This window comes from Thalassophryne amazonica, chromosome 3 (assembly GCF_902500255.1).
Source record: "Thalassophryne amazonica chromosome 3, fThaAma1.1, whole genome shotgun sequence".
NCBI lineage: Eukaryota > Metazoa > Chordata > Actinopteri > Batrachoidiformes > Batrachoididae > Thalassophryne > Thalassophryne amazonica.
Window position 1 is genome coordinate 63,603,815 of NC_047105.1, and position 126,747 is coordinate 63,730,561.

Sequence of the window (126,747 nt, forward strand, 5' to 3'; positions counted from 1 at the left end):
ACATACATTTGCATACTTGTAATCTGATTACTTTTGGATTACATTTCAAAGTAATCCTACCCAACCCTGATAATGACAATGTCAAAAAAATGTTTGTTTTTTGCAATAAAAAAAGAAATCACATGTACATAAGTATTCACAGCCTTTGCTATGAAGCTCATAATTGAGCTCAGGCACTTCCTGTTTCCATTGATCATCCTTGAAATGTTTCTACAGCTTAACTGGGGTAAATTCAGTTGATTGGACATGATTTGGAAAGGCACACACCTCTTTACATGTAAGATCCCACAGTTGACAGTGCATGTGAGAGCACAAACCAAGCATGAAGTCAAAGAAATTGTCTGTAGACCTCTGAGACTGGATTATGTCGAAGCACAAATGTGGGGAAGGTACAGAAATGATCAGAAATTACATTTATGCTGCTTTGAAGGTCCCAATGAGCACAGTGGCCTCCATCATCCATAAATGGAAGAAGTTGGATACACCAGGACTCTTCCAGTGGTGGATGCTGGTCTTTCAAGGAAGGGAAGCTCAATTTCGGCCTACATCATAAAATGTGTCGGTTTATTTATACGTAAATTCTACCCTCCGTTCCTTTTCAAGAAAATGATCTGTGACCCTGTCGTACCAACAAGGCGTCTTTTCCAGGGACTTGACTAATGTCCTCTCAATGGCCAGCAGAGCTAGGCTGCTTAAACGGCCTTGGCCCATAGTGTTGCGGGTGTAAGACTTGAGCCGCTTTAAACAGGACAAGCTCCTCTACACCTGCAGATGTAGCTCCAATCGTTGCCACTAATGACAATAGTTTGTACACCTGAGGCATTGCACTGTCCAACTCCATGTCTTTCAGAAACAGCAAGAAATCACATAGCTTTCCCCTGTTGCCCTGCAAGTCCTGGTTTGAATATAGGACTTGAAGTTCAGACCTCAGTCTCCCTGAATCAAAGAACTGGCCAAAACTTTTCAGGACACTCTGAAATGCCTCCTCTGGAAACACTTGTCTCATCACATCAAATTTCCCTGGATTGACCAATTCCAAGAAGCGCAGATTTGCAAAATGTCAAGGTAGCTGCTCTGTGAGATTGTCTAGGATGGCCATGTACAGATTTCTGTAGCGCTCCTTGGGATCCTGTAGTTGTGACAGACGGCGTTTTCTCATGGGCTCAGTTTGTGGGTCTGATGTGAGATCTGCTGCTTTGGCATAAACAGCTTGGAAAGCCCCCTCTGACCTCTTCTCTTTGACAAAAACAAGAAGAGACTCAATTCTTTTCTTGCAGTACAGAACATCCACAGCTCTCTGCTGGACAATGTCAAACACCACATCAGTCTCAGAGAAGATTTGTTCATATGTGTACAACATGAACACAAACTCAAAATCCTCCAGTTTCATCAGAAGGCCTTTGGCACAGTCTAATTGAATTTAATTTATATAGCGCCAAATCACGACAAAGTCGTACCAAGGCGCTTCACATAATTCACAACAACACAAATTAATCTAAATTCAAAATGAAAAGCACAGTTAAAAGATAAAACACAGTAGAATAAAAAAGAAATTACAAAGCAAACACAAAGATTAAAAAATTAATGATAAGACAGTCTAAAAAAGTGGGTCTTCAGTCTTGATTTAAAAATCTCCACCGTGTCAGACTGCCGAATAACAGCAGGTAGATCATTCCAAAGAGCCGGACCACGGTAGGAAAAGGCTCTATACCCACAGACTTTTTGTTCATCCTCGGAACACACAGAAGCCCTGCGCCCTGCGAACGCAAAGGCCTCGCAGGTACGTAGGGCTTAACCAAGTCCGCCAAGTAGGAAGGCGCCAGTCCATGAACAATTTTATAAACCAACAATAAAACTTCAAAATCCAATCTGGCAGAAACCGGTAACCAATGAAGGGATGCCAGAATGGGAGTAATGTGGTCAAACCTACTTTGTGTCAAAATTCTGGCAGCAGCATTCTGCACCAACTGAAGTCCTCGAATGCTAGACTGCGGCAGACCAGAAAATAAAGCATTACAATAATCCAATCTAGAAGAGACAAATGCGTGAATCAGAGTCTCAGCATCAGCCATAGACAGGATGGGGCGAATCTTTGCTATATTTCTCAGATGAAAGAAAGCAGTCCTCGTAATGTCCCTAATGTGGAGGTCAAAGGACAACGTAGGATCAAAGATTACCCCAAGGTTCCTCACTTTGTCAGTATGATGTATAACACATGAACCTAGGCTAAGCGCCAACTGATCAAATTGGTGCCGATGTCTTGCTGGGCCAAGAACCATCATTTCAGTCTTATCAGAGTTCAAAAGTAGAAAGTTACTAGACATCCAACTTCTCACTGCTGCAAGACAGTCCTGTAAAGATTTTATGTGGACAGGATTTCCAGCAGCTATCGGCATATACAACTGAGTATCATCAGCATAACAATGAAAAGCAACCCCGAAACGCCGCAAAATGTTCCCAAGGGGTGCCATATAAAGGGAAAAAAGCAAGGGACCCAGAACGGATCCCTGCGGAACCCCGAACTTCATGCCCTTAAAATCAGAGGTAGTGTCATTGCACAAAACACAATGGGAACGACCAGACAGATAACACGTCAGCCACACAAGAGCAGTTCCAGTAATCCCGAAACTGTTTTCTAGCCTATCAAGTAGAATATGATGATCAACTGTGTCAAACGCAGCACTGCGATCCAACAACACCAATGCTGTAGTAGTATCCGAGTCCATTGCTCACAGAAGATCATTAACTACTTTAATAAGTGCTGTTTCTGCGGAGTGATGTCTTCTAAAAGCAGACTGCAGTGGCTCAAAAAGGTCATTCTCAGTAAGATAGTCCACAAGCTGCCGTGAAACCACCTTTTCCAGAATTTTAGAGCAGAATGATAGATTTGATATCGGCCTATAATTTTTCAATTCACCAGGATCAAGATTAGATTTCTTGAGTAGTGGTTTAACCACTGCAGATTTAAAACAATTTGGAACAGATCCAGAGTTTAAAGAAAGGTTAACAATTTCCAGCACAGTCGGCCCAAGAATGGGCCAAAGATCCTTAAACAATTTTGTTGGTATAGGATCAAATAAACAAGTTGTGCTTCTAGTAGACATCACGAGTTTCGTCAGCACACCTTGTGAGATACTGTTAAATTCCGTGAATCTAGGTAGCACCTCAGTAGTAGTCCCCAGCTCAGTAGCTGGATACAATGATTCAACCAAAGTATGCTGAGATGTGCTCAACCTAATATCTTCTATTTTCTTTTCGAAATAGTCCAGAAAGTCCTGTGCTGAAAAAGGAGAACGACCAACAGGTGGCTGTCCATGAATAAGAAATGCCACCGTATCAAACAAGAACTTTGAGTTATGCTTGTTAATAGAATAATACGCCTGCTTCGTAGCCAATAAAGCATGGTTATAATCTAAAATAGCTTCACGCCACGCAAGGTGAAACACCTCTAGTTTGGAACTACGCCATTTCCGTTCCAACCCTCTAGCCTTCTTCCTAAGGTCACGCAAATAACTATTGAACCAGGGTGTCTGTGCTTTGGGAAGGCATGGCTTTAATAGAGGAGGCGCAATCTTATCAAGTGTGGTTTTTTTTAGCACTAAATTCAGGCTATCTGCAAGACTGTCTACTGACTGAAATTTCATCAAGCTTGAAGTTAGGATTTCAGGTAGTCTTGCTTCGAGTTCAGTCAAAGTTGAAGGTTTAATTTGTCGCCGCAATGATAGGCAAGGTTGTTGCTCCACTAAACGCGGCAGCGTAATTGTAAACCTAATAAGCGAGTGGTCAGAGACCACTGATGCAAGAGGCAGGATGTCGATATTTGTGACAGCAAGGCCACGTGCAAGAACCAAATCCAGAGTATTACCACTGATATGCGTTGAACCATGAACGAACTGCTGAAACCCTAATGCATCCATGATTTCCATAAATGATTTACCGAGGGGATCAGAGAGCTTATTTATATGAATGTTAAAGTCACCAATAATCAAAATGTTGTCTACACTAGTTGAAAGACTAGAGATGAATGTGCCAAATTCATCTAAAAAAAATCAGAATATGGGCCAGGAGGCCTGTAGACAGTGACAACATAGCTGATTTACAGTTTTATGACCCTGACAGTACTTAGCATCATGGGCATAACGGAGAATCAGATGCTCAAATGAATTATATTTCTGACCCCCAACAGTTACTAAAGTAAACCTGGATTTATAAATAAAAGCAACACTCCCGCCTTTCTTCACATCACGTGAAACGTGACTAAAAGTGTACTCCGGTGGGCAGGCCTCATTCAGAGGAAGGACAGCTGTGGATTTAATCCAGGTTTCACATAATCCAAGCACATTCAGACGATGATCCACAATTAAGTCATTCACCAGCAATGACTTCAGAGACAATGATCTGATGTTAATGAGACCCAAACTAAGGATCTCGGTGGGATCAGCAGGTTTTAATGAAATAAATTTAATCAGGGATTTATGTCTTCTTTTAATCAACTGATTATCAACCAAATCTACAATTGCTTTTTTGTGGTTATTTGAACAAAAGGTATGTAATGTGACAGCTGATTCATGTTTAATGAAGTCAAGTAAGATTTCAAAAACAACAGGCACATTTAAAAATATATCAAAATTGATCTCCCGTTCATCCACTAGAATAATAATGTAATAACAGCACTAGGTTTTATTTGTCACAATGCTGGGGTGCCTCAAACCTTTGCACTTAGTGTATTTGAGAAAGCTGAAAATTGAACATATGCATTTTTTTCCTGAAGTATTTATGGGGACTTATTAAGACACTAAAAATAAATCAGTGCAATGTTAATGCATTGATTAGTGCTTTGTTATCCAAATGCATTAATTATAAATGATTAGTAATCATCACATTATCTAGCTTTGTAATATTACAAGTCTTATTATTGCACAAACCAACACATTTCTGCCACTTAGCTAGGACATCTTACTACTCATCACTAATTGAAGAAAATAAGAACAACCCCAGGTTTCTTTTCAGCACTGTAGCCAGGCTGACAAAGAGTCAGAGCTCTATTGAGCCGAGTATTCCTTTAACTTTAACTAGTAATGACTTCATGACTTTCTTTGCTAGTAAAATTTTAACTATTAGAGAAAAAATTACTCATAACCATCCCAAAGACGTATCGTTATCTTTGGCTGCTTTCAGTGATGCCGGCATTTGGTTAGACTCTTTCTCTCCGATTGTTCTGTCTGAGTTATTTTCATTAGTTACTTCCTCCAAACCATCAACATGTCTATTAGACCCCATTCCTACCAGGCTGCTCAAGGAAGCCCTACCATTACTTAATGCTTCGATCTTAAATATGATCAATCTATCTTTATTAGTTGGCTATGTACCACAGGCTTTTAAGGTGGCAGTAATTAAACCATTACTTAAAAAGCCATCACTTGACCCAGCTAATTATAGGCCAATCTCCAACCTTCCTTTTCTCTCAAAAATTCTTGAAAGGGTAGTTGTAAAACAGCTAACTGATCATCTGCAGAGGAATGGTCTATTTGAAGAGTTTCAGTCAGGTTTTAGAATTCATCATAGTACAGAAACAGCATTAGTGAAGGTTACAAATGAAAAGGTCTTGTCTCAGAGTGATGCTGAAAAACTAATTCATGCATTTATTTCCTCTAGACTGGACTATTGTAATTCATTATTATCAGGTTGTCCTAAAAGTTCCCTGAAAAGCCTTGTTAATTCAAAATGCTGCAGCTAGAGTAATAACAGGGACTAGAAGGAGAGAGCATATCTCACCCATATTGGCCTCTCTTCATTGGCTTCCTGTTAACTCTAGAATAGAATTTAAAATTCTTCTTCTTACTTACAAGGTTTTGAATAATCAGGTCCCATCTTATCTTAGGGACCTCATAGTACCATATCACCCCAATAGAGCACTTCGCTCTCAGACTGCAGGTGACCCTGAACCATCCCTTAGTTATGCTGCTATAGACTTAGACTGCTGGGGGGTTCCCACGATGCACTGAGTGTTTCTTTCTCCTTTTGCTCTGTATGCACCACTCTGCATTTAATCATTAGTGATTGATCTCTGCTCCCCTCCACAGCATGTCTTTTTCCTGGTTCTCTCCCTCAGCCCCAACCAGCAGAAGACTGCCCCTCCCTGAGCCTGGTTCTGCTGGAGGTTTCTTCCTGTTAAAAGGGAGTTTTTCCTTCCCACTGTCGCCAAGTGCTTGCTCACAGGGGGTCGTTTTGACCGTTGGGGTTTTTACGTAATTATTGTATGGCCTTGCCTTACAATATAAAGCGCCTTGGGGCAACTGTTTGCTGTGATTTGGCGCTATATAAATAAAATTGATTGATTGACTTATATTGCTGTCCATGTACATTTTCCATCCCTGCTGTCCCTCTTTATTCCCAATTAATTTATTGTATTTTTTTGTGCATTTTCTGTAGACAGAGCTGTATTTCTTCATGAAGCTCCAAAAGCAGAACAAATGAACAAATCATGACTAAAATGTGAGCTTTTTTTCCTGATAGACTGACTTTTTGCTTAAAGAACTGATGTTGAACAGAATGGTCTTCCGATTGAATCCCGATACAACTCCTTGTTACAGCTTTCTCAATCATCTGCTCATCTGTTTTTTAATGGTCCTTGCCTTTTTTTGACTGTTCTTCAAAGCATGTTGCCTCATCACATCCCAGAACATCATGCTGAGCACCGTATGAGGTGCCAATCGCAGAAAAACAGGGCTGATGCCTTTGTACAGGCCCAGCAGGCCTTCAGTTTGGAAAACCTTCAGCATGCAGTCTAAAAATCCATGGTACTGGCGTCCCTAAAAGGTACAAGAGGTTAAGTCTGAAAAGCTGTCATCTTGGCAGTGCATACTTTTTTTTTCGTAATGACACAAAAGAAAGTATTTCGAAAGTTCACATGTACTCACCCTACAAAACTCATCCACCGGCTGGTTGTACAGCCGTGTGCTAATGACGTCGAACGGTGTCATAGTGATCGCCACAGCAACTCCACTAATCATGGCAGCTACCAGAGCAGTGAGCCAGCTGTTTGGACTAAACCACTGCAAGAGCAGACACAATCCATGTTGAAAAGATTAATGGCAACCAATGGAAGACTTTGGGCTAGATGGTTCTGAGACAGCAACAGATTTACTTTTCCAGGCATTTGCCAGCCTACCTGAGTATGGGACACCCAGTCCTTGGCTGACGTAAAGGTTGCTAGTTGAGTAGCTGATCCCACCATGACGCGAGGCACCGCTCCATTCACACCCCGCCACAGTCCAAGTAAACCTTCTCTTCTATAGATAGTAATAAAAGCATCGCACACTCCCTAAAATAGAAGTAAAAACATTGATGAATTTGAAGTAAAGGTAGAAATATCACTGAGTAAAACATCCACCATAACACTAAAAATATGTCATTTCCCTGCACTGGTAACAGCATAGGAACTGGACAGCAAAAATTTAGATGAGCGAGTGAGTGAATTAGTCCATCTAGTTTGCTGGTCAACCCACGTAAAGCAACGGGCCTCGATGGTGTCTTTGGACAGGTGCGGAAAGACTGTGCAGACCAGCTTGCTGGGATTTTCACCAAAATCTTCAACCGGTCCCTGACACAGTCTGCTGTTCCATCATGCCTGAAGACCTCCACCATAGTCTCCCTACCCAAGAAATCCCCCATAACCAGCCTCAATGACTACCGGCCTGTTGCACTCACACCGGTGGTGATGTAGTGTTTTGAAAAACTGGTTAGAAGTCACATCATGTCATTCACAGCCCCCACTAATTTGCTTACAAGATCAACACGTCAACAGAGAATGCCGTGACCGCTGCCCTCCACACCACGCTGACCCACCTGGAGCAACAAGGTAACTACACTCACCTTCTCTTCGTGGATTATAGTTCAGCATTCAACACCATCCTCCCCCATGTCCTCGTGAGGAAACTGCTGAACCTCGGTCTACCTCATTCCACATGTCTTTGGATTAAGGACTTTCTGTCAGATTGCTCATAGAGAGTCAAGATTGGCCCCCACATATCCACAGCTCTCACACTCAGCACTGGTTCCCCACAAGGATTCGTGCTGAGCCCATTGCTCTTCATCCCCTACACCTCTGACTGCACTCCTATCTACACCTGCAACACCTTCATTAAGTATACGGATGACCCCACAGTGGTAGGCTGTATCACTGGAGGAGATGAGTCCGCCTACCAGAATGAGGTGGAACAACCGATGGTGTGGTGTAGAGAAAATAACCTGCTCTGGAACACATCCAAAACCAAGGAGCTAATCACAGACTTCAGGAGAAGCAAAACAGACATTCAGCCATTATCGTTGGGGGGACCTGTGTAGAAAGAGTCAGGGACTTCTGTTTCCTGGGAGTCCACACAGATGAGAAACTGACCTGGGACAGGAACGCCACACATTTGGTAAAGAAGGCACAGCAAAGGCTCCACTTTCTAAGAATATTCAGGAAAAATAACATAAACCAGAGATTGCTCGTGTCTGTTTACCGCTCTACCATAGAGAGCATCCTCACATATTGCCCCTGTACGTGGTTTGCCTGCTGCACAGGAGCAAATAAGAAAGAGCTCTAGAGGGTTACCAAAATTTATTTAATTTGCACTCTGGACATACCTTTTTCATTATTTTAAATTATGTTTATTTTCTTCCCCAGACCTTTAAAGTCTGTGTGTGGTTTAATCAGGTTTATACAGTAGTGTTCAGAATAATAGTAGTACTATGTGACTAAAAAGATTAATCCAGGTTTTGAGTATATTTCTTATTATTTCATGGGAAACAAGGTACCAGTAGATTCAGTAGATTCTCACAAATCCAACAAGACCAAGCATTCCTGATATACACACTCTTAAGGCTATGAAATTGGGCTATTAGTAAAAACAAAGTAGAAAAGGGGGTGTTCACAATAACAGTAGTGTGGCATACAGTCAGTGAGTTTGTCAATTTTGTGGAACAAACAGGTGTGAATCAGGTGTCCCCTATTTAAGGATGAAGCCAGCACCTGTTGAACATGCTTTTCTCTTTGAAAGCCTGAGGAAAATGGGATGTTCAAGACATTGTTCAGAAGAACAGCGTAGTTTGATTAAAAAGTTGATTGGAGAAGGGAAAACGTATACGCAGGTGCAAAAAATTATAGGCTATTCATTTACAATGATCTCCAATGCTTTAAAATGGATAAAAAAAAACAAAAAAAAACAGAGACGCGTGGAAGAAAACGGAAAACAACCATCAAAATGGATAGAAGAATAACCAGAATGGCAAAGGCTCACCCACTGATCAGCTCCAGGATGAGCAAAGACAGTCTGGAGTTACCTGTAAGTGCTGTGACAGTTAGAAGATGCCTGTGTGAAGCTAATTTATTTGCAAGAATCCCCCGCAAAGTCCCTCTGTTAAATAAAAGACATGTGCAGAAGAGGTTACAATTTGCCAAAGAACACATCAACTGGCCTAAAGAGAAATGGAGGAATATTTGTGGACTGATGAGAGTAAAATTGTTCTTTTTGGGTCCAAGGGCCGCACACAGTTTGTAAGACAACCCCCAAACTCTGAATTCAAGCCACAGTTCACAGTGAAGACAGTGAAGCATGGTGGTGCAAGCATCATGATATGGGCATGTTTCTCCTACTATGGTTTTGGGCCTATATATCGCATACCAGGTATCATGGATCAGTTTGGATATGTCAAAATACTTGAAGAGGTCATGTTGCCTTATGCTGAAGAGGACATGCCCTTGAAATGGGTGTTTCAACAAGACAATGACCCCAAGCACACTAGTAAACAAGCAAAATCTTAGTTCCAAACCAACAAAATTAATTCCTCGCAGATGTGAAGAAATCATGAAAAACTGTGGTTATACAACTAAATACTAGTTTAGTGATTCACAGGATTGCTAAAAAAGCAGTTTGAACATAATAGTTTTGAGTTTGTAGTGTCAAAAGCAGATGCTACTATTACTGTGAACACCCCCTTTTCTACTTTTTTTTTTTTTTACAAATAGCCCAATTTCATAGCCTTAAGAGTGTGCATATCATGAATGCTTGGTCTTGTTGGATTTGTGAGAATCTACTGAATCTACTGGTACCTTGTTTCCCATGTAACAATAAGAAATATACTCAAAACCTGGATTAATCTTTTTAGTCACATAGCACTACTATTATTCTGAACACTACTGTATTTGCACTGAAAGGCTCTGTATCTGTATCTTTTCACAAGCTAGCAACCACTGGCAGAAACATGATGCCCACAACATGGGTAAATTTGTGGCAAAATATAAAACAGAAAGGAAAAGTAAAATTGGAATTAAATAGTAGACAGAACATGTGGCAATACTTTTTGTCAGTACTGCAAATTAGTGATGAGTCATTCAAAAGACTGCTCTATCTACCTATCTAGATAGATAGATGTATGTATGTTTTATATATATATATATATATATATATATATATGGTGAGTGCGATTTTTTTTTACCACATATTTATGTCCAAATACTTATGGAATGAACTGCATATATATCTTTAATATACCAAACCCAATAAACAGGTCAGTTTTTTCTATAATGTGATTTCAGCACATATCGAAAATGATTGTGTTGTTGAATCTTGATGCATATTTTACCAGATGGTTATGCTGATGGCCAACTGCTATTGCTTCCACAGTCTGGGCCTGCAGATGAGTCTTCACCTACAAAAGTAATGCAGGACACATGTTGTTCACGTATTTTGCTCCACATGCCATGCACTAATACATTCGGTGTGAAAACTGAGCCCATTTATGGGAAGGAGCAGGGGCGTCAGAAGGGGGGTACCCAGGGCCCAGAGCATGGGGGGGGGCGCACAAAAAAGGCATTAAATACATTTTTGTGTTGCATGTTATTAATGTCCATACATTTCATGTTGTATAAGAATATAATAAGAATGCATGTATAAATGTTGTGAAACATAATTCTGCTGTAATAGTATAACTTGGATTTCAAAAAAGAAGAGAAAAAAGGACAGAGAAAGAAAACTAAATGAGGGAAAACAGCTGCTAACCAAATTCTTTGAGAATAGAGGTGAGCTTGAGAACTATCTTAATGCGCACGCAGGAAACTTGCTAATATCAGCACTGAGGACATATAAACTTCACAGTTTAAAAGGAAAAGACATGTAATCCCATACTGGTTTTGGTGGCAAAATAACTAAAACATAATCTGAATGAATGTCAACAAGCAGCCACCGCTCTGCTTATCTCTCCTCTCTCCCCACAGGACACACGGTCCACGCGGGAGGGAGAAAGGGAGGGAGGGGGACACAGAGCAGTGCATGGCTGCTGCTGTGACGACACAGGACAGGAGCAGGGCAGCTTGTTTCTGCTGCAAGAAAATTTGTGTATTTGTTTTTTGTTGAGCTGATATTAGGATTACCTAATAAATGGTGTGTCTCTGTAGTCACAGGAACACAGGAGGTAGAAGATGACTATACAAACTATACAATATTACAGAAAATTACAACGTATACAGAATAAGAATAGGGCTATTATGGTATATATGTAGAGAGTATATAACATGAATTAACCTTTTTCCATTTTTTTAACAAACAAAAATATATTGCAATGATTTATTCAGTCTAATATTGTTAAGAAATAACAGGAATTACCTTCTTTTTTCCAAATACAGGGTTATAAAATGTCATTTTTATTATGACATTTTATATTACCTCGTAAGACAGTACAGTAATTCCTTATTAATATGGACTAAGTTTACTGAATGACATTGACTATAAGATGGGTAATCTGTTCTTTAATGTTTTGATTGTAGAATATTGTATGATGTATTTTTTTTCCTTCACAAAGGGAATTACACAGTTAAGCCATGAATTACACTTTAATTTAATTACTTATTTTGGAAAATTGTGTTAAATTAGAATTTTGCTGTGACTGTAGATCTTATATCCCTAACCCTAATTTGTAGTCAAGTTAACATTGGGGTATAAGTCTTTTAAAATGTTGACCTGTTGGCCTTGCACCATTTTCTAGAAAAATGGTTGCAATTTGGTCGCCCAGACCCCCCAACTCAATATTGCTCCCCCAACTTTAAAAAGGGTTCTGACTCCCAGGTGTGATCTAAGGTTTACATGATTTAGACCTGGTTTGAGTACGCATTAGAAATTTGGTGTTTCCGTTAATAAAAAAAGAACATAACAGTTGGGAGGGTTCCAATATGGCTAGTACCTAGGGCCCAGAATTTGGTGCTACGCTCCTGGGAAGGAGCAAGGAGGAGGAACAGACATCACTAATATCTGATTCACATAATTACAGGCAATTCTGCTCATGTGCAAAAGGAATGAGTTATGTAACATGTCTTTTTTTAAAAACAATTGATCCAGAAATCCATTTGCACCAGAACATGACTGTCACATTGTAATTATTTGCTGCTCCTTCTCACACAGGATATAAATAAATTAACCTTTGTGTCTCCCACGTTCATTCACTGCCAAAGCACACACAGCTCAGCCCAAGATAGGGCAAATGTCTGGCAGCGTTGCACTCCTTAAAGATAGGTGCAGATTACATTTAGGAACACTGATAGGTATGAATGTAACCACATATACTGTGACTGCAGGAAGGGGCGCATGTGAGGTTGTTTAAATACACTGACAGTTGAGGCACAAAAACAACATGTAGCGTGCATGATGGGCATGCAGGCAGCATTCATAAAATGTGAACAGCATTTAAAACAACATTAAAGGAAGGTTTGCTGTGAAGGTCGAAACACGTCACAAATAAACAGCCACCGCTTTGTGTTTGCACTGCCTTTAGGGATACATATCTATTTCGACAAACCTCATAGGACACAGAAGTGAAAAACAGGAACAGTAAAAGAAAGTACACAGCGCTCAGTTTAAGACTGCACAGTAGATTCTGGAAAGGTGTTTGCTAGTTATAAATACTGTGGACTCACAACGTTTGGAAGACCTTTGAAACTGAGCAAGATGGAGTCTTTTTATGCCGCACTACAGGCCAAGTGTTTACAGTACTGTGGGCTTTTTTAGTAAAAGTGTCTTCTATTATTTTCCCACACATCAATAATTTCTTTAAATAATGTCACCAATATAATACCAGCAACAGCTCCAGCAGGGGACCCCAGACTTCTGTTTCCTGGGCAACATTAACCACCTGACTGGGGGATCCTGAGGCATTCCCAGGGTGTGTCTGTTAAAGCTCAAACCTTCAGAATTTGCGCATTACTTTTAAAGAGATGTGCGATATTTTCACTTTGTAAAAATGACAGAGTTGCCGTCAATGTCGATAAATTTTCCGGAATTAGTTTTGTTTATAAATGAAACCATGAGTAAAAACTGCCTTGCTTTTTTTGTCTCCTGCCACGTGTCTCTGTCCTTGCATGTGGAAAGTAAATGATTATATGATTTTAGGGTCTACAAATGTTTTTGACCATTAAGCTTTACTCACTATGCCAGCAAAAAAATATTAGCGGACTCAAAGTTAGCAAAACTAAATTTAGAGGAAGCTAATTGGTCTGCTGATGGTTTTCAAAGTTAGCTGAAAAGCTAATCCGCTAATGAAAAAGTTAGCTTCGCTAATTAGCGGATAAGCAGAACTGTGCCCACCACTGCATATACCCAATAATAGTTAGGTACGTAATATCAACATTAGCTAAGTTAGGCAATGTTGATATTACATATACCGAATAATAGTTAGCTAATGTTGATAATATATACCTAACATTAGTTAGCCAAAGTAGTACATAGATCCAAAGGTAGTTAGCTAATGTTCATATTACATACGTACATTAGTTAGCTACTGGGTAAGACAAACATGACGTTTAGCTACCGAATGCTACTTAGTGAAACTGTAAATGAAGGCAAAGGTTAGAAATTTTCCAATGTTATGCAACTAATGTTAATTAAAGTGAGCCATTGTCATGACTGGAGTGAGCAGACAAGCCGCTTGGCAACAGGTAAGACATTCAACTACTTGGGGCCTCAGGCCAGTAGGATGTCCCCGAGGGCTGACAAACTTTAAACTTCAGTCACAGCCGCAAGTTGCTTAAGTGATTTAGACCATAAGATTAGACAAATGCAAGAGCGACAAAGACTCATAAGAAAACTTTTTTGTTAAACACACTTTTTTAAACTATTACTATTTTGATACTCTTATTGGAGCATTTATTGGTAAATGTACCCCCCCCCGCAAAAAAGTTCAGAGACTTTGAATGCAAACAGATGAATTTTCATTCTGGATCAGTAAAGTGTTCATAAGAACGATTTTCGATTACATGTGGGCATCACATCTTGTACCTACACTAGTTCCAATATTGTAATTACCTACAGATGTATCAGTAAGGGACAAATGTTAAGTTGGCTTACTTACCAAGTAGGCAGGTGAGGCGATGAAAGCACCCAGCGCCCCCGCAGCTGCACCTGAGAGCAGACTACCTCCATGGACTGCAGTCACACCTAAAGCTTCACAGTAGGAGTAGGAGCCTAGCCTCACTCCATTCATTACACCCTGGTAGAGAAGTCCGACTGAGAGCCCCTTTTGCAGTCCCCGGATTCCGTCTGTACGGCCCACCACCCACAGAGCCTGGAGGACTCCACAGTAGTGTCTCTGGTAGGAACCCCGAGCTTGCAGCTCTCCCTGAAGCTGCAAACGTGTCTTCACCACCTCCAAAGGATTGGTGAACACACAGGCGGCACAACAGGCAAGGGCTCCCAGGGCAAAATCTAGAGGAGGCCAAACAGCTGGAGGGGGAGGTGACGGGCCGACCAAACCGTGAAATACAGCAGAAATGTTGGAGGACATCCTATCAGCAGGTTGGGGACTAAACACGGGCTGTTGAGGTGAAGATTTGAGGAGCAGGGCACAGGTCATCCCTGAGAAACTGTCTTCACAGTATGACAGTCTCTTTGTTCGCAAGGGAACAAGTTGGTCTTACCTAGTGCAAAATAACAACTTGTGCTCACTCATTTCATGGGCGTTTTATTTTTGATGGACACGAAGTGAGTATGTCGCTGCCACTTTTACTTCCTGAACTTTGCTGCCAGCCAGAAAACAGGCGTCACCTGTAAAGGATATCAGTTGTAAACAATTGTGATTTTCAAGCCTTAAACATGTTGGCACAGGATCCACCTTGCAGGAGTATTTTAATTAAGAGCAAGTGAAATCTTGTTCAGGCCCCAGAAAATAGGATTTTCGCTTGGTTATGCAGCTCTAAGCAATGCTAAACCAAACTTTTAAGTCCTGTCTGAAAGAGAATTTCTGACTGGGATGTCCCAGATTCCCACAGGCCTGTCTGTAACTTCACAAACAAACATAATGCAGTGTCACAGATGCAAACAAATACATTCTGCTATTAGATATTAGTTAATAGTTTGTGAACTTGAGTACATGCTTTTTATTCAGACACTCACTGTGATTTGTGATCCTGCTCAGCTTCGTTCTGCTTCTTCTGTCCCCATCACAGCGTCCTTAACGCATTCATTGTCTCCTCCTTCCGCACAACGCCGGGGCCAATGTACATCCAGCTCAGCCTGCCACCTCACCACGTCCTTCAGTCTGAGCCAATCAGACGCCCCCACAGTGAACAGCCTCTGTTCTGAGCCTATAGCAGCTCTATGGGTCAAAGGTTATGAATGGTCAGAGACATTGTGGAGTGTGTCACTCAGAAAGGATCCAAACTCTGACTGGTAGGTTTTGGAATATCTATCTATCTAGATAGATAGATAGATAGATAGATAGATATAATCCATACCCTAAAATAGATATAAGCAGGGTCACAGCCACATAAACAATGTTGACTCAAATAAGTCAGCAACCTTCTCCAGTATGCAGTAAATTCAGGATCTGGGTGATTCTTAGACTACGGGCACTTATTATGTCCTTTGATCATATTGTATGAAAAACAGAAAAAAGGGGAAATTTCACACTTTTATAGTTATCTTTACAATGAAAGTGTGTTAAGAAATTTGTTCTAGTAGTCTATGATGACTTTTTCACCTTTTTTCAGAATCATTATATGCAAATATTGCCGTTTTGTGCTTATCCCACACCCAGACTTTTGATCTTCAATGATAAAAAATGAATGGTAAAGAAATGTTTGTTTCTAATGTTTTAAAATATCTCTGAATAAAATATCAGTAAAATAATCAAAACATAATTGGGGTATTCAGTGTCATACAACTGTTGTGATTTTTTTAAACAAAATGTAGTTGTCCCACACTATTGCTGTGATTTCCACCACAACACTGTAATGTCCCTTTAAACAGTTTGTATGAAAGATTGTTTGGGTAGTTTCTATGGAGATAAACAGTGACATCAGAGCACATGTATATAGCGCCAAATCACAACAAACAGTTGCCCCAAGGCGCTTTATATTGTAAGGCAATGGTGTGGTGGAAATTACATTTACAAGGCCAATAGTGCCCGTAGTTAAAGAATCACCCATCTAAAGAAAACATAATGTTGGACTGTCAAAAATGTATAAATTCCAAAAAGATTTTATTAAAAAAAAAAAATTTATGGATGAAGACAGGGAAGTGTGGGATTGAGCTTCTTGGTCTGCTTTGACCTGGACCAGGCTAAGCGGTAGAAAATGAAAATATCTGAGGTAGGAATACAGCCAGATTAATGCACAGGCCCACCTTGACTGAACTTTGATATCAATATGCTCAATCATTTGGTAGAGCATATTGATAACTGCTACACTCTACTGAAAAATATCATTTAAAATTACTTCTGATATTTTTCAACCTAGGCTCTATTTTTAGATGTTTTGGGGATCAGCTTTTTCTCTCTGGACAAGAATAAATATAATCAGCACATCATTGATTTAAAATGCAAACACTGCCACAGGCTAACTGCCTAATTGGTGAAGAACATCAACCTGACCAAGACTGAGGTCCTTCAGCGTACTGGCAAGGGTCATCTGACCGACATCTTCAACAGTAATGTCCAGCTGACGAACACCTATCACTTCGATCACCTCGGGAGCATTATCATAGACTCTAGCATTATTGATGATATCACCCACCACTTAAATGCCACTTCTGCTGCTTTTGGGCGGCTGTGACTGAGTGTTCCAAAACCACGACCTGTGTTTGAAGACCAAGGCCAAAGTGTACCGTGCAGTGTGTCTCTCTACGCTCCTGTACAGTGCCAGTCATGGACCCTCTACTGATGCCATGTCAAACAGAGAAGGTTGTCCTCACATCTCCAATGCATCATGTGATTGACCTGGTATCACAGAGTGCTGCACATGAAGATCCTGCCACATGCCAGCGGCAAGGCCAGCATTGAGGTGTACAGTAGTGTTCAGAATAATAGTAGTGCTATGTGACTAAAACGATTCATCCAGGTTTTGAGTATATTTCTTATTGTTACATGGGAAACAAGGTACCAATAGATTCAGTAGGTTCTCACAAATCCAACAAGACCAAGCATTCATGATATGCACACTCTTAAGGCTACGAAATTGGGCTATTATTAAAAAAAAGTAGAAAAGTGGGTGTTCACAATAATAGTAGCATCTGCTGTTGACGCTACAAACTCAAAACTATTATGTTCAAACTGCTTTTTTAGCAATCCTGTGAATCAAACTAAACTAGTATTTAGTTGTATAACCACAGTTTTTCATGATTTCTTCACATCTGCAAGGCATTAATTTTGTTGGTTTGGAATTAAGATTTTGCTGGTTTACTAGTGTACTTGGGGTCATTGTCTTGTTGAAACACCCATTTCAAGAGCATGTCCTCTTCAGCATAAGGCAACATGACCTCTTCAAGTATTTTGACATATCCAAACTGCTCCATGATACCTGGTATGCGATATATAGGCCGAACACCATAGTAGGAGAAACATGCCCATATCATGATGCTTGGACCACCATGCTTCACTGTCTTCACTGTGAACTGTGGCTTCAATTCAGAATTTGGGGGTCGTCTCACAAACTGTCTGCGGCCCTTGGACCCAAAAAAGAACAATTTTACTCTCATCAGTCCACAAAATATTCCTCCATTTCTCTTTAGGCCAGTTGATGTGTTCTTTGGCAAATTGTAACCTCTTCTGCACATCTTTTATTTAACAGAGGGACTTTGCGGGGGATTCTTGCAAATAAATTAGCTTCACACAGGCGTCTTCTAACTGTCACAGCACTTACAGGTAACTCCAGACTGTCTTTGATCATCCTGGAGCTGATTAGTGGGTGAGCCTTTGCTATTCTGGTTATTCTTCTATCCATTTTGATGGTTGTTTTCCGTTTTCTTCCATGCGTCTCTGTTTTTTTTGTCCATTTTAAAGCATTGGAGATCATTGTAGATGAACAGCCTTTAATTTTTTGCACCTGTGTATAAGTTTTCCCCCGTCCAATCAACTTTTTAATCAAACTACGCTGTTCTTCTGAACAATGTCTTGAACGTCCCATTTTCCTCAGGCTTTCAAAGAGAAAAGCATGTTCAATAGGTGCTGGCTTCATCCTTAAATAGGGGACACCTGATTCACACCTGTTTGTTCCACAAAATTGACAAACTCACTGACTGTATGTCACAGTACTATTTTTGTGAACACCCCCTTTTCTACTTCTTTTTACTAATAGCCCAATTTCATAGCCTTAAGAGTGTGCATATCATGAATGCTTGGTCTTGTTGGATTCGTGAGAATCTACTGAATCTACTGGTACCTTGTTTCCCATGTAACAATAAGAAATATACTCAAAACCTGGATTAATCTTTTTAGTCACATAGCACTACTATTATTCTGAACACTACTGTACATCACCCAACAATTGAAGTGGCCACGACACATCATCTGAATGACAGGAAACCCCCAGGATTCAAATGCCAGGAAACCGTTGTTCAGTGAAGCAGGTCCAGCAACCATGTAGTGGGCCAAAAAAGCACCATGTTGGCCACAACAAAGAAGTTTTGCTTGTCTGCACCATAGACCTCATCACCCCAAGCACCTCGAGGAGCTGGCCTTGGACTGACCAATCTATGCCAAGCCCTTTACTCAAGATGTCAGGCATTTTGAATCTGACGTAGAGATGATACCAACGCAAACGGCGACAGACCCAGCATCATGGTCTGCCGGCATGTGCCAGGATCTTCATGTGCAGCACTCAGGTGATACCAGCTGCAGATCTGCGGTCGGCTTTTCCAGCCACGAAAACACACAAACAATGAGAGGACTTTATCATTGATGTCAACAGACCATCACAAAACAAACAATAAAGATTCAGCGTGAACTGCTTCTTGTCACAACTGAACAGTTGAAAACCTCATTAGAAGTATCCAGTAGTACGGACAGCAGCCGGGGTAAATGTGCATTTATCCCATTAAAGGGAAATATACTTTTTCTGACAAAACGATTATACTTTTACCTGCTAACTTGAGCCTCACTGCCCACTGAGTGATTACACGTCAGCAACAGAGCAGCCCATTCAGTTGACATATTATGTGTCCTTTAAATTAGTTTTTGTCCCAAATGAACGCATGCCCCCCAAAACATCTAACAATAAAGCCAAGGTTGAAAAACATCAGAGTTCACCTTTAAATTCAGAGACCCCACGTCACATGATGTGCACAGGAATAAAAACAAAAATTATCCCCCCCCCGAAACACACACACACACACACACACTGTTATGTGTCACACTACACACATACACAAATAGACTCTCTTATATACCATTCACACAACACAATTTTCAATTTAATTTAATTTATATAGCGCCAAATCACAACAGAGTTGCCTCAAGGTGCTTCACACAAGTAAGGTCTAACCTTACCAATCCCCAGAGCAACAGTGGTAAGGAAAAACTCCCTCTGAGGAAGAAACCTCAAGCAGACCAGACTCAAAGTGGTGACCCTTTGCTTGGGCCATGCTACAGACATAAATTACAGAACAATTCACAAAACAAATATACAGGAAATGCTGTTGGTGCACAGGACAGGAGGGTCGCCAGCACGAAAACAACTCCCATCTCTGGATGGAGCTGCACCTTAAACAGAGAGAAAAAATAGAATCAGGCATCAGAAAGACAAGAAATACTGTATAATTTGCCAGCATTAAACAAGAAAACAGAAGAAATACTAAGGTGATCGCCGGCCACTAGCCCTAAGCTTCACTAAAAGACCCAGAATTTCAGTAAAGTTGAGGCTGTGGCCCGCTCCGCTCCGTTTCCTACTAAAATTAATTAAAAAAGTAAAAAGCGTAAAACAAAACTATACTAGTATGCTAGCCATACGAAAGGGAAAATCAGTGCGTCTTAAGTCTGGACTTGAAAGTCTCTACAGAATCTGACTGTTTAATTGGCGCACGGAGATCATTCCACAGAACAGGGGCACGATAAGAGAAAGCTCTGTGACCCGCAGTCTTCTTATTCACCCTCGGGACACAAAGTAGTCCTGCACCCTGAGAACGCAAAGCGTGGGCCGGTACGTAAGGTTTAATTAGGTAGGTAGGGAGGTGCCAATCCGTGAACAGTTTTATAGACTAGTAGCAGAACCTTAAAATCTGATCTCACTGGGACAGGAAGCCAGTGAAGAGATGCCAAAATGGGTGTAATCTTGTCGAACTTTCTGCTTCGTGTCAAAAGTCTGGCTGCAGCATTTTGAACCAGTTGGAGACCCCTAATGCTAGACCGCGGTAAACCAGAAAATAGAACATTGCAGTAGTCCAATCTAGAAGAGATAAATGCATGGATCAGGGTCTCAGCATCAGCCATAGACAGGATGGGATGAATCTTCGCTATATTTCGCAGGTGGAAGAAAGCAGTCCTCGTAATATTTCTAATGTGGAGGTCAAAGGACAATGTAGGATCAAAAATTACCCCAAGGTTCCTCACTTTGTCAGTGTGATGTATGACACATGAGCCTAGGCTAAGCGTTAACTGGTCAAATTGATACTAATGTCTTACTGGACCAAGAACCATCATTTCAGTCTTATCAGAGTTTAAAATTAGGAAGTTTCAAGACATCCAACTTCTCACTGATGCAAGCTGCCATGACACCACTTTTTAAGTAATGGTTTAATCACTGCAGATTTGAAACATTTAGGAACAGATCCAGAAGTTAAAGAAAGATGAATAATTTCCAGCACAGTCGGCCCAAGAGTGGGCAACAGGTCCTTAAACAGTTTTGATGGTATCGGATCAAATAAACAGGTTGTGCTTTTTGTTGACGTTACGAGTTTCGTCAGGATGCCTAGTGAGATACTATCAAATTCTGTAAATCTAGGTAATACCTCAGTAATGGTGCCCACCTCAGTAGCAGGGTGTAGTGGCTGGGTTAAGGCATGCTGGGATATGTTTAACCTAATGTCTTCTATTTTCTACTCAAAGTAATCCAGGAAATCTTGTGCTGTAAAAGGAGAGCGAACTACAGGTGGTTGTCCATGAATAAGTGTTGCCACCATGTCGAACAAGAACTTTGAGTTATGCTTGTTTTTGTTGATCAAATCAGAGTAATAGGTCCGCTTTGTAGCCAGTAATGCATGCTTATAGTCTAAGATAGCATCATGCCACGCAAGGTGGAATACTTCTAATTCTGAACGACGCCATTTCTGTTCTAGACCTCTTGCCTTATGCTTGAGGTCACGCAGGTAATCATTGAACCAAGGTGACTGTGATTTGAGGGAGTGCGGTTTTAACACAGGTGGCGCAATCATGTCGAGTGTAGCTTTGAGCACTGAGTTTAAACTATCCACAAGACTGTCTACTAATGGGGTATTTGCCAAATGTGAAGCTAAGACATCAGGCAGTCTAGCTTCGAGTTCAGTCTTATTTGAGGAGTTGATGCATCGCCGTAGTGATATATAAGGTTGTTGTTCCACTAAACATGGCAGTGAAACTGTAAACTGAGTGATCAGAGACCACTGATGTAAGAGGCATGATGTCAATATTCGTGACAGTAATACCATGTGCGAGAACCAGATCCAGGGTATTTCCACTAATGTGCGTCGAGTCCTGAATGCATTGCCGAAATCCTAATGCATCCACAATTTCCATAAATGATTTGCAGAGGGGATCAGAAGGCTTATTTACAGTGAGGAAAGTAAGTATTTGAACACTCTGTGATTTTGCAAGTTCTCCCACTTAAAAATCATGGAGGGGTCTGAAATTTTCATGTTAGGTGCATGTCCACTGTGAGAGACATAATCTAAAAAAAAAAAATTCCGGAAATCACAATGTATGATTTTTTAATAATTTATTTTTATGGTACTGCTGCAAATAAGTATTTGAACACCTGTGAAAATCAATGTTATTATTTGGTACAGTAGCCTTTGCTTGCAATTACAGAGGTCAGACGTTTCCTGTAGTTCTTGACCAAGTTTTCACACACTGCAGCAGGGATTTTGGTCCACTCCTCCATACAGATCTTCTCCAAATCTTTCAGGTTTGGAGTTTCAGCTCCGTCCAAAGATTTTCTATTGAGTTCAGGTCTGGAGACTGGTCAGGCCACTCCAGGACCTTGAAATGCGTCTTACAGAGCCCCTCCTTAGTTGCCCTGGCTGTGTGTTTGGGGTCATTGTCATGCTGGAAGACCCAGCCATGACCCATCTTCAGTGCTCTTACTGAGGGAAGCAGGTTGTTTGCCAGAATCTTGAAATACATGACTCCATCTATCCTCCCTTCAATACGGTGCAGTCGTCCTGTCCCTTTTGCAGAAGAGCACCCCCAGAGTATGATGTTTCCACTCCCATGCTTCACGGTTGGGATGATTTTCTTGGGGTTGTTCTCATCCTCTAAACATGGTAAGTGGAGTTTATTCCAAAAAGCTCTATTTTGGTCTCATCTGACCACATGACCTTCTCCCATGCTTCCTCTGGATCATCCAGATGGTCACTGGTGAACTTCAAACGGGCCTGGACATGTGCTGGCTTGAGCAGGGGGACCTTGCTGCCCTGCAGGATTTTAAACCATGACAGCATCATGTGTTACCAATGTAATCTTTGTGACTATGGCCCCAGCTCTCTTCAGGTCATTGACCAGGTCCTCCTGTGTAGTTCTGAGCTTTCTCAGAATCATCCTTACCCCACAAAGTGAGATCTTGCATGGAATCGCAGACTGAGGGAGATTGACGGTCATCTTGTGTTTCTGCCGCTTTCTAATAAATAATCATAAGTTATCTTCTACCAAGCTGCTTGCCTGTTGTCCTGTAGTCCATCCCAGCCTTGTGCAGGTCTACAGTTTTGTCCCTGGTGTCCTTAGACAGCTCTTTGGTCTTGGCTATGGTGGACAGGTTGGAGTGTGATTGATTGAGTGTGTGAACAAGTGTCTTTTATACAGGTAACAAGTTCAAACAGGTGCAATTAATACAGGTAAAGAGTGCAGAATAAGAGGGCTTCTTAAAGAAAAATTAACACGTCTGTGTGAGACAGAATTCTTGCTGGTTGGGAGGTGTTGAAATACTTATTTGCAGCAGTAACATACAAATAAATTAAAAAATAATCATACATTGTGATTTCCGATTTGTTTTTTTGTTTTTTTAGATTAAGTCTCTCACAGTGGACATGCACCTAAGATGAATATTTCAGACCCCTCCATGATTTCTAAGTGGGACAACTTGCAAAACCGCAGGGTGTTCAAATACTTATTTTCCTCATTGTATATGAATGTTAAAGTCACCAATGATCAGAATGTTATCTGCACTAGTTGACAAGTTAGAGATGAACGCACCAAATTCATCTAAGAATTCAGAATATTCGCCAGCTGGAGGCCTATATAGAGTGACAAAGTAATACGGCTGATTTTTATACTTCTGACCTTGGCATTGCTTATACTGAGCATAGCGGAGAATCAGATGCTCAAATGAGTTATATTTGTGACCCCCAACAGCTAATAAGCTAATCCTAGATTTATAAATAAGAGCAACACTCCCGCCTTGCTTCGCATCACGAGGGACGTGACTAAATGTATATGCTGGTGGGCAGGCCTTATTTAAGGGGAGGACAGCTGTAGATTTAAGACAGGTTTCACATAACCCAATCATATCTAAGTGATGATCAATAATTAGATCATTAATCAACAATGATTTTGAGGACAGTGATCTTATGTTTATGAAACCCAGACTGAGGACCTCAGTGGGGTTGACAGTTGAACTGTTTGGGTTTAGGGGTGGTTCCAGAGTAGCATATATAAGATGCTTAGAAGTAGGTTTAGGTTTGAGACATTCCACACGTGTTGTAGGTAGCAGACACAAAATCTTTGCTATTGCTGGAACAACCACTGGGCCATCCTCAATTTCAACATCATCCAATGTAGTATTTGGTATTAAGTTTACAAAGCATATCCCTCTAGACCAACATCACACAAAATACAACCCCTGGCAAAAATTATGGAATCACCGGCCTCGGAGGATGTTGATTCAGTTGTTTAATTTTGTAGAAAAAAAGCAGATCACAGACATGACACAAAACTAAAGTCATTTCAAATGGCAACTTTCTGGCTTTAAGAAACACTATAAGAAATCAGGAAAAAAAATTGTGGCAGTCAGTAATGGTTACTTTTTTAGACCAAGCAGAGGGAAAAAAATATGGAATCACTCAGTTCTGAGGAAAAAAATTATGGAATCATGAAAAACACAAGAACACTCCAACACATCACTAGTATTTTGTTGCACCACCTCTGGCTTTTATAACAGCTTGCAGTCTCTGAGGCATGGGCTTAATGAGTGACAAACAGTACTCTTCATCAATCTGGCTCCAACTTTCTCTGATTGCTGTTGCCAGATCAGCTTTGCAGGTTGGAGCCTTGTCATGGACCATCTTCTTCAACTTCCACCAAAGATTTTCAATTGGATTAAGATCTGGACTATTTGCAGGCCATGACATTGACCCTATGTGTCTTTTTGCAAGGAATGTTTTCACAGTTTTTGCTCTATGGCAAGATGCATTATCATCTTGAAAAATGATTTCATCATTCCCAAACATTCTTTCAATTGATGGGATAAGAAAAGTGTCCAAAATATCAACGTAAACTGCATTTATTGATGATGTAATGACAGCCATGTCCCCAGTGCCTTTACCTGACATGCAGCCCCATATCATCAATGACTGTGGAAATTTACATGTTCTCTTCAGGCAGTCATCTTTATAAATCTCATTGGAATGGCACCAAACAAAAGTTCCAGCATCATTGCCTTGCCCAATGCAGATTCGAGATTCATCACTGAATATGACTTTCATCCAGTCATCCACAGTCCACGATTGCTTTTCCTTAGCCCATTGTAACCTTGTTTTTTTCTGTTTAGGTGTTAATGGTGGCTTTCGTTTAGCTTTTCTGTATGTAAATCCCATTTCTTTTAGGCGGTTTCTTACAGTTCGGTCACAGACATTGACTCCAGTTTCCTCCCATTCGTTCCTCATTTGTTTTGTTGTGCATATTCGATTTTTGAGACATATTGCTTTAAGTTTTTTGTCTTGACGCTTTGATGTCTTCATTGGTCTACCAGTATGTTTGCCTTTAACAACCTTCCCATGTTGTTTGTATTTGGTCCAGAGTTTAGACACAGCTGACTGTGAACAACCAACATGTTTTGTTAAGAGTTTGATAATCCTCTCCTTTGTTTCAATTGACATCTCTCATGTTGGAGCCATGATTCATGTCAGTCCACTTGGTGCAACAGCTCTCCAAGGTGTGATTACTCCTTTTTAGATGCAGACTAATGAGCAGATCTGATTTGATGCAGGTGTTAGTTTTGGGGATGAAAATTTACAGGGTGATTCCATAATTTATTCCTCAGAATTGAGTGATTCCACTAACACAACTTGGGATCACTAACAGAGAGCCCATGATGACACACGCCACTGAGCTGCACACAATTTTCCAAAGCAGGAAATTAATGACTGGTGGAGCTGCTCTCCCTTGAGTGTTAAAGTTAAAAGGGTAAGTTAATATTAATATAGGGATTATTTTACGATGCAATTGAACAAACTGACCAACAAAACAGTATTGATATAAATGTATCTTAAAATATAGACATGCACATCTGAGCGTATTACCACAGAGCTTTTGTTCCACTAACATACAGTCACCTGTATTTTTTTATTATTTTTAAAGATATGATGGATTTCTCACTCCCAATACAGCTGTCCTATTAGGATCCCTAAACTAATTAGTCATAAAAGTGTTTCTTGCAATTAGGGAATAACCCTGTTGTGTCTGATGATTTGAGGATGTTCATGCTGGTTATACAGTTGGTTGTAAATTGAGCTTTACTGGCTCTGCTAACGTGTTGCCGTGAAATGGCTATTTGTGACCGTATTACAGCATGAACGCCCGCAAATCATTAGACGCAAGGGGGTTAATCCCATTCTAATTCAATTACACCGTTTGCACGGTTTATTTTTCTGAAGGTAATTCGGTTGGCGAGGTTTATTGTTGAGCCAAGGCAGCATCTCTCCAACATAGGTCAGGGCATGGAGTAATCCATCAAACATGAAAATCCATCAAATGTGAAACGGTGTGTCAGAATCCACATCAGTACTTTTGTATGGTATCTTACATTCACTCATTTCGGCGACGGCAATGGGCGACTTTCTTTCGCTCTCAGCGCTAATGGCTAGCAGCGTGAATAGCTGGGGTTCTGCCGAATTGCGCGTCTCGTCACATAAATTGTCACTTCCACATCCCGACAATATTGCACATGCGTGCACATGGGCAGTTCAGTGGACAACAGTAAAGGGTTAGTAAGGCTAGACCTTACTTGTGAAGCAGCAGGACCTTCGCGGCCGGGACGACGGTGGGGATTGAACCCATGCGGCTCGCACAAAAGACCGTTCCTCTACCAGGTCAGCCAAAGGGGAACTCCCCGTTAGCCAAGCTAGCGGGAACGTCTTTTCAATTGGGACCCAGGACTTTCATCCCGCTACACTTCTATGAAGCGCCTTGAGGCAGCTCTGTTGTGGTTTGGTGCTATATAAACGAAAATAAATTGAAAAAAAATTTATATTTGACAGGAATGGCCTTCAACAGGAATGACATTTCGTCAGAACACCGGTCAGGGTGTGGAGCAATGAATCCAAATGTGAAATGGGCAAATATTTTTTACACCATTACCCCGATATTATACGGTCTGAAGTCGCACACGATTAACCAATCAGATTCGCGGAAAAAAATGTAATCAGATTAGAATGTTTTAATATGGAAAGTATAACAGTGAACTTGCCTTTGAAAATGTCTTCATGTGGTACATGCAAATCCATCACTAGAAGCCACTCTTCCATAGCCAAAATAAAATAAATAATAGTGGCAGCACGGTGGATTAGTGGTTTGCATTGTTGCCTCACAGCAAGGTCATGTGATTGATTCCCACCTGTGGAGTTTGCATGTTCTCCCCGTGTTCGCGTGGGTTTCCTCCCACATCTAAAAGACATGCAGTTTAGGTGAATTGGAAATTGTATAGTTGTTCAAATGTCCTTTGCAAAAGTGAGCTCGATCTCAATGGGAGTAACCTGGTTACATACAAGCTAAATTAAATTAAAAAGCACAAACATCAAAGCTAAATGATGACTCGGACACCATTTAGTAATCATAATACTGTGACAGCAGACAAGGAGGCCTTTATTGTTCAACTATGTTCAGTACAATGCCACGTCTCTCACAAACCATGGCCCGCAGCACACATTAGTCAACAACATCCACCGTGCACACACAAACTCTTGTCAATGTAAACATGGCAGGCTTAAAGAGCGATACAAAAAGCAAGGTAGTCTCATCCTGTTTATTTCCAGCTTCAGTTCTTCATTTATTTTTCTTTATTTCAGCTTCAGCATTCTTCTTTGAAGAGTTCAAAGGAGGGAGAGACAGAATTTTTTTTTTTTGCAGTGGATCATTTGAAAAAAATAAAATAATCCTGTAATCTTGCAACACATGCACACACTCAGGTCACGTCTCACTCAACCAATTTTTAGCAAAGTGTACTTAAAGAGTTTTACTGTGAATGCATGTTGTAGGCAGAAGGAGAGAAAGTGAATTTCTAATGTGGAACATCTAATAATGATTATGTTTTCCCGCCAACAATCCTTTTTTATAGGAAAAAGGCCTTATGTGGCATTTGCCTTGTGTGGCCACTAGGTGGAGCCTCCCTTATACCGATCAGACCTGGCGCGCATTACCTCTTAGCACGAACAAAGTACAAGGCATTAGTTTTAGGGTAGTACTTCACGTTCTGTTTTTTGTCCATTAGGCCTCCAAAGATGATGAGCTCCCCCCTTCCCTGCACCACTGTGTGAAGGCTGGTCTCAGGGGGTCCCGTAACTGCAGCAGGAGTCCCGTTCCCGTAAACTCTCCAGGACACTGACGCAGCAGATTTGGCCCGGGAGACATCCAACACGTACATCTGCATTGGCTTACAGTTGAGAGATTGGTACAGCGGTTTTCCTACGTTCAGGCTCTGAGGTGGGTGATGGCCGAGACGGCGAGCGATAGGCGGGATAGCATGTCCATCAGCTCCAGTGGCCTGTGGTGGGCTGGATGATGACGATGATGGAGGTGTTCCAGGAGGAGCCACTCCTCCGCTGCTACTTCCCAGCCCAGGAGGAGCTCCCTGTGTCTGAAGGGAAGAGGAAGACAATGAAGATGGAAAAGAGGAGCATTTGTTTTTAACTGCCTCCAGACCCCGTCGTAAGGCAGCAGGGGACACTGCTCCCGGGGGAGTGCGTGGGGACCCAGAAGGAGGTGTGTGCAGGCCATTAGTGCTGGGCACCTCGGGATGGTGAGTTGTCGATGGGGGAGACTCCCAACCATAGTCTGTGGAGGAAGGTGGGTGAAGGCGCAAAGGTGGAGATGCAGCCTGGGCTGGGCTGGTTCGGGGCGAGGGGGAGGATCCGTTTAATAAAGGAGGAAGAGGAGGGAGGGGAGGGCTGTCTGGGCCTTGTGAAGGAGAAGGTTGTTGGGATGAGGAAGGGCTCCCATCCCTGGCAGTTCCTCTGGCTGAAGGCCGGGGCCTCAATGTGCCCCACCGACCGTTAACACACGGAGCCTCTTCAACAGCTCCCAGCACAACACCAGCTGCTCCGCTCCGAACAGGAGACTGAGAGCGCAGAGAAGGCGGTTCGGGGCCCAGAGGGGCGGGTGTGGCACTTATGGGGGAGGGCCGAGAGTTAAGACTAGGGCTGAGCGGTGCACGGCCAGATGGAGCTTGTGAGAAAACCACCACACACTGACCCACCTTGAGGTAAAATTGCACACACAAAAAATAATAATGATAAAATACAAATCAACCACAGATTCAAATATTTTTATTTCATTTTATTTATTTATGAATGTATATAATCAAACTGGCCTCTGAGACACATGCTTACCCGACACGCTGGGTGACACCAAAGTTCTGGGGCCCCATGGTCCTCATTTTCCACATGTAACTGTTGCCACCTCCAAGGAAGTGCATCCATATGGAGGAGCCAGGCATCCTTTAAAAGCTTGAACACACATCATCAATTTAAAATTGCTGTCGCATTCCAGAAGCTACTGTGACATTGTGAATGAAGGTACATAAGAAGCTTACTGCATTTGGGCCACCACACCCTCCCAAGATTAGCAACGTGTGATCGTCAATCACAATCTAAGAGAAATATCAGCAAAATGTTTGAACAACAGCAGTCAGAGTGCAACATCCACACATCTTAGAACTCTGAAGGAGGTGTCACCTTTCACTGTGCCAACCCAACATGAAGCTGTGGCCGCTGATGCAACAGACAAAAGTTTGACTGTGCCGTTTCTCCAATCAGAGCCACAGAAGCCGAGAACTACTCCAGAGTTGTCATGGGTATCTTGTTGGCTTGGCTGCATTTTATATAGCATTTTTATGTTCAAAGTGCTTTACAGTGATGCCTCACACACACACACACACACACACACACACACACACACACACACACACACACACACACACACACACACACACACACACACACACACACACACACACACACACACAGATGTCAGGGTGTAAGGCGCTCACTACACACTGGAAGCAACTTTGGGATTAAGGACCTTGCTCAAGAGGTCAGAGTGATTTTCTGCTCTGACAGAGCTTTCAACTGAGGATCTTCTAGTCACAACACCACTGCTTTAACTGCTTGACCTTCAGCTTCCCTTACTGGTCAACATGTCAAACTAGTTGTAGACATGACTGAATTTGATTTTGTATTATCATTTCACATTAACCATGGGTGCATTTTTAATGCTACAGTAATTAGAATTTAGTGTTATCTAGTGGTGAGCAATACCAGGAGTCTTAAGCCGGGTTCACACGGCAGGATAATTGGGTTGATATCGGACCCGATCTTCCCCTTCCGACAATCTTAAGGACGCCCCGACAATCGTGATGACGCTAAAGATAATCTTATCAGATATTTTTGCCGTGTGTGGTGTTCAGAGCGCTCTGATCTGCTCAGATGGGCATCAGGAGCGCTCCGATCGCAAATCTGGGATATTCAACATGTTGGATTTTTTTGGCCTGATATCGCAGCGTGTGTTGTGTCCTCCGACCACAAACGAGCACACAAACGAGCACACAGCCTGCTGAACGTGACGTGCAGCCAATCACAAAGCGAGGTGACGGGCGTAAGGAGGGAAAATAAAATCAAAATAGCTGTTCTGACTTACCAGAAAGTCCAGTGGTCGAGCTGTCTCCACTCCTTTAAAGAATGGTTTTTCTTTTTGTATCGTTTTCCCCCCTCTGTTTTAAATAGTCCACAAAGTACCTCCGTTTGTTTACTCTGAAGTCACGTTTAATCTCGAGAGATTTTGCGAGATTTCCTGTCTGAGCTGTAAATGTTCGTGTGTGGTGTTGTTGTCCTTACCGTGTGGCTGAACACCACACACTGTACGACCAAACCTGTTAGATCCATGATTTTTTTTTTTTTTTTATCTTCACGTGTGTGGTCTCAGGTTTTGGAAAGCTAAAGATAATTTTAAAATCCTGTCATGTGAACCAGGCTTTACTTAAAATACAGATTTATTGGGACGGGTGGTTCCTATGCACCAAGCCAGCTCTGCATAATATGTTGCAACCAGCTCTCTAATCAGGCATTGAAGCCTTCAAAACTGCTTTGTCACTTGGATACCAAGCACCCTGCATGAAAAGACAAGTCTTTGGAGTATTTTGAGAAAAAAAAAAAGCATGAACAAGAAAGCAGAATACCCTGAGACAGCCACAACAGCACTGAAAACCCTGTTGCCATTTCCGACATCCTATCTGTGTGAAGCGGGGTTTTCTGCAGTGACAGTAACCAAAACAGACTGGACATAAACAACACACTTCAGGTGACAGTGTCTCCTATTACCCCTAGATGGGACCATCTCCTTGCAGAGAAACAAGTTCAGGGCTCCCACTGATTCAGCATTATGGTGAGGTGTATTTTTCCACAAACTTTATATTTGTCTGTGGTGTATCTTATTTTGAAGGCATGTTTAAATGTTACCTTAAGGGGCATAGAGGATGTTACTCATGTTGTTGGCCCAATGTTACAAGGACGCTGCTAATAAAGTTGCATACAAATATACGGTGGCTTCACATTTATTATTATATTTAGAAAATACCACAGTTTTTAGGCCAGTCGTATCATTTTATTCTGTTGTGTTTATCGGCCACACCTTGAAGGCCGGTCTGCGAAAGTATTGCCTAACTGGTCCAAAAAAGGTTGGGGACCAGTGCTTTAAAGGACACACGGGACAACTCACTCTCCTTTCCTTACATTTATTTCAGTCCACATCCACTTAAGTCTTCTTTACTTTGCAATATTCCAGGTTTTCTGTCAGTAATGGCTATGAGAGAAGTTGGTAGTTTTTCTTCCTTACCACAGAAAGTAAACAAAAGAAAATGTACACAAAATGTTACTTTTGAAGTAGATTATCTACTGTTTAAGCTGGATATTTGTAATGATCATGTTATGTATGTACAATTAATTCTAACAACCATAACACCAAACTTTGTGATTGATACGTGTCCTTCATTTCCACCAGTAGTGTCTTCTGGTTAGGTCTTTGGTGATGTCTTTGGATTTATTTATTTTTTTGGTAGATTTTTCTTTTTCTGAGACTCCGCAGTAACGATGGGTGTATCTTTAACCAATTCCTACAAAGAGTCATTCTAAACATCCCTTATATATAAGCACTGTGCCAAAATGTTGACCATTTCTTCCCCAAATCAATTCACTGTCCATGGCTGACTCTAAATTGTTCCACCAGGACTGATCTAAGCTGGATCAAAATGCTCAGCTATTTTATTCACACACACAACAGAAAACAATACCTCCATTTTTCAAAAATTAAATTAACAGCATAAGAACTGCCACACTTTAACTCAATTTTAAAGGCTACATACCTGTGACTGGCCTCCTCGTGGATGGGGAGACGGGCCAGATATTGGTGGTTTAGACCAGGACCATTGTTCCAGATCCAGAACCCAGACTTCGTTACTCCTGATTGTAACCATCAGAGGACACGGCAACATGGTAAGAAGACATAGTGTACAACTCTCATGAATTTCATGACTTAAACCCAAGGTAATTTTGTTTTTTGTTTTTTAAAAAACACTGGATGTTAAATAATTACATCCTTATCTGTGAAATGTGCATAAACACTGATGTCTTACTGAGAAATGCTGATTCATCAGGTCACACAGTTGTTAACTTCACAAATAAATTACCGATCATCATAATACATTAAACAATAAAGGACATCAAATATACCATTCTTTAGATTTATGCTTTTTACTTTGATGCTCATTTTAAAAATACACAAACTAATTTAAATGAAACATGCATACATTTGGCGCGCTCCTAATGATCCTCCAAATACGACCATAGTGTTTCCAATAACAGAGGAAGAGTGGCCAGCCATTGGTGGAGGGCCATGTGTCGTTACTATACAGTTCCACCTGGAATAAGATGAACACATGAATGACAATTAGATGACAGAAGCTTATTAAGTTTCAGCTCATCTATCATCAGCCTCAAACATCTAAAAATCTTCCAAACTGCAGGAGTGAATCCTCCGTCACCAGTTCTTTGAAGGAGAGTAGGTGTGGATTTCATCAAAGAATCGCTCTGGTTGGTGGAGTGGGTACGGGCTGGGACGCGTCCATCCGCCAAACAACACTAAGAGATCTTTGTGCATCACTAGGGTTGCTCCAGCTTTAGGAGATGGATAAGAGCCTGTACAGAAAAACAAGAATAATGTGTTTCCACCCCACTCATTTTAAAATATAAACAGATCAGCATGAATACAACATTATTGCATGCACTCATCAGAATTCTTTTTAAAACCTCTAATTCGAATGTATTTAATATTGAGCATCTGCTGATAGGTACAATTAGAAGAAAAGAAAGAAAGAAGTCTTGTCCAGGCTCTGAGGCCAACTGGTGCTAGTGCTTATTCCCGGGTTCAAACAATTACAAAGCACTGAAATTACTAAAGGTTTTTAAATGTATCTGACTGCCAACTATCATGGCTTTCCAACAACACAGCATATATCAGAGCTTTCATTATTGATTTTCTATAATACAGTACAGTGTTTGTCAATCAAGGTACGTATGGTATTGTGGAGCTGCTGGCTGGTCCATCGGTTTGCGCATTCTGCAAAGTACTAGTATTTAAAAAGAAAGCAGACATTGTACCAAAAAACACAAACAAATTGGACATGTGGCCTGTACTATGAAGCGGGGTTACTGGCTTATTAGGGTAACTTCGGGAGTAAGTTGATGACGTGGAGTAACTTCCCGGTTAACCCGTACTACGAAAGGTGGATAGGTTTTGATCGAGGTATGCTGCCACTCCCTTTATAAGAGCACCAGACACTGTGAAATTTACAGATAGAATAATAGAGTTATTCCATCAAATTAAAAACAAAATGCTTTTTATATGTGGAGACTTTAACATTAACACAGAAAGCTCCAATGTGGAAAAAGATGAAATAAGAAATATTGTAAAAAACTGTGTAAGCAAAAGATCAACTGACCATGAAGATTTAGACATGATGACTGTAAAAAGTATAATAGAAACTGTTATTGAACCATTCACTTATATTTGCAATCTGTCTCTGTCAACAGGGATTTTTCCAGATGAAATGAAAATTCCCAAGGTAGTCCCATTATATAAAAATGGAGACAAACATAATTTCTCTAATTACAGGCCAGTATCATTGCTTCCACAGTTTTCTAAAATTATGGAAAAGGTTTTTGTGACAAGGTTGGATAAATTCATTGAGAAACATTATATTTTAAATAATGCTCAGTATGGATTCAGAACAAAACATTCGACAGCTACGGCAATTATGGAATTAATATCAATCAATCAATCAATTTTATTTATATAGCGCCAAATCACAACAAACAGTTGCCCCAAGGCGCTTTATATTGTAAGGCAAGGCCATACAATAATTACGTAAAAACCCCAACGGTCAAAACGACCCCGTGAGCAAGCACTTGGCGACAGTGGGAAGGAAAAACTCCCTTTTAACAGGAAGAAACCTCCAGCAGAACCAGGCTCACGGAGGGGCAGTCTTCTGCTGGGACTGGTTGGGGCTGAGGGAGAAAACCACGAAAAAGACATGCTGTGGAGGGGAGCAGAGATCAATCACTAATGATTAAATGCAGAGTGGTGCATACAGAGCAAAAAGAGAAAGAAACACTCAGTGCATCATGGGAACCCCCCAGCAGTCTAAGTCTATAGCAGCATAACTAAGGGATGGTTCAGGGTCACCTGATCCAGCCCTAACTATAAGCTTTAGCAAAAAGGAAAGTTTTAAGCCTAATCTTAAAAGTAGAGAGGGTGTCTGTCTCCCTGATCTGAATTGGGAGCTGGTTCCACAGGAGAGGAGCCTGAAAGCTGAAGGCTCTGCCTCCTATTCTACTCTTACAAACCCTAGGAACTACAAGTAAGCCTGCAGTCTGAGAGCGAAGCGCTCTATTGGGGTGATATGGTACTATGAGGTCCCTAAGATAAGATGGGACCTGATTATTCAAAACCTTATAAGTAAGAAGAAGAATTTTAAATTCTATTCTAGAATTAACAGGAAGCCAATGAAGAGAGGCCAATATGGGTGAGATATGCTCTCTCCTTCTAGGCCCCGTTAGTACTCTAGCTGCAGCATTTTGAATTAACTGAAGGCTTTTCAGGGAACTTTTAGGACAACCTGATAATGAATTACAATAGTCCAGCCTAGAGGAAATAAATGCATGAATTAGTTTTTCAGCATCACTCTGAGACAAGACCTTTCTAATTTTAGAGCTATTGCGCAAATGCAAAAAAGCAGTCCTACATATTTGTTTAATATCAAAAATGACTCCAAGATTTCTCACAGTATTACTAGAGGTCAGGGTAATGCCATCCAGAGTAAGGATCTGGTTAGACACCATGTTTCTAAGATTTGTGGGGCCAAGTACAATAACTTCAGTTTTATCTGAGTTTAAAAGCAGGAAATTAGAGGTCATCCATGTCTTTATGTCTGTAAGACAATCCTGCAGTTTAGCTAATTGGTGTGTGTCCTCTGGCTTCATGGATAGATAAAGCTGGGTATCATCTGCGTAACAATGAAAATTTAAGCAATGCCGTCTAATAATACTGCCTAAGGGAAGCATGTATAAAGTGAATAAAATTGGTCCTAGCACAGAACCTTGTGGAACTCCATAATTAACCTTAGTCTGTGAAGAAGATTCCCCATTTACATGAACAAATTGTAATCTATTAGATAAATATGATTCAAACCACCGCAGCGCAGTGCCTTTAATACCTATGGCATGCGCTAATCTCTGTAATAAAATTTTATGGTCAACAGTATCAAAAGCAGCACTGAGGTCTAACAGAACAAGCACAGAGATGAGTCCACTGTCTGAGGTCATAAGAAGATCATTTGTAACCTTCACTAATGCTGTTTCTGTACTATGATGAATTCTAAAACCTGACTGAAACTCTTCAAATAGACCATTCCTCTGCAGATGATCAGTTAGCTGTTTTACAACTACCCTTTCAAGAATTTTTGAGAGAAAAGGAAGGTTGGAGATTGGCCTATAATTAGCTAAGATAGCTGGGTCAAGTGATGGCTTTTTAAGTAATGGTTTAATTACTGCCACCTTAAAAGCCTGTGGTACATAGCCAACTAATAAAGATAGATTGATCATATTTAAGATCGAAGCATTAAATAATGGTAGGGCTTCCTTGAGCAGCCTGGTAGGAATGGGGTCTAATAGACATGTTGATGGTTTGGATGGAATAACTAATGAAAATAACTCAGACAGAACAATCGGAGAGAAAGAGTCTAACCAAATACCGGCATCACTGAAAGCAGCCAAAGATAACGATACGTCTTTGGGATGGTTATGAGTAATTTGTTCTCTAATAGTTAAAATTTTATTAGCAAAGAAAGTCATGAAGTCATTACTAGTTAAAGTTAAAGGAATACTCGGCTCAATAGAGCTCTGACTCTTTGTCAGCCTGGCTACAGTGCTGAAAAGAAACCTGGGGTTGTTCTTTTTTTCTTCAATTAGTGATGAGTAGTAAGATGTCCTAGCTTTACGGAGGGCTTTTTTATAGAGCAACAGACTTTTTCCAGGCTAAGTGAAGATCTTCTAAATTAGTGAGACGCCATTTCCTCTCCAACTTACGGGTTATCTGCTTTAAGCTGCGAGTTTGAGAGTTATACCACGGAGTCAGGCACTTCTGATTTAAAGCTCTCTTTTTCAGAGGAGCTACAGCATCCAAAGTTGTCTTCAATGAGGATGTAAAACTACTGACGAGATACTCTATCTCACTTACAGAGTTCAGGTAGCTACTCTGCACTGTGTTGGTATATAGCATTAGAGAACATAAAGAAGGAATCATATCCTTAAACCTAGTTACAGCGCTTTCTGAAAGACTTCTAGTGTAATGAAACTTATTCCCCACTGCTGGGTAGTCCATCAGAGTAAATGTAAATGTTATTAAGAAATGATCAGACAGAAGGAACTTTTCAGGGAATACTGTTAAGTCTTCAATTTCCATACCATAAGTCAGAACAAGATCTAAGATAAGATTAAAGTGGTGGGTGGACTCATTTACATTTTGAGCAAAGCCAATTGAGTCTAATAATAGATTAAATGCAGTGTTGAGGCTGTCATTCTCAGCATCTGTGTGGATGTTAAAATCGCCCACTATAATTATCTTATCTGAGCTAAGCACTAAGTCAGACAAAAGGTCTGAAAATTCACAGAGAAACTCACAGTAACGACCAGGTGGACGATAGATAATAACAAATAAAACTGGTTTTTGGGACTTCCAATTTGGATGGACAAGACTAAGAGACAAGCTTTCAAATGAATTAAAGCTCTGTCTGGGTTTTTGATTAATTAATAAGCTGGAATGGAAGATTGCTGCTAATCCTCCGCCTCGACCCGTGCTACGAGCATTCTGGCAGTTAGTGTGACTTGGGGGTGTTGACTCATTTAAACTAACATATTCATCCTGCTGTAACCAGGTTTCTGTAAGGCAGAATAAATCAATATGTTGATCAATTATTATATGATTTACTAACAGGGACTTAGAAGAGAGAGACCTAATGTTTAATAGACCACATTTAACTGTTTTAGTCTGTGGTGCAGTTGAAGGTGCTATATTATTTTTTCTTTTTGAATTTTTATGCTTAAATAGATTTTTGCTGGTTATTGGTGGTCTGGGAGCAGGCACCGTCTCTACGGGGATGGGGTAATGAGGGGATGGCAGGGGGAGAGAAGCTGCAGAGAGGTGTGTAAGACAACAACTCTTCTTCCTGGTCCCAACCCTGGATAGTCACGGTTTGGAGGATTTAAGAAAATTGGCCAGATTTCTAGAAATGAGAGCTGCTCCATCCAAAGTGGGATGGATGCCGTCTCTCCTAACAAGACCAGGTTTTCCCCAGAAGCTTTGCCAATTATCTATGAAGCCCACCTCATTTTTTGGACACCATTCAGACAGCCAGCAATTCAAGGAGAACATGCGGCTAAACATGTCACTCCCAGTCCGATTGGGGAGGGGCCCAGAGAAAACTACAGAGTCCGACATTGTTTTTGCAAAGTTACACACCGATTCAATGTTAATTTTAGTGACCTCCGATTGGCGTAACCGGGTGTCATTACTGCCGACGTGAATTACAATCTTACCAAATTTACGCTTAGCCTTAGCCAGCAGTTTCAAATTTCCTTCAATGTCGCCTGCTCTGACCCCCGGAAGACAAATGACTATGGTTGCTGGAGTCGCTAACTTCACATTTCTCAAAACAGAGTCGCCAATAACCAGAGTTTGATCCTCGGCGGGTGTGTCGTCGAGTGGGGAAAAACGGTTAGAAATGTGAACGGGTTGGCGGTGTACACGGGGCTTCTGTTTAGAACTACGCTTCCTCCTCACAGTCACCCAGTCGGCCTGCTTTCCCGGCTGCTCGGGATCTGCCAGAGGGAAACTAACGGCGGCTAAGCTACCTTGGTCCGCACCGACTACAGGGGCCTGGCTAGCTGTAGAATTTTCCATGGTGCGGAGCCGAGTCTCCAATTCGCCCAGCCTGGCCTCCAAAGCTACGAATAAGCTACACTTATTACAAGTACCGTTACTGCTAAAGGAGGCCGAGGAATAACATTTCACACCCAGAGCAGAAAAGTGCGGGAGAGACAGGAGAAGCCGCCATGCTAAACCGGCTAAGAGCTAGTAGCTGCGCTAAGCTAGCGGATTCCTAAAAACACACAAAGTGAATAATGTGTAAATAATTTAGAGGTGATTCAGCAGAGGGAGTGCTTTAGTTAAGGCACGTGAAGATTACACTGTGAATAAAATCGTTATCTAGTTAACTAGATCAATCTAACTGCGCAGATTAAACAGCTAACAGATACAGCAAAACACCGCTGTGCTCCGGAACAGGAAGTGATACAATACCGCAGTGAGAGCCAACCACCAGTCAATAATAATAATAATAATACAGAAAATATCAACAACAATAGAAAATAAGGATTATTTTGTAAGTATTTTTATTGACTTGAAAAAGGCTTTTGATGTTATTGACCACTCAAGATTGCATCACAAGTTACAACAATATGGAATAAGAGGTATTGCACATCAGTGGGTAAAAAGCTACTTAGAAAACAGAAAACAGTTTGTTCAGATAAATAATATCAAATCATAATTGTGTAGTATTACTTATGGAGTACCACAAGGATCGGTACTTGGACCCAAACTGTTTATTTTGTATATCAATGATTTTGTGAATGTATCTAATGTGCTTGGTAGCATTTTATTTGCTGATGATACAACGTTGTTTTACTCCGGATCAGATAAACAGGAAGTAGCACAAGTGAGAAATACAGAACTGGAAAAGGTTAAACATTGGTTTGATATAAACAGACTGTCACTAAAAATATTAATAAGACAAATTTCATATTGTTTAATGACAGAGCAAAAAAAAAATGTGTCATTACAAATAGATGGAATGGATATACAAAGAGTAAAAGAAATGAAATTTTTAGGAGTCATGATTGATGAAGATCTTATATGGAAGTCACACATAAATTACATAAAAGGAAAAATAGCGAAAGCCATTGCTGTTTTGCATAAAGTAAAATATTCATTAAATAGTTATGGTTTATTAACATTGTACAATTCATTGATTTTCCCATATTTAACTTATTGTGTAGAAATCTGGGGATCAACATATACAACTTAAATACAACCTTTGTTTATTCTGCAGAAAAGGGCTTTAAGGGTGATTAGCAACAGTGGTTTTAGTGATCCATCTAATCCATTGTTCAATCAGTACAGGGTACTTAAATTTCGTGATTTGGTCAATTTGAAAATATTACAAACAATGTACCAAGCTAATAAAAATGCTTTACCAACAAACATTCAAAATATGTTTGAGAAAAGAGTAAGTAGTTATAAATTGAAAGGAATAGAAGTCTTTAGAAAACCAAGATACAGAACCAAAGTAAAGGAACGGAGTATTGCAGTAAATGGTGTAAAATTATGGAACAATATCAACAAAGAAATTAAAGAATTAAGGTCGCTTAAATTATTTAAAAAAATGTATTAAACTAGATGTATTAAGTAAGTATGAAACAAGTCAGAGGGCTGTAAGGAAGTAAAAAAGGTCATTTGTTAATGTTTAAAATGTTTTAAGTTTAAAAACATGTCAGATATGTAATCTATTAAATAATGGTCATAATTATGAAATAAGTCAGTGGTACGTGACAAGTTAAAGAAATGCAATCTGTTAAATGTCGAATAATGACGCTGGATATTGAAAGATTGTATTGTAAAAAGGGGCAGAAAATATAAGACTTGTTCTTCTCTCTGCTCCTTTTCATTCTGGTAATTGAGATGCTTTATTTCTGCTTTTCTGTTTTTTTTTTCTTTTAAATGAATGAAATAAATAAATGAATGAATAAGTACCATCCATCCACCTTCAATCACTCCGAAGACAATGCCGGCCTACCTGGATGATCCGTTTGATATTGGGGCACAAATTGTGAGGGCTCTCTTCGCAGGGCGAGGGTTTTTAAAGGCCGCCAGAATCCGCTGACATACCCGGACGATATTCTCTATGAAAGATATAGATTCTCATCTGAGGGAATTCGTTATCTTTGTCAGCTGATCGGGCCAGAAGTATGTAACATCACCCATCGTACACTGTAAAAAAGACTGTGTTTTTACAGGAAAACACTGGCAGCTGTGGTTACCAGGGAATTCCTGTAAAAAATACAGCAGTTAAATGTGCAAAAAAGAGAGCTCTTGTTTGTAGATTTAACAGTTCCTTTAATGTGAGTCAGCCGTGGTTCATTCACTGTAAATCCATATACATATTATGTCTGTAATGTTATCTAATGTGCTGCTGTATGTTTTACAGGAATTCCCCGGTAACCACAGCTGCCAGCATTTTCCTGTAAAAACAACTCAATTTTTACAGTGTAGCAATGCCCCAACGATCAAGCAGATAATGTGCCTTGTGCCTATTTTGCCAGTGGACAATTTATGTATTCCATCGGTGATGCTGAACATCTGAGCAAGAATACTGTATGTCGTATGATTTGCAAGGTAGTACTTGCTCTATCTAAACTGTTGGATGCATCTGTCGTTTTCCCTGGCCATTTATCTGCAATGCAAATCAAAGAAGGGTTTTATGCAATCGCGGGTAATTACTAATATCAAATAGGTCTAATGCATGTCCATTAATTAGGCGAAGTGGGGCTTATCAAACTATGAATATAAACCTACCGTTCTGAAGGATGTTTTTATATTTCATCTTCACCTGCTACCAGGTGCGTTTGGCACTGCTATTGCATCTGACATATTGACAGGATTAGGAATAGCAATCATACAGTCAAGGTAGCCTATTTAGGAAACATTAAATTAACCTAACATTTATTAGTAGACCTATGCCCACTTCTGAATCGTGTTGCATCTGGGCGTAATTAATGACAGAAGGTCATTTTTTTTTACACATATCAGAGATTCCACAGGCTAATCATCTGTAACAGATTTGGAGAACAATTGAATTGTACTTACGCATTTACCCGATCAGCAATATGTTGCCAACAAGCCTGTCTTGCTTTATTGGCAGACGATGTGTTCGATTTCCCCCTTAACATTAATTTAATTTCCTCGTAGCTCCGTATAATAATCGTGCATTCATCTTCGGTAAAGTAAGGTGGCCGCGCCATCATTGAAAAATGGTGACGTGTGCTGCAACCTGCCCCTTTTATGTGAATGCGCACAAACTCCAATTAGGTTAACACAGGTTCAACAAATCAACATCTTATTCAGCGTCGTAGTACCGATTAACACCACTTGAGAAAACCAGGTTTTGTCGACCCCGGTTTAAGAGGTTGACCCTGGGTTACATCTGAGTAAGTTAACCACGCTTCGTAGTACAGGCCCCTGGAGTATTCCAGGCAGCACTGATCCATCATTGAAATCTCACTAATAGAACCACAAACAAAATGTGTGGATCAACTGAGGAATTCCTAATTGCATGTACAGTCAGGTACACAATTATTTGGAGATCTGTATTTTTGCCTCGGTACTCAATCAAGATGTGTTTGCAGCATAGACTTTAAAGCTTTAATTCAAGCAGTCAAAAATAAATAAATAAAATAAATTCGCCACAATTTTTTAGGAATTGGGCACCGCAGTCTCCTCACCGGTACATGAGAGGGGCTTTTAATGGAAATGCATTGCAATGGGACGGGACGTTTTGTCCGATGTAAGCGAAAATCCATTCTACAAAATTTGCTATATACGGTGTTTATTACATGGAAAATCCTACAAAAACATTGGGACTTTTGCTTCTGTCCAGTGAGCGAAGTATCCAGTTTATATGATGCCGTCATAATATTTATTATTTCATTTATTTATATAGTGCCATATCACAACAAGTTGCCTCAAGGCGCTTCACACAGGTACACATATGGCCCTGTCTCTGTGGAATGATATTTTCTAAAAGCAGACTGCAGTGGCTCAAAAAAATTATTCTCAATAAAGTGGTTTTCGTGAGCTGCCGTGAAACAACCTTTTTCAGAACTTCACAGCAAACTAATTGATACTTCGATATCGGCCTATATTTTCAATACACTAGGGTCACACATGGCCCACTTTCATCACTACAGTGAAAAAAAAGTAAAGAAAAAAAAAAACAAACTGAACATTTCTGGCAAGGACTGAAGTCCCTAGCAGGAGGTCTGGGGTTCTCCCCCAGAAAAATTTGAAATTTCAGATGCATTCTGGTGCATTTTCAGGTTTATTTACCAACCAACTTTTTTCCAAAATAAATAAATAATAAATATAAAATCTTGGGTCAGGTCAATTTTCCCACCCCAGTCTTTTCACACAACTTTATATTTTGCCCCAGAACGTACACAATAAAGCAAATGACAATTCAAAGAACTCAAAAATAATAATTCTCAGCATCAATTCAAACGGAACAATAGAAGTATTTATGGAGCATGAATGCATTAATTTATGCACACAGATGCATCTCTGAGTACATCATAGACACAAGTTTGTTTTGGATCGTAACAGCTCACATTCAAGTGTCTGGGTGAAAATGTACCACAATGTCATCTCTGTATACAAACTCAGCACAGACATTATACAACCCCTGGCAAAAATTATGGAATCACCGGCCTCAGAGGATGTTCATTCAGTTGTTTAATTTTGTAGAAAAAAAGCAGATCACAGACATGACACAAAACTAAAGTAATTTCAAATGGCAACTTTCTGGCTTTAAGAAACACTATAAGAAATCAAGAAAAAAAAGATTGTGGCAGTCAGTAACGGTTACTTTTTTAGACCAAGCAGAGGAAAAAAAATATGGAATCACTCAATTCTGAGGAATAAATTATGGAATCACCCTGTAAATTTTCATCCCCAAAACTAACACCTGCATCAAATCACATCTGCATCTAAAAAGGAGTGATCACACCTTGGAGAGCTGTTGCACCAAGTGGACTGACATGAATCATGGCTCCAACACGAGAGATGTCAATTGAAACAAAGGAGAGGATTATCAAATTCTTAAAAGAGGGTAAATCATCACGCAATGTTGCAAAAGATGTTGGTTGTTCACAGTCAGCTGTGTCTAAACTCTGGACCAAATACAAACAACATGGGAAGGTTGTTAAAGGCAAACATACTGGTAGACCAAGGAAGACATCAAAGCGTCAAGACAGAAAACTTAAAGCAATATGTCTCAAAAATCGAAAATGCACAACAAAACAAATGAGGAACGAATGGGAGGAAACTGGAGTCAACGTCTGTGACCGAACTGTAAGAAACCGCCTAAAGGAAATGGGATTTACATACAGAAAAGCTAAACGAAAGCCATCAACACCTAAACAGAAAAAAAGGTTACAATGGAAAAAAGGAAACGCAATCGTGGACTGTGGATGACTGGATGAAAGTCATATTCAGTGATGAATCTCGAATCTGCATTGGGCAAGGTGATGATGCTGGAACTTTTGTTTGGTGCCATTCCAATGAGATTTATAAAGATGACTGCCTGAAGAGAACATGTAAATTTCCACAGTCATTGATGATATGGGGCTGCATGTCAGGTAAAGGCACTGGGGAGATGGCTGTCATTACATCATCAATAAATGCACAAGTTTACGTTGATATTTTGGACACTTTTCTGATGTTTGAGGATGATGAAATCATTTTTTAAGAAGATAATGCATCTTGCCATAGAGCAAAAACTGTGAAAACATTCCTTGCAAAAAGACACATAAGGATTAGGATTAGGGTTAGGGTTAGGATTAGTGAAAACATTCCTTGCAAAAGACACATAGGGTCAATTTCATGACATAGGGTCAATGTCAACGAGCAGATGTGATTTGATGCAGGTGTTAGTTTTGGGGATGGAAATTTACAGGGTGATTCCATAATTTATTCCTCAGAATTGAGTGCGTCCATATTTTTTTCCTCTGCTTGGTCTAAAAAAGTAACCGTTACTGACTGCCACAATCTTTTTTTCTTGATTTCTTATAGTGTTTCTTAAAGCCAGAAAGTTGCCAATTGAAATGACTTTAGTTTTGTGTCATGTCTGTGATCTCCTTTTTTTCTACAAAATTAAACAACAGAATGAACATCCTCCGAGGCCGGTGATTCCATAATTTTTGCGAGGGGTTGTACTACACATCAAAGTGTCCCGTGTTGCTGACCAAATGGTCCCCCCTAAAAATCTGTCTGCTTTTTGCATTTGCGCATGTCATTAGCCGTGGTTCACAGATTAAAACTTTGTTTCTGCTTAACACTGCCCTTTAGTCATCATCTATCTCAGCAACAGATATCTGAAGCTTTTTTTTTTTTTTTTTTTTTAATAAAATCGAGAAGAAGCAAATGCATGAATCAGGGTCTCAGCATCAGCCATAGACAGGATGGGACGAATCTTCGCTATATTTTGCAGGTGGAAGAAAGCAGTCCTTGCAATATCTCTAATGTGGAGGTCAAAGGACAACCTAGGACCAAAAATTACACCAAGGTTCCTCACTTGTCAGTGTGATGTATGACACACGAGCCTAGGCTAAGCGTTAAACTGGTTCAAAATGATGCCGATGTCTTACTGGACATGAACCATCATTTCAGTCTTATCAGAGTTAAGTAGGAAATGGCTAGACATCCAGCTTTCACTGATGCAAGGCAATCTTCTAAGGATTTTATGGTGGATGAGATTACCAGCAGTTATCAGCATGTATAACTGAGTATCATCAGCATAGCAATGAAAGGTAATCACAAACGCTGCAATATGTGTCCAAGGGTGCTATATAAAGGGAGAGAAAAGCAGGGGGCAGAAGACGGACCCCTGTGGAACCCCAAATTCATATCACTAAGGTTAGAGGTAGTGCTATTGTACAAAACATAGTGAGAACAACTGGTCAAGTATGATGTCAACTAAAAAGGTCATTCCCAGTAGTCCCAAAATGATTCTCCAGCCTATTGAGTAGAATATGGTGATCCATGGTATCAAACGCCAGCACTAAAATCTAACAGCACCAAAACGGTAGTGGTGTTTGAATCCATTGCAAGCAGAAGCTCATTCACCACTTTAGTGAGCGCTGTCTCTGTGGAATGATATTTTCTTAAAGCAGACTGCAGTGGCTCAAAAAGATTATTCTCAATAAGGTGGTTTTCATGAGCTGCCGTGAAAACCACCTTTTTCAGAACTTTACAGCAAACTAATTGATACTTTGATATCAAACCTATAGTTTTTCAATACACTAGGATCAAGATTAGATTTCTTAAATAATGGTTTAATCACTGCAAATCTGAAACATTTAGGAACAGATCCAGAGGTTAATGAGAGATTAATAATTTCCAGCACAATCAGCCCATGAATGGGCCACAGGTCCTTAAAGTTTTGTTATGGGATCAAATAAGCAGGTTGTGCTTTTTGTAGACGTTACGAGCGATTGTCCTCATTACGTATTCTTCGAATTTAGAGATGTTTTGGCTGCAGTGGACTAACTCACTCACTCTACATTCCTGTTGTCCAAGCTCTATTTTGTTACCAGCACAGAAAAAAAGAAGTAACATCATCCCCTTAGGTTTGAAGCAATAAAGGTTCCTGTAAATTAACTACACTTCAGACTCTGTGCAGCCTGTTTTATTGCTATTTTAGTTGTACTTAAGAATGGCTTGATTATTGACTCATATGCACTCTCTCAGAATTATGTTTAGACAAGCACCATGCTCAGAGACATCTTTACCAAAGAGCAACATATCATAAAATGAGCTCAGCCTTCCCTCTTGTTGCACTTAATATTTGTCAAGCAAAGATACCTGAGGCTAAAGGGCGGATCCACTCCTTACTGTTGAGGTCACGTCGCCATAGATCATTGAAGGCAGCATTGCAACTACTCTGAGTGCAACCCCCAAACACGTACATGGACTGGTTTGAATCATAATAGCATGCACCTGCAAACACAAAAAGTAACAACTCAGTCAATATGGACAACAAGCACTTCTCTGATTACACACCAGTAAAAGGTAGGAACAACAGAGTGGACAGTTTTTTTCAGATGTGGAATCAAAGGTCTTATGAAGCCTTAAAGTAGAACTCTGACATTTTTTAGCCTAGGGCCTATATTTACATTGTTTGGGCAAAAGATTTCAATTAGAATTATAAAGATTTTAATCAGTGCAGCATTTAGTTTGACTTGTTAAAACAGAATATGTGCTCACTGAATTTGGGGTGTGCCGTATAAGTCCATCCATAACAATACCCATATAAATTTTTTAATTATTATTTTTTTAAATATTGCAATAGGGCTTCTATTACAGATTAGGGGAGTCACAAGATGCTGCAGGTGTTTGGTAAACAATCTTTTCCTCACTTGTTTTCATGCATTTTTGTTTGGTTAGCAATGGTTCTTTTCTCCTGATATATAACTTCCAAATGTAATTGCTCCTGAAAACCATTTGATGGGAGATTTTTCTTTGGCATCGTTCTTTTGAAATGAATGCGGCTCCCTCAAGTTTATGTTAGCCATGTTACTGCGGAGTGAGAAAGGAAAGTGGGCGAGGCTTTAAAATCCACTCGCTCTCCAGAATGACTGGTTTACAAGTGGTGATTCTCCGCACCCATCCACAGGCAGGCTGTGCTTTTGTGAACACAAGTACAACCCCTGGCAAAATAAGGAATCACGGGCCTCTGAGAATGTTCATTCAGTTGGTTTAATTTTGTAGAAAAAAAGCAGATCACAGACATGACACAAAACTAAAAGTCATTTCAAATGGCAACTTTCAGGCTTTAAGAAACACTATAAGAAATCAAGAAAAAAAGATTGTGGCAGTCAGTAACGGTTACTTTTTTAGACCAAGCAGAGGAAAAAAATATGGAATCACCCTGTAAATTTCCATCCCCAAAACTAACACCTGCATCAAAAAATGTACAACAAAACAAAGAGGAACGAATGGGAGGAAACTGGAGGTCAACGTCTGTGACCGAACTGTAAGAAACTGCCTAAAGGACATGGGATTTACATACAAAAAGCTAAACGAAAGGCATCATTACCACCTAAACAGAAAAAAAAAAACACAATGTTACAATGGGCTAAGGAAAATGCAATTGTGGACTGTGGATGACTGGATGAAATGTCCTATATCAGTGATGAATCTCGAATCTTGCATTGGGCAAGGTGGATGCTGCTGGAACTACTTTTGTTTGGTGCCTTTCCAATGAGATTTATAAAGATGACTGCCTGAAGAGACCATGTAAATTTCCACAGTCATTGATGATATGGGGGGCTGCATGTCAGGTAAAGGCACTCGGGGAGATGGCTGTCATTACCTCATCAATAAATGCACAAGTTTATGTTGATATTTTGGACAATTGAAAGGATGTTTTGGGATGATGAAATCATTTGTCAAGATAATGCATCTTGCCATAGAGCAAAAACTGCAAAAAACATTCCTGTGCAAAATGACACCGGGTCAATGTTCATGGCATAGGGTCAATGTCAATGAGCAGATCTGATTGATGCAGGTGTTAATTTGGGGGATTGAAATTTATAGGGTGATTTCCATAATTTTTCCTCAGAATTGAGTGATTCCATATTTTTTTTCCTCTGCTTGGTCTAAAAAAGTAACCGTTACTGACTGCCACAATCTTTTTTTTTTTCTTGATTTCTTACAGTGTTTTCTTAAAGCCAGAAAGTTGCCATTTGAAATGACTTTAGTTTTGTGTCATGTCTGTGATCTGCTTTTTTTCTACAAAATTAAACAACCTGAATGAACATCCGATGAGGCCGGTGATTCCAGAATTTTTGCCAGGGGTTGTAGTTCAGCTCCACCTTCAGTCCAAACTTACTGGTTTCAGCCCAGTAGGAAGAGTGGACACTCACCCAAGCTGCATTTGAAACCAGCACAAACACAGTGGCAGCCTGCGCTGTTTTTGTGTGGGGGCACAGACCACCCTCCACCCATCCCACCCAGATTTAAAGCATCCGACAGAAGAATCTGACAGTAGTAAAACTGATGTCCCTTACCTCACAGTAGTGTTCTGCATTGCACAATCAGCAGTGGTATTACTTTTGAATTTATTAACATGACATCACTGTCCACCAAATTACTTGTAACTGCACTGAACTGGAATTACAACAGCCATCAGTGCGATGATGGGAAAGTCCTGCTCAACAGTCCCAAATGTGTTTTTTTTTTTTCTTTTCTTTTTAAGAATTACACATTTCCATTCAGCTCATTTTCAATTTGCTACTTCAAATTGTGCAATTTTACAATTACATCTGAGTGCACACAACAGCACAATCCCAATCATGTCTGAAAACGACAGTCGTGTGTCAACCTCCAATATTTTTTTTTAATATTAGCTGAATATTAACTCATTTTGAAAGTACACATGAGCTGATGGCGACCCAAATGTACTTGAACCAAACCACTTCTGCTTCAAAACACCCATTCCCTTAGGCTTGAGGCACCCATCTGCATGCAAACAGGGGAGCCCTAGCATCATTCCACAGAAGTCACACTAGCTGGGTTTCCATTACAGATTTGTGCAAAAGTTAAGCAATATTTTCAGAATGTTGTGTAACTGCTGGGTTTTGTCTTCTCTCGATAACTGTCATTCCAGATAGGCTCTTGCAAGAACTGTAATTTCAAGTCATTGTGACAGAAGGGTATGTCCTGCTAAATATTACCTTTTTCTTTATTCACTATTGCCGTAACATCATCTCTTACAATGTTTAACAAGCTCTCTCTATCTCTTCCTCTGTCCACATGTACCATGCCATGTGTTTCAGAATATCAAGTGACTCTTACTGTACATCAAGTGACCTATAATAGCAGAAAAAGCATTTCTGATGCAGTCTTGCCAAGTAAGGCTTCTTCAAATTCCCTGAAAAACCACATCCTGCCATACTTGAGAGTTTCTGAAATACATGCATTTCCATTAAGCATATTTCCATTCACTACTTCAAATTATACAATTTGGAGAGCAATGGAAACCCACCTACAGCTGTTGTTTTTTTACCCTTTTCTTTGTAAATTGGCCTCATGACAATTCATCAGTCACCAGACGAATCAGTCCACTATTTTTCACACCCAGCTAATGACTTAAAAAAAAATTGACAGACTGTTGTTTACTGCTTATTACATGCAGTGGTGGCCACAGTTCTACCAATCCGCTAACCGCTAATTAGTGTAGCTAACTTTTTGTTAGCAGATTAGCTTTTCAGCTAATTTTGAAAACCACCAATGGACCAATTAGCTTCTGCTAAATTTAGGTCCGCTGACATTTTATTGCTGATATATTGAGTAAAGCTTAATGGTAAAAAAAACATTTGTAAACCCTAAAATCATACACGTTAGTTCCTGTCTGTTGCATGTTTTGCAACAGTCAGACCGCTGTGAGCTCAGCCCTCCCCCAGCAGAAGGGGGCGGGCCAGTGGCCAGCTGCTGGCTGCTAAAAAAAAAACAAAAAAAAAAAAACAAGAAAGTCATTTACTTTCTATATCTAATGACACAGACTGTGGGCAGGAGACATGAAGCAAAGCACTTTTCAATCATGGTTTCACTTATAAACAACTAATTTTGGACAGATTATCAACATTAATGGTAATGCTGTCATTTTTACAAAGTGAAAATATCATGTCTCCTGCCCACTGTCTGTTTTGTAGTATGTGGTAAGTAAAGAATGGTTTTTGGGGGGTGGGGGCAGCAGCAGGCAGTGCGCATAAAGACATAAGCTCTGGCTCGTTGTTCGTTTGGGATTTGTGATCACCTCTGATTTTCCTCGGGAGCCTCGGTGGTGCTTAAACTTGAAACAGGCTTATCATTAGCCAACAGTGTCCTGAGTCAGTACTACAAGTTAGCGGTTGGCTGTAACTTCCGATAAATTTTTTTAGTGGATTATCGGTTTAGCGTTACAAAACTCAACTTTTCAGTTAGCAGATTAGCAGTTATTGAAGCTAACCTTTTGGTTAGCTGTGCCCACCACAGACTACATAACACAAATCTAAGTTTCTGGGCAGACGTGAACTACAAATGCGCACCATTAATCTGTTATAGATTCCTGAGTCTGCAGGCTAACCAGCTACAGGCAGATCAAATGATTTATTTGTTGGGCTAGTGTTCATTTGTAAAAATCAGACAAACATGACCAACTATCTAGTGTCCAATATGATACTGATTATATATTGCCCCCACAAAAAAAAAATGCAATGTGAGGCTTACTAACTATATAATGCAGGTCAGTAATATTTTGTTTCAGTTAAGTCAGCGACTGACAGCTACCTTTTTGCAGACATACTATGGAAATCTTTCAAGATTCATAGGGGCTGATGAAAGATCTATGTTACCTTGAAAATACTGGTATTCTCCAGATAAACAATGAATCTATTTTAAGGCGTTTAAAGTGTAGGTGACACGTAATGCCATGTTTTCATGAATATTTAAGACTAAAATTAAAGTGTAGGTGACACCAAAAATGTACACAAAATCACTATAAATGATGAAATGTTAATATTTTAAAAATTCCTGAACAATAAAAGTTGATGATGTTTAATTTTCATCTTAAATGTTCATGAAAACATGGCATTACGTATCACCTACACTTTAAACAACAGTTTGAAATGTATCCTTTAGCAGGGGTGATGGCCAAGTGGTTAGTGCGCTGGGTTACTTTTTTGAAATTGATCCTTTCCTGGTGCGCAGTTCTTGAAGAGATAAATATTCGGATTTTAAAATGCATGCCACTACAAAACTTCCCAGCGTGCCGACAATGGACAAAAAGGAGGAGGAAGTGGCGTCAGCTCCGGAACCATTATCTTAATTGTCCCATTAATTTATGGATTTTTACAGGCTACTGACATACCTGTTTCCATCAAGTGGATTGGGTCGGAGCTGTACCGTGTTTTCTGTGTCAGAACGTTTATCTCGCTGGCAGAATCTTTTTCAATTGGCAGGTGGAAACACTTATATTGACGAGCACGCAGACTGTACTGCAGGCAGGCACTTTATTTTATTTGGGTTCATTGTTTTTGGACCATGGGAATTTCGTCACGTGCAGACTGAAATGTTACAAGCAGATGAGGGTCTACAAGTCTTTTAACTTGAAGTGCAAAGTGGCCCACTGTGGAACAAGAGGGTCCATTCACAGCAGAGACTCGAACCATTAGGTGCAGACGCAATGAACAGATTAAACCTGCAGAGGACCATGTCAGTCACAGATCAGTACTGCAGAGACTCTAAACATCATGGCCTTTTCTTCTGCCAGGACAACAAATTAAATTATTTTCACACGTTTTCATCAAAATGAAGATAATCTCACTGAAATGGACAGGTAAGACTTATTTTCTCCTTATGTGAATGGTTTTAATATTTAATAATAACTGTTACAATATTCAAGAAGGAAACAATATTTATTAAAAAAATAGCTATTTTCAGTCCCTCATAACATTTTTCAGATTTGAATGTACTTTTTTTCTCAAAAAAGGAAAAAAAAAAAAAAAAAAAAAAATCATAAATAAAAAAAAAAATCCACAATCACCAAAACTATTTTTTTTAATCAATTGATTAGACCATTCTGTCTTCTGAACTCTGCCAGTATCGTCACTGTTGTCAGACTGAAGGTTTTCCTCCAAGTTTCATCTCCTTCATTGTCAGGAGACTGAGAGCGCAGAGAAGGCGGTTCGGGGCCCAGAGGGGCGGGTGTGGCACTTATGGGGGAGGGCCGAGAGTTAAGACTAGGGCTGAGCGGTGCACGGCCAGATGGAGCTTGTGAGAAAACCACCACACACTGACCCACCTTGAGGTAAAATTGCACACACAAAAAATAATAATGATAAAATACAAATCAACCACAGATTCAATATTTTTATTCATTTTATTTATTTATGAATGTATATAATCAAACTGGCCTCTGAGACACATGCTTACCCGACACGCTGGGTGACACCAAAGTCTGGGGCCCCATGGTCCTCATTTTCCACATGTAACTGTTGCCACCTCCAAGGAAGTGCATCCATATGGAGGAGCCAGGCATCCTTAAAAGCTTGAACACACATCATCAATTTAAAATTGCTGTCGCATTCCAGAAGCTACTGTGACATTGTGAATGAAGGTACATAAGAAGCTTACTGCATTTGGGCCACCACACCCTCCCAAGATTAGCAACGTGTGATCGTCAATCACAATCTAAGAGAAATATCAGCAAATGTTTGAACAACAGCAGTCAGAGTGCAACATCCACCCATCTTAGAACTCTGAAGGAGGGTGTCACCTTTCACTGTGCCAACCCAACATGAAGCTGTGGCCGCTGATGCAACAGGACAAAAGTTTGACTGTGCCGTTCTCCAATCAGAGCCACAGAAGCGAGAACTACTCCAGAGTTGTCATGGGTATCTTGTTGGCTGGCTGCATTTATATAGCATTTTTATGTTCAAAGTGCTTTACAGTGATGCCTCACACACACACACACACACACACACACACACACACACACAACACACACACACACACACACACACACCCACACACACACACACACCACACACACACACACCCACCAGATGTCAGGGTGGTAAGGCGCTCACTACACCACTGGAGCACTTTGGGATTAAGGACCTTGCTCAAGAGGTCAGAGTGATTTTCTGCTCTGACAGAGCTTTCAACTGAGGATCTTCTAGTCACAACACCACTGCTTTAACTGCTTGACCTTCAGCTTCCCTTACTGGTCAACATGTCAAACTAGTTGTAGACATGACTGAATTTGATTTTGTATTATCATTTCACATTAACCATGGGTGCATTTTTAATGCTACAGTAATTAGAATTTAGTGTATCTAGTGGTGAGCAATACCAGGAGTCTTAAGCCGGGTTCAAACGGCAGGATAATGGGGTTGATATCGGACCGATCTTCCCCTTCGACAATCTTAAGGACGCCCCGACAATCGTGCTGACGCTAAAGATAATCTTATCAGATATTTTTGCCGGTGTGTGGTGTTCAGAGCGCTTCTGATCTGCTCAGATGGGCATCAGGAGCGCTCCGATCGCAAATCTGGGATAATTAACATGTTGGATTTTTTTGGCCTGATATCGCAGCGTGTGTTGTGTCCCTCCGACCACAAACGAGCACACAGCCTGCTGAACGTGACGTGCAGCCAATCCACAAAGCGAGGTGACGGGCGTAAGGAGGGAAATAAAATCAAAATAGCTGTTCTGACTTACCAGAAAGTCCAGTGGCGAGCTGTCTCCACTCCTTTAAAGAATGGTTTTTCTTTTTGTATCGTTTTCCCCCCTCTGTTTTAACTAGTCCACAAAGTACCCTCCGTTTGTTTTACTCTGAAGTCACGTTAATCTCGAGAGATTTTGCGAGATTTCCTGTCTGAGCTGTAAATGTTCGTGTGTGGTGTTGTTGTCCTTACCGTGTGGCTGAACACCACCACACTGTACGACCAAACCTGTTAGATCCATGATTTTTTTTTTTTTTTTTATCTTCACGTGTGTGTCTCAGGTTTTGGAAAGCTAACGATAATTTTAAAATCCTGTCATGTGAACCAGGCTTTACTAAAATACAGATTTATTGGGACGGGTGGTTCCTATGCACCAAGCCAGCTCTGCTATAATATGTTGCAACCAGCTCTCTAATCAGGCATTGCAGCCTTCAAAACTGCTTTGTCACTTGGATACCAAGCACCCTGCATGAAAAGGACAAGTCTTGGAGTATTTTGAGAAAAAAAAAAAAGCTATGAACAAGAAAGCAGAATACCCTGAGACCGCCACAACAGCACTGAAAACCTGTTGCCATTTTCCGACATCCTATCCTGGTGAAGCGGGGTTTTCTGCAGTGACAGTAACCAAAACAAGACTGGACATAAACAACACACTTCAGGTGACCAGTGTCTCCTATTTACCCCTAGATGGGACCATCTCCTTGCAGAGAAACAAGTCAGGGCTCCACTGATTCAGCATTATGGTGAGGTGTATTTTTCCACAAACTTTATATTTGTCTGTGGTGTATCTATTTTGAAGGGCATGTTTAAATGTACCTTAAGGGGCTAGAGGATGTTATCATGTGTTGGCCCAATGTTACAAGGACGCTGCTAATAAAGTTGCATACAAATACGGTGGCTCACACTTTATTATATATTTAGAAAATACCACAGTTTTTTAGGGCCAGTCGTATCATTTTATTCTGTTGTGTTTATCGGCCACACCTTGAAGGCCGGTCTGCGAAAGATTGCTTAAACAATGTAAACTGGTCCAAAAAAGGTTGGGGACCAGTGCTTTAAAGGACACACGGGAACAACTCACTCTCCTTTCCTTACATTTATTTCAGTCCAACATCCACTTAAGTCTTCTTTACTTTGCAATATTCCAGGTTTCTGTCAGTAATGGCTATGAGAGAAGTTGGTAGTTTTTTCTTTCCTTACCACAGAAAGTAAACAAAAGAAAATGTACCACAAAATGTTACTTTTGAAGTAGATTATCTACTGTTAAGCTGGATATTTGTAATGATCATGTATGTATGTACAATAATTCTACAACCCTAACACCAAACTTTGTGATTGATACGTGTCCTTCATTTCCACCAGTAGGTCTTCTGGTTAGGTCTTTGTGATGGCTTTGGATGTATTTATTTTTTTGGTAGATTTTTCTTTTCTGAGACTCCGCAGTAACGATGGGTGTATCTTTAACCAATTCCTACAAAAGCGTCATTCTAAACATCCCTTATATATAAGCACTGTGCCAAAATGTTGACCATTTCTTCCCCCAAATCAATTCATGTCCATGGCTGACTCTAAATTGTTCCACCAGGACTGATCTAAGCGGATCAAAATTGCTCAGCTATTTTTATTCACAAACACAACAGAAAACAATACCTCCATTTTTCAAAAATTAAACTTAACAGCATAAGAACTGCCACACTTTAACTCAATTTTAAAGGCTAACATACCTGTGACTGGCCTCCTCGTGGATGGGGAGACGGGCCAGATATTGGTGGTTTAGACCAGGACCATTGTTCCAGATCCAAGACCCAGACTTCGTTAATCCTGATTGTAACCATCAGAGGACACGGCAACATGTGTAAGAAGACATATAGTGTACAACTCTCATGAATTTTCATGACTTAAACCCAAGGTAATTTTGTTTTTGTTTTTTAAAAAACACTGGATGTTACTAATTACATCCTTATCTGTGAAATGTGCATAAACATCTGATGTCTTACTGAGAAATGCTGATTCATCAGGTCACACATGTTGTAACTTCACAATAAATTACCGATCATCCTAATACATTAAAACAATAAAGGACATCAAATATACCATTCTTTAGATTTATGCTTTTTACTTTTGATGCTCATTTTAAAATACACAAACTAATTTAAATGAAACATGCTACATTTGGCGCGCTCCTAATGATCCTCCAAATAACGACCATAGTGTTTCCAATAACAGGGAAAGAGTGGCCAGCCATTGGTGGAGGGCCATGTGTCGTTACTATACAGTTCCACCTGGAATAAGATGAACACATGAATGACAATTAGATGACAGAAGCTTATTAAGTTTCAAGCTCATCTATCATTCAGCCTCAAACATCTAAAAATCTTCCAAACTGCAGGAGTGAATCCTCCGTCACCAGTTCTTTGAAGGAGAGTAGGTGTGGTTTCATCAAAGAATCGCTCTGGTGGTGGAGTGGGTACGGGCTGGGACGCGTCCATCCGCCAAAACAACACTAAGAGATTCTTTGTGCATCACTAGGGTTTGCTCCAGCTTTAGGAGATGGATAAGAGCCTGTACAGAAAACAAGGAATAATGTGTTTTCCACCCCACTCATTTTAAAATCTAAAACAGATCAGCATGAATACAACATTATCTGCATGCAACTCATCAGAATTCTTTTAAAACCTCTAATTCGACTGTATTTAACTATGAGCATCTGCGGATCGGTACAATTAGAAGAAAAGAAAGAAAGCAGTCTTGTCCAGGCTCTGAGGCCAACTGGTGCTAGTGCTTATTCCCGGGTTCAAACAATTACAAAGCACCGAAATACTAAAGGTTTTTTAAATGTATCTGACTGCCAACTATCATGGCTTTCCAACAACACAGCATATATCAGAGCTTTCATTATGATTTTCTATAATACAGTACAGGTTTGTCAATCAAGGTACGTATTGGTATTGTGGAGCTGCTGGCTGGCCATCGGTTTGCGCATTTCTGCAAAGTACTAGTATTTTAAAAAGACAGCAGACATTGTACCAAAAACACAAACAAATTGGACATGTGGCCTGTACTATGAAGCGGGGTGTTACTGGCTTATTAGGGTAACTTAGGGAGTAAGTTGATGACGTGGAGTAACTTCCCGGTTACCCGTTACTACGAAAGGTGGATAGGTTTTGATCGGAGGTATGCTTGCCACTCCCCTTTATAAGAGCACCAGACACTGTGAAATTTACAGATAGAATAATAGTTATTCCATCAAATTAAATAAACAAAATGCCTTTTATATGTGGTAGACTTTAACATTACACAGAACGCTCCAATGTGGAAAAAGATGAAATAAGAAATATTGTAAAAAACTGTGTAAGCAAAAGATCAATGACCATGAAGATTTAGACATGATGACTGTAAAAAGTATAATAGAAACGTTATTGACCATTCACTTATATTTGCAATCTGTCTCTCGTCAACAGGGATTTTCCAGATGAAATGAAACTTCCCAAGGTAGTCCCAATTATATAAAATGGAGGACAAACATAATTCTCTAATTACAGGCCAGTATCATTGCTTCCACAGTTTCTAAAAATTATGGAAAAGGTTTTTTCGTGACAAGGTGGATAAATCATTGAGAAACATCTATTTTAAATAATGCTCAGTATGGATTCAGAACAAAACATTCGACAGCTACGGCCAATTATGGAATTAATATCAATCAATCAATCAATTTTATTTATATAGCGCCCAAATCACAACAAACAGTTGCCCCAAGGCGCTTTATATTGTAAGGCAAGGCCATTACAATAATTACGGTAAAAACTCCCAACGGTCAAAACGGACCCGTGAGCAAGCACTTGGCGACAGTGGGAAGGAAAAACTCCCCTTTTAACAGGAAGAAGAAACCTCCAGCAGAACCAGGCTCACGGAGGGGCAGTCTTCTGCTGGGACTGGTTGGGGCTCGAGGGAGATAAACACGAAAAAGACATGCTGTGGAGGGGAGCAGAGATCAATCACTAATGATTAAATGCAGAGTGGTGCATACAGAGCAAAAAGAGGAAAGAAACACTCAGTGCATCATGGAACCCCCCAGCAGTCTAAGTCTATAGCAGCATAACTAAGGGATGGTTCAGGGGTCACCTGATCCAGCCCTAACTATAAGCTTTAGCAAAAGGAAAGTTTTAAGCCTAATCTTAAAAGTAGATGAGGGTGTCTGTCCCCCTGATCTGAATTGGGAGCTGGTTCCCACAGGAGAGGAGCTGAAAGCTGAGGCTCTGCCTTCCTATTCTACTCTTACAAAACCCTAGGAACTACAAGTAAGCCTGCAGTCTGAGAGCGAAGCGCTATATTGGGGTGATATGGTACTATGGGTCCCTAAGATAAGAGGGACTGATTATTCAAAAACCTATAAGTAAGAAGAAGAATTTTAAATTCTATTCTAGAATTAACAGGAAGCCAATGAAGAGAGGCCAATATGGGTGAGATATGCTCTCTCCTTCTAGGCCCCGTTAGTACTCTAGCTGCAGCATTTTTGAATTAACTGAAGGCTTTTCAGGGAACTTTTAGGACAACCTGATAATGAATTACAATAGTCCAGCCTAGAGGAAATAAATGCATGAATTAGTTTTCGCCTCACTCTGAGACAAGACCTTTCTAATTTTAGAGCTATTGCGCAAATGCAAAAAGCAGTCCTACATATTTTGTTTAATATCAAAAATGACCCCAAGATTTCTCACAGTATTACTAGAGGTCAGGGTAAGGCCATCCAGAGTAAGGATCTGGTTAGACACCATGTTTCTAAGATTTGTGGGGCCAGTACAATAACTTCAGTTTTATCGAGTTTAAAAGCAGGAAATTAGAGGTAATCCATGTCTTTATGTCTGTAAGACAATCCTGCCAGTTTAGCTAATTGGTGTGTGTCCTCTGGCTTCATGGATAGATAAAGCTGGGTATCATCTGCGTAACAATGAAAATTTAAGCAATGCCGTTCTAATATACTGCCTAAGGGAAGCATGTATAAAGTGAATAAAATTGGTCCTAGCACAGAACCTTGTGGAACTCCATAATTAACCTTAGTCTGTGAAGAAGATTCCCCATTTACATGAACAAATTGTAATCTATTAGATAAATATGATTCAAACCACCGCAGCGCAAGTGCCTTTAATACCTATGGCATGCGCTAATCTCTGTAATAAAATTTTATGGTCAACAGTATCAAAAGCAGCACTGAGGTCTAACAGAACAGCACAGAGATGAGTCCACTGTCTGAGGTCATAAGAAGATCATTGTAACCTTCACTAATGCTGTTTTTCTGTACTATGATGAATTCTAAACCTGACTGAAACTCTTCAAATAGACCATTCCTCTGCAGATGATCAGTTAGCTGTTTTACAACTACCCTTTCAAGAATTTTTGAGAGAAAAGGAAGGTTGGAGATTGGCCTATAATTAGCTAAGATAGCTGGGTCAAGTGATGGCTTTTAAGTAATGGTTTAATTATCTGCCACCTTAAAGCCTGTGGTACATAGCCAACTAATAAAGATAGATTGATCATATTTAAGATCGAAGCATTAAATAATGGTAGGGCTTCCTTGAGCAGCCTGGTAGGAATGGGGTCTAATAAGACATGTTGAGGTTTGGATGGATAACTAATGAAAATAACTCAGACAGAACAATCGGAGAGAAAGAGTCTAACCAAAATACCGGCATCACTGAAAGCAGCCAAAGATAACGATACGTCTTTGGGATGGTTATGAGTAATTTGTTCTCTAATAGTTAAAATTTTATTAGCAAAGAAAGTCATGAAGTCATTACTAGTTAAAGTTAAAGGAATACTCGGCTCAATAGAGCTCTGACTCTTTGTCAGCCTGGCTACAGTGCTGAAAGAAACCTGGGGTTGTCTTTTTTTCTTCAATTAGTGATGAGTAGTAAGATGTCCTAGCTTTACGGAGGGCTTTTTTATAGAGCAACAGACTTTTTCCAGGCTAAGTGAAGATCTTCTAAATTAGTGAGACGCCATTTCCTCTCCAACTTACGGGTTATCTGCTTTAAGCTGCGAGTTTGAGAGTTATACCACGGAGTCAGGCACTTCTGATTTAAAGCTCTCTTTTTCAGAGGAGCTACAGCATCCAAAGTTGTCTTCAATGAGGATGTAAAACTACTGACGAGATACTCTATCTCACTTACAGAGTTCAGGTAGCTACTCTGCACTGTGTTGGTATATAGCATTAGAGAACATAAAGAAGGAATCATATCCTAAACCTAGTTACAGCGCTTTCTGAAAGACTTCTAGTGTAATTGAAACTTATTCCCCACTGCTGGGTAGTCCATCAGAGTAAATTAAATGTTATTAAGAAATGATCAGACAGAAGGAACTTTCAGGGAATACTGTTAAGTCTTCAATTTCCATACCATAAGTCAGAACAAGATCTAAGATAAGATTAAAGTGGTGGGTGGACTCATTTACATTTTGAGCAAAGCCAATTGAGTCTAATAATAGATTAAATGCAGTGTTGAGGCTGTCATTCTCAGCATCTGTGTGGATGTTAAAATCGCCCACTATAATTATCTTATCTGAGCTAAGCACTAAGTCAGACAAAAGGTCTGAAAATTCACAGAGAAACTCACAGTACGACCAGGTGGACGATAGATAATAACAAATAAACTGGTTTTTGGGACTTCCAATTTGGATGGACAAGACTAAGAGACAAGCTTTCAAATGAATTAAAGCTCTGTCTGGGTTTTTGATTAATTAATAAGCTGGAATGGAAGATTGCTGCTAATCCTCCGCCTCGACCCGTGCTACGAGCATTCTGGCAGTTAGTGTGACTTGGGGGTGTTGACTCATTTAAACTAACATATTCATCCTGCTGTAACCAGGTTTCTGTAAGGCAGAATAAATCAATATGTTGATCAATTATTATATGATTTACTAACAGGGACTTAGAAGAGAGAGACCTAATGTTTAATAGACCACATTTAACTGTTTTAGTCTGTGGTGCAGTTGAAGGTGCTATATTATTTTTTCTTTTTGAATTTTTATGCTTAAATAGATTTTTGCTGGTTATTGGTGGTCTGGGAGCAGGCACCGTCTCTACGGGGATGGGGTAATGAGGGGATGGCAGGGGGAGAGAAGCTGCAGAGAGGTGTGTAAGACAACAACTCTTCTTCCTGGTCCCAACCCTGGATAGTCACGGTTTGGAGGATTTAAGAAAATTGGCCAGATTTCTAGAAATGAGAGCTGCTCCATCCAAAGTGGGATGGATGCCGTCTCTCCTAACAAGACCAGGTTTTCCCCAGAAGCTTTGCCAATTATCTATGAAGCCCACCTCATTTTTGGACACCATTCAGACAGCCAGCAATTCAAGGAGAACATGCGGCTAAACATGTCACTCCCAGTCCGATTGGGGAGGGGCCCAGAGAAAACTACAGAGTCCGACATTGTTTTTGCAAAGTTACACACCGATTCAATGTTAATTTTAGTGACCTCCGATTGGCGTAACCGGGTGTCATTACTGCCGACGTGAATTACAATCTTACCAAATTTACGCTTAGCCTTAGCCAGCAGTTTCAAATTTCCTTCAATGTTCGCCTGCTTCTGACCCCCGGAAGACAAATGACTATGGTTGCTGGAGTCGCTAACTTCACATTTCTCAAAACAGAGTCGCCAATAACCAGAGTTTGATCCTCGGCGGGTGTGTCGTCGAGTGGGGAAAAACGGTTAGAAATGTGAACGGGTTGGCGGTGTACACGGGGCTTCTGTTTAGAACTACGCTTCCTCCTCACAGTCACCCAGTCGGCCTGCTTTCCCGGCTGCTCGGGATCTGCCAGAGGGAAACTAACGGCGGCTAAGCTACCTTGGTCCGCACCGACTACAGGGGCCTGGCTAGCTGTAGAATTTTCCACGGTGCGGAGCCGAGTCTCCAATTCGCCCAGCCTGGCCTCCAAAGCTACGAATAAGCTACACTTATTACAAGTACCGTTACTGCTAAAGGAGGCCGAGGAATAACATTTCACACCCAGAGCAGAAAAGTGCGGGAGAGACAGGAGAAGCCGCCATGCTAAACCGGCTAAGAGCTAGTAGCTGCGCTAAGCTAGCGGATTCCTAAAAACACACAAAGTGAATAATGTGTAAATAATTTAGAGGTGATTCAGCAGAGGGAGTGCTTTAGTTAAGGCACGTGAAGATTACACTGTGATAAAATCGTTATCTAGTTAACTAGATCAATCTAACTGCGCAGATTAACAGCTAACAGATACAGCAAAACACCGCTGTGCTCCGGAACAGGAAGTGATACAATACCGCAGTGAGAGCCAACCACCAGTCAATAATAATAATAATAATAATACAGAAAATATCAACAACAATAGAAAATAAGGATTATTTTGTAAGTATTTTTATTGACTTGAAAAAGGCTTTTGATGTTATTGACCACTCAAGATTGCATCACAAGTTACAACAATATGGAATAAGAGGTATTGCACATCAGTGGGTAAAAAGCTACTTAGAAAACAGAAAACAGTTTGTTCAGATAAATAATATCAAATCATAATTGTGTAGTATTACTTATGGAGTACCACAAGGATCGGTACTTGGACCCAAACTGTTTATTTTGTATATCAATGATTTTGTGAATGTATCTAATGTGCTTGGTAGCATTTTATTTGCTGATGATACAACGTTGTTTTACTCCGGATCAGATAAACAGGAAGTAGCACAAGTGAGAAATACAGAACTGGAAAAGGTTAAACATTGGTTTGATATAAACAGACTGTCACTAAAAATATTAATAAGACAAATTTCATATTGTTTAATGACAGAGCAAAAAAAAAAATGTGTCATTACAAATAGATGGAATGGATATACAAAGAGTAAAAGAAATGAAATTTTTAGGAGTCATGATTGATGAAGATCTTATATGGAAGTCACACATAAATTACATAAAAGGAAAAATAGCGAAAGCCATTGCTGTTTTGCATAAAGTAAAATATTCATTAAATAGTTATGGTTTATTAACATTGTACAATTCATTGATTTTCCCATATTTAACTTATTGTGTAGAAATCTGGGGATCAACATATACAACTTAAATACAACCTTTGTTTATTCTGCAGAAAGGGCTTTAAGGGTGATTAGCAACAGTGGTTTTAGTGATCCATCTAATCCATTGTTCAATCAGTACAGGGTACTTAAATTTCGTGATTTGGTCAATTTGAAAATATTACAAACAATGTACCAAGCTAATAAAAATGCTTTACCAACAAACATTCAAAATATGTTTGAGAAAAGAGTAAGTAGTTATAAATTGAAAGGAATAGAAGTCTTTAGAAAACCAAGATACAGAACCAAAGTAAAGGAATGGAGTATTGCAGTAAATGGTGTAAAATTATGGAACAATATCAACAAAGAAATTAAAGAATTAAGGTCGCTTAAATTATTTAAAAAAATGTATTAAACTAGATGTATTAGTAAGTATGAAACTATGAAATAAGTCAGAGGGCTGTAAGGAAGTAAAAAAGGTCATTTGTTAATGTTTAAAATGTTTTAAGTTTAAAAACATGTCAGATATGTAATCTATTAAATAATGGTCATAATTATGAAATAAGTCAGTGGTACGTGACAAGTTAAAGAAATGCAATCTGTTAAATGTCGAATAATGACGCTGGATATTGAAAGATTGTATTGTAAAAAGGGGCAGAAAATATAAGACTTGTTCTTCTCTCTGCTCCTTTTCATTCTGGTAATTGAGATGCTTTATTTCTGCTTTTCTGTTTTTTTTTTCTTTTAAATGAATGAAATAAATAAATGAATGAATAAGTACCATCCATCCACCTTCAATCACTCCGAAGACAATGCCGGCCTACCTGGATGATCCGTTTGATATTGGGGCACAAATTGTGAGGGCTCTCTTCGCAGGGCGAGGGTTTTTAAAGGCCGCCAGAATCCGCTGACATACCCGGACGATATTCTCTATGAAAGATATAGATTCTCATCTGAGGGAATTCGTTATCTTTGTCAGCTGATCGGGCCAGAAGTATGTAACATCACCCATCGTACACTGTAAAAAAAGACTGTTGTTTTTACAGGAAAACACTGGCAGCTGTGGTTACCAGGGAATTCCTGTAAAAAATACAGCAGTTAAATGTGCAAAAAAGAGAGCTCTTGTTTGTAGATTTAACAGTTCCTTTAATGTGAGTCAGCCGTGGTTCATTCACTGTAAATCCATATACATATTATGTCTGTAATGTTATCTAATGTGCTGCTGTATGTTTTACAGGAATTCCCCGGTAACCACAGCTGCCAGCATTTTCCTGTAAAAACAACTCAATTTTTACAGTGTAGCAATGCCCCAACGATCAAGCAGATAATGTGCCTTGTGCCTATTTTGCCAGTGGACAATTTATGTATTCCATCGGTGATGCTGAACATCTGAGCAAGAATACTGTATGTCGTATGATTTGCAAGGTAGTACTTGCTCTATCTAAACTGTTGGATGCATCTGTCGTTTTCCCTGGCCATTTATCTGCAATGCAAATCAAAGAAGGGTTTTATGCAATCGCGGGTAATTACTAATATCAAATAGGTCTAATGCATGCCCATTAATTAGGCGAAGTGGGGCTTATCAAACTATGAATATAAACCTACCGTTCTGAAGGATGTTTTTATATTTCATCTTCACCTGCTACCAGGTGCGTTTGGCACTGCTATTGCATCTGACATATTGACAGGATTAGGAATAGCAATCATACAGTCAAGGTAGCCTATTTAGGAAACATTAAATTAACCTAACATTTATTAGTAGACCTATGCCCACTTCTGAATCGTGTTGCATCTGGGCGTAATTAATGACAGAAGGTCATTTTTTTTACACATATCAGAGATTCCACAGGCTAATCATCTGTAACAGATTTGGAGAACAATTGAATTGTACTTACGCATTTACCCGATCAGCAATATGTTGCCAACAAGCCTGTCTTGCTTTATTGGCAGACGATGTGTTCGATTTCCCCCTTAACATTAATTTAATTTCCTCGTAGCTCCGTATAATAATCGTGCATTCATCTTCGGTAAAGTAAGGTGGCCGCGCCATCATTGAAAAATGGTGACGTGTGCTGCAACCTGCCCCTTTTATGTGAATGCGCACAAACTCCAATTAGGTTAACACAGGTTCAACAAATCAACATCTTATTCAGCGTCGTAGTACCGATTAACACCACTTGAGAAAACCAGGTTGTCGACCCCGGTTTAAGAGGTTGACCCTGGGTTACATCTGAGTAAGTTAACCACGCTTCGTAGTACAGGCCCCTGGAGTATTCCAGGCAGCACTGATCCATCATTGAAATCTCACTAATAGAACCACAAACAAAATGTGTGGATCAACTGAGGAATTCCTAATTGCATGTACAGTCAGGTACACAATTATTTGGAGATCTGTATTTTTGCCTCGGTACTCAATCAAGATGTGTTTGCAGCATAGACTTTAAAGCTTTAATTCAAGCAGTCAAAAATAAATAAATAAAAATAAATTCGCCACAATTTTTTAGGAATTGGGCACCGCAGTCTCCTCACCGGTACATGAGAGGGGCTTTTAATGGAAATGCATTGCAATGGGACGGGACGTTTTGTCCGATGTAAGCGAAAATCCATTCTACAAAATTTGCTATATACGGTGTTTATTACATGGAAAATCCTACAAAAACATTGGGACTTTTGCTTCTGTCCAGTGAGCGAAGTATCCAGTTTATATGATGCCGTCATAATATTTATTTATTTCATTTATTTATATAGTGCCATATCACAACAAGTTGCCTCAAGGCGCTTCACACAGGTACACATATGGCCCTGTCTCTGTGGAATGATATTTTCTAAAAGCAGACTGCAGTGGCTCAAAAAAATTATTCTCAATAAAGTGGTTTTCGTGAGCTGCCGTGAAACAACCTTTTTCAGAACTTCACAGCAAACTAATTGATACTTCGATATCGGCCTATATTTTCAATACACTAGGGTCACACATGGCCCACTTTCATCACTACAGTGAAAAAAAAGTAAAGAAAAAAAAAAACAAACTGAACATTTCTGGCAAGGACTGAAGTCCCTAGCAGGAGGTCTGGGGTTCTCCCCCAGAAAAATTTGAAATTTCAGATGCATTCTGGTGCATTTTCAGGTTTATTTACCAACCAACTTTTTTCCAAAATAAATAAATAAATAAATATAAAATCTTGGGTCAGGTCAATTTTCCCACCCCAGTCTTTTCACACAACTTTATATTTTGCCCCAGAACGTACACAATAAAGCAAATGACAATTCAAAGAACTCAAAAATAATAATTCTCAGCATCAATTCAAACGGAACAATAGAAGTATTTATGGAGCATGAATGCATTAATTTATGCACACAGATGCATCTCTGAGTACATCATAGACACAAGTTTGTTTTGGATCGTAACAGCTCACATTCAAGTGTCTGGGTGAAAATGTACCACAATGTCATCTCTGTATACAAACTCGGCACAGACATTATACAACCCCTGGCAAAAATTATGGAATCACCGGCCTCAGAGGATGTTCATTCAGTTGTTTAATTTTGTAGAAAAAAAGCAGATCACAGACATGACACAAAACTAAAGTAATTTCAAATGGCAACTTTCTGGCTTTAAGAAACACTATAAGAAATCAAGAAAAAAAAGATTGTGGCAGTCAGTAACGGTTACTTTTTTAGACCAAGCAGAGGAAAAAAAATATGGAATCACTCAATTCTGAGGAATAAATTATGGAATCACCCTGTAAATTTTCATCCCCAAAACTAACACCTGCATCAAATCACATCTGCATCTAAAAAGGAGTGATCACACCTTGGAGAGCTGTTGCACCAAGTGGACTGACATGAATCATGGCTCCAACACGAGAGATGTCAATTGAAACAAAGGAGAGGATTATCAAATTCTTAAAAGAGGGTAAATCATCACGCAATGTTGCAAAAGATGTTGGTTGTTCACAGTCAGCTGTGTCTAAACTCTGGACCAAATACAAACAACATGGGAAGGTTGTTAAAGGCAAACATACTGGTAGACCAAGGAAGACATCAAAGCGTCAAGACAGAAAACTTAAAGCAATATGTCTCAAAAATCGAAAATGCACAACAAAACAAATGAGGAACGAATGGGAGGAAACTGGAGTCAACGTCTGTGACCGAACTGTAAGAAACCGCCTAAAGGAAATGGGATTTACATACAGAAAAGCTAAACGAAAGCCATCAACACCTAAACAGAAAAAAAGGTTACAATGGAAAAAAGGAAACGCAATCGTGGACTGTGGATGACTGGATGAAAGTCATATTCAGTGATGAATCTCGAATCTGCATTGGGCAAGGTGATGATGCTGGAACTTTTGTTTGGTGCCATTCCAATGAGATTTATAAAGATGACTGCCTGAAGAGAACATGTAAATTTCCACAGTCATTGATGATATGGGGCTGCATGTCAGGTAAAGGCACTGGGGAGATGGCTGTCATTACATCATCAATAAATGCACAAGTTTACGTTGATATTTTGGACACTTTTCTGATGTTTGAGGATGATGAAATCATTTTTTAAGAAGATAATGCATCTTGCCATAGAGCAAAAACTGTGAAAACATTCCTTGCAAAAAGACACATAAGGATTAGGATTAGGGTTAGGGTTAGGATTAGTGAAAACATTCCTTGCAAAAAGACACATAGGGTCAATTTCATGACATAGGGTCAATGTCAACGAGCAGATGTGATTTGATGCAGGTGTTAGTTTTGGGGATGGAAATTTACAGGGTGATTCCATAATTTATTCCTCAGAATTGAGTGCGTCCATATTTTTTTCCTCTGCTTGGTCTAAAAAAGTAACCGTTACTGACTGCCACAATCTTTTTTTCTTGATTTCTTATAGTGTTTCTTAAAGCCAGAAAGTTGCCAATTGAAATGACTTTAGTTTTGTGTCATGTCTGTGATCTCCTTTTTTTCTACAAAATTAAACAACAGAATGAACATCCTCCGAGGCCGGTGATTCCATAATTTTTGCGAGGGGTTGTACTACACATCAAAGTGTCCCGTGTTGCTGACCAAATGGTCCCCCCTAAAAATCTGTCTGCTTTTTGCATTTGCGCATGTCATTAGCCGTGGTTCACAGATTAAAACTTTGTTTCTGCTTAACACTGCCCTTTAGTCATCATCTATCTCAGCAACAGATATCTGAAGCTTTTTTTTTTTTTTTTTTTTAATAAAATCGAGAAGAAGCAAATGCATGAATCAGGGTCTCAGCATCAGCCATAGACAGGATGGGACGAATCTTCGCTATATTTTGCAGGTGGAAGAAAGCAGTCCTTGCAATATCTCTAATGTGGAGGTCAAAGGACAACATAGGACCAAAAATTACACCAAGGTTCCTCACTTTGTCAGTGTGATGTATGACACACGAGCCTAGGCTAAGCGTTAACTGGTCAAAATGATGCCGATGTCTTACTGGACCATGAACCATCATTTCAGTCTTATCAGAGTTAAGTAGGAAATGGCTAGACATCCAGCTTTTCACTGATGCAAGGCAATCTTCTAAGGATTTTATGTGGATGAGATTACCAGCAGTTATCAGCATGTATAACTGAGTATCATCAGCATAGCAATGAAAGGTAATCACAAAACGCTGCAATATGTGTCCAAGGGGTGCTATATAAAGGGAGAAAAGCAGGGGGCAGAAGACGGACCCCTGTGGAACCCCAAATTTCATATCACTAAGGTTAGAGGTAGTGCTATTGTACAAAACATAGTGAGAACAACTGGTCAAGTATGATGTCAACTAAAAAGGTCATTCCCAGTAGTCCCAAAATGATTCTCCAGCCTATTGAGTAGAATATGGTGATCCATGGTATCAAACGCAGCACTAAAATCTAACAGCACCAAAACGGTAGTGGTGTTTGAATCCATTGCAAGCAGAAGCTCATTCACCACTTTAGTGAGCGCTGTCTCTGTGGAATGATATTTTCTTAAAGCAGACTGCAGTGGCTCAAAAAGATTATTCTCAATAAGGTGGTTTTCATGAGCTGCCGTGAAACCACCTTTTTCAGAACTTTACAGCAAACTAATTGATACTTTGATATCAACCTATAGTTTTTCAATACACTAGGATCAAGATTAGATTTCTTAAATAATGGTTTAATCACTGCAAATCTGAAACATTTAGGAACAGATCCAGAGGTTAATGAGAGATTAATAATTTCCAGCACAATCAGCCCATGAATGGGCCACAGGTCCTTAAAGTTTTGTTATGGGATCAAATAAGCAGGTTGTGCTTTTTGTAGACGTTACGAGCGATTGTCCTCATTACGTATTCTTCGAATTTAGAGATGTTTTGGCTGCAGTGGACTAACTCACTCACTCTACATTCCTGTTGTCCAAGCTCTATTTTGTTACCAGCACAGAAAAAAAGAAGTAACATTCATCCCCTTAAGGTTTGAAGCAATAAAGGTTCCTGTAAATTAACTACACTTCAGACTCTGTGCAGCCTGTTTTATTGCTATTTTAGTTGTACTTAAGAATGGCTTGATTATTGACTCATATGCACTCTCTCAGAATTATGTTTAGACAAGCACCATGCTCAGAGACATCTTTACCAAAGAGCAACATATCATAAAATGAGCTCAGCCTTCCCTCTTGTTGCACTTTAATATTTGTCAAGCAAAGATACCTGAGGCTAAAGGGCGGATCCACTCCTTACTGTTGAGGTCAAGTCGCCATAGATCATTGAAGGCAGCATTGCAACTACTCTGAGTGCAACCCCCAAACACGTACATGGACTGGTTTGAATCATAATAGCATGCACCTGCAACACAAAAAAGTAACAACTCAGTCATATATGGACAACAAGCACTTTCTCTTATTACACACCAGTAAAATGTAGGAACAACAGAGTGGACAGTTTTTTCAGATGTGGAATTCAAAGGTCTTATGAAGCCTTAAAGTAGAACTCTGACATTTTTTAGCCTAGGGCCTATATTTACATTGTTTTGGGCAAAAGATTTCAATTAGAATTATAAAGATTTTAATCAGTGCAGCATTTAGTTTGACTTGTTAAAACAGAATATGTGCTCACTGAATTTGGGGTGTGCCGTATAAGTCCATCCATAACAATACCCATATAAATTTTTTAATTATTATTTTTTTAAATATTGCAATAGGGCTTCTATTACAGATTAGGGGAGTCACAAGATGCTGCAGGTGTTTGGTAAACAATCCTTTTCCTCACTTGTTTTAATGCATTTTTGTTTGGTTAGCAATGGTTCTTTTCTCCTGATATATAACTTCCAAATGTAATTGCTCCTGAAACCATTTGATGGGAGATTTTTCTTTGCATCGTTCTTTTGAAATGAATGCGGCTCCCTCAAGTTTATGTTAGCCATGTTACTGCGGAGTGAGAAAGGAAAGTGGGCGAGGCTTTAAAATCCACTCGCTCTCCAGAATGACTGGTTTAAAAGTGTGATTCTCCGCACCCATCCACAGGCAGGCTGTGCTTTGTGAAACACAAGTACAACCCCTGGCAAAAATAATGGAATCACGGGCCTCTGAGAATGTTCATTCAGTTGTTTAATTTTGTAGAAAAAAAGCAGATCACAGACATGACACAAAACTAAAGTCATTTCAAATGGCAACTTTCAGGCTTTAAGAAACACTATAAGAAATCAAGAAAAAAAGATTGTGGCAGTCAGTAACGGTTACTTTTTTAGACCAAGCAGAGGAAAAAAATATGGAATCACCCTGTAAATTTCCATCCCCAAAACTAACACCTGCATCAAAAAATGTACAACAAAACAAATGAGGAACGAATGGGAGGAAACTGGAGTCAACGTCTGTGACCGAACTGTAAGAAACTGCCTAAAGGACATGGGATTTACATACAAAAAAGCTAAACGAAAGGCATCATTAACACCTAAACAGAAAAAAAACAAGGTTACAATGGGCTAAGGAAAAGCAATTGTGGACTGTGGATGACTGGATGAAAGTCATATTCAGTGATGAATCTCGAATCTGCATTGGGCAAGGTGATGCTGCTGGAACTTTTGTTTGGTGCCTTTCCAATGAGATTTATAAAGATGACTGCCTGAAGAGAACATGTAAATTTCCACAGTCATTGATGATATGGGGCTGCATGTCAGGTAAAGGCACTGGGGAGATGGCTGTCATTACATCATCAATAAATGCACAAGTTTATGTTGATATTTTGGACAATTGAAAGGATGTTTGGGGATGATGAAATCATTTTTCAAGATAATGCATCTTGCCATAGAGCAAAAACTGCAAAAACATTCCTTGCAAAATGACACAGGGTCAATGTCATGGCATAGGGTCAATGTCAATGAGCAGATCTGATTTGATGCAGGTGTTAATTTGGGGGATGAAAATTTATAGGGTGATTCCATAATTTTTTCCTCAGAATTGAGTGATTCCATATTTTTTTCCTCTGCTTGGTCTAAAAAAGTAACCGTTACTGACTGCCACAATCTTTTTTTTCTTGATTTCTTACAGTGTTTCTTAAAGCCAGAAAGTTGCCATTTGAAATGACTTTAGTTTTGTGTCATGTCTGTGATCTGCTTTTTTTCTACAAAATTAAACAACTGAATGAACATCCGATGAGGCCGGTGATTCCAGAATTTTTGCCAGGGGTTGTAGTTCAGCTCCACCTTCAGTCAAACTTACTGGTTTCAGCCCAGTAGGAAGAGTGACACTCACCCAAGCTGCATTTGAAACCAGCACAAACACAGTGGCAGCCTGCGCTGTTTTTTGTGTGGGGGCACAGACCACCCTCCACCCCATCCCACCCAGATTTAAAGCATCAGACAGAAGAATCTGACAGTAGTAAAACTGATGTCCTTACCTCACAGTAGTGTTCTGCATTGCACAATCAGCAGTGGTATTACTTTTGAATTTATTAACATGACATCACTGTCCACCAAATTACTTGTAACTGCACTGAACTGGAATTACAACAGCCATCAGTGCGATGATGGGAAAGTCCTGCTCAACAGTCCCAAATGTGTTTTTTTTTCTTTTTCTTTTTAAGAATTACACATTTCCATTCAGCTCATTTTCAATTTGCTACTTCAAATTGTGCAATTTTACAATTACATCTGAGTGCACACAACAGCACAATCCCAATCATGTCTGAAAACGACAGTCGTGTGTCAACCTCCAATATTTTTTTTTTAATATTAGCTGAATATTAACTCATTTTGAAAGTACACATGAGCTGATGGCGACCCAAATGTACTTGAACCAAACCACTTCTGCTTCAAAACACCCATTCCCTTAGGCTTGAGGCACCCATCTGCATGCAAACAGGGGGAGCCCTAGCATCATTCCACAGAAGTCACACTAGCTGGGTTTCCATTACAGATTTGTGCAAAAGTTAAGCAATATTTTCAGAATGTTGTGTAACTGCTGGGTTTTGTCTTCTCTCGATAACTGTCATTCCAGATAGGCTCTTGCAAGAACTGTAATTTCAAGTCATTGTGACAGAAGGGTATGTCCTGCTAAATATTACCTTTTTCTTTATTCACTATTGCCGTAACATCATCTCTTACAATGTTTAACAAGCTCTCTCTATCTCTTCCTCTGTCCACATGTACCATGCCATGTGTTTCAGAATATCAAGTGACTCTTACTGTACATCAAGTGACCTATAATAGCAGAAAAAGCATTTCTGATGCAGTCTTGCCAAGTAAGGCTTCTTCAAATTCCCTGAAAAACCACATCCTGCCATACTTGAGAGTTTCTGAAATACATGCATTTCCATTAAGCATATTTTCCATTCACTACTTCAAATTATACAATTTGGAGAGCAATGGAAACCCACCTACAGCTGTTGTTTTTTTTACCCTTTTCTTTGTAAATTGGCCTCATGACAATTCATCAGTCACCAGACGAATCAGTCCACTATTTTTCACACCCAGCTAATGACTTAAAAAAAATTGACAGACTGTTGTTTACTGCTTATTACATGCAGTGGTGGCCACAGTTCTACCAATCCGCTAACCGCTAATTAGTGTAGCTAACTTTTTGTTAGCAGATTAGCTTTTCAGCTAATTTTGAAAACCACCAATGGACCAATTAGCTTCTGCTAAATTTAGGTCCGCTGACATTTTATTGCTGATATATTGAGTAAAGCTTAATGGTAAAAAAAACATTTGTAAACCCTAAAATCATACACGTTAGTTCCTGTCTGTTGCATGTTTTGCAACAGTCAGACCGCTGTGAGCTCAGCCCTCCCCCAGCAGAAGGGGGCGGGCCAGTGGCCAGCTGCTGGCTGCTAAAAAAAAAAACAAAAAAAAAAAACAAGAAAGTCATTTACTTTCTATATCTAATGACACAGACTGTGGGCAGGAGACATGAAGCAAAGCACTTTTCAATCATGGTTTCACTTATAAACAACTAATTTTGGACAGATTATCAACATTAATGGTAATGCTGTCATTTTTACAAAGTGAAAATATCATGTCTCCTGCCCACTGTCTGTTTTGTAGTATGTGGTAAGTAAAGAATGGTTTTTGGGGGGTGGGGGCAGCAGCAGGCAGTGCGCATAAAGACATAAGCTCTGGCTCGTTGTTCGTTTGGGATTTGTGATCACCTCTGATTTTCCTCGGGAGCCTCGGTGGTGCTTAAACTTGAAACAGGCTTATCATTAGCCAACAGTGTCCTGAGTCAGTACTACAAGTTAGCGGTTGGCTGTAACTTCCGATAAATTTTTTTAGTGGATTATCGGTTTAGCGTTACAAAACTCAACTTTTCAGTTAGCAGATTAGCAGTTATTGAAGCTAACCTTTTGGTTAGCTGTGCCCACCACAGACTACATAACACAAATCTAAGTTTCTGGGCAGACGTGAACTACAAATGCGCACCATTAATCTGTTATAGATTCCTGAGTCTGCAGGCTAACCAGCTACAGGCAGATCAAATGATTTATTTGTTGGGCTAGTGTTCATTTGTAAAAATCAGACAAACATGACCAACTATCTAGTGTCCAATATGATACTGATTATATATTGCCCCCACAAAAAAAAAATGCAATGTGAGGCTTACTAACTATATAATGCAGGTCAGTAATATTTTGTTTCAGTTAAGTCAGCGACTGACAGCTACCTTTTTGCAGACATACTATGGAAATCTTTCAAGATTCATAGGGGCTGATGAAAGATCTATGTTACCTTGAAAATACTGGTATTCTCCAGATAAACAATGAATCTATTTTAAGGCGTTTAAAGTGTAGGTGACACGTAATGCCATGTTTTCATGAATATTTAAGACTAAAATTAAAGTGTAGGTGACACCAAAAATGTACACAAATAATCACTATAAATGATGAAATGTTAATATTTTAAAAATTCCTGAACAATAAAAGTTGATGATGTTTAATTTTCATCTTAAATGTTCATGAAAACATGGCATTACGTATCACCTACACTTTAAACAACAGTTTGAAATGTATCCTTTAGCAGGGGTGATGGCCAAGTGGTTAGTGCGCTGGGTTACTTTTTTGAAATTGATCCTTTCCTGGTGCGCAGTTCTTGAAGAGATAAATATTCGGATTTTAAAATGCATGCCACTACAAAACTTCCCAGCGTGCCGACAATGGACAAAAAGGAGGAGGAAGTGGCGTCAGCTCCGGAACCATTATCTTAATTGTCCCATTAATTTATGGATTTTTACAGGCTACTGACATACCTGTTTCCATCAAGTGGATTGGGTCGGAGCTGTACCGTGTTTTCTGTGTCAGAACGTTTATTCTCGCTGGCAGAATCTTTTTCAATTGGCAGGTGGAAACACTTATATTGACGAGCACGCAGACTGTACTGCAGGCAGGCACTTTATTTTATTTGGGTTCATTGTTTTTGGACCATGGGAATTTCGTCACGTGCAGACTGAAATGTTACAAGCAGATGAGGGTCTACAAGTCTTTTAACTTGAAGTGCAAAGTGGCCCACTGTGGAACAAGAGGGTCCATTCACAGCAGAGACTCGAACCATTAGGTGCAGACGCAATGAACAGATTAAACCTGCAGAGGACCATGTCAGTCACAGATCAGTACTGCAGAGACTCTAAACATCATGGCCTTTTCTTCTGCCAGGACAACAAATTAAATTATTTTCACACGTTTTCATCAAAATGAAGATAATCTCACTGAAATGGACAGGTAAGACTTATTTTCTCCTTATGTGAATGGTTTTAATATTTAATAATAACATGTTACAATATTCAAGAAGGAAACAATATTTATTAAAAAAAATAGCTATTTTCAGTCCCTCATAACATTTTTCAGATTTGAATGTACTTTTTTTCTCAAAAAAGGAAAAAAAAAAAAAAAAAAAAAAAAAATCATAAATAAAAAAAAAAAATCCACAATCACCAAAACTATTTTTTTTAATCAATTGATTAGACCATTCTGTCTTCTGAACTCTGCCAGTATCGTCACTGTTGTCAGACTGAAGGTTTTCCTCCAAGTTTCATCTCCTTCATTGTCATCTAAATAAGGCTCAAACCCATAAAGCTGTGTCCCCTAGGGATGTGAATCGTACAACAACTCACGATTCAATTCAATTCTGATTCTTGGGGTGACGATTCGATTCAGAATCGATTTTCGATTCAAAGAGCTCCGAGAAATAGTTATATTACTTAAAAACGTTTATGTTTAAGAAAATGCAGCTTTACAAGGTTAATCAAGTGATTCTAGATGTAAATTTACTTATCTGCTTTGCTCGTTCAGAGTTGGCTGGCAGTTTAGCGAAGCGCTGGTCAGTAGTCGGCAGAGACCGCTGCTCCCCTCTTTTAGCTCTGGGTGATGCTGTATCATGTGGGCTTGCAGATTTGAAGTGTTTCCAAAGTACCTGACTTTCATTTTGCAGATTTTGCACACTGCATAAGTCATGTCAAGCTCCTTCTTATGCAGCAAATAATAAAATCCAAAATGCGCCCAAACATTTACCTTTAGCAAAGACGGTGCTGGCTGAATTAGCTCTTCGTCCACCATGCTAAGCTGCAGCTCACGAATGTTTGAAGCACGCCGGACCCTCCCCTCGCAGGGACACTGCAGTACAGAAGCCGTTGCCTGACAAACAGTACACGCAGCAAGTAGGCAAGAAAATGTTTAAAAAAAAAATGCTTTTATAAAAAAATCGATTCTTGGACATTTTGGATCGATTCAGAATCGTAATAAATAAGAATCACGATTTGGACGTGAATCGATTTTTTCCGACACCCCTAGTGTCCCCCACAGCTTATTCACACACGCTCAGACTAGCCTTAACAAAAAAGCTCCACACTAGAAAAAAAAATCGTCCGAAAACAGCTCAACCTTTACATTTGATTTGGGCTTGAATCAGCAGGTGCTGTTCCGGTGATGACGTAGCAACAATATGGGCGCGGCTGAGGGCTGAAATAGAGTGCAGGCTTAAGACAGCTGTACTTTATCCTTCATCTGCGCACTTATCAACTTTTGTTGCTCAGGATTTTTTAAAATATCAACATTTCATCATTTTTAGTGATTATTTGTGCACATTTTTTGGTGTCACCTACACTTTAAGACGGCTCATTAGTTACTTTAACTGAATACATTCCCAAACTGATAATTCTGCTGCACAATTTATCTAATCCACAAACAAACTTGCAAGCAAAACATTTTCAGCTAGAAGAAGCTGCTATACTCGTATATTTGATTGATAGGTTATGTATCCTCCAGTAGGGGTGGTGGCCAAGCAGTTACGTGCGCTTGTTTCCAGTACAGAATGTTCCCTGCCCATTCTCCATGTAGTATGGAGTTGTGTCAGGAAGGGCATCCGGCGTAAAACTTGTGCAAAATCAACATACCTAGCCACCTTGTTTTTCCCTGAGCAGAAAAACAAGGAAGCAGCCAATGAAACATACATGTTATGTATCCTCTAATGAATAACACTGTCACTCACAAAACAAGGGTACGAGTGTAAAGCAGTGTGTACTGACTGTGTGAAAAGCGCTGAGTGATAGGTGTTCCTGGATATGGGTATGTGCGACTTTCCCACTGGATATTTCCTTCTTGGACAGCTCTTAGGAAACCGTGGTAGCACTGATAGGCAACACCTAGGTCAAACAGAATATTAGTAAGCAAAAATAATACAGAAAAATATATTTGTAGTTGTTTAAAGAATGCGCAATTTGGTGTAAAGGTGTAACCGAATCATTCCTTTGGGAACGTGTTGCCTCATGTGTTTCGCTGCTCTTCTCATTACACAGCTAAAAATACAGACTTAACTGTTTGTTTATTTCAATTTTTACAGAATATCATGCAGATATACAAGACATACCTTTTATGAGGCGATACCACTGCTTACATACAAGTGCAGCAGTTTTATGCTCTTGATAAGGTGAAAGGAAGGACAGAATATATTCGAGGACTTCCTCTGGCAGTTCCTCCATTGCTCTACCCCCTCCTTTGGCACAACTCTCCATTTGCCCTTCTTGTCGGCAGGACCCCACTTTTGCCTCAAATTCTTCTGTTATCTCAGCAGGCTCTGTCCCGCTGTCCTCTGTATCCATGGCAACACAGCATTCATCCTCATCAGGGGAACGGGACATTATTATCTGTTGAGATATAAGAAGAGAAGCTAATGTGTTCACTGACATGCCTAAAGATGGTGCACCATTAGGTTTGTCTACAGAAAACCAATGCTGTATTGCCATTTCTCTTGTTTGTTTTTTTCTTTTTTTGTGGCTTATTAGCCTCACCACATTGAGGAAAGAGGCTATTTTAATGACTATGTCTGTCGGTGGTCATATCTTCAAAATGCAAAAATAAATGTCAAGCAAGCTTTATGGATAAATTCAGTGAACTGTCTTCTCCCAACACAAGTCGTGTGAAGGTTGCAGGACTAAGGTCACATCAGATATTATCTTCTAAATCACATTAATAACCATATCATAGGAACAAGATGAGACACTGAACCAAGGTTTTCAGCAGACTTCTACTTCTCTTGAGGCTGTATCTCAGGAACTAGAATGTCACTGGAACAATATCTGTAGAGACTTCTGTTTTCCTGGAGCCAGTAATATATCAGACTTCTGATGTCATGTGATGTTCAAAATTTACCTTGTGAGACACTGCAACAGTCTGTAGTCCCCGTTTCAACTTGAGAAGGGCCTGAGGGCCCTATACTTGAAACTCAACGTAATTACAAATTTGTAAGCAGCCTAACCTCTGCACAGCTTCCATTATGCAGCAGTCATGTCACACTGATTGCGTGAAATGGGTAATGTCTTCTCTTTGAGCTGACCAGCTGATTTTCACACACAGCTTTAGCCACATCCAACTAGCTGCCGCTCACCCTCACCCTGAAATGCTAACAGCGCGTGTGCTATGTACCACACAAAATGAACAATATATATACACACACACACACACACACACACACGAGGACACACATATACTACATATATACGGCTAAGCGAGGGCTATTTCCTCTTACATCATGTCTCATTGATGAGCTGGTGTTGACATTTTGTACAATTTAATGCTTAGCCGAGAGAACATGCTACATTAGCACTAGTTAACTTACCGTGAGCATCACAGCCCACAGCAATCAGCTGATTCTAACTTTTATTTACATATACAGTTTACACGCTCTTTTCAGCGACTTAAAGACAGATACCTTTTTTAATGTGTTTGTGCCACGACATTTTTCTGCTTAGAATACAGTCAGGTATCTTTTCTTTCAGCTTCTGCTAATCTACGCTATCGTTAGCTAGAGGTGAAAGGTTATTTAGAGCCTGTAAATGTGAGATACTTCATTCTTATTTGACCACGTTCATCCCTGACTGTAGCATTAATCACCGTTGGTTTGGTCGCGTTCTTTATCTCCGTGCTGAGAGTGTGCCTTTCTCCGTCTTCTCCCCTGCATCAGCTCCGCTGGTTAGTCCGCAGACTCCAAACAATCGCCATCTTCGGCTCTATGATCAGCGGCGCAGCAGCGAAGCAGCAGCCGCTCGCTGTGCAACCAAGGGCGGGTCCACTGTCCACAACACCGCGCCCCCAGCTGCAGCGATGCTACGCGTCCGAAGTCAATTTCGACGCGTGTACAGATACCACGGGTACCGACGACAATTTGGGACAAAGCACCAGCTCGTTTTAACATTTAAGAACAGCTACAGATGATTTGACGCTTGAAACTTCATCTGAGAAGCCCCGCCCACTCTGTCCAGGATCCGGGTCGTCCCTAGCAACCTGATCTAAAATGAAAAGGAGTCATCACATTATGATTTTATGCACCTTTTACATTTCTGTTTTATATGACTGTGGATTCATGCTGAAACATTCGCAGCTCTCTGTTTGTGGATGGAGAAAATAGTGAAGATTTGAGGCAACAAGCGACACAGTGTCGAAGCAGGACTTCAAGCTTCATTTGCAACACTGTGCTTTAAAAAAGTGGTGAGCTCATGGTAAAGTTAGCTTTAAAAATGTTTCATGTTGGAAATATGCGCTGTCTGATTTGTATGATAGAAATAGTGCTTCAAATGGATGCAGAACTATTCTTAATTAAAATAAAGATCAACTTTATTTATCCTGAAGGAAATTATTTTGCCAGAGTACAGAAACAGTAAACAACCGTTAGTTAAATACACAATTACAGAAAGTGTTAGTATTCAATAGAAATCAATCAATCAAATTAAGTACAACACATTTATGCAAAATGACTGGAAGATATATTGCACAAGATGTTTGACATTTTGCACATAACTCTGAATAAATCTGTTCATTATGTATTCATCCTGCAGAAAGGGGAGGAAATATGCAGTTTGATTTCCACAGGTAGGAAAGACCTCCTGTGGTGTTCTGTGGTGCACCTCAGTGGTCTCAGTGTATGGCTGAAGGTGCTCTGGCAGGATGTCAGTGTGGCATGCAGGGGGTGGGAGGTGTTGTCCAGGATGCTGAGCAGCTTCCTCAGCATCCTCTTCTCTAACACCTCCATAACAGACTCCAACTCAACCCTCAGGACAGAGCCAGCTCTCCTGATGAACTTGTTGACTAAATTGATGACTAAATTTGACATTCATAAATTCAAATTTCCTGGGAAAATGCCACATTTTAATACAAAGAAAATTAAATAATTAAGTTATTCCATTTAACTTTTCATTAAACCCCAAAGTAGTGAAAGTGTTGTAACTGTTATTTATTTAAAAGCTATATTTTTAAATATGTTTTATATTTGTTATATATTTTTATGTTATTGATTCATTATGGGGGGGTATTTTTTTTCGTAATTGCTGGATATCCATAACATTAGTTTAAGTTTGTGGTGCTTATTGTGCTGTGTGTGTGTGTGTATATATATAGAGAGAGAGAGAGAGAGAGAGAGAGAGAGAGAGAGAGAGAGAGAGAGAGAGAGAGAGAGAGAGAGAGAGAGAGAGAGAGAGAGAGAGAGAGAGAGAGAGAGAGAGAGAGAGAGAGAGAGAGAGAGAGAGAGAGAGAGATTCACAGATAGACACATAGATATAGATATATCCTGTCTACCACAGTCACTCAGCCATATTTTTGTTACACTCCTTCAATTAAAGCACCTCTTGATTGTTTAAGACAAACTTCATGGTAATGAACGGCTTCTTGACAGAGTAGAATAGAGAATGACTTTCTTTGCAATCACACACAGATACACACACACATGCACCAGTGAAAGCATTACTCTGTTTTGCTGCTTCATCAAAGAAAAGAGAAATTTTAGTTTGATAGAAGACACAAGGGAGACACAAGCCTAGATTTGATCATTTCTACAGGGAGGCTCAGCTGGTTGGAGAAGAAAAGTTTATTACATAGGTAGATACAGAGTACTGAAATTTATTTGGCTTCAGTCCCCGTCATGGTAATGGGATGAGTAGAGACCATCTCAGATCCCACCGATGGAGAAGGTAGGGGCGAAGCCCAGCACTCCGACAGACAGGGACCAACTGATGGTAGTGGGGCGGTGGAGGGAACATCAAGTGGTGTACTGCAAAACACGAAAGGTGAGTGAGTCAATGAGCTTTTAAAGGATACATCTTCTTGTGGTGATGATAATTGGTGATATTTATTTAGGATTAAGGTGTGTAGCTGAATCCAATTTGCTGAATCTGAAAGACACAACTGTGAGTCTCCTGAGAGAATTTGCACTAACACTGTATTTCTTCTATATACACCTGTCTTTCCTCTGTTCTACCTTGAAGCTGTGTAAAAGCAGATGCTACAGGTAAAACTTGACAAAAACGGGACAAAAAGTTAGCTGACAGCTCTGGTAAATGTAAGTAAAAGTGAATAAACTGCTGTACACGTCAGTCCTTGTGTGATTTACTACACGTTCATCAATCAGCAAACATAACCAAAATGCTGTTTACCACACTGGGTAATGCAATGCTAAATAAGCGTTAGCCTGCTCTTAACTAACTTTAAAATAAGTTACCAAGACAAATAAAAAAACAAAAAACAAAACAAACAAACAAATAAAACCTAGTGACTGTAATACACTGAGTCCACTTGCCGATTTGAAAAGTGCTACAACTTGACCAAGGTGCAATGCGTTGACCAAGCATGTGCTACAAGTTGGTGTGCTACCAGTTGGTAGGTGATACGAGTCACCCTGATAACCCTGTAGGCATTTCCCAGGAGAGAGTTCATTCGGTTCTGATGGAAGAACTAGGAACGATGAAACTTTCAGCATGATGGGTTCCAAGGCTTCTCATGGCCAATCAGAAATGCATGAGGTTCCAGATGTCCAGGGAAAACCTTCAACTTTTTCAGGAAGATCCGGATAAACATGAAAAGGCATCTTGCTGGAACTCATTAAAATACTGATAATGATGTCATATCTGCAATGGATGACGTCCTTTATCTCCAGGATAAGACCTTCTATGATAACGGTATTAAGCACTGCAGCGACGCTGGAAAATGTGTGTGCTCTTACATCGGGATTATCTTGAAAAATAAAGCATTACATCTGGCTCAGAACCTTTCAATCACCCCTCCTTGTTTCATATCAACACTCCAGGCCAGTAGGGGGAGCCGTAAGAAACGTTTGGTTCATCCGTTCTGTGTTCGTCACTTCCTGTGCTCTCGGCGCTCTGTACTAGAGTGGTTAGCTTTGGCTCGTCTTAGCGATAATATACAACTATATTTTATAGTCACTGTTTCTTATCTTGTGCGGCGTGTCGGCGATACCGATGCTCGTAGTTTTATTGGGTTGGACGTGAATGTGTATTTTTAAGCGGCAGTAACTAGTGAGGATTTAGCGTTAGCAGGCTAATGTTTGTTTATTTAGCATTCGGCTGTTCACTAAATTTCTACAAACAAAACTGTTCGCGGGCCTCATAAAGTTCTGCCCACAGTCACGTGTCTTCTTGGCGGACAGGAGAAAAGTAGCCGGAGAATCTACAGAGTTAACCATCTATCAGCAGCAGTGTTAAACATGGAGGATGACGAGGTTGCAGAGAGTTGGGAAGAAGCGGCAGACAGCGGGGTGAGAGTTAACCATTGTAGATCTGAACCTGCTTCAGCCTGTGTGAGAAGGTGACTGTGTGTCTGGTGCCGTCACAGAAATGAAAGCTGTCATCTACAGGTCTGTCCTAATAACTTCACGACGTCCAAGAAATTATTTTTGCTAAATGAGACGGTTGACATAAGACCGTTTTATACAACTGATAATACAAGGACACAGTTTTAAATTAATTAATTTTTAATTCTGAAGAATATTCAGACATTCGAATTGCAATCTCATGATGTCACGAATCCAGAAGTTAGCCATCTCGGCGATATTCCGTTATCCTAGAAGCATGGTGACTTAATGGTTAGCACTGTTGCCTCGCAGCAAGAAGGTCATGGGATCGATTCTCATCTGTGGCTTTCCTGTGTGGAGTTTGCATGTTCTCCCCGTGTTTGCGTGGGTTTCCTCTGGGTGCTCCAGTTTCCGCCCACATTTAAAGATATGCAGGTTAGGTGAATTGGAAACTTTATAATTGCCCAGGTCTCCCTTGCAAAAGAGAGCTCGATCTCAGTGGGACTGACCTGGTTAAATAAAGGTTAAATTAAGTTAAAATCCTGTCTGTTTATACTTTCTTAGCCTTCAAATCCTGTCATGGTGAATTATTGTCACGTTGTGGGCTGCCACAGTCAGTCAGAGAGATGACCTCGATCATTATAGATTGCCGAAGGTGATAAGGAATCAAGGCGAAGCTTGTGAAAAGAAACAACGAGAATGTAAAAGATGATTTTACACAATATGACCACTTTAATAATTATTTTATTTGATCCAAGACCATTTCATTGTTAAATCTGTCCTCTGAACATTAAAATCTAGATGAAACACATCATGAATCAAACATTTTTAAACTGTTTTTAGTGCAGCAGATAAGAACATATTTACAGAGGAATCCTTCAAATAGACATTACTCTTTTGACAAAGAAGAGAGCCCACTTGCATTTTCAATAGGTGGCCATGTAGTGGTCAGTTGTAGAATTACACATGCTAAAAATGCGCCAATCATTTTAAATTGCATATTATTTGTCTGACCATAAAGATTTCAAAAAGGTATAGTTTGCACCATCTATGACTGAATTCTATGGCGTTATGGGGTAAAAAAAAATAGCAAAAATGGTGAGAAAGGTCAATTTCAGTTTGTACAGGGGTCAAAGTTAAAGTTGCTCCAACAATGGTAAAAAGTGGTGCAAATTATTGGTTGGGCTAATAGGATTAATAAATGTAATAGTTTTGACTGTGTTGAATGTTTGGTCTACAAAGTAAAAGTTAAACAGTGTGGACGTCCATTGGATGCTATGACATGACATATGTTGCCCTGTAACATACAGTGGGGTAAAAAAGTATTTAGTCCGTCCCTGATTATGCAAGTTCTCCTACTTAAAAAGATGAAAGAGGGCTGTAATTTTCATCATAGGTACACTTCAATTATGAGAGAGAAAATGAGAAAACAAAAAATGGAGAAAATCACATTGTAGGATTTTTAAACAATTTATTTGTAAATTATGGTGGAAAATAAGTATTTGGTCAGTAACAAAAGTTGAATGAATGAATTTATTTGGCACACAAACTCAACAGTAACATAATACTGATACACAATACAATTCCACAGTGATGTGTGACCAAAAGGGGGTGAGCAGAAGCAAAGATCATAAACGCCCATCCCTTATATACATACAAACATACATATGTACTCATTACCAACCCCCAGAGCAAGCACACAGGCAAAAGTGGTAAGGGAAAACTCCCACCGGCGTTTTGAGGAAGAAATCTCAAGCAGACCAGACTCTAAGGGGTGACCCTCTGCTTGGGCCATGCAACAAACACATTTAACACAACACAAACTCAAGTCCTGTCATCATAAACATCTCTAGTGTAGATACCTACATACACACATACCTACATACATATGCACAGGGTTGGGTAGGATTACTCTGAAATGTAATCCAAAAGTAATCAGATTACAAGTAATCCAATTGTATGTACATTCAACTCAATGCTTTGTAACATAATCTTTGTTGGCAATGACAGAGGTCAAACATTTCCTGTAAGTCTTCACCAGGTTTGCACACACTGTAGCTGGTATTTTGGCCCATTCCTCCATGCAGATCTCCTCTAGAGCTGTGATGTTTTGGGACTTTCAACTCCCTCAACAAATTTTCTATGGGGTTGAGATCTGGAGACTGGCTTGGCCACTCCAGGACTTTGAAATGCTTTTTACAGAGCCACTCCTTCGTTGCCTGGGTGGTGTGTTTGGAATCATTCTCACGCTGGAAGACCTAGCCATGTTGCATCTTCAATGCTCTCACTGATGGAAGGAGGTTTTGGCTTAAAATCTCACGATACATGGCCACGTTCATTCTTCCCTTAACACAGATCAGTCGTCCTGTCCCCTTAATTGAAAAACAGCCCCAAAGCATGATGTTTCCACCCCCATGCTTCACAGTAGATATGGTGTTCTTGGGATGCAACTCAGCGTTTGTCTTCCTCCAAACACAACGAGTTGAGTTTTTACCAAAAAGTTCTATTTTAGTTTCATCTGACCACATGATATTCTCCCAGTCCTCTTCTGGATGCTATCTGGCAAACTTCAGACGTGCCTGACCATGTACTGACTTAAGCAGAGGGACACACCTGGCACTGCAGGATTTGAGACCCTCTGTGCGTAGTGTGTAGCCTTTGTTACTTTGGTCCCAGGACTCTGCAGGTCATTCATCAGGTCCCTCCGTGTAGTTCTGGGATTTTTGTTCACTGTTCTCATCATTTTGACCCCACGGGATGAGATCTTATGTGGAGCCCCAGATCAAGGGAGATTATTATTATTATTTTCTTACAATTGCTCCCACAGTTGATTTATTTACACCAACCTGCTTGACTATTGTAGATTCACTCTTCCCAGCCTGGTGCAGGTCCACAATTTTCTTCCTGGCGTCCTTCGACAGCTCTTTGGTCTTGGCCATGGTTGAATTTGGCGTCTGACTGTTTGAGGCTGTGGATAGGTGTCTTTTATACAGATAACGAGTTCAAACAGATGCCATTAATACAGGTAAAAGGTGGACAGAAGAGCTTCTTAAAGAAGTTACAGGTCTGTGAGAGCCAGAAATCTTGTTTGTTTGTGGGTGACCAAATACTTATTTTCCACCATAATTTACAAGTAAATTCTTTAAAAATCCTACAATGTGATTTTCTGGATTTGTATGTAGCATTCACTCTTCGATCAGGAGGTGATGGCATTTCATACAGAGCTTCACCACCAATCAATTTCATCTTCATTTTGTAGCGTGACTGTGCTTCACTGCTGAGTCCATCTCTATATCTCACAGCTGTCTTACAAAGTTTTGCAATGTTTTCAGGAACTTTCATCATTGAAGAGCGTAGAACCTGTGCTTCCACTATCTATTGTTTACTCGCCAATGCCCCCAAGATGGCCAAAATGGCTGGCATGCCCATAATTCTGACATCAGTGAAAACACTCTATTTGGAACAAATAAAATATAAACAACTTCAATGGGCTTTTGGGCTTTGCTAACAGGCTCTTCTGTTAACAAAGAAGCCCGAACCTTCTCAGTGCAGCAGAGTTTTGGAGTGCAGCTTTGAAATTAGTGCCATTTGGACTTATTCTTATTAACATTTTTTTGACCAGATATGCAGTCTTCAAGAAAAATGCCTTTTGCTGTGTGCGATTGAGCTTTCTGGTGCTGCATAAGATGAAACTCCAACACAGAGACGTCAGCAGCAAGGCAGCCAAAGATGACAGCAAACAGTATTTTCAAAACCTTTTTTCCCATACATTTGGCTTAGATCCTGTTAAAAAAAATGCTAGGTGCTGCACCATTCGGTACTTCAACCATAATGGCTCTAGTGGCCCCCTGCGCTTCCCAGAGTGCACTGTGGTGCTTCCCAGAGTGCACTGCAGTGCCAGCAGAGTTCCGGCATTTCACAGCGCATGTAAACAATGACTAGCATGGATGTGGATTTATGATGATGACACGTTTGCCCAAGTTGAGAGGGTTATGTAGAGGAGGTGTAGCACCTGTGATGAACTTCTGCCATGCCCCAATGTTGTCTTGTTGTCCATACTTCACAGCGGTTGTTTACATTGTTCCCTGAACCGGAACTCTGCTGAAACTGATCTCTTGCGTGAGTCACGGAACGCGAGACGGTGCGAGATTCACAACTGTGAAACACCGAATTGTTGTAAAAACCATTCTGCATTCTGTGGCTTTACGTTGGGGACAATCTTATGTAAATAAATGTGTGTAAATACAACTGTGACATAGAGTTCAGAAACGAGACACGTGGTCCCTATGCTACCGGGTAGGCAGAGCCAAAATAGACTGTTTTATGCAAATGTTTAGTGTCGTAAAACGATGACTCCCAAGTGAAGGAAGTGTGACGAACATTAGTTTGTTTTTGATTATATTTAGTTATCATAAAGTTCATGTTTAAGCTGTAAAACATCAAGTCTCAATTGTATTTCTTTGCCATCAGGTTTTGATAAAATGTTTGGAATCATTGGCAGTTTTTTAAAATGTATATGCCAACTGATATATTGGTATTGTAAAAAAAAATTCTAATATCAGTATCAACCCCTTAACTCAAAGATTTTGTGGCCATGTAATAAAATGTCACGTTTTATTGGCACCATATTTTGATAATATTTGTGAATATTTCTCCTTAGGAAATAGAGAGAAGACTTGAAGCAAAACTGAAAATAAATCAAGAGTCAAAGTAAGCACACAAGCATTTTTTTTTTTTTTAAGTGTGACACACTAGTAAAGTACAAACCCAAAGGTTTTAATAAAAATGAATGTTTTCCTCTCCTACCTTCCACTCTACAGGAAGTCCAGTTTGAGTTCATCTAACTCACCTGTGAGAACTGCTGTTGTAATCCAGGATGACTCTCTGCCTGCAGCACCCCCACAGCAAATTCGGATTTTAAAGCGTCCTTCAAATAACGGTAGCACAGGAAATCTTGCATCTTCCTCACGCCCTTCTCACCAAATGAAATCTTTGGCCCAGCGGGAGGCAGAGTATGCAGAAGCCAGAAGAAGGATTTTGGGTAGTGCTGCTGCAGGTGATCCATCTCAGGACAGTCTAAGCCATGACAGGTTCGAAGCTGTAATAAGAGTGAAGCATTTAAAAGTGAGATAAGAAAACCCACAAATTAAAACAGTTAAGTTTTTCTTCATTTTCAGGCATGTGAGTGCTCAGCAACCGCCAGAACCAGTTCGTCCAAACAATCATGTGATTCGCCAACCTACTGGCCCAGATGGAACCTCCGGTTTCCGACTCTGCAGATAAAATTTGTGCTCCTTGCTGGATCTGCAAGGAGCCCGCCCTCTCTACCTGAGAGGGCAGTCAGGGTGGTGTGGGTGGAATTGCACATGAAGAACAGAGTGGGATGACTGACTTCACTGATATTAGAAATTTGAAAACGTAACACAGAAAGATATGAACTGCTCCACACTCTCTACTCTGCTTCCTGGTATGTTCTTTGCCTTTGGCCTTTTGTCTTTTTTCCCATCACAGGGGGCAAGTAGAGATCAGCCATGGATAAGAAACCCTTTCTGTCGTGCAGTGCCCAATGACACCCTGATGTACGATAAGGTGCCCCATGATTCTTAATCTCATTGGCTTTTTTGAGCACCGGGGCATCAGGTGGCCACCCCTTCATGGAGAACAAAGAGCTTGCGTAAGAAGTTCCTGGAGACAGGCAAACAAATGAGTGAGCCTTTCAGTGATCGAAAGTAGATTGTGGCTGTGTTCACTGGGAGGGTGGCATCATTTTCTTCTGGTCAGTGAAAATAAAATGCTTGTCTTGGCTAGGACTTCACTGTTCAGCTATTATTAGCGTACACGATGCTTGAAAGTAAACATTTTGCATTGATTTCACTGAAATGTGCTGATGTCTTTGAAATGCTGTAGTCCCGTGACAGTGGCAGTGGCCCAGGCTAGCACTTTCTATAAAGAACAGGCTGCTGGTTGGTGGTGCTAGCTAAAGAAGTGAGATGCATTGCTCAGTAAATACTCAGTGTGTGGCCAAAGATTGTAGATCAGAGTGAGAATGTCAAAATAAAACCTTTTCAAGCAATAATAAATAAATTACACCAGGGATTATTTTTTTAGATATCATATAATTACTTTTGCTATGAATTGTTTGAACTTTAACTGATTTACATTGTTTGTTTGGTTTGTTTGTTTGTGTTTTTTTGTTTATTTGTTTGTTTTTTCTCCTTTCACGTGCTTTTAAAAGTGACTGTTCCCGGATCAAGACCACCCGTGCAAATTCTTCATATAATGTGGAGTTGTGTCAGGAAGGGCATCCAGCATAAAACTTGTGCCAAATCAACATGCAGATCCATATTGGATCTGCAGTGGGAATCCTTTGCAAAAAGGGACAAGTTAAAAAAAAAAAAACCTGCAGGTTTTGTGAGAAGGATAACTGTATTGATAGCACTGCATAAAACTTTATTAAAAATTTGACAGTTTATCTGTTACATTGAAATTCTCATGAGGTTGCACGTACTGTAAATGCCACTGTTTGTGCTGCCTTCTTTCTAATGGTAATCCATTTGAATTGCGTTACTATTACTGCTACTTGCAACACATCAAAATGAGATTTTGATTTGTTTTTACACCATGAACAGCATCAACTGAAGTGTGTGGTGAAGATTAAATTCAGTGAAATTTTACTGCCTATGAGTGCCAGTCCTTGTCTCTGGTGTCTTCTACACGTTAGTGTTTTGACAGCTGAATTTTGTGTAGACAAGAGACAACCAATTACATACATTTAGATACTATATAAAGCCTGTTTCTTTTTTTCTTTCCATTTTTTAACAAAAGCTAATTTGGAAAAGTTATCAGTATATTTGACAGTATTAAACTTGGTACTTGAATGCCTTAAGTAGTCTGTGGTTTTTCATGCTACAGGCACAAGAATAATTCTGCTTTGTTCCCCTGGATCTAGTATTTTTCCTATAGCTCCTCTTCTTTTTTTTTTAAATTACAATCCAAAAAATTTTTTAATTTGCTTTTATTTGTGCATTTATGTTTCACTATGGACCCTGAATGAGTCACAATTTATTGCTGGCACTAAGATTTGTGGAAAATAAACCCAACTTAATCACAAAGTGGGCACACAATAAATGCTTTTCCCAGAGAAGTTTTCCATCACTTTTAACTGAGGCATCCTGCATTTCCAAAATTAATTATTAGTAGTTTGTTGCAAAGCTTCACAAGAAACACTTTATTGGATGCAATAAAGTCAAACTATAGTAGCCATTAAATGTATAAAAAAATGTTTGAACAACTGCGTGGTGTACTGAGTTTCCCAGGAATTATTGAAACTGCAGCATTGCGACGTTTTAAACCACTCCTTCAACCTTCACTAGCTGCTAAATAACATCCTGTATCAAATATTGGGCATGGTTTTTGAGAAGTATTCAAGATGGGCTTTTTAATTGCTATTGTGTGTTAGGTTCTCTGATGCGAAACTTTTATGAGCCTGCATCAGGATAGTGTGACACTTCTAAAATAGATTTGGACTTTTACTACAGATGCCCTTTTTCAACCAATGACATTTAACTAGTGAGATGAAATGCATTTATGTGGATTATCTCAGTCAACAAACGTAGGACAGGGGGAAGTTATGTGGTTGCCTTTGCACAAGCCATCACTCAAAAAAGTGGACAGATTACAATGAAATTTTGTGGAGTCTTCCTGTCGTCAAGGTGATCAACATTTGCTGGTAATCTGAACTACAATGTTTTCCTTTTATGCCTTCAATTTCTTTAACATTGCAGACTAGTTTTTTTTTTTCTTTTCTTCCTTTTAATGTACTTGCTTTTCAAAAGTCAGACTGTCAGCTGGTGGAGGTAATAATGGTTGAGTACTAATAATGTTTGGGTATTATTACTGGAGTTGTGACCTTTCAAGTTTACAATGTAGTTTTACATTTAAAACTGAAAGGAAATCATAATTCAATACCTGCAACTCATGATGCTGTTTAGTCATCCAACAGCTGCTTGTCTAGTGTGAGGCTGAGTTGATGTCATTGTTACAAGACTTGGGAAAAACATGAAGTTTTGACACCCTTTAATAAAGATGCTTAAAATACTGTTGACGTGTCTGGTATTTTTATTCATTTATATCATGGGCAGGATGGTGGCTTAGTGTTGAGCACTGTTGCCTCACAGCAAGAAGGTCATGGCATCAATTTCCACCTGTGGCCTTTCTGTGTGGAGTTTGCATGTTCTCCCCATGTTTGCATGGGTTTCCCCTCACATTTTAAAGACATGCATGTTAGGTGAATTGGAAACTTTATAATTGCCCAGGTCTCCTTTGTAAAAGATCTTGATCTCAATGGGATAACTAAATTATGGTTAAATTATTTTTCTTCCTGCTGCTGTCAGACTCTACAACCATCATTTGCTCAGATCACTAATATCATTATAGTAACAATTTCTCTGTCTCTCGTGCAATGATACTACACAATCTTGTGCAATAATAACTTGTACACTCATGCAAAATAAGGAAGCACTCTTTTTTCCTCCCTTTTTTGTAAATAGTATGTTCTACGGTATGTTATTCTGCACAGAACGTGGCTTTTGTGCGTGTGTTTTTGGTATTTGTTTTCTTTTTCCTTATTTTTGTATGCTTTGCACAGTTCTGTGACTATCCCTTGCTGCTCTAGCATTGTAAATTTCCCCATCGTGGGACGGAGACTACTTTGAAGGGGATTAGGATTTCACCCTCAGGTGAGTATACAGTATAATTCGCCGAAACCATCATTGAATAAACCGGATATTTGCACTCACTGGACAAAAGCAAAAGTCCCAGTGCTTTTGTATGGTTTTCTATGTAATAAACAGCATAGATTAACGGATTTTGTATAACAGATTTTCACTCACATTGGACAAAATGTCCCATCGCAATGCATTTCCATTAAAAACTCATATACCGACAGAGCTGGACATGCCCAGTAACAGAGTTGCCCAGTAATAAAATTCAGCACTGACACTTGCCAATTCAAGGAAAGTGGGTACCATATGCCGTGATTAAAAGCCTGGATGTTTTTTTTTGTTTTGTTTGTTTTGAAAACGTGCTCATAAACAGGACCTAAATGAGGCAGGGTGCAATTCAAGGCCGATTGATTATTTACAAAATGCTGCTTGTTGCCTGCACTGTACTATGGTGTTAAGTTTCACACATATCCCTGGGTGTAACGAAACAAAACCGCTTTCGATCAGAGCCCTCTGCCTGGCTCTCCAGAGTCTGATGCGCACCTGCTAAACGACAGACACCACAAAAGGCTGTCACTTTTACGTCTTCACTCCTTCCTCTCCCATCATATTTGAATAGTTTTGCAGTGTGCACATTGATTACATTTCGATCATAGATCAAATACATTCATCAGAAAAGTCTGCAGTGATCACCAACTTCACAACACTGAGTCAGAGAAAGACACTCAAATGACCTGTAATTCATGAAGGGCAATTACAACCCCAATTCCAATGAAGTTGGGATGTTGTGTAAAATGTAAATAAAAACAGAATACAATGATTTGCAAATCCTCTTCAACCTATATTCAATTGAATACACCACAAAGACAAGATATTTAATGTTCTAACTGATAAACTTTATTGTTTTTGTGCAAATATTTGCTCATTTTGAAATGGATGCCTGCAACACGTTTCAAAAAAGCTTGGACAGTGGTATGTTTACCACTGTGTTACATCACATTTCCTTCAAACAACACTCAAAAAGAGTTTGGGAACTGAGGACACTAACTGTTGAAGCTTTGTAGGTGGAATTCCTTCCCATTCTTGGTGATTTTACAACTTCCGTTGTTCAACAGTCCGGGGTCTCCATTGTCATATTTTGTGCTTCATAGTGTGCCACATTTTCAATGGGCGACAGGTCTGGACTTGCAGGCAGGACAGTCTAGTACTCGCACTCTTTTACTACGAAGCCATGCTGTTGTAACACGTGCAGAATGTGACTTGGCATTGTCTTGCTGAAATAAGCAGGGACGTCCCTGAAAAGGACGTTGCTTGGATGGCAGCATGTGTTGCTCCAAAACCTGGATGTATGTTTCAGCACTGATGGTGCCATCAAAGATGTGTAAGTTGCTCATGCCATGGGCACTAACACCCGCATACCATCACAGATGCTGGCTTTTGAACTTTGCGCTGGTAACAATCTGGATGGTCTTTTTCCTCTTTTGTCTGGAGGGCACGACGTTCATGATTTCCAAAAACAGTGTTGTGTGTTGGGGGGTTTGGCTGGATGTTTTTGTGTTGTTTTCTTTTCTTTGCTCTCCAGGTGGTATGCAAACTGGTTTTTGTCTGTGGAGACGGTACTGGCAGAAGAATCCTTCACCCTCATCAACATTATTGGCTGCACTTGTGGAGGATGTTCATGTGCAGGCCTAATGACTCGCAGCACCTGTGGATGATGCTCACGTGCAGACTTAAAGACTTTCAGCTGAAGCAAATAATGAGATGGCGTTCTGCATTTAAGCCATGAGTGATTCAAGCAGAATTGCCAGGAACTCGACCTTGTGACGTTCGTTTGTGAGACACTGAGGACCGCGCCTGGGTTTGACACATCGTGCCTGTGAAGGAGGACGGGTGAGGGACACATGCTGTCAGCACACATCAGAGGTGATTGATTGTCTGAATAAGTGTTAATAGTAATTTGGTATTTTGTTACGCAGTATATTTGAACATTGATGAGAATTGTGCAGCTCACTTCTCACAGCCATGGCGTGCGGACTGATGATCCTCCACCTGTTGTGAGAAGCTGCTCATTTACATAAAGCTTAAATTCAGACCTGAATGTGTTGCTGATAGTGTGTGCCTTTGAAGGATATTAGTTGTAGCTGTTGACTTACCTCACCTCTTCTATCCTCCAGTCAGTTTGTCGTGTCCACCTGGGGGGTGTTTGGCGGTGAATTTGAGTCCAGAAGCGCCGGGCTTCGATCCCTTTGGGCGCTGGAGAGCGCGCCGTCCTTCACTCCGCCAGACAAACCATATATTATGTTGTACACAATTATTGCACAGAAAGGGAAATAAATGTTTTGTTTTTGGAACCGCTTTCTGGTTATTTAGCGCTGGGTTCAGTCAGACGCAGGTCCGCTCCTCAACCCGCGTCGGCACATAACAAACAATTTGAAATGTGGACTCATCAGACCACAGCACACTTTTCCACTTTGTGTCTGTCCATTTCAAATGAGCTCGGGCCCAACAAAGGCGGCGGTGTTTCTGGATGTTGCTGATGTATGACTTTTGCTTTGCATGGTAGAGTTTTAACTTGCATTTGTAGATGTAGCGACGAACTGTGTTAACTGACAACGGTTTTCTGAAGTGTTCCTGAGCCCACGCGGTAAGATCCTTTACACAATGATGTCGGTTTTTAATGCAGTGCCGCCTGAGGGAACAAAGGTCACGGGCATTCAGTGCTGGTTGTCGACCTTGCCGCTTACATGTAGAAAGTTCTCCAGATTCTCTGAATTTTCTGATTGTATTATGGACTGTAGATGATGAAATCCCTAAATTCCTTGCAATTGAACGTTGAGAAACATTATTCTTAAACTGTTGGACTATTTTTTCATACAGTTGTTCACAAAGTGGTAATCCTTGCTGCATCTTTGCTTGTGAACGGCTGAGACTTTTGAAGATGCTCCTTTTATGCCCAGTCATGGGTGTCCTCAGTTCCCAAACACTTATTGAGTGTTGTTAGAAGGAAAGGTGATGTAACACAGTGGTAAACATAACAGGTCCCAGCTTTTTTGAAACGTGTTGTAGGCATCCATTTCAAAATGAGCAAATATTTGCACAAAAACATTGAAGTTTATCAGTTCGAACATTAAATATATTGACTTTGTGGTGTACTCAATTGAAAATAGGTTGAAGATGATTTGCAAATCATTGTATTCTGTTTTTATTTACATTTTACACAACGTCCCAACTTCATTGGAATTGGGGTTGTATGTACCACATCGTTGGTTTGGAGGTTGATGATTGCATAAAGAAGTAGAGCTCGTTGAGAGACAAATTTATCCAGAAAAAGCCAGTGTCCCTGTGGCAAATTGCATAAAGACGCGACAGAGAACTTTAAAAGGGTCATGCACATGTCAGCGTCATTGCATGGCCACAGAGTTACAAGGTACCACTCCACAGTGGACTTAGAAAAAAATGGATTTTGTCCGTTTTATACAGATAACAGAGTTTGTCAATTTCATACATATAGCGAATTGTGTCTGTTTTATACATATAACAGATTTAAATTATAAAATTCACTGAACCACCTGAATCCATTATATGTGACTTTTACTGTAACTGTAGTTTTTGCAGCCAAAGGTAGAATACTTTTTGAATGGATCTTGTAAGTCCAAAATATTTACAAAACAATCTGATTATTTGTAGTTACTAGATTATAAACAATATTACCTATATGTGTTCCAATAACATAAAGCTAATTTATACCCCAGTCTTTGAACCTTTTCCATTTTTGGGGTTTAGCAATAGGTGCATTGGAGATGCTGTCACAGGCTTTTTTTTTTTCATTTGCACCATTTCATCATTTTCTGAACCCTGATTTGGCATACTTTTAGAGTTCTTAATGGCTGATGTAATTAAACTTAATGGTTATGTTTAATAGTCGTTTTGAATTTTTGTCTAAGTTGATTAATGCTTGTTCTATGTGATTTTTTTAAACAAGTTCTTGATTATACTACAAAGCACTTTGAATTATCTGACCTAAGAGTGTTTTATACAATATTATTATTATTTAAAATGTATTTTTTAAATATTCATCATGTTACATCAGTAATTGTGTCCGTTGTTGGAATAGGCTCCCTTATTGAGATTTGAGGGAGGCGAAAATCTTTTTTTCCTTCTTCTTTTTGAAACCTTGTGAACACTTTGCTTGTAGACTTTTAAGTGCACAGCTCATCCTCACCACGGGGGGCGCTGTTTTCATTGAGCTGCGCAGACTCGTGTGGAATGTTGTCTTTCTGTTGTGCAGAAGTGTCCATTGAATGTCGGAAGTTGGTTTTTACTCAGTCAAAGTTAACAAAATGGCAGAAGACAACAGTTACGAGTCGACTTTGTGTGTGAAGCCAGAGGTACATGTGTACCAGATTCCGCCGCGGGCCTCTAATCGTGGATATCGGTAAGAAAACCTCTGTATAACCGCTGAGTGTGATAAGATGAGTGTCAAACAAGCGACGTGTCCATTATCGGACAACCACCTGTTGGTTTGGACAGTGAGTTTCTTTTCGATATTTCTAAGCATAAATCCAGCGGCTAAACCGACTAAACAGTTTACACGTTTTATAGAGTTGCAATGACGAGTGAAAGGTATTTAGAAGCGCAACTCGAGTCACGTTCGCTGTTGGATATTTATTTACGGAAATGGAGCAACCTTTTGTTCCGGTGTGGTGGACGATTCCGTGACCCGTCAGTTTCTGGAACCTAGTGGATCTAACGTCAGCTACAAATAACTGCAGTTATTTTGGAAATCTCAAACAACTAATCGATTTCGAGGTCCAGCAATTTACTCTACCGTTTAGAAGAAATAGATGAAATACTATTTTCCCTCTACAATTTATGTGATAAATTAAAATACATCTTAAAACCGCCTCACTTCTGCAAGGCTTGAGGACCAAATATATAAAATACTGTGGCACATTTATCTGATATGGGCTGTTAATAGTGTGACTGGTGATTAATTTCCTCATCAGTTTGTTGGATATTATTGTTTTTAATTGATTATTTAGCCTGTTAATATAGAATTGCGGGGGGGGGGCTTGGACAAGTCAGTCACCAGACCTGTGCCAGACGCTATGGCGGAAAATCTATATCACGCCATACATTTGAACCACATAACATAATGGACTGAGTGTGTGTGTGTGTGTGTGTATATATATATATATATATATATATATATATATATATATATATATATATATGTGTATGTATATATATGTGTATGTATATATATATATATGTGTATGTATATACAACCCCAATGACCTGTAATTCATGGAGGACAATTACAACCCCAATTCCAATGAAGTTGGGACATTGTGTAAAAAGTAAATAAAAACAGAATACAATGATTTGCAAATCCTATTCAATTGAATACACCACAAAGACAAGATATTTAATGTTCAAACTGATAAACTTCATTGTTTTTGTGCAAATATTTGCTCATTTTGAAATGGATGCCTCCAACACGTTTCAGAAAAGCTGGGACAGTGGTATGTTTACCACTGTGTTACATCACCTTTCCTTCTAACAACACTCAATAAGCATTTCGGAACTGAGGACACTAATTGTTGAACCTTGTAGCTGGAATTCTTTCCCATTCTTGCTTGATGTACGACTTCAGTTGTTCAACAGTGCGGGGTCTCCATTGTCGTATTTTGCGCTTCATAACGCGCCACACATTTTCAATGGGTGACAGGTCTGGACTGCAGGCAGGCCAGTCTAGTACCTGCACTCTTTTACTACGAAGCCACGCTGTTGTAACACGTGCAGAATGTGGCTTGGCATTGTATTGCTGAAATAAGCAGGGACATCCCTGAAAAAGATGGCAGCATGTGTTGCTCCAAAACCTGGATGGACCTTTCAGCATTGATGGTGCCACCACAGATGTGTTTGTCCGGAGGACACAACGTCCATGATTTCCAAAAACAATTTGAAATGTGGACTCATCAGACCACAGCACACCTTTCCACTTTGCGTCTGTCCACTGCTCAGACTACATGTGGCCAGGCATTGACATTAAGCTTTTTAGTGTACGAGGTCTGTTAGAAAAGTATTCGACCTTTTTATTTTTTTCAAAAACCTGATGGATTTGAATCACGTGTGCTTGCAAGAGCCAACCTTGAACCTTCGTGCGCATGCATGATTTTTTTCACGCCTGTCGGTTGCGTCATTTGCTTGTAAACAGCTTTTGTGTGAGGATGGGTGGAGTCTCTCGTCGTTTTTTTCTTTGCAAGCAAATGGCGGAACGACAAGCAGCGCGACTGCATCAAATTTTGCCAGAAACTGGGCGACAGCCAGGTGGAAACCATTGGGATTATTCAGACGGCTTTCGGTGACGATCCTCTGGGCATCACACAGATTAAGGATTGGTACAACCGGTTTAAAGATGGCCGCACAACAGTGGAGAGCGAGCCACGCTCCGATCGGCATCAACATGCTGAAATGACCGGATCATTTCCAAAGTGAACGCTGTTGTGATGTGGGACTGTCCGAGAAATTGCAGAAGAGGTGGACATCAGCACTTTTTCGGCACATTCCACTGTGACAGAAGATTTTGCCATGAAAAGAGTGGCGGCGAAATTCATCGGCACAAAGCTGATGGTGCAGCAAAAGCGCCACCGTGTTGAAGCCTCACAGGACATGTTGTGGCATGTCCAGCTCGTCCACCATTCGGAAGATTCAGACGGCTTTCGGTGGCTTTTCAGTCGTGTGACTATCCGAGAAATTGTGGACGAGCTCTCCACCGTTGTGCGGACGCCTTTAAACCGGTTGTACCGCTCCTTAATCTGTGTGATGCCCAGAGGATCGTCACTGAAAGCCGTCTGAATAATCCGAAATGCTTCCACCTGGTTGTCGCCCAGTTTGTGGCAAAATTTGATGCAGTCACGCTGTTCCAGTCGATCCGCCATTTCCTTGCAAAGAAAAAATGAAGAGAGACTCCACCCATCCTCACACAAAAGCTGCTTACAAGCAAATGACGCAACCGACAGGCGTGAAAAAAATCACGCATGCACACGAAGTTTCAAGGTTGGCTCATGCAAGCATACATGATTCAAATCCATCAGGTTTTTGAAAAAATAAAAAGGTCAGATACTTTTCTAACAGACCTCGTACTTGTCCATAGCACAAGTAACCCTGGCAGTTTACTTGTCCTATAGGAAAAGCTGGTTGTCTGGACAAGCGAGTGGCGCAGGCGCAAGCCGCGTGAAGCATGCCAAAGGCATGCAATACATGCGCCAATGGCGCGTGTCACCTAGGGGTGTCCGGGGGCATGCTACTGTGGAGGTACTGAAATTACACTTTTTCATAAATTGCTTCTCTCCTGTGTGGGTGGTAAAATTCAAATTTCAGTGGTTTTAGATACATTGAAAGCAAGAATAATAGACAAAAAAAAATTACACTTATGTTGTAATATCAAATTTCTTTTTTGTGTTTTTCTGTCTATGTTAAGAAAATGAATAACATTGAAAAGTTTAAAAACACATTAATATTTGATGGACATAGCATTTGCTCTCTTCTTTAAAAATGAGACAGCGTATCTTTAATCCAGTCAGAGTCCAGGCAGAGTTTTTCTGTCATGTTGACAGTTTACCTTTTTTTCTCAACATGTTTGAGTGGAATTGCATACTTATTTAAAAAAAAAAACCCAATATAACCCCTAATTGTCTTGTTTGAACAAGAGCTAAAAAACACACAAAAAAAAACCGCTGTAAGACATTTATTAAAAAAAGAAAACACTGTAAGACGTTTATATAAAGTGTGACTTGCGTTACCGTGACTCATGTTACATTTTTCCAGTGTAATGTGAATACTCACTACACTGATTATTTTATTTATACAGTGCCTTACCTTTTTTCTCTTTCGGTTTCGGTGCTGGAACACCGCCGTTGGCGCTCGTCTGCCCGCCTTTGAGGCCCGACAGCCTCGCGGCTGCTGCTGCTGGAACACCGCCGTTGGCGCTCGTCTGTCCGCCTTCGAGGCCAGACAACCCGCGGTTGCTGCTGGAACACCGCCGTCGGCGCTGGTCTGCCTGCCTGCGAGGCCCGACAGCCTCGTGGCTGCTGCTGCTGGAACACCGCTGTCGGCGCTCGTCTGCCCGCCTCCGAGGCCTGACAGCCCCGCGGTTGCCGCTGCTGGAACACCGCTGTCGGTGCTCGTTTTGCCCGCCTTCGAGGCCCGACAGCCCCGCGGCTGGACGCTCACCTACCTAAAGCTGCTATTTTCCCATGATGGCTCCACTCATTTCACCTCAGGAGGACTGTAACAACTGTCACAAATTGTCCCAGACAGTTGCGGATTTGGAGCGACGTATCTCTGTCCTATATTCTATTAGGAATGAGGAACTTTTTCTGGACTCTATGATTGTCCTGGGTCAAGCTCTTGTTGCTGGTGTTGCCGATCTTGAATCTACCATCCCTGTGCAGTGCACCATGGCTACAGCAGATCCAACGGGCTCTGTGTCAGTCGTGGAGTCCAATACGGTGCCCCACTGCGTTGCTGTACAGGCTACATCCATGTTGGCACCCCCCATCCCGGTCCCTCAACCGTCTACATCAGGTGATCCTTGGTTACTGTTGGGGGCTAAGCCAAAAGCAACGTCGAGGAAGGCCGCGGCTGATCCTAGTCTTACACCAAGCCTGCGGTGCATTGCAAACAGCTCGACTCCTAACCCAAATGTGTGGTCCATAGTGCACGGGAAGCGCAAAAAAGCCAGTCCACATTTTTCCTCATCTTATGGCCTTCAGCTGTCAAATAGATTTGACATCCTGAGTAATGATGATTTCCCACCGTTGTCAGAATTTCAGCCTCCGCCTCTTCATATGGCCTGTAATGTTAAAAGTGACCGGGGCGCTGGAAAGGTCAACAGCATTAAAAGTGTACCACCTCTGTTACCGTTGTCCAGGTCGGCAACTTCTCATGCCCGATGTAAAATCGTTAAAGAAGCTGCTTTTAGAGCAAAACCTCCTATGGTCCTGAATACGCTGACCCAATTGATGCGTCCGTGCCCCCGAGTGACCCTGTGGCTTCACCTGTATCTCATCAGACACGTTGGTCCCCGCCTCTCTGTTCGCCCCGACAGCTGCTATTGTTGGTAATTCAATTATGAGGAATGTCCACTTTTTTAATGCATCCACACACCATTTTCCCGGTGCCACTGTCAGTACAACTAACAAACTTCCGGATTTATTCCAATCATTTGCAACCTCCATTGAGCGTATTGTGCTACATATAGGGACTAACGACGTGGCCAAAGGCCAATCTGAATTGCTTAAGAAGGACTTTTTGAAATTGTTCGATTTTCTAAAAGGCTGTGGGAAAACAGTCTTTTTCAGTGGCCCTCTTCCCACTCTCCGCTGTGGTGATGAACGGTTCAGTCGACTGCTTCACCTTCATACTTGGCTTCAGAAAGCATGTCGTTCCCATGGTTTTTATTTTATAGAAAACTTTAATTTATTCTGGTGCCGTCTCTCCTTCTATCTTCCCGATGGAATACATCCCAGTAGGCTGGGTACCCGCATGCTTGTTGCCAACATACAATATGTTGTTCACACATGTGACTGACTGTTTATAAACAAACAACCATTGCCCCCCCTGCCCAATTCATATCCACACTTCACGTTCCTCAGCAAGACTCCACCCCTTTGCCCCATCCCTATTCATTCATATCCCACAAACAGTTTAATATCAGTTCATATAAGTTCTAGAGATTGTAATCCTATTCATAGTAATAAACTACAGACAATTACAAACATTCAAGTCCCTAGAAATCACAGAAGGACTACTATAACAAGTCGTATTAGATCAAATTTATTATGCATTCCCTGCCAACTATTATATATGCCAATACATGAACAAAAAATAGATTTTACCTCATTAAATTTTGGTCTCTTAAACGTTCGGTCATTGGCAGGTAAATCATTTTTAGTTAACGATTTTATTGTTACACATAAACGTGATTTTATGTTTCTAAATTAAACTTGGTTAGGACAAGACAATAGTGCAACAGTTCTTATTGAGTCGTCTCCTCCAAATTTTAGTTTTATCAATGAGACAAGGGTTCATAAGAAAGGAGGGGGAGTTGCTATTTTATTTAATAATAATATTCTATCTAAGGAAATAAGCTATGGAAAGTATGAATCTTTTGAATATGTTGCCCTTCAGACTAAATTATTTTTTCCATCAAGCAACATTTGTAACTGTTTATAGACCACCCAAATATAATGCAAAGTTTTTTGATGAGTTTACTAAGCTATTGTCAATTATATGCATTGATTTTGATTATGTTGTCTTAGTGGGGGATTTCAATATTCACATTGACAGCTTGAATAATGGAAATGCTAAGTCATTCTTAAACATTTTGGACAGTTTTGGTCTCTCTCAGCATGTGACTGAGTCAACACATTCCAAGGGACATATTTTGGATCTCGTTATTTCAAAGGGCCTTAATATTTCCAATGTTATGCTGATTGATACTACCCTTTCTGATCACTATTGTGTTTTATTTAAAACATCTACAATTGTAAACTTCAAAAAAAGTGAAGCTAAAATAATCAGAAAACGTTATATTAATGATAATACCAGTGAACTTTTTTCCCAAGTCTTTATACCTGTGCCAGATCTGCCCTCATCCTCTGTTGATGATCTTGTAAATAATTTTAATTCTAGTGTTGAGACAGTAATGGATTCTATTGCTCCAATTAGGACAAAAATATTGTCAGGACACAAAAAAAAACTCCCTGGCAAAATGCTCCATCAGTTAAAGCTCAAAAAACAAAATGCAGACAAGCAGAGCGCAGATAGTGCAAAACTAATCTCCAAGTTCATTATAACTTGTATAAAGACAGCTTCTAATTTTTAATCAAGAACTAAAAAAAGTTAGACAATTATTTTTCTCTGATATTATCAATAGTAACTGTAATAACACTCGCAAATTATTTTCTGTTGTTGAGAGACTAACAAACCCTATTGCATCAATCCCACCAGAATTTCTATCTAAAAAATCATGCAATGAATTTGCAGCTTTTTTCACAAATAAAATCTTCCATTCTTAGGAAAAATTATTGAAAAAGCAGTTTTCCAGCAAATTCATTACTTTATGACACAGAATAATATATTTAATGTATTTTAATCTGGATTTCGACCTAACCATAATACAGAGACGGTACTTATCAAAGTTCTCAACGACATTCACCTAAATAATGATGCGTCCAAAATCACTGTTTTGGTTTTGTTAGACCTCAGAGCAGCCTTTGATACTGTAGATCATAGTATATTGCTTGACAGATTAGAAAAGTGGGTAGGACTCACTGGTACTGTTTTAAATTGGTTCAGATCCTACCTTCAAGACAGGGAGTATTATGTCTCAATTGGTGATTATAAATCAGATAAAACAAGGATAACGTGTGGGGTTCCTCAAGGGTCCATTCTTGGGCCACTTTTGTTTAATGTCTATATGTTGCCCATAGATAAAATTATGGAACATTACAATATTTTGTATCATACATATGCAGATGATACTCAACTTTATATTTCAGTATCATCCCAAGACCTAAGTCCCCTACAATCATTAAATGAATGCATAAGTCATATCAATGAGTGGATGTGACAGAATTTTCTTCAGCTTAATTCAAATAAGACTGAAGTGATAGTCTTTGGCCCCAAAAATGAAAGGTCAAAGGTTATGACTTACCTTGACTCTATCTCACTAACTGCCACAAACCAAGCCAGAAATCTTGGTGTCATTATTGATTCTGACGTAACATTTGACAGTCACTTAAAAGCTATCACTAAGTCTGCTTATTACCATCTAAAAAATATAGCACGAATTAAACATCTACTGTCTCAACAAGATATCAGAAAAATTATTCATGCTTTCATTTTTAGCAGGCTTGATTATTGTAATGGTGTTTTCACAGGCCTCAGTAAAAAATCATTGGGACAGCTTCAGCAAATTCAAAACGCTGCAGCAAGAGTTCTTACAAATACCAGAAAATTCGATCACATTTCACCAGTCCTCAAAAATTTGCACTGGCTTCCTGTGAGTCATAGGAAAGATTTTAAAATATTATTGTTGGTATATAAAGCGTTACATGGTCTTGCACCAAAGTATATACTAGATATGTTGATTCCTTGTGCGACGCCCAGAGTCCTCTGGTCATCTGGGACAGGTTTACTGTGTGTCCCTAGAATTCGAACTATACACAGTGAGGCAGCCTTTAGTTTTTATGGTCCTCATTTATGGAAGAAACTACCTGAACATCTGAGGTCTGCCCAAACAGTTAGTCTATTTAAATCTGGGCTTAAGACATTGTTATTCAATGCTGCCTTTTTTATAACTTTGTTAAATATTGTATTATTTTATATATATATATATATATATATATATATATATATCCTTTATTGTAATTCAAATGTCTTGTTTTTAATGTTCTTAATCCTGTAATGTAAAGGTGTTTTTGTTTTTAATCTTGTGAAGCACTTTGAGTTGCTTTATGCATGAAAGGTGCTATATAAATAAATTTGCCTTGCCTTGCCTAAAACTGGACTGATTTGATTGTCAAATCAGAATCAAATTTATTGCCAAGGAAGTTCTCACAAGTAATTTGATCGGGTGTCATTAGTGCATAAACAACAATAATAAAAAGAAAATGAAAAAAAAAAAAATTCTGGAAGAAGTAAAGGAGTAAATTTGCTCTTTTAATGATGAAATTGTGGATGAAAAACTTTCTGAATCAGTTTTTCACACTTTACTGTTTCACTGAGGCTGTGTGGTGAAGATGAAAGTTTATTAAAATTGCTTTGCTGCTTTTTTTACAGCATGTGTCATCTGTTCACACCTTTTCCTCCTCTCTCTCTCTCTCTCTCTCTCTCTCTCTGTGTGTGTGAGGGAATGAGAGACTCTTTACTCTCACACCGTATTTGAGTAAACTTTGGAAACATGAAGGCGTTCAACTGTAAAATAAAGCCTATAAATGAATTTCTGGAGCTCTACAAGCAGAAGGAGCTCTTTTTATCTGAAGACTTTGACTGAGTTTTTTTCCACTGTGCTCTCTGAGCTGCAGCCGAGGGTCGAGCGAGCAGTTCAGCACAAACAGCCTGGCTGGATTTTAGAAAACTACCTGAGAGCAGGGCAGAGTGTGACGGCGCTGACATAACACTGATGGTGTGGCGCCGTTGTTCCATTGTCTGGGGAGAACCCTGTGATATCATGTTTTCCGATTGTCCGCTGCGTGGAGAGTGGCAGGAAAAACCGAAGACACTTTCTTGCGAGGTGCGAGACAAGACGTGATGTAAATAAGAAAACAAAAAGGAGGTGGTCAGGTATTTTGGTTCCGAGCGATTAAAATAAAGAATTTGAATGTTTTAAACCAAAAAAAAAAATGCCACTTGTCCAGTCGGACAACGATTTAGAGCTATTGCTTGTCCGATCACATTTTACACTTGTGCCGGACAATCGGACAAGCGTTCATGTCGATGGTAGCATGTGGCCACAGCCAAATCCAGCTGACTGCGCCCCAGACTACCTCTGTAGATTGGGCCAGACTTGTTCCAGTGGACCAGCCACGGCCTGGAGCACTGACACTAGATAAACAGACTGGACTTTGGGGTGTAATGTGCTCGGGCGCAGTTCAAAGTGCATAGTGTGAGTACCCCCCCCCCCCCCCCAAAAAAAAAAAAACCAAACAAAAATTTAAATTGTAAATTTTAATGTTGTAGTGTGTTCAAATTGTAGTGTGTTCAAAGTTCTAGAGATTTTGGTTCATAGTGTAGGAGATGATTGGGTATTGCAAGATGTTTTTTATTTGTTTAAAGTCAGAATTCTAGTATTTTCCATATTATCTGTTATTCAACTACATAATGCATATGAACGTTTTTATATCATATAGTCTTTCATGCTTTAATGAGACACCCCTACAATATTATTATTATTATTATTATTTGTAGTATTATTATTTAGTTGTATTGGGCTTATTTCTGTTTGGAAAGTTCTGTCTTTTTCATTTGGGTATTTGTACTACTTATTTTTTATAGTATCTGGTTTTCAAACTTTACTACGGAAGGTTTGCACAAGCCTCATATTTTGTCCAGTTTCAGTGCAAGTTTCACTTCCTCTTGCTCTAAAATAAAATTCATCCATCTTGAAGGACCACACCAGTCATTTTGTTGTTTGAGCGCATTGTACGCTGTAGAGTTGCTGTGCATGTTATGTTGCTGGCAGATATATATATATTATAAGACCTGTTCAAAATGTCTAATATTCAATCAGTATTATCAGACATGTTCTGCATGACCATGTGGCTGAAGCATGTAATTTTTTTCCCCCAATGCACACGGTAGAAAGCATAGTCTTTCCTTTTTGATGTTTTACCCTTTATCTTTTACACCACATGATCAATGTAACATCTTCATCTGAAGTTTCCTAAGAAACAAATCATCTGTCTCCAGTTTTCCAGAAAATCAATGAGCAAATTCAAGTCTCCTTGCCATTCGCTGGGGAGTTAGTTCGCTCTGAGACTGAATTTTGTATGGAAAAAATGCAAATCAGCCCCTAGAATACGTTGCACAGAACTCAATGATTTTTGTTCTCTGAATTATACATCTTCATGATGAACTGGTACAGATGAGGGTTTTATTAAAAAGACCTGAAACTTCAGCTCCAGTTTGCCAGAAGGTACATCTGAGATGCAAGCCTGGTAAAAGAAAATCCTCCTCTGTACCACTTCATCATGAAGCTGTATAACTGGGGATACAAAATACAAAACATGCACTATGCACAATTTCTCAAATCACAGCCACATAAGCCTATAACTTCTTCCGGGTTGTCTGGGTGTCTTTCCTCACTCTTCTCCTTCTTGAACAGCCACTCAGTTTTTGAGTACTGTCTACTCCACACAGATTTACTATAGAGTGCCATACTGTTTTTATTTATTCATAAATGATGTAAATAAAGTTCAAGACATATTCAGTGACTTGGAAATGTTCATGTATCCATCCCCTGACTTGTCTGAAGAAAGCATTTCTCCATGTTATGTGGAGTTGCGTCAGGAAGGGCATCCGGCGTAAAACCTGTGCCAATTCAACATGCAAATCCACCTTGGATTTGCTGTGGCGACCCCGAGTACAAACAAGGGAGCAGCCGAAGGGACTTACTTACTTTACAAGTATCATACCAAAGGGGCCCATTACTTATGCAACCCATCACCTTGGCTTTTATATTTTTAATTAATTTATATCAAGTTGTAGAGATTTACTTCCAGTTTGAGTCTAAGGAGGATATTTTTTGAAATTTTTATATTGAGAAGCTTGATTTACTTTTTGTATTTGAAATTCCATAAACAAATTAAAATACCAAGGGGCTGAATACTTTTGCAAGCCTGTGTGTGTGTGTTTATAGGTTTGTGTTTTTATATATATATATATATATACACACACACACACACACACACACACACAGTGTCTTGCAAAATACGAACCTTCTGTGGCTGTTACTGGAGAAATTGTGTGTGCATAGTGCATGTTTTACATTTTGTTTCACTAGTTATACAACTTCATGATGAAGTGGTATAGAGGAGGATGTTCTTTCACCAAAACATCAAAATCTAGGCTTGCATCTCATATGTACCAAATTGTAGCTAAACTTTCATGTCTTCTTTTTAAGAAAATCTTCCTCTATACTGCTTCATCATGGCAATGTTCATGTATCCATTCCCTGACTTGTCTGAAGAAAACTGGCAATAAAATGGATTATTTACAGGTATTATACCACAGGCTGATTACTTTTGCAACCCATCATCTTGGCTTTTATAGTTTTAGTTAATTTATATCAAATTTTAGATATTTGCTTTGAGTTTGAGTTTAAGGATGATAATTTTAGAATTTTTTATATTGAGAAGCCTGATTTAATTTTTGTATTTGAAATGGCATAAACAAAGTAAAATATGTGAAATACCAAGGGGCCAAATACTTTTGCAAGCCACTTTGTGTTTGTATGTATATGTGTACATTTTCTGTTTTTTTCCTGTGTCCTATTGGATTCTCTTCCTTCTGATACAGTATGAAAATGAAGTTGCTGGTACTTGAGTGCATTTTTTGGAAAGTTTTTTTTTTATTATTGTTTTGTTGTTTTTGCAGGGCACATAATTCAACTGGTAGATTTTTTTTTTTAATCAGTTATTTTAAATGTTGTGTGCAGTTAAAAAGTATGCAAATTGTGAGGCCGTGTTTCAGCATTAGTGTTTTCATGTTTAAACTGAAACTGTTCTTTTCTGCAGCACCTGAATAAATCAGTCTGGAAGCATATCTCACATTTTTTATAATGCTGAAAAGTAATTTCACATCCAAAATGATTTCATTTTATTAGGGGAAAAGGTTTCGTTTGCAACTTTGGAATTGCATCAGAAGCTGAATTATTATGTATACAGTGCTGGTCCATTTCTTCTAGAATAAATGTCCTGATACACGAACAGCATTCTTTACATTCACATTTTCTCTTTTTCTAGTGCTGCTGACTGGAAGCTGGATGAACCGGCATGGAGTGGGAGGATGAAAATTACTGCTAAAGGGAAAATCGCTTTCATCAAATTAGAGGACAAAAACACAGGTAAACAAAAGAACACCTCTTTGCAAATGTTATGGACCAAATTAACCATCATGTGAATTATGTGTACAGCACAAGCGTTGAGTTTACATCAAGTCTTTAAGTCAGACATAAGGAAGCAACACCCGAGTCACCTTAACTTTAGAGTTTACACAGACGTCTAAGAAATGGATCCACTACATGTAAATCTCTGCGTGATACCAGATATGTTCTTTCACATTCTGAGCAGAAAAAGGTGATTTGGTATCTTCCGAAATATATTGAGAGATGGCAAGCACACAGAAAAAACTTTGGTATGTAAACAAAAAGTTGTAATTGGTGAAATGACACTTTCATGAACCCTCTTTGTTTCTGCTTCAGGTTTCTTGACCTTCGATTTGTGGTGATATGTTTGCTTAGGGGTAGAGAGCTGTATAGGTGATATTTGTTGCATACAGGGGGACTCCCCCCCCCCCCCCAAAAAAACAAAAAAAACAAAAAAAAAACAGAACCCATAAAAATGGTAATAAATCCTACAAATGTCCAGCAGATTTCAGGAAATTTGTAAATTTGTTGGACCTAACTGGACCTAGACTATTGTTCCAATCATCTTCCCCAACATGTCTTGGTCAACCAAGGAAAATACATTTTGCCTGGAGGCCTATTTCACCAACAAATCATACCATTTGGAGCATAATTTTGAAAGAACATGACTTTTATGCAAAGCAACCAATATAACTGAAACTTTGGAGAATGATCATACACAGTCTAAAGTTTAGGATTTGTAGGGCGTCTTTGTAGGATTTATTACAGTTTTTATGGGTTCTGTATTTGGGGGGTGGGGGGGTCACCCTGTGTGATGAATTTTCAGATAATGTTTGTTTGTTCGCAATATTGCTTATATACATTATGACGCTTATGAATTTGGTTTAAACATAGGTTGTATAAAAGATTACAAACCTTTTAAATTTAATGTTGATCGAGTTTATTACAGTCTAGTACACATAATTTTACAGAAAATGAGAGGATTCGTGTAGAAATAGAATAACACAACACAGAAAATAATTACTCAGGGCGCCGCTGGTTGTTAATGTGTTCTTTTCAGGTGAGCTGTTTGCACAAGCATGTGTAGAACAGTATCCGGGATGTGTTGTTGAAGCAGTCACAGACTCCAGCAGATATTTTGTGATTCGGATAGAAGATGGCAACGGTAAGACACTTTCTTCAGAACTGTGTGAAATTCATAATTTTCATACTGTAGTAAAACACAGCTCTCTGTCACTACTGCTGTCCACCCACTGTTCTACTTTCTATTGGAATTTTGCTGTTGGAATTTATAGTCAATATGTAACTGCTTTGGCTCATTGATGACAGCAGCTCATTTTGGTGCATTGGTGTACATAGAATTTGTATCTATGCTTATTATGAGTCTGCATGAACTATTTTAAGATTTTTTCTTTATTTTTCTTTATTTTCTTTAAAGGGCGTCATGCTTTTATTGGTGTGGGTTTTGCTGACCGTGGAGACTCGTTTGACTTCAATGTAGCATTACAAGACCATTTTAAGTGAGTTATCCTCTGTTATGTAGCCTTTAAATTTAGGATTGCAGCTGGATCTTTACAAGTACACTTACATATGATTACAGTCTGTTAGTGGAAGTGGAGGTGTGACTTTGTATATTCAAATTTGACGTTTTAATGACTAAATGTGTTGTGGTCAAATGACATTCACATTTCCCAGTCATGTATAGGTTTTTTATTTATTTATTTATTTTTAAAGGGTCATTAAAAATAAATAAGTTTGGGCAGAATTTGAACCCATGTCAAATAATCTTCAGATTTTAGGTCTATTAACAGGGTTCTTGCTAGCGCAGTTGAGCATAGGGGGCCCTATGCTATGATTTGGATCTCCTATACTGTGATTTGGGCCCCTATGCTGTGATTTAACCAGCATAGGAGGCTTTTTCTGTTTTTTTTTTTCTTTCTTTTCTTTCTTTTTTAAAGAACATATCACATGTTATTTAACATCACAGTTAGCAACAGAAGGTGGCCCTCACAATGCAGGAAATAGTGTTTCAAAGGATTAAGAATGAAAAAATTTTCAGGGAGGGGGGCTGCTCCTGGACCCTCATACAATACTCGCGCCTGCAATGCTCATTGCAATTAATAATTTTCTTTGCATAAATAACGTACGGTGCATCCAGAAAGTATTCACAGCGCTGCACTTTTCCACATTTTTTTTATTTAAGGCTTATTCCAAAATGGATGAAATTTATTTTTTTCCTCAAAATTCCACACACTATACTCCATAATGACAATGTGAAAAGTTTTTTTTTTCTTTTTAGATGTTTGCAAATTTATTAATAATAATAATAATAATAATAATAATAAAAACTAAGAAATCAGATGTACACAAGTATTCACAGTCTTTGCCATGAACCTCAAAATTGAGCTCAGGTGCATCCTGTTTCCACTGATCATCCTTGTGATGTTTCTGTATTGTAATTTGAGTCCGCCTGGGCTAAATTGAGTTAATTGGACATGATTTGGAAAGGCACACACCTCTTTACATGTAAGGTCCCACAGTTGACGGTGCATGTCAGAGCACAAACCAAGCATGAAGTCAAAAAAATTGCCTGTAGACCTCCGAGACAGGATTGCCTTGAAGCACAAATCTGGGGGAGGGTACAGAAACATTTCTGCTACTTTGAAAGTCCCAATGAGCACAGTGGTCTCCATCATCTGTAAATGGTAGTAGTTCAGATCCACCAGGACTCTTCCTAGAGCTGGCCACCCGTCTAAACTGAGCAATCGGGGGACAAGGGCCTTTGTCAGGGAGGTGACCAACAACCTGATGGTAAATGTGTCAGAGCTCCAGCGTTCCTCTGTGGCGAGAGGAGAACCTTCCAGAAGGACAACCATCTCCGCAGCAATCAAACAATCAGACCTGTATGGTAGCATGGCCAGATGGAAGCCACTCTTTAGTAAAAGGCACATGGCAGCCCACCTGGAGTTTGCCAAAAGGCACCTAAGGACTAGAAACAAAATTCTATGGTCTGATGTGACAGAGATTCAACTCTTTGGCATGAATACCAGGTGTCATGTTTGGAGGAAACCAGGCACCATCACTACAGTGAAGCTTGGTGGTGGCAGCCTCATGCTGTGGGGATGTTTTTCAGTGGCAGGAACTGGGAGACTAGTCAGGATTGAGGGAAAGATGAATGCAGCAATGTACAGAGACATACTGGATGAAAACCTGTTCCAGAGCGCTCTTGACCTCAGACTGGGGTGACGGTTCATCTTTCAGCAGGACAGTGACTCTAAGCACACAGCCAAGATATCAAAGGTGTGGCTTCAGGACAACTCTGTGAATGTCCTTGAGTGGCCCAGCCAGAGCCCAAACATGAATCCGACTGAACATCTCTGGAGAGATCTGAAAATGACGCTTCCCATCCAACCTGGTTAGCTTGAGAGGTATTGCAAAGAGGCACGGGCAAAACTGCCCTAAGATAGGTGCACCAAGCTTGTGGCATCACAGTCAAGAAGACTTGAGGCTATAATTGCTGCCAAAGGTGCATCAACAAAGTATTGAGCAAAGGGTGTGAATACTTAAATACATGTGATCTCTTAGTTTTTACCCAAGGCCATCAAAATATGGCCCTTGGGTATTGCGAAAGCTTTGCATCCATCAGTCTGTCTATATGGCTGTGCTCGGCACAAGTCCAATCCTATTACTACCAGGGTCTTAAAATTCACAGGGAACGTTCTTGGTTCTTGGGACATAGACCTTGGACAAGTTCATTGATGGCTAACCTTCACCTATTTTAAGAGACCAAATGGTCACATTCTGTTTTCTATTTTTATGCTGTGAATTATGCAAGTCTACTTTTTGGGGGAGTGGGGGTGACAGTCAGTCAGAGTAGACAGGCACCGTGACTCACTGACTGGTCTCTCTCTGGCTGCTGAAACCACTGTGTTTCTGTGTAAATATAACATGTTTCTCATATATTATGTAAAAGCTAGCAAGAAATAGACACTTGTAAAACTGAAAATGGCATTTTTGTAACCTGATTATACCTCTGGGGGGGATTATTTACAAGACATATCGTGGATGTCAACGTGCATGCACATCACACGCGGCCAAAGGTAACTTCGGTCTTTTCAAACGCTCATGTGTGTGCACAGGCACGCCCTCCTGCAGACGCCGTTAAAAGTACATGCTCATACAGCCGAGGATATTTTAGAATTGCGTTTTATAGTAAGTCCCTTCGGCTGCTCCCTTGTTTTGCACTCGGGGTCGCCACAGCAAATCTGAGGTGGATCTGCATGCTGAATTGGCACAGTTTTTATGCCGGTTGCCCTTCCTGACGCAACTCTGCATTACATGGAGAAATGTGGCAGGGGTTGAGTTTGAACGGGAACTGTCCGGGGGTGGGGGGGACTTTTTTTCATGTTTTCATTATGGGGTGTTGTGAGTAGAAATTGTAGAGAACACATGAATTTACTCCATTTTGGAATAAGGCTATAACATAACAAAATGAAGCAATGTTAATACTTTCTGGATGAACTGTATTTGCTGAGAAATGTGGCCACTTTATAAAAAAATAAACATTTATAAATCTGTGATGTAGTTGTTCTGCACCTCTGGCCAATGCTCAGTTTTTCATTTTCTTATTAATATTCTTATTGATTTACATAGTTTCCCTCTTCAGTCAACATTAAAGTTTAATCCAGTCAAAATCGTTAAACATGACAGTTTATGCTTTAATCTTATTTGAAGGTGGGTGAAGCAAGAAGGTGAGCTAGCTAAATTGGAAGCTTCTCAGAGCTCAGCACCTCCACTGGACCTCAGCTTCAAAGAGGGACAGACCATCAAGATCAATATTGGGGTGAGCTTTCAGACCTATATTACAAATATGTGCTTAAATCCTCTTTAGGCCTTGAAGCTCTTTGGGTCTGGTGTTTATCAGCAGTGACAGTAGTGTGATGTGGATGAGTGTGCACGACTCCTCCTGGATAGGATGCTAGTCTGATGCATGTTACTTCCCCCCAGCATAGTCTGATGCATGTTACTTCCCCCCAGCAAAGTGACTACTCATTGACAGATAAGCAGAGTGCAGATCAAGTGTCTTATCCAAGGTACACAAATGGGTGGCAGCAGTCAAACCAAAGTCTGCATGTTGAGAGCCCAACTCCTTATGCCAGTGAGCTAACTCTCTACAAACATAAATGATTTAAATCTCCTATAAATGAGTTGCTGTAATGAGATGTCACATCAGCATCTCAGGACCAACACACCACTTATCTTTTTCCACCACCACCATATTGAGGAGCAGAAATGTCAGTTGGAGCCTATTTGCAGCTCATAGGGTTCTCCTTCTAACAAAACTGAGACCTTTGTTCATTCTTGTCTGACCACAGTCTTAGCCTGAGGTCTTTTTAGCCAGTGAGTGTCATTTTGGGGGGCGGTTAGAGGAACTGCTGGAGTGTCACCACTGGTGTTCACTATCTGTTTATTTAACACAGTGAGGGGAAACGGTTTCACAGGATGGGACTCGCATGCACCTAAAGCCCCAGTCACACAGCGCTAACGAAGGACACTGAAGCCAGAATGAAATAAGAAGTCCGGACTTATGTTGACTTTCGGAGGCATCGTTTAACCGTCGTCCAGCTTCCTCTCTGCAGCTGGTGCTTCATCAGAATTTTCAAACTGTTGAAAAATGTGAACGAATTCCAACAACAACCTTAGTTCGTCCGTATTTTGTTTTGCTTTCTGTCTTGACGGTTCCTCGTGGTTTGGGTAGTTCCCGTACCGTCAGGGTTCAGTTTGACTGTCATCCAACTTCGTCCAACCTCCCAAGTCCGACATCTTGCACAAACATTGACGGTATCTGAACTGATCAAAAACTAAAGCTCCGAGCTGAACGTAACATCCTTGTATTGCTGATGGCTCCTCCGTGTGTAGGACGAAAAGCAACGTCATCATACAGAAACAGTAGCAGCAAGAACGTTTGATCAACTACTTTAAATGTTTACGCATGTTCCAGCCACTTGTAGCTGACTTGCATGTGCACACTAGAGATTGACATTTTTTTCGGGAATCCCACAAGTCACGGGATTCCCGTGGGATTCCCACGGGATGGGAGTCAACTTTGCTATTTATCACGTGATTGGGACGGTACGGGACTTCTGTGCTAGTCACAGTTTGTCCATCACGAACACCATGTTCGAGCACAAGGGTGTCCATAAGTGCACGTGGCACCAGGACACCCTGAGCCGGAGGTCGATGATCAACTTTGTAGTCGTATTATCTGACCTTCAGCCACGTGTCTCAGACACTCGAGTGAAGAGAGGGGCAGAGCTGTCGACTGATCACCACCTGGTGGTGAGTTGGATCTGCTGGGAGGGTAGGAAGCAGACCCAAACGTATCGTGAGGGTCTGCTGGGAACGACTGGCGGAACCCTCTGTCAGCGAGGTCTTCAACTCCCACCTCCGGGAGAGCTTCTCCCAGATCCCGGGGGAGGTTGGAGACATGGAGTCTGAGTGGACCATGTTCTCCACCTCCATTGTCGATGCGGCTGCTCGTAGCTGTGGTCGCAAGGTCTCTGCTGCCTGTCGTGGCAGCAATCCCCGAACCCGGTGGTGGACACCGGACGTAAGGGATGCCGTCAAGCTGAAGAAGGAGTCCTACTTATCTTTGTTGGTAGGTGGGACCCCAGAGGCAGCTGACAGGTACCGGCAGGCCAAGCGTGCCGCAGCCCGTGCGGTCGCAGAGGCAAAAACTCGGGTCTGGGAGGAGTTCAGGGAGGCTATGGAGGAGGACTATCGGTCGGCCTCGAAGAGATTCTGGCAAACCGTCCGACGCCTCAGGAGGTGGAAGCAGCTCTCCACCAGCACTGTTTACGGTGCGGGTGGGGAGCTGTTGACCCTGAATGGGGATGTTGTCGGGTGGTGGAAGGAGTACTTCGAGGATCTCCTCAATCCCATCGTCACGACTTCCGAAGAGGAAGCAGAGACTGGGGACTCAGAGGCGGACTCATCCATCACCCAGGCCGAAGTCACCGAGGTGGTTAGAAAGCTCCTCGGTGGCAAGGCTCCTGGGGTGGATGAAATCCGTCCTGAGTACCTTAAGTCTCTGGATGTTGTGGGGCTGTCTTGGCTGACACGCCTCTGCAACATCGCGTGGCGATCGGGGACAGTGCCTCTGGATTGGCAGACCGGGGTGGTGGTCCCTTTGTTTAAGAAGGGGGACCGGAGGGTGTGTTCCAACTATAGGAGAATCACACTCCTCAGCCTCCCCAGTAAGGTCTATTCCAGAGTACTGGAGAGGAGAATTCAACCGATGGTCGAACCTCGGATTCAGGAGGAGCAGTGTGGTTTTCGTCCTGGTCGCGGCACACTGGACCAGCTCTACACGCTCCATCGGGTGCTCGAGGGTTCATGGGAGTTCGCCCTACCAGTCCACATGTGTTTTGTGGATCTGGAGAAGGCGTTCGACCGTGTCCCTCGGGGTACCCTGTGGGGAATGTTCCGGGAGTACGGGGTCCGGGGTCCTTTGCTAACGGCTATCCGGTCCCTGTACGACCGCAGCAGGAGCTTGGTTCACATTGCCGGTAGTAAGTCAAACCTGTTTCCAGTGCACGTTGGCCTCCACCAGGGCTGCCCTTTGTCACTGGTTCTGTTCATTATTTTATGGACAGAATTTCTAGGCGCAGCCAGGGTGTAGAGGGGGTCTGGTTTGGGAACCACAGAATCTCATCTCTGCTGTTTGCGGACCATGTGGTTCTGTTGGCTTCGTCAAATCAGGACCTTCAGCGTGCACTGGGGCGGTTTGCAGCCGCGTGTGAAGCATCCGGGATGAAAATCAGCACCTCCAAATCCGAGGCCATGGTTCTCGACTGGAAAAAGGTGCTTTGCCCTCTTCAGTTTGGTGGAGTGTCCTTGCCTCAAGTGGAGGAGTTTAAGTATCTCGGGGTCTTGTTCACGAGTGAGGGATGGATGGAGCGTGAGATCGATAGACGGATCGGTGCAGCATCTGCAGTGATGCGGTCGCTGTGTCGGACCGTCGTGGTGAAGAGAGAGCTGAGTAGGGGAGCAAAGCTCTCGATTTACTGATCGATCTACGTTCCGATCCTCACCTATGGTCATGAGATTTGGCTCATGATCGAAAGAACGAGATCGCGAGTACAAGCGGCCGAAATTAGTTTCCTCCGCAGGGTGGCTGGGCGCTCCCTTAGAGATAGGGTGAGGAGCTCGGTCACTCGGGAGGAGCTCGGAGTCGAGCCGCTGCTCCTCCACGTCGAAAGGAGTCAGTTGAGGTGGCTCGGGCATCTTTTCCGGATGCCCCCTGGACGCCTCGCTGGAGAGGTGTTCCGGGCACGTCCCACTGGGAGGAGGCCCCGGGGAAGACCCAGGACATGCTGGAGGGACTACATCTCTCGGCTGGCTTGGGAATGCCTTGGGGTTCCCCCGGAGGAGCTGGGGGAGGTGTGTGTGGATCGGGAGGTCTGGGCGGCTTTGCTTGAGCTGCTGCCCCCGCGACCCGACTCCGGATAAAGCGGAAGAAAATGGATGGATGGATGGGACGGTACGGGATTAAAAGTTCACGGGAGGGGGAACCAAAGTTTTAGGAAGCGAGCCGTCCTGCTGTCAATTGGGTGGTTAATTTTCAATTTAAAGTTGTCTAAAATTAGGACCGGGTTTGATCGTTGCAGCCGTCTGTGTGTGTGAGTCGGCTGGCTGCACGGAGCGAGAAGGGAGGGGTATGAGCCACGTCAGTCATTACCTGGTGAGAGCGCATGCTGAGCGCAGAGTGAAGCAACACAAACACAACTGTGGTGCTGCCGCCTTTATTTCTCGCTGGACTGTTCTGACTGTACGTCCTGTTCATACCGTGTACGCGTCAGTGAGAGTTAAACTGAATTTATTAGATGAAATAAATGATCAAAATTCCTTAAAAAAATGAGAATATATGAATGAACAGAATAAAAATCACACACACGTATGATTAAAAAAAACTGATGTGGAGAAACTCTGCAGTGATGTTCGGAAGCAGAAATCACATAAAGCAGCTGAGAACTCTGAACTTTAACAGGCTGTTATTTTCCAGAGATATTTATTTTAGATGACTTAATGTAGTTGTTTTATGTTCAAGCACAAAACATGATGGAGGAGGAGAAAAAAAGATTAAATGAACTCTAGTCAGAATACAAATACAAGCTGCTGATTTTTGTTATTTTTCAGAGTTATTAGGCTGCAGCTCTGCATTTCATTTATTTCAAAGTAAGTTACCTCTTATTATTTTCAAAAATCACGAGAGTCAAATCATTCTGCATTATTCAGTTTTTCCTGCATGTTTGTGTATTTTTTTCTTCTTTATAAGAGTTTGGTGTTTGTGTTTGTTCTACAAAGTTTGAAAAAAAACAATAACATGTTAACATTTTGCTTTATAGCAGTTCTTTAATTTCAGAAATGGAACAGAAACAACTACAAATAAGATAAAAAAGTAGGGACTGTATATAAAGTGAAGATTAAAAATAAACATTTTGTTATATTCCCAGTTTCCCACTCACATCCTCAGAAGCAAAAAGTTCTTCCAGAGTTATGTCTTGGTGGCTTCCCTCACTTGTCTTCTTCCAGCATGGACATTTAGTTTTTGAGAACTGCCTACCTGACACAGATTTACCATAAAGTACCACACTGTTTGTATTTTTGAATGAATGATTGATATAAATGAAGTCTAAGAAATATTCAGTGACTTGGAAATGTTCATGTATTCATCCTCTGACATTTATCAAGAAAACTGGCTGTAAAAATTAATTAATTTTACATTAATTTTTACATTTAGAATAAACTGGCCTCTCCCAAACTTTTTTTCTTGGAAAATGCTGCAGGCCTTAAATGTGGTAATGGATATATATTAACAAAAAATAAATAAAAATAAAGCTGACCTCACAAAACATGAAATATGTTGGTTTCATACAGTCTGCAGTTACAGAAATAGAAGACAAAGTAAATGTCAGGATCATTATGTGTCCACCACCACCACATTTTGTAAAAGTGTAAGACCACAGGCCATGTATTATTTATGTTTTGTGCCTTTTTAGTGAAGGTTTTTTTTTTTTTTTTTTTTTTTGGATTAAGGCAATAAATGCCTCCCTGTATTACCACAGATGAACTTTTCCTGTTGCCACATCTTCTGAAATAAAACTGCAGAACACTAAAAACTAAAAGAAGGAAAAAAATGGGAGCGATACAAGAGCGGGAGTCATTCTGAACGGGGGTGGGAGTCATTTTACCATTAGTGGGACGGGGCAGGAATTTTTTTTTTTTTTTTTTTTTGCTCTGGCCCGGGATTGGGATGGGACAGGAATTTTTCTGTGGGAGTGGGATGGGACAGGAGTGAAAATCTACTCCCGTGTCACCCTCTAGTGCACACACGGTGTTGTTGTGAAGACAAACATCATCTCTCACCTGTTGTCAACACAACCAGATCCCACACCTGCAGGTGCTTCAGACATGAGGACAAGGCTGGCTGCGCTCGGTCTCTTACCCGCTGTCAGTCACGTCATCATGGATGTTTTGTTTAAAGTGTTGAGGTCAACGTTTTTCTTTGGTTAGTTTTGGTTGTGTTTCGTTCCTTTTTGCGCTCTTAATTCGCAGGATTTTCGTTGATGGGAAAAGTGCAGGATCATTCGTCCACCTTTTCTCGACAATTTGTGACTTTGTGACTTTTTTCCTTCGTTCAGCTATCACTGTATGCCGTGTGTCCGGGCCTTAACATGCATGCATGGCTGGTCTGTCTATGAACACAAGGAACAGAAAAGCTGGGATTGCAATGTAGGCATAGGGAATGTTTGTTACTTCTCTGTGCAGGACACCATTATGTCACTGTCTTTACACCGAAAATGGTTGTTGGCTATTGTATTAATGTTTAAAATTTCATTTATAGCACCTTTTATATATGGTAAGCACCACATAGCCACCTGCTAGGAGTTGGATTAGCAACTCCCTGTGCTAATCATGTTCAGTCTGCCTGTATGTGTCCCTGGACTAGACAGTTAGTCTGCAAGGTCCCAGTCCACCCATCAGTACATGGATACCAGCTTTGTGTTGGGGAGTAACCTGTGATGGACTTGCGTCCGGCTTCATGCTGCAGTATCTGAGGATATGAACCGGCCTGATGGGCCTCATTGCCTGTACAGGACTTAACACTTCTGCCTTTAAATAAGAAGCTGGTAAACTGAATACAAAAGAGTAATCCTGTTCAGAACTGGAAGATTAAATACTGTGATGCACTGTATCCTAGAATGTCAAGAAGAAGGAGGCAGGTTGTGCCAAGTCACGGCCTGTGAGTGGAGGTTTTCTTCCACCGCCACCTGGAACGAAGGTTGGTGGTATCATCCCTCCCCCCATGGGCCAACAGACTGTAAAAACAAACACTGGTAATATATTTTTACACAAACCTTTCTGTAAACGGCATGTGATGTAGACAACTCTCACATCTTATACCCCCCCACATCCAATCTCAGCCCCTCTTTTAGACTTCGGAACTTCCGTCCCTGCAGCCCAACCCAGTTCTGATGTGTGGGGAGATTTCACATCTGCAGGTTCCAAGTAAGTTGTGGGGAGATCTCATTGTGCACTGTTCTGTCTCCTGCTGTCAGTGCTCATGTCTTCTTCTGCTCTGCTCTGCTCCGCTCCACAGCTCCAGTAATGATGCTGCCAAATCAGGATGGGTGCAGTTTAGCTGAGCTGTGGGAAAACATGCACACACTCAGGTTCCACACATTCCATGGACATTGTGTCAAAAGAAGCTAGAAATGGGGAAATAGAAAAATTTGACTGTTTCGTTGGTTGCCCTGCTTCTGAAAAGAGTTTGCTCAGACAGTGTAGCTTCTTGACCAACACATTCATGGAGAACAAAAGTAGAATGTACATATTTTTACAGCCTCATTCTTCTCACAGCCTATGCAGTAGAAGCTTTAGATAGGAATCAGGTAACCAGAAAACCTGTCAGTGTTGGATTTTGTGCTCGCTTTGAGACAAGCGTGTTGATTGTTGAAGGAAAGGTTTTCTTCTCACACTAACCAGAAAAGAGTGTCTACGTGTTTTCTTCTCAAGAACTTTCACTGACACTGTCCAAAATCAGATGTGATTGTGTCCTTTTGTGTATTTAAAACGTGCTGATTTTCTGTTTCTGGTGTCACACCAGCACCTGCTTTTGTCATTTGGGAAAGTAAAATATTTTCCCTAATGAAGTATCCATGTTTTGTTTCTGTGTTTAACAGGATATGTTTTGTGTAATTGCTAGTGCCTTTTCAATCAAGAAATCTTGTAAAATGGAGGGACCTGTATTGGGTGAGAAGTTTTACATAACGCTTCTTAAATGCTCAGAATTTATTTTTTAAAACATGCTGAAGAAATGACATCACTTTTTCACTGTTTACTGTAAATGTTTGTTTGCAGACCCCTTCATTTGTCTGGCCTCATGTTTCTCTTAAACATGTACCTTTTATTAAACTGAAACTTCCTTGATTTTGTTTATAACTCGCAATGAGTATTTGATTAAGTGCCTTTATGAAAGAAAAATGTATAAAATATAAGACTGTGCCGCCTTGGAAATAAACGGTATATTGGTAAATAATCCCTTTATGTTCTTTATATACTGTAAATGTGTCATTTGTCTCCACAGTTGACTTTTTCACACCCACAAAGCTATTGGCAGTCCAAAGTTTAATCACTAGTTGCTCAGTCACTCAAGAAATACAATGTGAAGTTCTTTTTTTTTTTTTTCTCATCCCTGACTGGCCGAAGGCCCAAAGGGGGATTATGTTATGACGGTTTCCATCTGTTCGTCCATCTATCCATCCCAAAAAGGGTATAAAAGTTCCGAAGTCAACTCCTCTCACATTTTTAGGAGGAATTTTGTGAAACTTGGTACAAGTCCAATTTGGGCCTATTTTGCCAGAGTTACGGCCCTTGATTAACAAATCTAGACTCCTTAAGTTTCATGAGTGGGTGCCTGCATTCTGAAATCAACTTTCACATTTTTAGGAGGAATTTTGTGAAACTTGGTACAAGTCCTTGTTATAAGTTGATAATACGCATATTGTCATATCATTTGAGCTGGGCCCATTTTCCCAGAGTTATGGCTCTTGATTTACAAATCTAGACTCCTTAAGTTTCATGAGTGGGTGCCTGCGTTCTGAAATCAACTCCTGTCACACTTTTAGGAGGAATTTTGTGACACTTGGTTATACGCATATTATCATATTGTACAAGATTGACACATTTTGGCAGAGTTATGGCCCTTGATTAACAAACCAAGTTGCTGTGAGTTTCATGAGTTGGTGTCTGCATTCTGAAATTAACTATCACATTCTTTGAAATGTTATCAGAATGTACCAAGCACTTGTACCAAAGCAGCATTTGTCAGCGGGGGGTGTTATACTTTCAGAGCACTTGTGTGTGTGTGTTTTTTTTTTTTTTTTTTGTAGAGTTGTAATGTTCATGTTTTCACATTATGAAACATCAGATATTTCTCTATACGTCATTTCAGACATTTAAGGCATTTTAAACAACAAAAAATATTCACAGACTTTGGCCGAAATAGGGCCAACAGAACCGCATGTGTAATGTGTTTGAATGTATCGTACCAAATTTTTCTTTATCCCTGGTGTTTTCCAAAACAGACATGTGCCCTCTAAAATGCAGCAGTGGACAGAAGCGTAGATTTTTGGTTTAACACTAACTTAAAAAAAATTATAACATATATACTTTTTAACTTACCAAATTAAGAGTATATAACTATGGTTTAATATTAAACCATATGGATCAAACAAAGCAATTAAAAGAGTATATAACTATTAAACCATATGGATCAAACAAAGCAAGTGTGTTTTGCCTATGTAATATCCTATAGATGTGACTGTCACCTCCTGGATGGTTTTTGGATGCTGAATTGAGGGATTAGACACAGCTGTTTGTACTTAATCAGAAAAAAATATGCACTACTAAATGATTCTCATAGCAGTAATGTTCTGCATCTCAAATATTGGGCAAATCTGGGTCAAAATATTCAATAAAGTGGGAAAGTAAGGTCAAATTAAAGAATAGATAGAAAGTGTGGCTTGAAATTGTGCCAGATCTTTTCATATGTCCTGCAAATTAGTGATGGCAAAGTTGAAACACTGGTCCAGACGGTTTTGAAAACTTTCAAATATTGTTGAAATAGTTGCTTGCATCAAAAGGACATCACTAGCTGTCTCATCAACTAGCTTGAAACAAAAACTTTGCAGTTGATTTGCACCCTCTCGTGTTGAAACATCCATCTTCTATACCCACTTTTTCCAGTTAAGGGTCATGGGGGGCTGCAGTTTATGCCAGCAATCGTTGGGCGTGAGGCAGGGAACACCCTGGACAGGATGCCAGTCTGTTGCAGGGCCACATATAGACAAACAAATTCATGCACACTTACCAATTCACCTAACATGCTCGTCTTTTGATGTGGGGGAAGCTGGGGCACCCGGAGGGAACCCGGGCAGACGCACTATTTCCACACAGAAATGCCACTAAGCCAACGTGCTGCCTGTGTTGAAACATAAAACATGCAAATGAACTTGTAGTTTAATAATTTCATATTTAAAGACTATAGTCAGCCTAGGGTCTGTACTTGGAGTAGTACATGCTGGTTGTACTCTGCACCTTTTTAAAATGGCATAAACATCATCAATCTAAAGTATAGTTTAACAGCAGCAAAAAGTAATTGTCAGAAAATTCTGAAATAGTTCCTCTTTGCTCATTTAACTGTAATTTCATGAGAGAAAAACGATTACGAAGGAATTGTCCATTTATATTTTGTAAAAATTAATCATAAGGTTGTAGATAGAAATGTGGATACATTCAGTCTGGGACGTCCACACTCTTGACTACATAAATGTGTGCATATAAACCACTATTGTCTTTACTGGAAGGGGATAATAAATGATTTTATCTATAGATAGATAGAGTGGAACAAAACCCTCCAGTTTGCTATAATGACAGTTTTCAAGATCACGGTACTTTACTGTTTCCTCATACAGGTATAGAACAAAAATCTACAGCTGAGGAGAAGCTTCCACCAGAGGGCGCTTATTTACAATGTGGTCCTCCAAGACGCTCATCAGAACCATGTACATAAAGTATATGGGGGAAAAAAAAAAACCCTTAATTAATAATACCATAATACAGTCGATTTTAGACCAAATACATATGGAATAATATAAATAAAAAAAATTATACATGAATACATTCATAAGAAAAAAAATAAAATAACAGCAAAAAAAAAAAAAAAGCTGTTCAGAGACATAAACGCAGCACTTATCGACTACACGTTCAAAAACAGTATGGATTTTTTTTTTTTTACATTGAATTTTGCATAATCACATTACAAACATCTGAACATAATCGATGTTGCAGACCTCACGATTTTTATTTTATTTATTTTTGTAACTGCTTTTCTGTTTTGTTTTTAGTTTTTTATTGTATTTATTTTACACTTTTATTGTTTATTTTTAATCTATCTAGATTTTATTAATCTTTGCTGTATCTTTTGTAGTTTTATGTAAGGACCACAATGGAAACAAGTCTTATGACTTTTTGTGTTATCCTTGAAATTCCGTATTAGTCATATGTTTTAACACATGCTATTTTGTTGTATGTTTTATATAGAATTTCTAAATAAATCAGTCAATACCATAGACTTATATGTTTATTGTTACACTCCTAATACAACCCTAAAAAAGAAAGAAAGAAAAGACGGTCTGATGACGTGGACGGACGCGCGCGCCGTTCGTCTGTGAACTGGAAGTCCCTCCCCGGATAAAGCAGCATGGTGGAGATTTCGGAACCAGGCTGCTCGCAAACTGCTGCTGATACGTCCGTTGCTATGTTATCTGTGGCTTGAGTTCCGCGCTCGTAAACATGGACGGAAGGAAGACCGACGCGAAGCAGGCCGACTGCTCGAGGTGAGACCGACAAACCGGGTCTGATCCGTGCGCGGATCTCTGCGTGTGCTGCTGCAAAAGTTTGGAGCTGGATTCTTCTGGATGCTGCGTCCAGATGCTATCCGCAGACTTTTGAAAACTTGGGCGTGTCCGCTGAATTTCTGAAAAGTCTGGCTTTTTGTGGGGCGGTGTGTAAAATCACATTTAAAAACAAAAGGAATTAGAAGCCAAAACGGTTAACACGGCAAAGAAACTGAGTTAGCGATTAAAACAGCAGATTATCCTGGCTGCACTGCCTCCTTATTTTAGTTATTTTGATATATTTTGGTTTGCAAATTCACTAAAGCACAAGAGTGCTTATCAGCAGTCTCTAGGTAGCGTTCACATCTTAACCTTGAAGTGACACTAATCCTTTTTTCTTTGTTTTTTTTTATTCATGTTACATTTATTCACTTGGGTGGTTTCTTCATTTGCTTTTTTTTTTTTTTTTTAATTTTTTTTGTAAATGGCCTGTATTTTGAGTGTACAGATGTTGTAGCCAACAATGTGGATTGTTGCGGGCTGTTTGCCACATGAGCCAAATAATGTGACGCACCACAGCGTGCACGCACAGATTAACAGGAAATGGAAAGTAGTATTCGGTCAACTGTCAGTCTGGCTACAGATGTGTTGTCCCATTTCACTTTGACTCGCCAGTAGGGCAGTGCAGTCTCGTGTGAACCCCCTGCGCAATAATGCGGGATTTGACCACTTCTGGGGCAACACAAACAGCATCACTTCACATGGAAAAATGGTGCACTGTTTTGTTTTCAGTTGGAATCACCAAAGCGGTTGCGAAAAGTGCAGTTTTTTTTTTTGTTTGTTTTTTTTTTTCTGTTCCCAGTGGAGAAGGGAAGACAAAGCAATTGGGAGAGGTCATGTCGTTAAGTGTTAGCCGACACACCTTGACAGAGGAGCTCCGTTCTCTTGCCTACACAACCGTTTGAGCTCTGGGTCATAAAGTGCAACACGTCCACTTTCCACCGCATCGTCACTTTTTCTTTGCAGTTCACTTTGCCATGTAATTTGCCCAAGAACTCAGAGAAAGTACCATGTTTCTAATGGGGACATACGAGGGCTGTCCCCGGATGTAGGATTATTGCGTCATATGCGTCATAGTTCAAGCCTTTAGTGCTCGCCCTGAAATGAGACTGCCCAATGTGGTGTATTTGCTGGGACATAACTCTGCTCTTCACCATTCAGATATCTTACAAGCTGTCGGTTGTTACAACCACTGGACTCTACCTGTTTATGGTTACTTAGCTGCAACATTTCTGTCTTTGCATGTGTGACAATTCTTTGTTGTTGTCATGATCTGGCCCTTTTGGGCCATTTATTATGGTTCTGGACTTTTTTCCACTTCGGTGCTCTGAGCCTTTCGTGTTTTTATTCATGTCATGTAATCATGGTCATGCTTCGGTTATGTTTGGTCTTGTTTCATTTAGTTTTGGTGTATCATTTGCCTGCCATGTACAGTAGTGTTCAGAATAATACTAGTGCTATGTGACTAACAAGATTAATCCAGGTTTTGAGTATTTTTCTTATTATTACATGGGAAACAAGGTACCAGTAGATTCTCACAAATCCAACAAGACCAAGCATTCATGATATGCACACTCTTAAGGCTATGAAATTGGGCTATTAGTAAAAAAAAAATAGAAAAGGGGGTGTTCACAATAATAGTAGTGTGGCATTCAGTCAGTGAATTCGTCAATTTTGTGGAATGACCAGGTGTGAATCAGGTGTCCCCTATTTAAGGATGAAGCCAGCACCTGTTGAACATGCTTTTCTCTTTGAAAGCCTGAGGAAAATGGAAGGTTCAAGATATTGTTCAGAACAGCGTAGTTTGATTAAAAGGTTGATTGGAGAGGGGAAAACTTATACGCAGGTGCAAAAAATTATAGGCTGTTCATCTACAATGATCTCCAATGCTTTAAAATGGACAAAAAACCAGAGAAGCGTGGAAGAAAACAGAAAACAACCATCAAAATGGATAGAAGAATAACCAGAATGGCAAAGGCTCACCCATTGATCAGCTCCAGGATGATCAAAGACAGTCTGGAGTTACCTGTAAGTGCTGTGACAGTTAGAAGGCGCCTGTGTGAAGCTAATTAATTTGCAAGAATCCCCTGCAAAGTCCCTCTGTTAAATAAAAGACATGTGCAGAAGAGGTTACAATTTGCCAAAGAACACATCAACTGGCCTAAAGAGAAATGGAGGAATATTTTGTGGACTGATGAGAGTAAAATTGTTCCTTTTCGGTCCAAGGGCCACAGACAGTTTGTGAGACAACCCCCAAACTCTGAATTGAAGCCACAGTTCACAGTGAAGACAGTGAAGCATAGTGGTGCAAGCATCATGATATTGGCATGTTTCTCCTACTGTGGTGTTGGGCCTATATATCGCATACCAGGTATCATGGATCAGTTTGGATATGTCAAAATACTTGAAGAGGTCATGTTGCCTTATGCTGAAGAGGACATGCCCTTGAAATGGGTGTTTCAACAAAACAATGACTCCAAGCACACTAGTAAACCAGCAAAATCTTGGTTCCAAACCAACAAAATTAATGCCTCACAGATGTGAAGAAATCATGAAAAACTGTGGTTATACAACTAAATACTAGTTTAGTGATTCACAGGATTGCTAAAAAAGCAGTTTGAACATAATAGTTTTGAGTTTGTAGCGTCAACAGCAGATGCTACTATGTTGAACACTCGCTTTTTTACTTTTTTTACTAATAGCCCAATTTCATAGCCTTAAGAGTATGCATACCATGAATGCTTGGTCTTGTTGGATTTGTGAGAATCTACTGAATCTACTGGTACCTTGTTTCCCATGTAACAATAAGAAATATACTCAAAACCTGGATTAATCTTTTTAGTCACATAGCACTACTATTATTCTGAACACTACTGTATATAGTTTTGCTTTATTGTTTATTGTTTGCTTTCACTCTTGGTTTCTTAGTTGCTGTAGTCTTAGTTTAGTTCTGTTTATCACATTTTTTGTATTATGTTTTAGTCACAGGTTTTGGTTATTATTTACCTTCAAGTGTTTCCTCTCTGGTTATGTTGCTTTAGTTATTTATTGCATTCTCTGTTTACCATTTATTTTGTGTTGTATTATTATCAGGGGTCGAAATACATTTTTAACCTACTTGCACTG

General features: G+C 40.1%; 4 protein-coding genes and 2 long non-coding RNA genes across 7 annotated transcripts; 3 read left to right on the top strand and 3 right to left on the bottom strand.

The window, feature by feature from the left end:
* Positions 1 to 4,601: 4,601 nt before the first annotated feature.
* slc25a34 (solute carrier family 25 member 34) lies at positions 4,602 to 15,649 on the bottom strand. Its single transcript, XM_034166538.1, has 7 exons — positions 15,423 to 15,649; positions 14,383 to 15,074; positions 10,630 to 10,695; positions 7,172 to 7,324; positions 6,921 to 7,055; positions 6,344 to 6,812; positions 4,602 to 4,941 (listed from the first exon to the last, which is right to left on the bottom strand). Exons 2-6 carry the CDS (start codon positions 14,881 to 14,883, stop codon positions 6,603 to 6,605), a joined length of 1,065 nt encoding a protein of 354 aa, XP_034022429.1. The 5' UTR covers positions 14,884 to 15,074; positions 15,423 to 15,649; the 3' UTR covers positions 4,602 to 4,941; positions 6,344 to 6,602.
* An 11,883-nt stretch (positions 15,650 to 27,532) lies between these two features.
* On the bottom strand, positions 27,533 to 78,894 carry fbxo42 (F-box protein 42). Of its 2 annotated transcripts, XM_034166541.1 has the most exons (10): positions 78,535 to 78,894; positions 77,012 to 77,288; positions 76,671 to 76,787; positions 69,373 to 69,507; positions 33,014 to 33,167; positions 32,780 to 32,890; positions 32,336 to 32,432; positions 29,513 to 29,569; positions 29,310 to 29,426; positions 27,533 to 29,176 (listed from the first exon to the last, which is right to left on the bottom strand). In XM_034166541.1, the coding sequence occupies exons 2-10, from the start codon at positions 77,280 to 77,282 to the stop codon at positions 28,118 to 28,120; spliced, it is 2,118 nt and encodes a 705-aa protein (XP_034022432.1). In that variant the 5' UTR covers positions 77,283 to 77,288; positions 78,535 to 78,894; the 3' UTR covers positions 27,533 to 28,117. The 2 variants fall into 2 exon arrangements, with proteins under 2 accessions (XP_034022432.1, XP_034022430.1); XM_034166539.1 differs by lacking the exons at positions 69,373 to 69,507; positions 76,671 to 76,787; positions 77,012 to 77,288; positions 78,535 to 78,894 and adding an exon at positions 46,279 to 46,407.
* Positions 52,120 to 55,498, bottom strand: LOC117506874. Its single transcript, XR_004559565.1, has 4 exons — positions 55,409 to 55,498; positions 52,591 to 52,647; positions 52,390 to 52,504; positions 52,120 to 52,258 (listed from the first exon to the last, which is right to left on the bottom strand). It is a non-coding gene; the product is annotated as an uncharacterized LOC117506874 (long non-coding RNA).
* On the top strand, positions 56,207 to 69,511 carry LOC117506875. Its single transcript, XR_004559566.1, has 3 exons — positions 56,207 to 56,248; positions 61,953 to 61,955; positions 69,378 to 69,511. It is a non-coding gene; the product is annotated as an uncharacterized LOC117506875 (long non-coding RNA).
* Positions 78,895 to 81,760: 2,866 nt separating the features above from the next.
* LOC117506876 (SUZ domain-containing protein 1-like) lies at positions 81,761 to 90,317 on the top strand. Its single transcript, XM_034166542.1, has 4 exons — positions 81,761 to 82,183; positions 86,880 to 86,929; positions 87,040 to 87,309; positions 87,397 to 90,317. The coding sequence occupies exons 1-4, from the start codon at positions 82,133 to 82,135 to the stop codon at positions 87,500 to 87,502; spliced, it is 477 nt and encodes a 158-aa protein (XP_034022433.1). The 5' UTR covers positions 81,761 to 82,132; the 3' UTR covers positions 87,503 to 90,317.
* A 4,877-nt stretch (positions 90,318 to 95,194) lies between these two features.
* On the top strand, positions 95,195 to 120,197 carry necap2 (NECAP endocytosis associated 2). Its single transcript, XM_034166543.1, has 8 exons — positions 95,195 to 95,377; positions 107,478 to 107,578; positions 108,660 to 108,764; positions 109,038 to 109,119; positions 112,334 to 112,442; positions 118,863 to 118,998; positions 119,086 to 119,170; positions 119,262 to 120,197. The coding sequence occupies exons 1-8, from the start codon at positions 95,244 to 95,246 to the stop codon at positions 119,305 to 119,307; spliced, it is 798 nt and encodes a 265-aa protein (XP_034022434.1). The 5' UTR covers positions 95,195 to 95,243; the 3' UTR covers positions 119,308 to 120,197.
* Positions 120,198 to 126,747: the final 6,550 nt, after the last annotated feature.

What these genes read in the sequence shown, in the direction of transcription:
- slc25a34 (XM_034166538.1), bottom strand. Translation starts at nt 14,883, where the DNA reads ATGACCTGTGCCCTGCTCCTCAAATCTTCACCTCAACAGCCCGTGTTT. An exon ending in GCCATCAGCATAACCATCTG is followed by an intron (nt 7,325 to 10,629) that starts GTAAAATATGCA and finishes CTTCTATTTTAG; the next exon opens with GGAGTGTGCGATGCTTTTAT. An exon ending in ACTGGGTGTCCCATACTCAG is followed by an intron (nt 7,056 to 7,171) that starts GTAGGCTGGCAA and finishes CTGCTCTTGCAG; the next exon opens with TGGTTTAGTCCAAACAGCTG.
- fbxo42 (XM_034166541.1), bottom strand. Translation starts at nt 77,282, where the DNA reads ATGTCCCGTTCCCCTGATGAGGATGAATGCTGTGTTGCCATGGATACA. An exon ending in CACGAGGAGGCCAGTCACAG is followed by an intron (nt 29,570 to 32,335) that starts GTATGTAGCCTT and finishes TATTTCTCTTAG; the next exon opens with ATTGTGATTGACGATCACAC. An exon ending in GGTGTCACCCAGCGTGTCGG is followed by an intron (nt 29,177 to 29,309) that starts GTAAGCATGTGT and finishes TTTTACCTCAAG; the next exon opens with GTGGGTCAGTGTGTGGTGGT.
- LOC117506876 (XM_034166542.1), top strand. Translation starts at nt 82,133, where the DNA reads ATGGAGGATGACGAGGTTGCAGAGAGTTGGGAAGAAGCGGCAGACAGC. An exon ending in AAGAAGCGGCAGACAGCGGG is followed by an intron (nt 82,184 to 86,879) that starts GTGAGAGTTAAC and finishes ATTTCTCCTTAG; the next exon opens with GAAATAGAGAGAAGACTTGA. An exon ending in GACAGTCTAAGCCATGACAG is followed by an intron (nt 87,310 to 87,396) that starts GTTCGAAGCTGT and finishes CTTCATTTTCAG; the next exon opens with GCATGTGAGTGCTCAGCAAC.
- necap2 (XM_034166543.1), top strand. Translation starts at nt 95,244, where the DNA reads ATGTCGGAAGTTGGTTTTTACTCAGTCAAAGTTAACAAAATGGCAGAA. An exon ending in GCATTACAAGACCATTTTAA is followed by an intron (nt 109,120 to 112,333) that starts GTGAGTTATCCT and finishes TCTTATTTGAAG; the next exon opens with GTGGGTGAAGCAAGAAGGTG. An exon ending in TTCACATCTGCAGGTTCCAA is followed by an intron (nt 119,171 to 119,261) that starts GTAAGTTGTGGG and finishes TCCGCTCCACAG; the next exon opens with CTCCAGTAATGATGCTGCCA.